Genomic DNA, 101,848 nt, shown 5'->3' with positions numbered 1-101,848 from the left:
CTTTTTTTTGAATTTTTTTTTTTTTTTTTGAATTTTTTTTTTTTTTTCAACGTTTATTTATTTTTGGGACAGAGAGAGACAGAGCATGAACGGGGGAGGGGCAGAGAGAGAGGGAGACACAGAATCGGAAACAGGCTCCAGGCTCTGAGCCATCCGCCCAGAGCCTGATGCGGGGCTCGAACTCACGGACCGCGAGATCGTGGCCTGGCTGAAGTCAGACACCTAACCGACTGCGCCACCCAGGCGCCCCTGAATTTTTAAAAAAAATTTTATGAGAGATTGAACACAAGCAGGGGAGGGGCAGAGAGAGGGAGACACAGAATCTGAAGCAGGCTCCAGGCTGCAAGCTGTCAGCACAGAGCCCAATGTGGGGCTCGAACTCATGAACCGTGAGATCGTGACCTGAGTCAAAGTTGGATGCTTAACCAACTGAGCCACGCAGGTGCCCTTGACCTTCTTTTCTAAATTTGGAAGTTCCCTTGCTGGAGCACAGCCTTGTCCAGCAAGCCCTCCTGACTCCCCGCCTGAGCTGGTCACCCTCCTCTGTGTCTCTAGTACGGACTTGGCCGTCCTGCTGTCCACCTTGGGATGCAAGACCCAGAGGTAGGGGCTTGACTAAGGGACTGTCTTGGTGCCAGAGGCTCCTGACTGTTTACAATGAAAAGTGAAAGGAAAGGATGTACCGACCGGGCTGGACTCTGCCCTCTGACACAGCGGGTTGGACGCACCTTGTGTGTCCCCTCCGTGACTCAGGGCGGAGACCATGGGGCTGCCCCAGCCTGGGGCTGGCTGCCAAGCTGTTGGGTATCTATCTAGTGACGTCAGGCCCACCCCCGCCTGCCCTTGCCCATTCCCTGGATGGGGGTTGTGGGACCCCTGGCTGGTGACCTGCTTCAGGTCCCTTCGCCGCCCAACTCAGCTCCAGATTAGAAAGTGCAGGGGCAGTGCCAACAGAGACCACTATGGAAGGGCTACTGTGAAGTTGCCTAGCCAGCTCCAAGGGCTGGGAAGGACACGATGAGCCACATGCTTGTCAAGTAGAGACTAGGCATCAGGGGTCAGCTTTCCGGGCCTTGTTCCCACTCAGCCCCGGTGCCTGAACTCCAAGCCCTGTTTGGTGGTCTGACTTCTGTGTTCTCAGCCCTGCCCACATCTTGTCACGTTAACATCTAATGTCTTCTTTTGCCAGATCCTGGAGATGGGCCAGGGGTGCCCATGGAGGCAGCAGTGAGGGATGGATTGTCCTAGCTGCCCGTCCAGGGAGTCCTCGGGAAGGACCTGAGGTCTGTCCATGTAAGGGTTCTCTAAAGCAGACAGCTGGCCTCGCTGCTGTCCCTTCCCCACGTCAGCAGTGGCCTTGGAGGAGTGGGCTCCCTCCTGAGATGCTGGTGGCTGCCCCATGGGCAAGTGGGAACAAAAGAGCAGACAGCCTGAGCTCTTGAGCTTCTGCAGCTGTCAGTCCTGACTGCTGCTGAGCTCCGGGGACAAAGGATCTAATCTGTCCACTGAAATGTCTTGATGGGATCCTTATGTGTGTTCAGGATCCCTGTACCCAGGAACCAGGGAGTCAGCCTCCAGGAGCAGGACACACACAGAGAAGGCAGCCAACCAAGTGCCATGCTGGGTGAAGCAGGGGAAGCCCGCTGGAGTCTGGGTGGTGGGTTGTTTTGTTTGTTTAATTTTTTTTTAACGTTTATTTATTATCGAGAGAGTGTGGGCAGGGGAGGGGCAGAGAGAGAGGGAGACACAGAATCTGAAGCAGGCTCCAGGCTCCGAGCTATCAGCACAGAGCCCGACGTGGGGCTCAAACTCACAGACTGAGATCATGACCTGAGCTGAAGTCGGATGCTCAACCGACTGAACCACCCCCCCACACACCAGGGGCCCCTTGTCTGTTTTTAAGTTGGGTGAGTTCCTTGGTTATTTTAGGAGTTCTTTATATATTCTGGATACTAATTCCTTATCAGATATGTTTCTGATACTTTGCAAATGTTTTCTCCCATTCTGTGGGTTACCATTGCACTCTCTTGATGGTGTCCTTCGATGCACAAAGGACTTCCAACTTTGATGAATTCTAATTTATTTACTGTTCCTTTGGCCTGTGCTTTTGCTATAGCATCAAAACCATCGCTGAATTCAACATCGTGAAGAATTTCCTCTAAATTTTCTTATAAGAGTTTTATAGGGGGAAGCTTGGGTGGCTCAGTTAGTTAAGCATCCAACTTTGGCTCAGCTCATGATCTCACGGTTCAGGGGTTCAAGCCCCACGTCCGGCTCTGTGCTGACAACTCAGAGCCTGGAGCCTGCTTTAAATTTTGTGTCTCCTTCTGTCTCTCTGCCCCTCCCCCTCTCACTCGTGCTCACTTGCTCTCTCAAAAATAAACACTATGGGGCGCCTGGGTGGCGCAGTCGGTTAAGCGTCCGACTTCAGCCAGGTCACAATCTCGCGGTCCGTGAGTTCGAGCCCTGCGTCAGGCTCTGGGCTGATGGCTCAGAGCCTGGAGCCTGTTTCTGATTCTGTGTCTCCCTCTCTCTCTGCCCCTCCCCCCGTTCATGCTCTGTCTCTCTCTGTCCCAAAAAAAATAAATAAACGTTGAAAAAAAAATTAAAAAAAAAAAAAATAAATAAATAAACACTAAAAGAAAATTTAAAAAAGTTTTATACTTTTACCTCTTGAGAGTTTGGTCCATTTTTTTTTTTTTTAAGTTTATTCATTTTGAGAGACTGTGTGAGTGGGAGAGGGGCAAAAAGAGAGAGAATCCCAATCAGGGTCTGCACTGTTAGCGTGGAGCCTGATGCAGGGCTCAATCTCATGAACCTTGAGATCATGACCTGAACCGAAAGCAAGAGTCAGATGCTTAACCAGCTAAGGCACCCAGGCGTCCCTGGTCTGCTTTTTAAAAATGTTGATTTACTTTGGAGAAAGAGGGAGTCAGCGGAAAAGGGGCAGACAAAGGGAGACAGAATTCTAAGTAGGCCCCACACTGTCAGCACAGAGCCTGACACAGGCTTCAAACCCACAAACTGCAACATTGTGATCTGAGCCGAAATTGGATGCTTAAGCTACCACTGAGCCACCAGGCACACCAATTTGGCGTATTTTGAGTTAGTTTTTGTGTACGGTGACAGGTAAGGGTCCAACCTTACTCTTTTGCGTGTGGACATCCAGCTTTCCCTGCACCATGTGATGGAAAGCCTGTCCCTGGTCTATACATCTGTCCTTCCTCCAGTACCACACTCGTCTTGAGGACTGTGACTTTGTAGGCATTGTTGAAACAGGAAGTGTTAGTTTTCCAACTTTGCTCTTTTTGTCAAGATTGTTTGGATATTTGGGGCCCCTCAAGTATCCGTATGCATTTCTGCAAAAGTGTCATTGGGATTCTGATAGGAATCGCACTGAATCTGTAGATTGCTTTGGGGTAGTATGGACATCTCGGCAACACGAGCTCTACTGGTTCACGAACCTGAGATGTCCTTCCCTCCTTTGTGTCTCCTTTCATCTCTCCGCAATGTTTGGTAGTTTTCAGCGTACAAGTCCACCACCGCCTTGGATTTATCCCTGAGCAGTGTATTCTTTTTGAGCCTATTGCAAATGGAATTCTTTTATTAATTCTCTTTTCAGATTGCTCATTGTTTGTGTGTGAAAATGCAGCTGATTTTTGTGTAACTGATTTTTTATCCTGCCCTTTGCTGAATTCATTTATCCTGCCCTAGTAACTTTCTTGTAGCTTCTTTGAGATTTTCTACATATAGGATGATGTGACCTGTGAATAGAGATAGTTTTACTTCATTTTCTCCAGTTTGGACGCCTTCTGTTTCTTTTTCTTGTCTACCTGATCAGACTGGAACATCCAGGACGATGTCAAATAGCAGTGCTGAGAGGCATCCTTGGCTTGTTCCTGGTCTTGGGGAAACGTTCAGCTGCTCATCATGGTGTGTGATGTTTGCTCTGGGATTTTCATGGATGTCCTTTATCATGTTAAAGAAGTTCACTTCTATTCCTAATGTTTTTGATGACAAAAAAGGTGTTTGATTTTGTCAGGTAGCTTGTGTGCGTCATCTGAGAGAACCATGTGGCTTTTCCCCTTTGTTCTAGTAAGGTGACAATGTCATACTGATTGATTTCCTTATGTTGAACTGTCTTCGCATTCATGGGATGAATTCCGCTTCGTCATGACATACAATCCTCTCAACATGCTATTGGATTTGGTTTGCTAGTTCTTTGTTGATGATTTTTGCATCTGTGTTTATAAGGGATCTTGATCTAATGTTCTTTTCTTGTAATGTTTTTGTCTGGCTTTGGTATCAGTGTGATGCTGGCCTCATAGAATGAATTAGAAAGTGTTCCCTCCTCCTCAGTTTGTTGGAACAGTTTAAGTAGGATTGGTGATAATTCTTTTTGAGGGAGGGGCAGAGAGAGAGAGGGAGACACAGAATCCGAACCAGGCTCCAAGCTCCAAGCTGTCAGCACAGAACCTGACACAGAGCTCGCACTGCAGGCCACAAGATCATGACCTGAGCTGAAGTCGGATGCTCAACCCACTGAGCCACCCAGGTGCCCCTGTTGTTGTTTTATCAACATTTCTGAGGGGAATCAAGAGCTTGGATGGGGTGCCTGGGTGGCTCAGTAGATTGAGCACTTCGGCTCAGGTTATGATCTCACGGTCCGTGGGTTCAAACCCCACGTCAGGCTCTGTGCTGACAGCTCAGAGCCTGGAGCCTGCTTTGGATTCTGTGTCTCCATCTCTCTCTGCTCCTCCCCTGCTTGTGCTCTCTCAAAAATAAATAAATGTTTAAGAATTTTTAAAAACAAAATGTTTTTAAAAAAAAGACTAAGGCATTTTAAAGAATGATAAGCTTATGTTTGGGGGCACACACTGTATAAAGGTGTAATTTTGCATTAACTGCAAGAGGTGGGGACAGAGTTATAAAGAAGCAGAGGTTTTGTATATTGCAATTAATCTGGGATAAATTCAAATCTGTTATAATTTTAGAATGTTAAATGTAATCCCCATGGCAACCACAAAGAAAACAGCTATGGAATGTACACAGAAGGAAATGAGAGAGGAATTTAAACATTTCACTATAAAATAAGAAAATGAAGGACAAAAAGCTACATGATATATGAAAAACAAATGACACAAGGGCAGAAGTAAGTCCCTCCTTTTTAAATTACTAAATTTAAAGTAACTACTTTCAATGTAAATGAGTTAAACTCTTCCATGAAACATCAAAAGTTGGCAGAATGGGTAAGAAAACCCGATCCAGCCCTGTGCTGTCTACAAGAGACTCCCGTGAGATTCAAATACACCCACAGGTTGAAAGTGACAGGATGGAGAATGATATTCCATGCAAATGAAAGAAAGGAGGGGTGCCTATAGGCATCGGTATACTGTTACAGTATACCATACTATGTATATCATTATACTGATAGCACACAAAATAGGCTCTACATCAAAAAGATTATAAGAGACAAAGAAGGACATTGTATATTAATAAAAAGGTCAGTACAGGAAAAGTGTGTGTAAACATTTATGCACCTAATGACAGACCATCAAAATCTATGAAGGGAAAATTAATAGAATTGAAAGGAGAATTAGGAATTCCTACAGCAAGAGTAAGAGAGTCCATGGCTCCATCTCTCGATAATGGATAGGACACCCAGACATAAGTAAGGAAATAGCACGAACAACACAATAAGCCAACTGGATCTAATGGACAAATACAAAGCACTCTGCCTGCCAGCAACAAAATACACATTTTTCTCAAATATACATGCAGTTAGTCCACAAATTAAATCTCCACATTTAAGAAATAATTATCATCGGACATATATTCTCTGATCACAACTGGATAAAGTTAGAAAGCAGAAACAGAAAACTGTAAAGCTCAAACTTGTAGAAATTATACATCACGCTCATAAAAACATCACGCAATGGCCCAAGGAATAAATCACAAAAGAAGTCAGAAAATACTTAAGGATGAATGAAAATGAAAACACAGCATACCAGAACTTAACAGCATGCAGTGAAAGCAGTTACTGAGGGGGAAAGTTACGATTCATAAATGTTTACATTTTTAAAAAGATCTCAAATCATCATCCTACCTCTACAACTTAAGGTGCTAGAAAAAGAGGAAGAAACAAAACTCAAAGCTAGCAGGATGAAGGAAATCATAAAGATCAATGAAACAGTGGGAAAACAGCAGAGAAAATTATTGAACCCTAAAGTTGGTTCTTCAAAAAGATCAACAACATTGACAAACCTCTAGCTAGGTTGACTAAAGAAAGAAGCCTCCAATGACTAAAATCAAATGAAATCCGGGACAAATACTGCCAATTCTACAGATATATAGTGTTAATAATAGAGCACAGTGAACAATTGTGTGGCAACAAATTGAGTAACCCAGATAAAATAGATTCCTAGAAACACAAAACCTATCGAGACGGAATCGTGAAAGATTAGACAATCTGAATAGACCTCCATTGCAAGGAGATTGAAGCATTAATAAAAAATCTTGGGCCGCCTTGGGGGCTCAGTCGCTTAAGCATCTGACTCTCAGTTTTGGATCAGGTCATGATCTCATGGTTTGGGAGTTCGAGCCCCACATCAGGCTTGGTGCTGATGGTGTGAAACCTGCTTGGGATTCTCTCTCATTCTCTCTCTCCTTCCCTCCTCCCCACCCCACTCGCTGATGGTGCGCTCGCTCTCTCTCTCTCTCTCTCTCTCTCTCTCTCAAAATAAACTTAAAAAAGAAATCTTCCAGGGCACCTGGGTGGCTCAGTTAAGTGTCTGACTTTGGCTCAGGTTGTGATCTGGTGTTCATGGGTTTGAGCCTCACATCAGGCTCTGTGCTGACAGCTCAGAGCCTGGACCCTGCTTCAGATTCTGTGTTTCCCCCTCTCTCTCTGCCCCTCCCCTGCTCGTGTTCTCTCAAAAATAAATAAACATTAAAAAAATTAAAAAAAAAAAAATCTTCCAACAAAGGAAAGCCCTGGTCCCAATGGCTTCACGGGCGAATTCTACCAAACATTTAAAGAAAAGTTAACACCAATATTCCTCAGATTTGTCTAAAAAATTGAAGAGGAGGGAACACTTTTGATTTATTTTAAGAAGCCAGCATTACCTTGATACCAAAGCCAGACAAAGACACTACAAGAAAAGGATATCCCTTGGGAATATTGATGCAAAAAATCCTTAACAAAATACTAGCAAATAGATGGCGGTACATGTTAACAGGATTAAACACCATGACTAGGATTTATTGAGAAATGCAAGGATGTTTCATCATACAAAGATCAAGCCATGTAATATGCCACATCAACTAAATGTAGAGGAAAAGCCCACAGGATCATCTCAGTTGATGGAGAAAGGCATTTGACAAAATCCAACATGCTTTCATGATAAAAATGTGCAACAAACCATGAGTGAAAGGAATCCCTCAACATAATGAAAGTCATCTATGAATAACCCACAGCAAATATACTCAGTGGTGAGAGACTAAGAGCTTTTCCTGTAAGACCAGGAAGAAGATGGACAGATGCCCATGTTCACCACTTCTATACAACCTCACGCTGGAATTCTCAGCCAGAGCAGGGAGTTGAGAAGAAGAAGAAAAGCATCCGAACTGGGAAGGAAGAAGTAAAATGATCTCTGCTTGTGGATGATGTGATCTTATATAAAAAACCCTAAAGACAAGGGGCGCCTGGGTGGCTTAGTTGGTTAAGCATCCACTTCAGCTCAGGTCATGATCTCACAGCTTGTGAGTTGAGCCCTGCATTGAGCTCTGTGCTGACAGCTCAGAGCCTGGAGCAGTTTTGGATTCTGTCTCCCTCTCTGCCCCTCTCCCACTCTCTCTCTCTCTCTCTCTCTCTCTCTCTCTCTCTTTCAAAAGTAAATAAACTTTAAAAAAAATAAAATTTTTTAAAAAAAAAATCTAAAGACTTCACAAAAATACCTGTTGGAACAAATAAATTTAGCAAAGTTGCAAAGTCACACAACAATCAGTTGTATTTCTATACAAGAACAATGAACAATCTGATAAAGAAATTGAGAAAAATAGTTTCGTTTGCAATAGCATGAAAAGGAATAAGATATTTAGGAATTAACTTCATTGAGGAAGTGAATGATCTATACACTGAAAATGAGAAAGCATTGGTAAAAGAAATTAAAGGAGATGTAAATATGGAACAGAATCCAGTGTTCATGGACAGGTTGGAATAATATTGTTATCCAAAGTGAGTTACTGATTTAATGCATCCCTATCAAAATCCCAAGGTCATATTTTGTAGAAACAGAAAAATCTATCCTAAAACTCATAGTGGAACCTCAAGAGACCTCAAGTAACCAATGAAACAAAACAAAAACAAACTTGGAAAAAGAACAGTTTGAGGACATCACATTTCCTGATTTCAAAACTTACCACAAAAATAGAGTAATCGAGACAGTGGTGCTGACTTAAGATGGACATATAGACTGTGGAATAGAATGAACAGCCCATAAGTAAGCCCTTGCAAATAAGGTGAAATGACTTTTGACAAGGTAGCCAAGGCAGTCTTTTCATGAAATGCTTGGAAAAGTATATATCCACTCTGAAATAATGAACAAAGTTGGACCCGTACTAACAAGAATTAGCTCAAAATGGATCAAAGACGAAACAGCTCAAACTATGAAACTCTTGGAAGAAACAAAAGCTTTGTGACATTGGATCTGTCGGTGATTCATTGGCTATGACACCAAAAGCACAGTTAGCAAATCAGCAAATTTGACTTCATGAAAAATTTTAAATCTTAGGTGTCAAAGGTCATTATCAAGAGAGTAAAAAGGCAAGCTACAGAATGGGAGAAAATATATGCAAACTAAGTATCTGATAAAGGATTAATATCCAAATTTTATGACAACTAAATTCAACAAATAATAATTTAAAAAACACCCAGTCTGATTACAAAATGAGCAAAGATTTTGAATAGACATTTCTCCAAGAAAGATGTAGGAATGACCAATAAGCACATGAAAAGATTCTCAGTATCACTGATCATCAGGGAAATACAAATCAAAACCCAGTGAGATACTACGTCACACTCATCAAGATGGCTGCCATTGAAACAACAGGAAACCACGTAGAAAATTTGAAGATCGAGGACCTGAATGTCCCCGTGCACTGTTGGTGGGAATATAAAATGGCGCGGCCACTGTGGAAAACAGTATGCTGGTTCCTCACAAAATTAAAAATAGAATCACTGTATGACCTGGCAATTCCACGTCTAGAACTGTACCCCAAAGATTTGAAACAGGATCTGGAAGAGATGTTGCACACCCATATCCATAACATTATTCACAGTGGTCCAAACACAGAAGCACCCCAAGTGTCCATCAATGGATGGTTGGATAAGCAGTGTGTGGTGTGTCCACAGAGAGGAATATCAGTCAGCCATTAAAAAGGAACTTCTGGCACCTGCTACTACATGGACAAATCTTGAGGATGTGATGTTGCGTGAAATAAGCCAATCACAAGAAAGACAAGTACTGTGTGATTCCCTTCATGTGAGGTGCATGCAGTGGCCAAAATCGGACAGATAGAAAGCAGAACAGCGGTCGCCAGGGGCTGGGGGAGTCGGGGTTTGGCAGGGACAGGAGTTCATATTCACAGGATGGACGATGTCAGTGGCTGCACAATGGAGCGCACATACGTAATACACTGAACTGTGTGCTTATAGATGGGTAAGACAGGAATGTTTGTGTTATGTGTCTTTTGTTTTTAAGTTTTTAAAAAATGTTTATTTTTGAGAGAGAAACACGGAGCATGAGCAGGGGAGGGGCAGAGAGAGAGGGAGACACAGAATCTGAAGCAGGCTCCAGGCTCTGAGCTGTCAGCACAGGGCCCGACTCGGGGCTCGAACTCAGGAACTGTGAGATCATGACCTGAGCCGAAGTCGGACGGTCGACCGACTGAGTCCCCCAGGCGCCCCCAGGCTATGTGTCTTTTGCCATGCAGAATAGCATCTGTGCAAAGAGCTGTGGCTGTCGGGGGTTTGAAGGGCGAGTAACAGGTGGAGCATGGGGTTTTTGGGCAGAGAGACTATTCTGTATGATAGGATAGTGGTCCCATTTCACTGCGTATCTGTAACATCCCCCAGAGTATTGAGACAAGAGCCAACTCTAGCGTAAACCACGGACTTGAGTTGATAACATGTCGCTATGGGGTAATCAATTGCGGCGGATGTGCCCCACAAATGTAAGAGTAACGGGCTGTGGGGAAGTGATGGGTCTACAGGAGCTCCTGTACTTTCTGCTCACTTTTTTTATTTGCAAACATGAGACTGCTCAAAGAAAATGACACCTATGTAAAAAGAAAAGACCACGCGGGCCAGAATCAGGTCCCAGGGTCACCGCCAGCTACAGAGGAGCCTGGGAGAGCAGAGGACACAGTCCTTAGCAAATAGTGGCAGGGTTTGGACAACAGGGAAGATGAAGGCTGCCCCAAGGTGACCGGACCCCTGGTCTTCCCCTGCAGGCTGGCCACCATGTGGGCTGGTCAGTGCACGGCACACACACCCAGCCAGGTGCCATGGCCCCAGCCAAAGGCTGGCTGAGCGTCACGGCCTCACCCCTGGACCTTGCAGCAAGCCAGCAGTGCAGGACCGGGACAGACTGCCAGGCATCCACTAGACCCGGCCCCGTGAGGCTTCCCTGCAGGCAGCTGGCACCTCCCACCCCTGTTGCCCCGTTCACTCCTGTCCAGCCTGAGCAGGCACACCCCTCTCCCTGGAAACAAAGGAGAGCGGGAAATGAGGTGTCATCTTACTGACTCTGTCCAGTCTGACAACATGCAATAGACGGTAAAGGTGAGGCCGCTGACTGGGTTGCTGGCATCTGTGGGAAGCATTTCAGTCCTGGGGGTTCAGTCATCTGAGCCCTAAACCGCATACTATGAAGTAAGAGTGTGGTAATCACTCGACGTGTTCTCGATTAGTGCACGGGAAGAGCTCCTGGGCCGTGCACTTAGCACGCACCTGCTACGCTGGCGCACTAGCCTCATCTCTAGGGTCTTGGTTTACATCAATGTGGAGTCAAGGAAAATAGAGTTGGGCATGAAGACGTTAACCCAAAACTAATGGGATGCCCGGCCTCCGGCTCCTGGAGACTGGATCTGTCACTCTGTAGGACAAGCCAGAGGGAATGCGCTGATCAGAGGGAAGGAGGCGTGGGGATGTGTGCTCAAAGAAGAAAGAGTGGCAGTCAAGAGCAAACATACACACAACTCAGATCTGGGTGGCAGTGTGACCTCAGAGATGCCGAGGTGGGATTGTGGAGAGCAAGTTCATCTGCTCAGAGCCCAGGTCTGCTTTCACCCTAGGTGTGTTTCAGGGAAGACCCCAGACCACGCATCTGGGCTCCGCCTCTTTGGGCCTACCCCCTCCCTGCCCCCTGCCCCTGTGGGCCTCCCCCCCACCCCACTGCCTCTGCGAGCCTCCTTCATTTCTGCATGGCTCTTCCGTCTCTGGGGGCCTCCATCTGCCAGCCTCTGCTGGGACACAACTAGGACTAAGGGGGCAGTGGCTCCACACACCAGAGAAGCCTGGGGCTAAAGCTGTCACAGGCCCCCAACCGGCCACTGGAGGAGATGCGGTATGTGCCCCAGTCTCCAGGAGTCCCTGGCAAGCCCCGGGGTGCCCATGTGGCTTCCTGCCCTTTCCCCGTCCCTGCTGGTGCCATGTGGGGTCACCTCTCAGTAAACTATTTGCAGGGAAATCCCTGTCTCGGGTGGGCTTCTTGGGGAGGGTACGCAGGAGCAGGGACAGAGACCCCAAGTGGGGCTGGGGTCTCAGCATCTGGCAGCAGGTGTACAGGGCGCTGGGCCCACAGGGAACTGGATGGCGGCCGGCAGCCAGCACAGCCCCGGGCTGGGCCGGATTCTTCCCCGACCTGTGGCTGACTCAGGGCCTGGGGAGGGGCCTGAGCCCCCTCAGCTTGTCTGGCTTGTCGGCTTGCGTGGCTCCTCTGAGTCAGGCCAGGGTCCATGAAATACGTTTCCTTCCTGCTGTGCGGAGGCGGGCGGGCGACAGGAGTCGCTCCCCACAGGCTCCCTTATCAGCTCAGCCTTGGCATGGGGGCCAAGGTCTGGCCCATCTGGTGATAGGGAGAGCCTGGGGGAGGGAGAGAAGGTGTCTGCTGCACATCTGGGGCTCCCGCTGACACTCTGCCCCTGTAGGGACAGTAGAGAGGGGGACGAGATGGGAGAGCCGGGCAGGCAGAGGAGGGCTGTGGCTGTCACATCTGGGACCTCTAGGACTGTCAGACCCCTCGGGAGATGGTCTGCCCCCTCCACCCAGAGGGGGCTTTGTCACTGGTCACTCCACCCATAACAGTCCCCTCTGTTATCAGGCTGTTAATATTAATTAACTGTTGCTAAGCTTGACAGTACAAAGGTGTGTCCCAGCCGGAGCTGGCTGGCTCCCAGGAGGGGGCTGAGAGAGAGGGGCTCTGGACTGGGCTGGGTGAGGGGGGGCAGGCTGTGGCGAGCAGGGGTTCTGGGGGCCAGTCCTTGCTTTGGGAAGCGGATGAAGGGGAGACCCCAGCGCCTCCCCGGGAGGCTCGTGGAGAGGGTGGGACTCAGGTGGGAGGGCGGGAGAAGGTGGATCATTAACCAGCTGGGAGCTGTGGGGCTCAGCCCCATTGGTCCCCGACCAGTCAGGTCAGGCCCTCCCCAACGAGGACGCTGCCTTGCTGAGCACCTCCGGGTTAAGTGTATGTGCTGCCTGGACCGGCACTGTGTGTCCCCAGGAGCCAGCCCTCAGCTGTCCCTGTGGCCTGGCCCCTCTCCCCTAGACGCCTTCCCAGAGCCAGGATGGCGGAGGCCGGACTGAGGGGCTGGCTGCTATGGGCCCTGCTCCTGCACTCGGTGAGTCCCGGTGCCAGTGGTCACCCCTCCACTGCTGCCTGCAGAACTGTCGGGCAGGGGGCTGCTTGGCCATAGTAAGGAGGGCCTGACTCTGAGGGGCTGGTCTGTGGATAGATGAGGGACCCCAGGCGCCCCAAAAGAGGAGTGTGGGTGGGGGTCCTGGGTGGCCCATAGCTCAGGGTCATAGGGTGAGGTGGACACGAGTGCTGGGGATGGGGGATGCCTGTGTGCCTCCCATCCCTGGTGCCCACGGATGTCCTGGCCTCAGGTGGCCAGTGGAGGGACGAAGGAGGGTCCCATCGTGGGATGCCTTTGGAGTGGGCTGGGGGTGCATGGGAATCACCCAATGAGGGTTGAACGCTAGGTGGGGAGGAGTTCCTGGGCTGTGGCACGTCTGGGGGGGGCGGCTGAAGGCTGTCAGCCCCAAACAGGTGAGGGAAGGTCTGCACAGAATCTCCCAGAGGGGCCCTGGGCCCCCAGATGCAGCCTGCAGCCCCCTAACCTGTCGTGGCTGCCGTTTCTCAGCAGGACTACGTGGCAGCCTCCAAGGGTGTCCCCGCCCCGCTCCGCCGTTCTCCCCACCTGTTTCCTCACCCTCCGGCATGACCTTGCTAAATGCAGGTCTGCCGGCCACCTCCCTCTCCTCAGTAACCCCATCACTTGGGACACAGGCCTGGCTTGTCCAGTCATCACGCCCCGAAAACTGCGGGAGCGCCCGTCCCTCCCCAGGTCCCCGGGCTGTGCACCCCATGCCCGCCCCTGCCCCGAGGCCATCCGCTGCGAGTGGCGCTGGGCCCCATGGTGATGGCGTCCCGCCGTAGGCCCAGGCTGAGCTGTACACACCCATCCACCGGTCTGGCTACTGCGCCTTCTACGACGAGTGTGGCAAGAACCCAGAGCTGTCCGGAGGCCTGGCTCCCCTGGCCAACGTGTCCTGCCTGTCCAACACACCTGCCCGCCTCCTGGCCGGCGAGCACCTGGCCCTCCTGCGGCGCATCTGCCCCCGCCTGTATGCTGGCCCCGACACCACCTACGCTTGCTGCTCCGCCAAGCAGCTGGTGTCCCTGGAGGCGAGCCTGGCGGTCACCAAGGCGCTCCTCGCACGCTGCCCCGCCTGCACCGACAACTTCGTGAGCCTGCACTGCCACAACACCTGCAGCCCCAACCAGAGCCTGTTCGTCAACGTGACGCGCGTGGCCCGGCGCGGGGACGGCCGGCCGCCGGCTGTAGTGGCCTATGAGGCCTTCTACCAGAGCAGCTTCGCCAGGCAGACCTACGACTCATGCAGCCGGGTGCGTGTCCCTGCGGCGGCCACGCTGGCTGTGGGCACCATGTGTGGCGTTTATGGCTCCGCCCTCTGCAACGCTCAGCGCTGGCTCAACTTCCAGGGGGACACAGGAAATGGCCTGGCCCCCCTGGACATCACCTTCTACCTCTTGGAGCCTGGTCAGACACCGGGGAGTGGGGTGCAGCTTCTGAACGGGGAGGTGGCGCCGTGCAACGAGTCCCAGGCGGACGGCGCAGCCGCCTGCTCCTGCCAAGACTGCGCCGCCTCGTGCCCCGCCATCGCCCGGCCCCAGGCCCTGGACGCCACCTTCTACATGGGCCGGATGGCAGGCGGGCTGGCCCTCGTCATCACCCTCTGCTTGGCCTTTGCTGTACTTACCGCCTTCCTGGTGGGGCCCCGCCTGGCCTCCTGCTGGGGCAAGGGCAAGATGCGGGACCCCACGGTGGGCACCAGCCTCTCCGACAAACTGAGCCTGTCCACGCATAGCCTCCTCAGCCGGTGCTTCCAGGGCTGGGGCACGTGGGTGGCCTCGTGGCCGCTGAGCATCCTGCTGGTGTCCATTGCCATGGTGGTGGCCTTTTCAGGAGGCCTGGCCTTCATGGAGCTGACCACGGACCCTGTGGAGCTGTGGTCGGCCCCCAGCAGCCAGGCCCGGAGAGAGAAGGAGTTTCATGACCAGCATTTCGGCCCCTTCTTGCGGACCAACCAGGTGATCCTGACGGCACCCACACGGCCTGGCTCCAGCTACAACTCCCTGCTGCTGGGGCCCAAGAACTTCAGTGGGGTTCTGGCCCCCGACATCCTACTGGAGGTGCTGGAGCTGCAGGAGACGCTGCGACACCTGCAGGTGTGGTCACCCGAGGAGCAGCGCAATGTGTCGCTGCAGGACGTGTGCTTCGCGCCCCTCAACCCACACAACACCAGCCTCTCTGACTGTTGCGTCAACAGCCTCTTGCAGTATTTCCAGAACAATCGCACGCGCCTGCTGCTCACGGCCAACCAGACGCTGACCGGGCAGACCTCTCAAGTGGACTGGAGGGACCACTTTCTCTACTGCGCTAAGTGAGTCCTCGCCGGCTGGCCCTGGGGAGGGAGGGGGACTGCCAGGTGCAGCGGGGCTTGGCCCGGCCCCTGGGGTCCTGTGTGGCCCCGCGTCTCTGTCTCAGGGGCTGCAACACACCCTTCCTCTCCACACTCCTCCCTGCCACCCCCGCCGTGGCTCCCACTGGCTGGCGTGGGTTTGCGCGTGGCCATCATGGCCTCCCTGGTTCTGACCCCGCTCAGACAGAGCAGTTGCCTCCTTGCTGTTCTTTCTTTGAGTGTGACGGAGCGATGTGATGTGTGTGCATTCATGCAGGCCCCCAGCACCGCAGGGTCACCCAGCAGGGGCTGGGTGCCCCTGTGCAGGGTGCAGCCACACACCGTGGTAATCTTGGGGTCTGGTCCCCAGCTGCCTCCACTCTGCTGTGCTGCAAATGAGACAGCAGTGAGGCTGCTGGGCCTTGGGGTTGAGAGTGAAGGCTCACCCGGGAGGGCAACGGGTGGGCGGGCAGTGGCCGAGGCTCCCTGAGGTTATAGTGTGCAGAGGTCCACAATGCCTGGTCTGGGCCTGCTGACACTGTCACAAGAGACCGAATACCCCGGTTTGCTCTGGCCCAGGTAGAGGCTATGTCTACTGACATCCACCACATGATGAGACGACAGTAACAAGCCCCATTACATGTCAACATGAATAGCATACTTTTATACTAAATAACTGTATTTTCCAAACAAGAAGAGTCAGTGATAAGAGTGACATTGTTTTACATCTTTACAGATCTCTTTGTTGTCTTGTTTAATGGGGGATAGCTGGCTTCTGGCTTCTGCGTGTGGCCTGCTGGCTGGGGCCGTAGTGAGAATCTCTGATGTCACGCCCATGTGGCCGGATGAGGGGGGAGCGTCGTGAGAGCCTCCCCACGTACTTGGCGGTTTTCTTTGATATACACCCAAACTCAGCATGTGGTTTTTCCTAAATGTTAGTTGCGATATGGACTCTGAAGGCACATCAGCAGACTCTCTATCCCTTATACCCGATGGCAAATGAAGGGGAAAAGGCGGAAAGCATCTTATATTATTATGAGATTGGTTTTGACCTTGCAGACCCTCGAAAGGGTGTCTAAGACTCCCGGGCCCTGACACCGCACTGAGAACCACTGGATTAGGTGAGGGACCCAGGGTTCCACCCCTCGGGCCGCTTCCCAGAACTGGTGTCTTGGTCCTGGCTGGCCCTCAGAACTGGCGAGTCAGGGAAGGAGCTCTGTCCCCAGGTCCAGTCCTTGTGTTGGCATTATTTTGATTTTGGATGTTCACAACATCTCTGGGGTGGTCTGATTATCTCCATTCCAGAGACAGGAAAACTGAGGGCCAGGGGTGTGGTGAGCTGCTCAAGGTCACATAGCAACCGGCATGCCCAGGATAGCTGGTGACCCACGTGCTCACTCACAAAGACCACTTTGTCAGGGTACCCGACACGCACTTGCAGGAAGGCTCAGTAGAGACATGTCCAAGGGGTCTGGGCTAGTAATTTGTGCACAGAAAGGAAGATCTGGTCTCAGGGCCTGGGGGTTCCAGGCTGGCGGGGGGACAGGCTGAACACTGCAAGGCTGTCTTGTAGGAGTGGAGCTTGTGCCAGATTCCCAGGGCTAAGTCCTGGTGACCCCCGGCAGTCCACGTGTGTGACGCTCATGGACCTGCCTTGTCTGGGATTTGGTCTCAAGCCTGCAGAGTCAGCAGGTGTGAAGGGAGAGCTCACACAGCCCTGGTCACAGAGCTCTGCTCCACTCTGGGTCGGGCTGAGGGAAATTTTTTGGGGAAAAGTGGTTCTGACCATGGGTCAGGGGACAGTGCTGGCAGTCTGGGGCTGGCAATGGGCACGGGGCCAGGAAAGGTCCTTCCTTCTCCCCCCAGTGCCCCTCTCACCTTCAAGGACGGCACAGCCCTAGCCCTGAGCTGCATGGCTGACTACGGGGGCCCTGTCTTCCCTTTTCTTGCTGTGGGGGGCTACAGAGGTAAGCCGGGTGGCTCTGGGGAAGGCCAGCAAGGAGGCAATATGGGGCAGGGACGGTGGGTGGGAGGGTGGGAATACTGATGGGCTCTCACTGCCTGGGGTGGCCAGGCTTGTGGGGGGCTGGCTGGGGCCAAAGAACTGCTACCTTTTTCATCTTCTCCCAGCCTGCTCAGGCCCTCTGGTTCTGTGCCTGAGTTCACAGGCTTGCCCTTGGCTAAAAGAGGGAAGTGGGGTGGAGGGGTAAGACAATGACTTGGATATGGACGGTTGGGGAGGGACGAAGGGGTGCTGCTAGAGGCGGGGGGGCAGGGGTGAGGCTGGAGGGGGAAGGGGAGCAGGGGTGAGGCTGGAGTGGGGGAATGGAGCTGGAGTGAGCAGAGGTGAGGCCAGAGGGAGGGAGGTGAGCAGGGGTGAGGCTGGAGTGGGGAGGGGAGCAGGGGTGAGGAAGGAGGGTGGCTGAACATTTCTTATCCCAGGGAAAGACTACTCTGAGGCAGAGGCCCTGATCATGACCTTCTCCCTTAACAACTACGCCCCTCGGGACTCCCGGCTGGCACAGGCAAAGCTCTGGGAGGGGGCCTTCTTGGAGACGATGAGAGCTTTCCAGCAGCGGACAGCCGGCAGGTTCCAGGTCACATTCATGGCGGAGGTAGGCTTCAGGCTCCCTGCTTCTGGAGGGGCGGGCGACCCAGGTGGCTTTGGTGGGTCACCGTGTCCCCCTCCTGGACCCCCCCACCCCGGGCGACCCTGGGCCTGCAGCTGCCCATGAAGAAGACAGGACCCAGCGGCCTGGCTGGGCTCACGGAGCCCTCAGGTCAGCGGGGCTGGGGGGTGTGCATCCACAGCGCTCCCTGGAGGACGAGATCAATCGCACCACGGCCCAGGACCTGCCGGTCTTCGGGGTCAGCTACATTGTCATCTTCCTATACATCTCCCTGGCCCTGGGCAGCTACTCCAGCTGGCGCCGGGTGGCGGTAAGGATCTGGAGGGGCCCAGTGGGGTGGGCTTGCCTGTCGGGGCATCCAGAACCTTCCACAGAACAACCTGTAGACATCCCCGCAGTGGCTCCCCAACGAGTGATACTTCTGCTCAAAAGGCCTCGTGATCGATTCCCATCCTCCTGGGGCAGGACCTGTGCTGGGGGATGCGGGAACACAGAGACCCCCAGCACGCCTGCCCCAGGCCTGCCACCCTTCTCCAGCTCGGGGTGGGGGACACCTGGGGCAGCTGAGGAGACTGAACCCCACTCCATTGCAGGTGGATGCCAAGGTCACGCTGGGCCTGGGCGGGGTGGCCGTGGTGCTGGGAGCAGTCACGGCAGCCATGGGCTTCTTCTCGTACCTGGGCGTCCCCTCCTCCCTGGTGATCCTGCAGGTGGTGCCTTTCCTGGTGCTGGCCGTGGGTGCTGACAACATCTTTATCCTAGTGCTCGAGTACCAGGTGAGAGGGCGGGGCTCTCTTCTTCTCGCAGACCCAGCCCTGTACGGGTTTGGGCCTCTGGCGCACTCCTCTTCTGCACCAGCATTCGTGTCCACGGTCTGTGCAAAACGGAGCATCCTGTATCTTGCACACACGTGCGTTCCTACCGCATGTGGCTCCTTGCCCTGTGCTGAACGTCATGCGGCACTACTCGGCCTCCTCTGTAGCAGTCCACAGACATGCAATCCCCGTGGATTTAGCCTCTCCCACTGGTGCACTTTTAGGGACCCAGGGATGTATTGGAAGGAATGTGCCGTGCATGGCCTGGAACACGCCAAGCACGTCTCCCGGCCAGACCCTGAGAAGCAGGGTGTTCGCAGGGTCTGCTCCTCACTGGGGCGGGGCCTTCCTGCCAGGGCTGTGCCCTCCCTGCTGGCCCTGGACACTGTCCCTGGTGTCCCCACACAGAGGCTGCCGCGGAGGCCTGGAGAGCGGCGAGAGGACCACATCGGCCGCGCACTGGGCAGGGTGGCCCCCAGCATGCTGCTCTGCAGCCTGTCTGAGGCCATCTGCTTCTTTCTCGGTGAGGCTGGGCAGCCCCTCCCCACCGGGGTGGTGTGTGTGGGCGGCCCCTTCCCTCCACTGTGGCAGCAGATGCCGCGCCCTGAGATTTACCCCTGCACCCCCAGGGGCCCTGACCCCCATGCCAGCGGTGAGGACCTTCGCCCTGACCTCCGGCTTGGCTGTCATCCTGGACTTTCTGCTGCAGGTGTCAGCCTTCGTGGCCCTGCTGTCCCTGGACAGTAGGCGGCAGGAGGTAGGGCTGGGACAGGACCCGGGACCCGCCCGGCAGAGTCGGCTCACAGAGCGGGGCTGGGTGCAGGGACGGCATGTGGGGCTGTGCGGGCCACGCAGTCCCTAGGACCCCACGGAGAAGCAAGTTTGGTTTGATAACTTAGGGGAATAGGATCAAATCTGCAAGGTACAAAGGGCCAAGAAAAGCTAGAAGTGAGATGTTGAGAGGGACAGTGCAAAGTGTGGCGGTGTTTCATCACCGTGGAAAGTAAAAGTTGAAAACACAGCACGCTGGCATGTCCCCCCACCCTGCGTCCCTGCAGGCCTCCAGGATGGATGTGTGCTGCTGTGCTGGCGCTCGGGAGCTGCCCCCCCCGGGCCAAAGCGAGGGGCTCCTGCTGCGATTCTTCCGCAAGGTCTACGTCCCACTCCTGCTGCACCGGGTCACACGTGTGGTTGTGGTGAGTGGAGCGGGAGGGTCTGCCTGCCCGCAGGGACCTCGAGCTCGCCCGTGTGCGGGGCGGTTGGGACGCCATCGGCCCAGCTCCAGAGTGCCCCCCCTGCCCCCCTGCCCCCCCTACAGCTGCTGCTGTTCACGGGCCTGTTTGGAGCCGGGCTGTACCTCATGTGCCAGGCCAGTGTGGGGCTGGATCAGGAGCTGGCCCTTCCCAAGGTGAGCTGTGCCCTGTGACCTCTGCTCGGTGGCCCAGGGTTCAGGGGGGACAGGGCACACCCCCGGGGGCCAGGTGTGGGCGGGGGGACCTGGTAGGCAGTGTGGGGCTGTTCACGACGGGGACCCGGGAGAGCAGCTGAGCCGGTGTGTGGATGCACAGGGGCGGCGCCAGCCCCAAGGCTCCTGGGGGGCAGAAGCAGGCCACGGGGGGCTGGCCATGTGGGGCGAGCATCCAGGCAGAGTGACTGACGGCTCACCTCATGCCTGCCCTGTGCTGGCACACCACCTCCTCGGGCCCGGGAGACACGGAAGGTCAGGGGCTCTGTGGAAGGTAAGACCTCCATGGCTAGAGGGGCCAGATGGCCTCATGAGTGGAAGAGAGGCATGCGAAGGATCTGAGGAGGATGGCAACAAGGGTGACCGCACCAACTCCCCCTGCCCTACCCACCCTGGTACCCACCGTGTCCTCTCTGTCTCTGTGGACTGGACCCCTCTCAGGACCCCCCCCTTCAGTGCGTGTCCTTCTGTGTCTGGCTCCTTCCACTCGGCGTCAGGTTCTCCAGTGTCAGAGCGTCCTTTCCTGTCAAGGCTGACGATGCTCACACATTCATGCGTGCGCGCGCGCACACACACACACACACACTCTGCATTGTCTTTACCCCTTGTCTCTGCACAAGGCTTCCTTCCTGTCTCAGCGTTTGTAATGAGGCTGCTGCAGACGCAGGTGCACAGAGATCTCTCTCCAAACCTGCATTCCATTCTTCTGGGTGTGTTCCCAGAGGGGGACCTGCTGGGCCACGTGATAACGCTAACTGTAATTTATTTTTAACTTTATTTATTTATTTTGAGAGAGAGAGAAAGAGCATGAGCAGGGGAGGGGCACAGAGAGAGGGAGACAGAATCCGAAGCAGGCTTCAGGCTCCGAGCTGTCAGCACAGCCTGACGAAGGGCTCGAACCCACCAACTGTGAGATCATGACCCGAGCTGAAGTCAGACACTTAACCGACTGAGCCACCCAGGCACCCCCACCCCCCTTTTTGATAGTACCATCCTGCCCGGTGTGAAGGGGCATCTCACTGAGGTTTTGATTTGCATTTCCCAGATAATCAGTGATGCTGAGCATCTTTCCATACGTTTATTGGCTATTTGTGTGTCTTCTTTGGAGAAATATGTGTTTAAGTCTTTTGTTCATTTTTTATCAGATTGGTTGTTTTTGTTTGTTTGTCTCTTTGCTCAGTTTTGGGAATTCTCTAGATATTCTGAGTATTTTTAATCAGATACATGATTGGCAAATGTCTTTTCCACTTCTGTTGGTTGCCTTTCTACTCTATCAGAAATGTCTTTTGATGAACAGAAGTTTTCAATTCTCACAGCACCTGGCTGGCCCAGTCGGAGTGTGCAACTCTTGATCTCGGGGTTGTTAGTTCAGGCCCTGCGCTGGGAGTAGCGATTACTTAAAAATAAAACCTTTTAAAAAACTTTTTAAAGTTTTCATCAATTCCAATTTGCCTATTTTTCCATTTGTTACCCAGGCTTCTGTGGTCATTCAAGAAATAATCACCAAACCCAGTATCTGGAAGGTTTCCCCTGTGCTTTCCTCTCCGGGAGTTACAAATTCAGCCCTTAAGTGTTGGGTCCGTTGGAGTTAATTTTTGTGCATAGTTATGTATATTTTTGAAGGTCCAACTTCATTCTTTTGTGTGTAGACTTCCTGTGTCCCCAGCAGCAAGCGTTGAAGAGACTCCCCTTCCCCACAGAATGGTCTTGGCACCCTTGTCAGAGTCTATGTTGCCATACACGCAAGGGTTTACATCTGGACTGTCTTCTGTCCCATTGGTCTGTGTGTCTGTCTTTATGCCAGCACCTCACTGCTTAGATTACTGTGCTTTTGTGGTCAGTTTTGAGATCAGGAAATGTGAGTCCTCCAACTTTTATTCTTTTTAAAGATTATTTTGGCTCTTTGGAGTCCCTTATGAATTTTAAGATGAATTTTTCTATTTCTGTAAGAAACGTCATTGGGATCTTGATAGCATCACACTGAAGCTGGAGGCTCCTTGGTGGCCTGGATAATATTCATCCTCCCAGCTCGTGGGCACAGGCATCTCCCCATTTATTTGTGTCTTAATTTCTTTCTGAGATATGGCATGGCTGTCAGCATGCGGGTCTTTCACACCCTCGGTAAAGTTAATCCCTAAGTATTTTATTCGCTTTATGCTCTTATAACTGCACTTCTCTTGGCTTCCTTTTTGGGTTATTCATTGTTCGTGTATAGAAATGAAACTGATTCTTGCGTGTTGATCTCGTAACTTGCCACTTTGCTGAATTTCTTTACCAGTTTTAAGGGGTTTTTTGGTGGAATGTTAGTTTTTTGTTTTTTTTTTTAATTTTTTTTTTTCAACGTTTATTTATTTTTGGGACAGAGAGAGACAGAGCATGAACGGGGGAGGGGCAGAGAGAGAGGGAGACACAGAATCGGAAACAGGCTCCAGGCTCCGAGCCATCAGCCCAGAGCCCGACGCGGGGCTCGAACTCACGGACCGCGAGATCGTGACCTGGCTGAAGTCGGACGCCCAACCGACTGCGCCACCCAGGCGCCCCTTGGAATGTTAGTTTTATATACATACCATCATGTCATCTATGAACAGAATTTTTCCTGTATTTCTCCTTCTCTCCAGCTCTGGAATTTGTTCCTGGTCTCCGTTTTATGTCTTCTATTTGGTGGTCTTTCCACTTTGTTCATACTTTCTTTTCTTGACTTTGTCCGTATCTTATTTTGGCTCTGTAAGCATTCCCAAGACAGATGTTTTAAAGTTTCTGTCTGATTCTGTCTGTTCTTTCTCAAGATCATCTGTTGATTAATTTTTGTTCCTAGGTATGGGCCACACTTTGATACTTTGTGTGTCTTGTGGTTTTTGTTGTTGTTGAAAAACACACAGTTGAGTTGTATCATATGGTAACTCTGAAGATCAGATTCTCCTCCCTTCTCTAAGGTTTGCTTTTTTTTCCCCCCAAATGTGACGTTGCTGTGTCTGTGTCTGGGAGATTAGCCTGTGGTATAAAATTAAAGTCTGATGAGCCTGTGCCTTTCCCTGGTAATGTGCGGTGACTTCGGTATTTGCGTTTGAATGTCCTATTCCTTAAATGGCTGGCTCCCCAAAGGAGAAAAAGGGGAAACATGAAGCGGAAAATAAGCCAGTCACTTGCCATTTAAATATCCTGGCAGTCGGGCCAGCTGGAGGCGGGGGAAACCACAGTACAGCCTGACTCTGCACCACTGAGATCAGAAGCTCAGTGACCGGCAATCAGAATGCAAATCCGCCATGTATAGAGTGTGGGGTCCTTATGTCCCACGCTGGACCCCGCAAGCGGTATACAAACTGCCCCTGGGACACCTGCATGTGCTGGGAGCTGAAGGTGTTGACACGAAGCACAGTTCACCATCCAGGCCTTTCCCTGGAAGCTGCGAGCCCTCAACTGCCCCCAGGGCTGCAGACCCCATCAGACGGGTTGTGCGGTTGTGTCTAGGTTGGGGGTGGGGGTGGACTCCTGGCTTCTCGTACTCCATCTTCTCTTCCAGCGCTCAGAGGTTTTGGGAGAAAGGAACAGGCCATGCAGGTGCCTGACACACCGCCTGTCTCCACGTGCACACGCCTGTGGGCTGTGCTGGAAGGGAGATAATAGGAAGGGATCGTGTTACACGTGCATGCATGTTTGTATGCCTGTCAGAGTGTATTCACGTGGGGCGGAGTATGTCGCTCTGTGTGTGTACTGGTGATTAGGATACGATGCGCACACGCACCTCTGTGAGCACGTCTCTATGAGCAGGTGTGCCCATGTGTGTACCTCCTGCACACACTTCTGTGAGTGGGTACGGACCTCTGTGAGCATGAGCTGGATCGCGCCCCTGGGTGTGCGGCAGACCTCCGTGAGCACCAGCTGGAGTGCGCCCCTGGGGTGAGTCTGGCCCCAGCCTCACTGGCCGTCCTCTGTTCCAGGACTCCTACCTGCTCGACTATTTCCTCTTTCTGAACCGCTACTTTGAGGTGGGGGCTCCAGTCTACTTTGTCACCACTGGAGGCTACAACTTCTCCAGCGAGGCGGGAATGAATGCCATTTGCTCGAGCGCAGGATGCGACAGCTTCTCCTTAACCCAGAAGATACAGTTCGCCACTGAGTTCCCCGACGAGTGAGTGGCCAGCTGCCCCCTCCTGACTCTCCGAGGAAGCCCAGTACCTTGGGGCCACCAGAAGAACGGCCCACCTGGTCCCCCTACCCCAGCCTCCTCTCCATGTGCCCTCAGGTCTTACCTGGCCATCCCTGCCTCTTCCTGGGTGGATGACTTCATTGACTGGCTGACCCCATCCTCTTGCTGCCGCCTGTATGCCTTTGGTGCCAACAAAGACAAATTCTGCCCCTCGACCGTTAGTGAGTGCAGGGCCTCTGGGGGCTCATGGCCTACCTAACAGCTTGGGGAAACTGAGGCAAGAGAGGAGCGGACTGGCGAGGCCCACTTGCAGGGTCGATCGGGGTGGGGGTGTGGGCTCAGAGCACACGTGTGGGTGACCACGCCCCACTGTGCAGGCGCCCCCTGAGTGGTGATCTCTGGGCACACCAACACTCGAGGGTGGTGGGTGGTGGAGGGCCAGGTTAGCATGTGGCTCTGGTCCCAGAGCAGCTGCGCTTGTAGGGGAAGTGGGGAGGCCCAAGGGGGTTGTTTCTTTGCCCTGCACATCTCTTCCTCACCTGCCTACAGCTGCCAGCAGTTTCCACAGCCCTGTCCTACAGAGACAAGGGCGGACCCCTCCAGACCACACGTGTCACGTGGCTGTTGGGTGGTATGTGGGGACCTTGGTGGGAATGGAATCAGAGGGGGGGTGATGCCTCTGCCCAGAGCCCCCGCTCTCTTTGCAGACTCCCTGGCCTGCTTGAAGAGCTGTGTGAACTTCACTCTGGGCCCCGTCCGGCCATCAGTGGACCAGTTCCACAAATACCTGCCCTGGTTCCTGGAGGATCCACCCAACATCAAGTGTCCCAAAGGGTAAGCCTGGGGTGGGTGCTGGCGGGGGACGGTCCCCGAGTGTGGCCATGGCCTTGATGAAGCCTTCGCTCTGACTTTCTGGCAGTGGACTGGCAGCGTATAGCACCTCCGTGGATTTGGGACCTGGTAACCAAGTTTTAGGTAAGTGTGACCTCACCTGGCAGGGAAGACCAGAGTCAGCTCCTCCCAGGGCAGTGGCGGGGCGGGGGGCGGGTCCCTGCAAGCCCCGGGGAAGAGCCTCTCAGCCTCCAGTCTTCTCTCCTCCCTTCTCCGTGAGGGCTTTGGCCTGCCCTGGCCCTGTCCTCAGAGGTCATGTTACCCGGCTCCACGTTCTCAGACTTCACCCCTGTGTGCCCTGCTTTTTTCTCCCCCACGCCCTGCCCCAAATCCTCAGTCGTGAGACATTCACGGACTCTCACCAGTTGGTGCCGCACCAAGCCACCCACACCCCTTCCTCACATGCACAAATCACGCCCAGAGGCGGTCACCTGGTTAAGCGAATGGCTATTGCACCTGCCCAGGGGTCACCCACAGCACAGCCCTGTCGGGTGAACCACTTGCAGGGTTTTGTCTCCCTTTCTGGATCTTCCCTCTAGGAAGACGCACATCGAAAAAGTAATTGAATTAATCTGAAACATCCGATGCATGTTTTGAAACCCCGGACAACAGCATCTGGGTTTATCCTGGTGTCTTTAGGCTGTGCCCGTGGCAGTCAGGCCTGGCGGGCCTCCCACAGGGGTGCAACCCCCAAAGGCAGGGCCCCTCGCTCACAAGAATTCCATCCTGGTGGCTGCCCAGCCCCATCCCCCAAGTGTCCCTGGGGTTTGAGGGCGCCTGCAGTGACCCTGACCTTCCTTGGCCCCGCGGGGGCGCAGCCTCGAGGTTCATGGCCTACCACAAGCCGCTGCGGAACTCACAGGATTACACGGAGGCCCTGCGGGCGGCACGCGCACTGGCGGCCAACATCACTGCCCACCTGCGGCAGGTGCCGGGCACTGACCCGGCCTTCGAGGTCTTCCCCTACACGTGAGGCCCGTGGCAGGGGTGGGAGGGTCTCCGGGGAGCCTGGAGCCTGAACCGGAGGTGGGAAGTGGCGCGCCCCCGGCGGTGACAGCGCTCCGCTGCCCCGCCCACAGGATCACCAACGTGTTCTACGAGCAGTACCTGACGGTGGTCCCCGAAGGCCTCTTCATGCTTGCCATGTGCCTGCTGCCCACGTTCGCCGTCTGCTGCCTGCTGCTGGGCATGGACCTGCGCTCTGGCCTCCTCAACCTGTTCTCCATCGTCATGATCCTTGTGGACACCGTGGGCTTCATGGCCCTGTGGGGCATCAGCTACAACGCCGTGTCCCTCATCAACCTGGTCACGGTAATGCGCCACGCCGGACACTCTGCTTCCTTCCAGAGACCCCACGCCCCAGCCCTCGCACGCCTAACGCCCCTCTCTGCCCCCAGGCGGTGGGCATCTCCGTGGAGTTTGTGTCCCACATCACCCGCGCCTTTGCCATCAGCACCCGGCTGACCCGGCTGGAGAGGGCCAAGGAGGCCACGATCTTCATGGGCAGCGCGGTGAGTGGGCCGGCCACCCTCCTGCAGTTTCTGTCCCCCCCCACCCTGTGCCCCCGTCTCACGGGGCCTGTGACCCCCAGGTGTTCGCGGGCGTGGCCATGACCAACCTGCCGGGCATCCTCGTCCTGGGCCTGGCCAAGGCACAGCTCATCCAGATCTTCTTCTTCCGCCTCAACCTCCTCATCACCCTGCTGGGCCTGTTGCACGGCCTGGTCTTCCTGCCAGTCATCCTCAGCTTCGTGGGTGAGTGCCCAGAGGCCTTCCCGCACCTGCTGGCCTGCAGCACAGCAGGGCCCCTCCCCCACCCGCTCCCAGCAGTCCCAACCCAGGGGCCCTCCCCCACCCACTCCCAGCAGTCCCAACCCAGGGGGCCCTCCCCCACTCCCACTCCCAGCAGTCCCAACCTAGGGGCCCCTCCCCCGCACCCCCCGCTCCCAGCAGTCCCAACCCAGGGGGCCCTCCCCCACCCCCGCACCATCTCCTGCCCAGCACATGGCCTCCCTGATCTTGGGCCTCTGGGGCTGTTCCTCTGCAGGGCCCGATGTCAATGTGGCTCTAGTGCTGGAGCAGAAGATGGAGGAGGCCGCCAGGGCCAGGGTGGCCTCCTGCCCGACCCACCAGGCCCTGACATCCACAGCCAGCAGCACCTACATCAACCATGGCTTTGAACATCCTGCCAAGAGCATGGGTGGTGCTGTCGGTTCTCTGTCCCGCGGTGGGCAGGAGTTCTGAGGAGGCCGGAGCTCCTGTCCTGGCTCACCAGCCCTGACCCCTGGGGCTGTGCAGCTTCCCTAATGGGGGTCCCTTCACCCGTCCTCCCACTCAGGGCCTAGGAGAGGCAGTGGCCATGGGAGTGCTCGAGGCGGGTGGTTGGTCTCTGGCCACCAGGTGGGACCCAGGAGGACAAGATTAGGATGAAGGAGGCATGTGGCAGAATGGGTGTGGTCTGTTCCTGTCTCTTGAAGTTGACGTATGTCTTCCCGGAGCAGGTTTTTACACTCTAATTCCCTGTCTATATGTGAACAGAGATAGAGTATCATTTCACGTTTAAACGTCTTCCGTAAATGACTTGACACATCCCTTCACTAGCTTCCCCCATGCCCCATGCATTTTGCATTTATTCACGTTGGTCCCTGTGGGCCAGTCACTGCGACTGCCCTGGATTATTCCATTGCATGAATGAGCACGATTGCTTTATTTTTAAAGGTTTCATTTTTAATCCCTCCACCCACTGTGGGGCTCGAACTCACAACCCTGAGATCAAGAGTCAGGTGCTCCACCGACTGAGCTGGCCTGGCCCCACGAACACCATGATTCTGTCCGTTCCCTGCTGGTGGGCAGATTGGTCCCAGTTGTTTTCCAGTACAGCGCCAATCACTTCTGTGGAATCTCCAAATCCCCAAATCTCTGAAAACTGCATTTGCTTTTTTTCTCTTGTACATTTGGGACAATCTCATTGGACCAGATGAGAGGTGTTTATTTACACCTTTACGACTGGGGTCCTTACGCCCTTTGTCTCCTTGATGTGAGCGGTCAGATATTTTGGCACGTTTGTGACTTTGTGTGCTGTGTGCGGCCCCGGGCCCTGATGGGGGGTAATATCTAAGGCAGCGTAAGCATCAAATTACTTTCCTAAAAACCTTCTAAATTCTGAAATTCATCACACCAAGGGGATCTCAGGTGCAGAAGATGAAACTCTGTGAGGCTGAGCAGGCATTGATGTGTCTGTAGGTGTGGGAGAGCTGCCTGGAGGCAGTGTCGCCGAGGGACTGCAGGGGACCCACAGCTGCCTCTGGAAAGCGCTGCCCTATTCACACCCCACCCGCCGGCCTCAGTGAGGGGCCTCCCTCCCCATACCAACAACACTGTATGTCCACTTGCTCTTTGGGGGAAAGGGTAGCATTGTGGGTGATAATCATTTTTAAATACATTTTTCAAAAGAAACCTTTTTACAATTTTAGAATAGTTTTAGATTTACAGGAAAATTACAAAGATAGTACAGAAAGTTCCTGCATACTTCACGTCCAGTTTACCCTATCAATATATTAGTATGGTACATTTGTCAATATGTAATTAATAAACCAGTATTGATAATTACTACTAAAGTCTATGCTTTTATTTAGATTTCCTTAGTTTTTATCTAGTGTCCCTTTTTCTGTTCCAGGATCCTGTCCAGGAGAGCATGTGACATTTAGTTGTTACGTCTCCTTAGGCTCTTGGCTGTGACAGTTTGTTAGACTTGTTTTTGATGACCTTGACGGTTTCGAGGAGGACTGGTTGGGCATTTTGTAGAATGTCTATCCCTCTAACGGGATTTGTCTGGTGTTTTTCTCCCGATTAGACCAAGGTTATGGGTTTTTGGCAGGGAGACCTCAGAGGTGCAGCACCCTTCTCGGCACACGTAAGGGGTGCACGCTGTCCCCATGACTTCCCACCATTGGCATTGAGTCTCCTCATCTGGCCAAGGTCATGTCTGCCTGGCATCTCTTCCACAGTTATCCTTTGCCCCTGTCCACACTGTCCGTGCTGTGCATCTTGGAGGGAAGTCACTCTGCACAGCCTACACTTAGGGAGTGGGGAGTTACGTCCCACCTTCTGGAGGGTGGAGTATTTACATAAATTTGGAACTCTTCTTAACAGAAAGATTGTCTATTCTCCTGCATCTTCTTATTTATTTAGTATGACATATACAGTATGGACTCGTGGATATTCATTTTTGTGCTTTGCGTTCTAATATGGCACTACTTTATTTTCTTGCTCAGATCGCTCCAGCTTGGGCTATCGGGAGCTTTTTTTTTTTTTTTTTAAGTTTTATTTATTTATTTGAGAGAGACAGAGACAGCGCAAGCAGGAAGGGGCACGCAGAGAGGGAGAGAGGATCCCAAGCAGGCTCTGTGCTGCCAGTGCAGATCCTGATGCGGTGCTCGAACCCACAAAACTGTGAGATCATGACCTGAGCCAAAACCAAGAATTGGACGCTTTACCAACCGAGCCCCCCAGGCGCCCCCCCAGGGGGCTCCTTCTGTTGGCTCCTGTCCCTTGTCACACCCCCAGCATGGAGGGTTTTCCCATTTTGAGCACTTACCTTGCTTTCTGGCACTATGAGTTGGTCCAGGCTCAGCTTGTATATTTTCTGCCCCGGTCCTAGAATCAGTCATTTCTCCAAGGAGCCCTGGCCCTTCTACTGGAGATGGGATTAGAACCCAGGATCTGGTGTTCCATGTGTGCTTTGCTGCTGGGGCATTGTTGCTGTTGGGCTCTCTCAGCTGAGACAACAAGGAAATATACGTGTGTGTGAACCCACACATATATGTACACATTTCTTAAAAAAAGGTTTTTTTAATGTTTATTTTTGAGAGAGAGAGTGAGTGTATGAGTGGGGCAGGGGCAGAGAGAGAGGGAGACACAGAATCCGAAGCAGGCTCCAGGCTCTGAGCTGTCAGCACAGAGCCCGACGCTCGGCTCTAACCCACGAATGGTAAGATCATGCATGACCTGAGCCAAAGTCGGACACTTAAGCGACTGAGCCCCCCAGGCGCCCCTATATGTACACATTTCTAGAAATATTCCTATACGTAGCCATCTATAGCTGTGTTAAGCTAAATTGGAGTTCCTGCCGGTGCCTCCAGGGGGAATTTATCACCTCAGGAATACTTCTAGACTTCTCCCTTGCTTCTCTGTAACCTCTCCTGCCAACAGCAAGAAGCCTGGCTTTACCCCCAACTCGATCTGCCTAATTGTTGCCTTCCACTGTATATGCTTAGTGTTTTCAGAGATGACAGCCCACACTGCCATGGCAAACAGCTGTAGAGCGAAGCGGCCCTTTTTCATTCCTTTTGCCCTTTGTCTTAGACTCCATTCATTTCCAAAGTCACTTAGGTCAGCGTGTTTTCCTACCATCCTCCTCACTGCTTCTTACATTTGTAACACAGTTCGATTGTTTTGTCACATTCTGCATTCCAGTCTGGTGTTACAAAATCATGCATATAAAAGATCCATTCAAAGTGCAGGACATACCATGGGTATGGATATTGTTTCAGATTCCGTATTACCACTGTTGAGAAACTACCACCTGTTCAATTTTGGTTTTAAAAAAAATACTTTTATTTGAAAAGACAATTAAAATATTCCTCTCATTTCCAATTACAATCTGTGTGAGACTGGGTTTCTTCGTATTTTTCAATCAAAACAACATATTGCAATTCAGTGCATGCAAAAGATGTGAGAATCTTGGTGTCTTCAATTAAGCCAGACATTAAAGAGATTTGCAGAAATGTAAAACTATGCTACGCTTCTCGCTACACTTCATTGCTTTGAAGAACATTATTTCCTCACAAAAATGTTAACATGTGGGGGTGCCCGGGTGGCTTAGCCCGTTAAAAGTCCAACTCATTTGATTTTAGCTCAGGTCATGATCTCCTGGTCATGTGATCAAGCCCCCAGTTGGGCTCTGCGCTGAGCATGGAGCCTGCTTAAGATTACCTCTCTCCCTCTCTCCCTTTCCCTCCCCTGCTTGAGCTCTCTCTCTCTCTCTCTCAAAAATAAACATTAGGAAAATGATAACACACTATGGTAACTATAAGCACAACCCACATCAAAGGTCTTTGGAGTCTTCAATAAATGTTTAATTTTTTAAGTTTATTTTGAGGGGGGGGGGATCCCAAAAGGTTAAAAGTTTATTTTGAGAGAGAGTCCTCGCTGTCAGTGTGGGCTCTCACAAACCGTGAGATCATGACCTGAGCTGAAATCCAGTGGTATGCTTAACCGACTGAGCCACCCAGGTTCCCCTGGAGTGTAAATGACTCAAGGAGGTTTCAGGACCATTGCCCTAGAGTGATTTATCTGGTTCTGGTTCTGACTTTATTTACAATTAATTGGAGCCCGTTGACTCTGAAGATAGGTGTTCATTTGTAGACCTTAGTCCAGTTGTCATGGAAATCATTTGTATCCAGTAGAAAAGGTAACCTACGGTTTTATTATTTTGCGGGACACCGGCCAGCTTTGTACCCATCCTAACAATCTTACTCGGTTTCCTCGAAGAGTTTATGAATACCCGCTTCCTGCCAATACTCTTGGGACCGGCTTTACCATGTTACTGGTTACTCGGTTAACTCGATAGTCCTCTGGCGTATGTTCATCGGGTACCTGAATGAGGATTATAGTGACAGCCACTGAGGACACGATGCACGCCGCGCGTGTTCACAGATTCTGCCACACTCGCGTCCACACGTCGCGCTCGCTCGGCCTGCACGTCATTGGGAGCCTGACACACCGCCAGCCCCATCCAGGCCGACCCGCCAGCCTCCCCGCTGGCAAGGGGCGGCGCCCCGCCCACCTCGTGACGACACAGGGGATCACGTGACGCTGCCCGAACAGAACCTCTTCCGCCCGCTTGCAACATGGCTGCCGGGCGCTCTCGGTCCCGCCGCCCTGGGCCTTCCCGCGCCTAGCAGCCACTTCGGGGCCCAAGACCGCCCCTTGGCGGGGCCGCACGGGAGAGCCGGCCGGGAGGCGGGGCGGGGCCCTCGGCGGGGACGCTCCGCTGCCGCCCGACCCGGCCCGGCCGCGGGGGGCTGGAGCGAGCGCGGACCGGAAGTCGCGCCGGGCGGCGGAGCCGTTAGCGCAGCGTGCCGGAAGTGGCCGTGGGCCGGCGTCCGGGCCGCGCCCGCAGTGAGCAGAGTCCCTCCGGCCGGCGACGCCATGGAGCCCGGAGCGGCCGAGCTGTACGACCAGGCCCTGCTGGGCATCCTGCAGCACGTGGGCAACGTCCAGGACTTCCTGCGAGTGCTCTTCGGCTTCCTCTATCGCAAGACCGACTTCTACCGCCTGCTGCGCCATCCGTCCGACCGAATGGGCTTCCCGCCCGGGGCGGCGCAGGCCCTGGTCCTGCAGGTAACGCGCGGCGGGCGGCTTGGGCCCGGGGCCGGGTGGGGGTGGGGGCGGCGGAGCCCGGCCTCAGTTTCCCCTCGGGCGCCCCCCCCCGGGACCAGCCTCCCGCGGCCGCGCCTGCGAGTAAGCCGAGGCGCCGTTCGGGTGTCGAGTTACCGTCCCGCGGGAGCGGGCCTGGCTCGGCGTTCGGGGCGCTTGGAGGTGCCAGGACGGCCCGGCAGGGAGGGGGGCCGAGCGGGACGCCCCGGGGACACCTGTGCGCCCCAGAGGCACGACGCGTGGAGGCGGGAGGGGGGCCGCGGAGTCGGCGGTTCGAGGCCGTGTTCGCCGTCCTCCTCTCACGTGGGGGCGAACTCGCTGAGCGCTGGACGGGCGTCGAAGTCGACCGGGTGCCCAGGAGCGTCCCCGTAGTAAGCAGGTGCTACACCGCAGTTGCCGCAGGCATTGGAGGCGCACAGTCCGAGTGCACGGCTCCGAGTCTCCTGCGACGTCTTCCTTCCTGTCGGGGAGACAGAGCACAGACAGGGACAACTGTGTGAGGCCGGTTGTGTGACAAAGCTCATTGCCGGGAAGGGGTCAGAGACGTGGTGTGGAAATCAGGAAAAAGGTCTTGTAGGGGAGGTGGAGTTTTTGACGGGATTGGAAGCAGGTCTTCAGCCAAGCGTTGAGCCTGGGTAGATGGAAATGCTGGTAATACCTCCCCGCGCTTTACAGATTGTGTACAGCCTGAGCGAGTGGTCAGGCCGTTACTTTCTCGGTGGAGTGTCCAGTGGTCAGGCCGTGACTTTCTTGGTGCTCCTGTGGAGAAGCGAAAGCTTAGGGTGTTTGAGTGACTACTGAAGATGAATCGGCGGTGTTGGTACTCTGGGTCGGAACTGAGGCTGTTTCTCGTGCCTTCGGTGGCTGAGTGTCATCTGGGTGATCAGAGGACCGTCAGAGATGGTTTCTGGCAGACTCCTAAGGGTAGCTTATCACTTTCATGCAAGCCCCAGGGAAACAGGGTTGAATTTTATGTGAGATGAGGGTGCCACTTCGGCAAGGTTAGGTGATTGGATGGAACTTATCATAGAGCTGGAACTCGGAACTTCATCTTTATGGGTCCAGATCTTAACATAGTAGAGCGGGAAGACTGTTGTTTGGGGTGACAGTAGCTTGCAGAAAAGATGTGGAGGAGAAAGGAACACTTACTGAGCAGCGGGTATGTACTGGTTAGCGTGCTGGGTGTTAACCTTGTTTAGTCCCAATATCCTGAAAGGTGGGTCTTTGCCCTTGTCTCACACACGAATGGGCAGAGGGAATTCATTTTTTTAGTAATAGGGATGAAGTATGTCCGTATCTGGTGAGCAGTGTAAGGAAGAGGAGGTGGGGAGGGAGGAGTCACAGATGACCCGTGGTTTCAAACTTGGAATAATCATGCACTAATTGAACTGTCCCCTGAGTTTAGGGGGAAAAGCTTAGTTTCAGACAAGTTAGGATTGAGATTGCAGACAGGAGTCCCTGCTGGCAGGCTCTGGAACCACGGAATGGAGGAACCAGAGTGGTTTGAGGGGAAGAGAAGAGCCGAAGGTTTTTGAGGGGTGTCCCCAGTGAAGGGATGGGAGAAGCAGGAGGCTGCCTGAGCAGCAGTAAGGGAGGGGAGGAAGTAGGCAGGGCAGTACCCAGGGGACACTTCCTAGTGATGGTTAAGAGGAGCGGTGTTTCTGCAGTTTGTTCCCAGCAGTCAGCAATGCCTGAGGGACTCTGAAGAAGCAGATGTTCCCAGGGCATTTTGTTGGGTGGGTGGGGGTGAATCCTGGGGGGACTGTTCTGGCCACAGAGGCATTTGGCAGGAGACTCGTGAGTTCAGTGTTGGACGGGAGTTCCGTTGTGGGTGGGACATTAAGAGGCCGAGTCCCACTGAGTAACTTGCTGTGGCACGGTGTTCCTTCCTGGTGTTGTGTCCTCCTGACCCCCCCATCCCTGCTCATTTGCCTCTTAGGGGTTTTCTTCCCTGCACCTGACTTGATGGCAAGAGACCCCTTCCTGAGGTGGGCAAGAGACCCACCTCAGGTGGGTGGTTGGAGTCTGTCCTGAATATAGGCAAGCAGGGCTCGGATGGGAGTGGTGGGGTGCTCCATTCTGGAACTTGAAAGTGTCCTGATATATTGAGGTTGGCCTGTTGGTGTGATGCACGATTCTTTCTCCTAATTCTAAGGGCTTGGCCAGCCTGGGTGCAGAGCTTGAGGGACGACCTTCAGCAGGAAAGATGCACGTGCAAGTTGTATTCCTTGCCGTGATATTTTAGTGTATTTTTTGTTTGTTTATTTACTTAGCATGCATGTGAGAGGGAGAGAGGGAGAGAATCCCAAGCCGACTCTGCACTGTCAGCACAGAGTCCTATGTGGGGCTCCATCCCACGAACCCTGAAGTCATGACCTGAGCCAAGATCGAGAGTCGGACACTCAACTGACTGAGCCACCCAGATGTCCCTTTTATGTGTTTTAAGAACAAAATAGTTTACAGTGACACTTCATTCATTTGATACTTTTTGCTTTTCTTGGGTCCAGTTTGAGAAGCCTGCTTAGTAGAAGGTCTCTTGCCCCAGAATCAGGAGAGCCTCCCCACTTGTCCTCACCGGACCTGCTGGGAGGGTCGTCTCCTCTCTGTCAGTAGAGAAGTGGATTGGAGGTCACAGACCTCTCCTCCAGCTCCATGGTGCTGTGGTCGTACAGCAGGCGCCTGGGTCTGTGACGACCGGAGCCAAGGACAGGGGAGGCGGGTGACAGGTTAGAGGAGGTAGGGGGCTGAGTCAGCAGAGGTGGTGGATGCAGCGAGGAGTACCAGGCCCAGGGGCCGGGGAGGTCCCAGGGGGTGAGGAGACAGAGTCCTTGCTGTTCCTTTTTTTTGTGAAGTTAGGATGAGGGTCTCGGGTGTCTGGGGCTGTATGGCTGTGAGGGTGAAGTCAGGTGTTGCAAGCACGGGTGTGAAATGTTGTCGGGCTCAGGTTCTCTGAAGGAGTAGAAGTGGGTCTGGAATTGTTGCCTTGTTTCAGCTTTAGGGTTTCGCTTCTTTCTGCCGACGTGGCCTTTTGACGTCAGTGTTCTTGTAATATTTTTATTTTCCTCTTTCACTGGCAGGACTCAGACAAGACACTTACCTCCTCTGAGCTTAATGTTTCCTCATGTTGGAAATGTCAGTGCTGTCTTCCTCACAGCATCTTCGGGAAGGTTTTGGGGAATCCAAAAGCATTTGGCATAGTTCAGTAGTTAGAGACCTTTTGTTTTGTCTTCCTGCTCAGCACATGGAACGTGGAACATGATTATTTAACGTATGTCTGCATTCCTGTCCTTTGGAAAGGGACTCCGACCTGCTTCTGACCGTTCTTCAAGAGCAGTTTTAGGTTCAAGGCAAATTGAAGGGGAAAGTACAGAGGTTTCCCATGTACCTCCTGTCCCCTCAGCCTCCCCCATTACCTGCATCCCCACAAGATGGTGCCTGTGGTACAGTCGATGCACCTGTGTTTCGTGTCAGACTACCCAAACCGTAGTTGGCTTTAGGGTTCAGTCTTAGTGATGTCATTTTATGAGGTAGGGACAAGTGTTTAACTGGTGTCCGTCACACAGAGTATTTTTCATGCCGGGAAAATCTGCCATGTTCCACTCATTCCTCCCTCCTGCCCCGTTCGTGGCAACCACTGAACTTTTTACTGTCCCGTGGTTTTGTCTTTTCCAGAATGTCATAGAGTTGGAATCCTACAGAACATGTATGGGCTTTTTTGATTGGTATTTTTCACTTGGTGATATGATTTAAGTTTCCTTCTCATCTCTTTACGGCTCCATAGCTCATTTCTTCCTAGTGCTGAGTAATACTCCACTGTCTGGACAGACTGCCATGTGGTATTCATTCACCTGCTGAGGGACATTCTGGTTGCTCCCAGGTCGTGGCAGCTACGACTGAGGCTTCTGTGTGGACCTGTGGGGAGCAGGGCTGCTAGCTGGGCCCCTCCAACCTCCCAGGGAGGCTCTCCCAGTCTTCCCGCCTCCAGTTGCCAGAGGAGTAACCCCCCCCCCCCCCCCCCCCGCCATGGCCCCACCCCTCGGAGCTCTGGTCTTGCCCCTTGTAGCCCCCAGGGTAACACGTGCCTTTTCTTCAAGGTCTACCCGAGCCCCTTCCTTCCAAGGAACTTCCTAGATTTCCGGGACCTGCAGCGAGCATCTGTGCGCCCACGGCAAGGTACCGCAGCGGTTCCTCATGGTCTCTCCCGGTGGCGCTGTCGTGGACGGGTCTGTGCTAGCCATGTTGGAAGTTGTATGCGCCCTTGAAAGGTGCATACGAAATGCCATGTTTCTTGTGTGCTCTTGGGGTGGAGAGTCCCGGTGCTTGTGTGGGTGTGACTGTCCCAGAAAAGAGTAGGGGCTGGTCCTCATACCAGAATGTTGAGTTCGTAGAGGGTAGGAGCTGTTACTTCGATTTTTTGTGTTCCTTGTTCGTTGTAGACACGGCGTGGTTATCTGGGGGATGAAATTCCCACTTTTTTTAAGAGCCACACCCCTTCCACCTGTGCATTGTGGGAAGACGGCAGCTGTCTGGTGACTCTGCTGTACTGAGTGGGTTCAACTTGATTTCCTGTCTTCTCTTCTCGAGTCTGAATTGTTGGCGTCTTTACAGCTCTTGCTACCAGGACGGTGTCTTCTTCCCGTGGCAAGCAGGTCTCACTGGGGGCTGTAAAAAGAACTAAGGACAGGTGAGACCATTTAGTTACGTGTCCTTTAGACCCAGAAGTTGGCCGGTGGGCGCATAGGTGCCATGAGCGTTGGCTTACCTGGTTTCCCTTCTGCGCATTTGGAACTCCTGTTAGAGATTCCTTCATGGCAGCTCCTGGTGAAGTTGAAGTGCGTTTGCGTTTTGCCAGGGGGAGCACGTCTGTGGTCTACTAGTTTTCCGTTCTCTACTTACCACGTTTGACCACCTTTGCATGGCATGTGTGGCCCAGTACCGGTCGGGAAACTCACGGCCAGTTTGCTGTTCGATTGTAGGTGTTCACAGCCTTTGAGCACATGGCGCGCCAGGATGACGAGAAGAGGAGGAAGGAGCTGGAGGAGAAGGCCAGGAGGAAGGAGGTGGAGGAGGCCGCGGTGGCCGCAGCCGAGCAGGAGCCAGTGCCGGCCGCGGGGCAGGAGGTGGAAGTCGGCCCCAGCACAGACCCCGGGCCTCCAGGACCACCGGGACCCCGGGACGCTGAGCCGGCAGTGGCCCCCAGCTCGGTTGAGGCAGAGCCTGCGGGAGCGTGTGCAGGTGCCACGGAGGCTGCGAAAGGGCCACCAGCCCTTCCCAGGTAAGAATTCCTCCTTTGCGGTTTCTTTCTTGCTCGACATCTGGTGGGTGGCGTGGTCGTCCCTGGTTCCTGCTTGGTACCACACCGACTCTCCACATTTAGGTCCCAAGCTGCGGTGCGTCCCAGTAGTGTGCCCATGTGGGGCAGGAGGCCAATCTGCTTCTGTCCTCATCCTCTTGTCCTCCCCATAAGGCGGGGCCATGATCCACCCCACTTGTGCAGCCGGTTGAGAGCTCCGGGCTCCCAGATTCAACCCGCCTGTGTGGAGGCTGTGTCTTGGTGCCGTGGGGACATGTGCCCACTGTGTACCTGGAGTCCCCTGGGAGATGGCCATGTCATGAGTGGGGTGGTTGGCAAGTAGCCAACCTGTGTGTCAGCTTTCTCCCCTGTGGAGCAGAGGTGATAATGCAGCACCTGCCTCGAAGTCCTCTGTGACTGTCACTTGAGCCTGGGGACTTGCAGCCTGTGTGTGGCCATGCTGGAATCCCCCTGCCCCCGGGGCCATACTCTCCTCCCTTTCCAGGGGCTCTATTTCCTGGTGCTGAGTAGGGCTATACCGTGTGAAGATCTGGCACCTCCTTGTGTGCAAGCGCGGTGGTGGCAACGGCTGCTTCTGGCCTCCTCTCTTCTAGCACAGTCCGCTCTCCACCTCTGTCCCTTCTCCCCCGTAACTGCTCCATGCTTTTCCCTCTCGTCGCACTCTGCTGCAAGTGAGAGGGTCTGTGAATGGAGCTCTTCGGTAACGGTGACAAGCAAAGCAGACAGCCTGCGGCGACACAAAATGTAGGGAGGGAGGGTTCGTTCCATGAGATTAGGTGGGCGAGACTACGGGGTCGTGACAGCCGTACTAAGTAGTGGGTCTCACGGTCAGCAGTTGTCAGGGCAAGCCTGTTGATAAAGACGAGCAGTTCTTGCAGGTGGATCTTGGGTCAGAAAGGGGCAAGATGGGGGGCGCCTGGGTGGCTCAGTCGGTTAAGCATCTGACTTCGGCTCAGGTCATGGTCTTGCGGTTTGTGAGTTTGAGTCCCACATTGGGCTCTGTGCTGACAGCTCGGAGCCTGGAGCCTGCTTCGGATTCTGTGTCTCCTCCTCTCTCTGCCCCTCCCATGCTCATGCTCTATTTCTGACGGTCTCTCAATGATAAACATTTAAAAAATTTAAAAAAAAAAAAAGAAAAGGGGGCAAAATGGGGCCTGGGGCCTGGAAGTGGAGGGATCTTGGCAGAGAGTCATGAGGTCTGGCCATTTCCTTCCTCCTCTAACGTTTCCTGTAGTGCAAATCTGCTGGAGATGAATTCCGTCAGCTTTTATTGGTTTGCATATGTCTTTCTTTGATGCTTATTTCTGAGAATACTTCTGTGGTCTGTAGAATTCCAGATAACTTTTTTTCTTCAGTGTTTTAAAGAATGTCGTTTCGTTATTTTGTTGTCTTGTGATGAGAAGTGAGTGAGTATTCTCTGTTCCCCTTGGTGGGTCCCCTCTCCCAGGTGCTTTTAAGATATTTATCACTAGTTTCAGGATCTGATTACAACCTCCTGCGGTGTGGTGTTCTCCGTGTTTGTACCCTGGGGGTTTCTCAGCTGCTTTCTGCCTCTGTTGCATTTACACCCTTCTAAGATCCTTAGTGCCTCCTTTGGAACAGTGTCTAACTCCCTGTGTTCACATTTACTCGTTTCCCCTTTTTAGTGTCTAACCTTCAGTTAAATTCATCAGCACGCTTTTTATTTTCCAGCTCTCCAAATTCCTATTCATTCTTTTTTATGGCCTCGATCTCTACCTTCATTGTTTTTCTCTAAACACATTCCACATTTCATAAACATGATAGCTGTGTAAAGCCTTTATCTGCCAATTCCATCATCTCTGATTTCTTGGTTTGTTATTGGCTGTTTGCTATTGCTTTCTCCTGATTTGGGATTACATTTTCCCGCTTCTTGACATATCTGGTAATTTTTTACTGGATGCCTGACATTGTTGATGTTATGTAGCTGCATCTCTGGATTTTGTTTTCTTCCTTTAAAGAGTGCCAAGTTTTGTTCTCATTTTTTTTTTTTTTTTTTTTTAGGTTTATTTACTTGAGAGAGAGATAAGGAAAGAATCCCAAGCAGGCTCTGATGCAAGGCTCTGACTCAGGGCTCCATCCCACGAACCATGAGATTGTGACCTGAGCTGAAACAGAGTCCAGGACTATTAACCGAGCTACCCAGCCGCCCCTGTCCTCCCAGTTATTTATCACAGATTAGTATGATTTTTCAGAAGCATGTTTTTCAGCTTTGTTGGGGGTGTGTCTAGAGCACCTCTTATTCCAGGGCTATTTCAGTCCCTGTCGGGATCGCACTCCAGGGGCGCCTGTTTCCCAGAAGCTGTGTTCCCTCCCTCTTGGGGTTTCGCTCATGTGGGGACAGTTGACTGTTTGGCAAAGACTCAGAGGGACCCTGGGCAGTTTTCTGAGTCTTTCTGTGTGTAGCTGCCTGCTTCCTGTGGTCTTTGCATAAAATGTTTGGGTATCAGACGGAAGACTGAGCGTATAGAGTTACTCATGTTTATAGACTGTCTTAAAAAAGGTGACCAATGTGGGTGTCGTGATGGCCCGTTTTACCTGGTGGCCTGGTGGGCCCCATCCCAGGGGTCGCTGTGGGGCATTCTGTGGAGGTCACCGGCGCCCGTAACCACTGGACTCCAGGTGAGGGACATCATCCTTGGTGACCTGAGTGGGTCTTAATCAGTGAGGTGAAGCGCACTGGAAGCAGGGCAGAGGCTTCCCCGAAGCAGGAGGCATTCACACCGTGGAACAGCTTTGCCCCATTCCCAGAGAGCCCGCTTGTGGCCTGCCAGCCACCACAGCTACGTGAGCCCGTTCCTCACGGGACTCTCCGAGTGTCTGCATGGCGTGCTACTGGTCGTGTCTTTGTGGATGAACCCTGCTGCACACAGATACTCCTGTCGTATGATGTTATGTGAGAAAAGCAGTTTTCAGTGTGATGCCGAATTTGAAAACTGTGAAGTTATACACACGCAGAGAACACAGCCTTCGAGGGGATAAATGGTGAGTCCTGGTTATCAGAGAGTGGTGGTTTGGGTTTTTATTATCATCTTTCCACCCTTACCGTATCTTCTAAGTTTCCTACAATGAGCATACGTTTTGTTTTACTAAATTTTTTATCTCATTTTTATTATTTTTTTTTTTATTTATTTTTTATTTTTTTATTAAAATTTTTTTTTTCAACGTTTATTTATTTTTTTTGAGAGAGAGACAGAGCATGAACGGGGGAGGGGCAGAGAGAGAGGGAGACACAGAATCGGAAACAGGCTCCAGGCTCTGAGCCATCAGCCCAGAGCCCGACGCGGGGCTCGAACTCACGGACCGCGAGATCGTGACCTGGCTGAAGTCGGACGCTTAACCGACTGCGCCACCCAGGCGCCCCTATCTCATTTTTAAAAATAATTCAAAAAGCTTTTTTAAAAGAGGGGATTTGTTGGGGCGCCTGGGTGGCGCAGTCGGTTAAGCGTCCGACTTCAGCCAGGTCACGATCTCGCGGTCCGTGAGTTCGAGCCCCGCGTCGGGCTCTGGGCTGATGGCTCAGAGCCTGGAGCCTGTTTCCGATTCTGTGTCTCCCTCTCTCTCTGCCCCTCCCCCGTTTATGCTCTGTCTCTCTCTGTCCCAAAATAAATAAACGTTGAAAAAAAATTAAAAAAAAAAAAAAAATAAAAGAGGGGATTTGTTTTTAATTTGTGGGTTAGGGTTCGAATGGCTGCTTCATTCACATGTTGAGACCCTATTTTTCTGTTCTCGAACCTACAAGTTGTATTCTGGGCTGGAATCAGCCTGAGTTGTGCGAGTTGCGCACCAGTGTGGGTACAGAGTGAAGACTGGGGTGTGTTCCGGGATCCTTGGCCTTGTGCCGCAGGACCAACCCTTCCAAGGATGGGCACCTTCTTTGCCTTCAGGTCCTAAATGGCTTTCCGTGAGCGGATCAGGAAGTTGTGGATCCCACGTCTCTCATTGGAGCGGAGCCGCAGCGCTGCGGCAGTCCTGGGGAAGGAATGGAAAGCCACCCTTTCCCGGTTCTGCCGTTAGTGGCACCCCACGTCCTTCCGGTCAGTGCTCAAGATCGCTTGTCCTATAAACTGTAGCTCTCTGGGGTTGTGCTGAGTAGTGTAATGACACAGGGGCCCTGCCCAGTATGGGCCGTCTGTTCACAAGCAAGTCACCTGCACTCTGGGTCTGAGCTGGCTGATTTCTGCTCCTCCTGTTTGCCACCCGTGTGCTGGCAGTCCTGCCCGGATTGGCAGTGATGACGGGAGACTCTCCCTTCTCTCGTTGGACAGGAAAGTCACATACACACTTACTGAATTAAACAGATTCAGCATAGGCACCAGGGAAAAACCAAGTAAGAGAGTGAAAACCTATATCTTTGTGTCTTACGTGTGTATGTTTGTCATCAGCTATTGGTTGTGGATGGTAGAGGGATGTTTTGTCTTGCTGTGATGTAGTTCACCCCGCAGCACAGTTTGCTCGTTGGCAGTAGTTCCTGGCTTCTTCAGGTGTGGTCTTGTGAGCGCCATCGTGCTTCAGACAGGGTCCCACCCAGTCCCCCATCTGGACCTATGCCAACCACGGGTCTGTTCTTTTTTTAAATTTTTTTTAATGTTTATTTTTGAGAAAGAGAGGCAGAGCATGAGAAGGGGAGGGGCAGAGAGAGAGAGGGAGACACAGAATCCGAAGCAGGCTCCAGGCTCTGAGCTGTCAGCACAGAGCCCGACACACAAGCTGTGAGATCATGACCTGAGCCGAAGTCAGATGCTTAACCAACTGAGCCAGCCAGGCGTCTCCATGGGTCTGTTTTCTTCCCCCCAATTTTTGCAGTCTATGTTTTTATTTGTCTGTAATTGCATACTGATTTTTATCTTAAAGCCACACATACGGGGTTTTTTTGGTGAATGAGGGGTTATTTGAGGGAAACTTGAATTGGATCTAATTTTCCCGTGTCTGTGAATTTCATTCTCGATGCTGCCCTGCTGTCATTGTCAGGACTTTTCCAGTGAAGTTCAGGAATGCCCCTCCCCGCTGCTTAAAGTGCTTAGTTTTGTTCTTTAGCGGAGAGAGGGCGTTTGGGCGCACAGATGTCCCTGTGCACACAGCAGCTTAGCATTGAGAACATGTCTGTGTCTGCAAGGAGCGTCCACAGTAAAGACACTGGAGGAGGTGCTGCCCGAGTCCTGGCGTTTGCCCTGTGCGTGGCCCTGTGCCCTGGGCTCAGAGGACTCCCGGGGTGCTGGGCAGCTTTCAGAAATGCCGCCCGCATCACTGGTGCTGTGAAAGGACAGGGGCTGAATTCCAGTAGCATCAAAGGCCTGTGAGGCCCCTCTCGGAGCCCTGGGGGGCTCCCCTCTTGCATTCCGGGTCTGGGGTCTCCTGCAGCCCCCCTCTTGGCCAGCAGGTGGCGCTGTAGGTAATGCAGTGATGGTTGCATTGGCTGGTGCTGGCGAGCCTACTGGAATCAGCAGAGGCTGTGCCTTGTCTGGCTTTTGCCTTTAGAAGTCACAAACAGAACTCTTTAAAAGAGAAGAAAATAAAGGAATAATTATCAGGGAGTAAATGATCACTTGGAAATAGTGTCTCTGCCCTTAGAGCTGTGCCTGGATGAGGGACAGGGTGCTCCCAGGCTGCCCATGTTGAGGGTGGTGTGTGCCCCGGGAGCATCCAGGCCATCCTTCCCTGCGCAGGAAGCACTCCACTGAGTGGTGGGGGGTGGGGGGGAGGGGGTCTCCTGGAAGAGTGTGGTGCGCTGGACAGCTGCTTGCTGCGGTCCCTGGTTTTGGTGGCATGGCCCTTGTGTCCTGCTGTGGGACAGATCCAGGTGCTTCCTGGGATGGGGACGGAGTCATTTGGAGGAGAGCTTTCAGGTTTCCTAGCGGCACTCTTGGCAGTTGCTTCGTTTCTGTCCCGGTTTGGCTGCCCCCAGACCCGGGCGCAGCCCCCTGTTCCTCCGTGCTCCCATCCACCCCACCCTCAGCAGAGCCTCCTGGCCGTCTGTCCTCATCTCATGGTCCACTCAACGCTGGTGGTTCCGCCGTGTTTCAGCATTGGGGCAGCAGCCTGCTGGACATGTGAGCTGAGCCCGACAGGTGTACTGACTCGGTTTCATAGCGTGTCTCCCATGGTCCCGTGCCCTAGGGGTGCTGCTTCCTGCCAGGGCATCCACTCCTGATGAGCTGGCTTCTTGGCTTTGTCTCTAAACGGGTCCTTTGTCTGTTGGCCCTGGCCTCTCCGGGTGCCCGTGGCAGGAGGCCCCTTGCCAGAGTCACATGGACATGTCAGACCACCACCCCACAACACCACCCCGTGTAGCCGCCCTGTTGGCTGCATCACACCTGCTGAACGCGGATCCCCGCACATAGTGAGCGGGCACGAGCTTCTGCGAACAGTATTCCTTCTCTCACACGAGCCACCCGTCTCTCTCTCCGGCCCATCTGGGGTGGATGCTGTTGTCGCCCTCCAACCATTCGCTCTGAAACTGCCCCTTCTCCGAGCCCCCCTCACGTGCCCTCCACAGGGTATGAGTTCTCCAAATCCAGAGAGTCTGATTCAGGTTGTTGGTTACAAGTACTTTTCTTCTTTCTAGAAGCTGCAGTTTTGTCTTTGTTTTGCAGTTAATTTATAGCTTACAGTCTTCATCTTTAGAAGAGGTTGGCCTGTACATCTTAGAATAGTGACTTGTACTGAGTGCATTGGGTACTGAAACTGTGTGGGAAAAGTGACCTTGCATCCTGGCCTGTGGGGTGGAGGCCAGGGGGAGCACATCTGTGTGTTGGGGGGAGGTGTGTGGAAACCCGGGGAGCTCGTCCCCCGGAAGTCTGTTGATTTTTACAGATAGAGGGATTGGGATGTAAGTGCCGAAGATTTGCTTAAAACCTTGTGGTTAGAAGGCAGGGCCAGCGTCAGTGGGACGCGAAGCCTTAAGTATTTGGTGCTCTCCAAGGCCTGAACTTGGATGTGTTTGCTTTGCTGCGTTAAGAAAAAAGTAGCTGGGGCACTTGGGTGGCTCAGTCAGTTGAGCGCCAGACTTTGGTTCAGGTCATGATCTCACAGCTTGTGAGTTCAAGCCCTGTGTTAGGCTCTGTGCTGACAGCTCAGAGCCTGGAGCCTGCTTCGGGTTCTGTGTCTCCCTCTCTCTCTGCTCCTCCCCTGCCTGTGCTCTCTCTCTCTCTCAAAAATAAAAAAAAAAAAAAAAAAAAAAAAATGAAAAAAGAAAAAAAGCAGCTATTACCAGATCTGAGAAATACTTTTCAGAAGTTAAACAACCAGCTTGTAGTTAAACATATTTCTAGAACATTAAAGAATGTAACATTTTATGCTAGCTGCTTTTTTTTTTTTCATTGAAAAGGAAATATATGCACCTTGCCAAAAATGCATCAGGTAGAATTTAAACACGGAGGAGAGCAGACAGCATGTCATAAGGAACCCACACACACTTGTTGCCGGCCACCAGCCTCGGCACCTGACACGGCCCCCTGTGGAGTCATTTTAAAACAAATTCTGGGGCACCTGGGTATCTCAGTCCCTTATGTGTCCAATTCTTTTGATCTCAGCTCAGGTTGTGATCTTGCAGTCGGGGGATTGAGCTCCGCATTGGGCTCTGTGCTGAGCTTGGAGCCTGCTCAGGATTCTCTCTCTCTCCTCCCTTGCCCCTCCCCTGCTGGCGTGCGTGCTCTTGCTCACAAAATAAATGAAAACAACAAAAAGTAAATTCCACTTCATCTGTCAATATTTTTTTTTTTTTTAGAATAGTTTTTTTTTTTTTAATTTTTTTTTTACCGTTTTATTTATTTTTGAGACAGGGAGAGACAGAGCATGAACAGGGGAGGGTAAGAGAGAGGGAGACACAGAATCTGAAACAGGCTCCAGGCTCTGAGCTGTCAGCACAGAGCCCGACGCGGGGCTCGAACTCACGGACCGCGAGATCATGACCTGAGCTGAAGTCGGCCGCTTAACCGACTGAGCCACCCAGGCGCCCCTGTCAATATTTTCTTTTTTTTTTTTTTTTTTAATTTTTTTTTCAACGTTTATTTTTGGGACAGAGAGAGACAGAGCATGAACGGGGGAGGGGCAGAGAGAGAGGGAGACACAGAATCGGAAACAGGCTCCAGGCTCTGAGCCATCAGCCCAGAGCCTGACGCAGGGCTCGAACTCACGGACCGCGAGATCGTGACCTGGCTGAAGTCGGACGCTTAACCGACTGCGCCACCCAGGCGCCCCATTATTTTCAACTAGCGTTTAAATTTCCAGCTTTCTTCTATGCCCTACTTTAATAATAAAGATTTGTTTAAATCTGTAAGTAAGGCTCCAGCCACATACCATTTGTAGCTGACCTACTTATTTTGTTTTCTCACAGTTGATTTGTTTAAAAAAAAAAAAAAAAAAAAAGAATCAGGGCACTCAGCTGGCTCAGTTGGTGGAGAACTTAGCTCTTGATCTCGGGGTCATGGGTTCAAGCCCCATGTTGGGCATAGAGTGCACCTAAAAATAGCAAACAGGTTGTTGGTATGTTGTTTCCCGCTAACTGATTGTTATAGGGTGAAGTAAATTGGCAGTTACGTTTTGGTGAACATTTTGGAAAGTTACAAGAGTGTGTAGTGGAAATGAGTTCTCCCTAATAGGAACCATTGTCCATACTTTCTTTTGTGAAATGCGCATATTCTCTACAACTTTTATTTTTTACGTTTACATGTATACGTATGTCTGTTGTGTCCCTCATCACATATGCTGTGCTGCGTGTGGACTTTCTGTTTCACCTGCAAGCGTGCTGGGGTCTCCCTGCTGCCAGGCACTCTTCTCGCTTGGGGGCTCTGTTGTGTCCTCACGGCCCCCACGTCACGCAGGTAAGGACCCGCCCGAGCTGGGGCTGCGTTGGAGATGAGCAGAACCTGGGTTTGCCTTTGGCGGGGAGGGCAGTGTTCCACTACACAGCCCACAGCCCTGCTGTCGCGTAGCCCTCCCCGCTTCCCAACTTGTCCTTGAAATCACTTGTATTTGGGGCTTTAAAAGCTGACTCCTGGACCCACCCCTACTGATCTGATTGAATTGCCCTTGGTGGGAAAGGTGGGGGGGGAAGGATGTGTCGCGATTTTCAGGAGCTTTCCAGGTGACTCTGTTGCCAGGTTTTCTCCTGACTGCCTTCAAGTATTCCACCTGGTGGGTGTAGCGTCACTAACCAGGGCCCCCGTGGGGAGTGTAATTAGGTGGTTTCTGGTCTGCTGCCGTCACCGATGATGCTGCAATGAATACGCTATGCGTGTTTCTTGGAAAATGTGTATGAATATCTGTTGGATGAATTCCCGGGACAGGAGTTACTGGGTCAGAGGGTGCAGTGTGTGTAACTGTGACGGGTATTGCCGTATTGGCCCCGGAGAGAGTACCAGTTTTCCCACTGCCAGGCTCTCGGTGGCACCTGACCCACCCCGGACGCCCACCGAGGCCCTGGCCCGCCACTTGGCCACTCTCGCTTTGTTGCGTTGTTTTATCTGACATATGTTGGGTTCTGATTGGCTTTGTGTATGTCGCTGTGTTTTTTTTTCCTTTTCTGTTCTGTTTACTCACAGGTATTAAACGCTTTGTTTTATTTGTTTGCCAGGACTAGGCTATTTTGTTTACCAGCACTTTATTATAACACGTTTTCGCACGTGGTAGACTAGTGGTTTATCTCCCTGTCCCCTGCCCACCGACCCCCCAGCTTTTCTGGAAAAATTTTCCATGTAAAATTCTGTTGAAATCTTCATTGAAATACATTAAATTTATGTTTTACATTAGAGGTAATTGACATTTTTACATTATTGAGTCTTTTTGTTTGAGAACAGGCTATGTCTTCATTACTCGTCCTGTTTTATGTTCCCCTGTAGAACGTCAGTGTAGTAAGACTTTGTCTTCTCTGGCTGACGTCATTGTAAAAATACAGCATATGACACAGGGAACATGCGAAGTATGTGTTAACTGTTATCACCGAGGCTTCCAGGCAGTGGTAGGCTGTTACTAGGTAAAGTTTTAGAGAGGCAGAAGTCAGAGGTGGATTTTCCACTGCAGGGAGCAGTTGGCGCCCTTAACCTCTGCATGGTTCAGGAATACAGAATAGTATCTATTTCTTAATAACAACTGTATTTAGTAATAAGTTTATATACATTTTTAACATTTAGAATTTTAAATGCTCCTGCATTTTTTCTCGCCCTTGAAATTTGCCCAGCGCACCTGGAAGGATGGGGCTGATGGTTGCTGAGGGAAGAGCAAAAGAGGGGCTGGTCCGGGGGGCCTCGGGTTGGGCCAGGGCTGCCTTGGGTCTGAGGGCCTGAAAGCCGTGTAGGGGCAGCCTGGCCTGGTATAGCGATTCAGCAGTTCCACATATCATCAGTGCTCATCATGACCATTGCCCTCCTTAGTCTCCATCAGCAGTTTCCCCTCTGCCCCATTGACTTCCCCTCTGGTGGCCAGCAGTATGTTCTCTGTAGTTAAGAGTCTGTTTCTCAGTTTGTCTCTGTCTCTGTTTCTTTTGCTTGTTTTATTTCTTAAATTCCACGTATGAGTTAAATCATGGTATTCGTTTTTCTCTGACTTATTTTGCTTCTCATTATATTCTCTAGATCCATCCCTGTTGTTGCAAATGGTTAAGATTTCATTCTTTTTTATGGCCGAATAATATTCCATCATGTATATATATCTCATCTTTATCCGTTCATCCATCGATAGATACTTGGTTTATTCACATAATTTGGCTATTGTAAATATGCTGCAGTAAACATAGGAGTGCATATATCTTTTCAAATTAGTGTTTTCATAGTCTTTGGGTAAATTCCCAGTAGTGGAATTACCGGTTCACATTTCTGTTTTTAATTTGTTGAGGAACCTCTATAGTCTCTTCCAGAGTGGCTGCACCAGTTTGCCTTCCCACCAACAGTGCTCGAGGGTTCCTTTTCCTGCACATCCTCACCATGTTTTTTTGTCTTTTTGATACTAGCCATTATGACAGGTGTGACATGGGATCTCATCATGGTTTTGATTTGTATTTCCTTGATGATGAGTGATGTTGAGCATCTTTTCATGTGTCTGTTGGCCATCTGGAGGTCATCTTTGGGGAAATATCTGTTCATGTCTTCTGCCTATTTTTAATTAGATTGTTTGATTTTGAGGTGTTGGGTTTGTATAAGTTCTTTATATATCTTGGACACTAATCCTTTATCTGAGATGTTATTTGCAAATATCTCTTCCCATTTTATATGTTTTCTTTTAGATTTAATTGATTCCTTTGCTGTGCAGAAACTTTTAATTTTTTTTTTTTTTTTTTAATTTTTTTTTTCAACGTTTATTTATTTTTGGGACAGAGAGAGACAGAGCATGAATGGGGGAGGGGCAGAGAGAGAGGGAGACACAGAATCGGAAACAGGCTCCAGGCTCTGAGCCATCAGCCCAGAGCCTGACGCGGGGCTTGAACTCACGGACCGCGAGATCGTGACCTGGCTGAAGCCGGACGCTCAACCGACTGCGCCACCCAGGCGCCCCAGAAACTTTTAATTTTGATGAAGTCCCAATAGTTCATTTTTGCTTTTATTTCCCATGGCTCAGGGGACATATCTAAAAAAATGTTGCTATGGCTGATGTTGGAGAAATTACTACCTGTGCTCTCCTCTGGGATTTTTTTTTTTTTTTAAGTTTATTTATTTTGAGACACAGAAAGAAAATGTGAGCAGGAAAGGGGCAGAGAGAGAATCCCAAGCAGGCTCCACGCTGATAGCAGAGAGCTCAATGCAGGCCTTGAACTCAGAAACTGTGGGATCATGACCTGAGCTGAAATGGAGTCAGATGCTTAAGCAACTGAGCCACCTACGCGCCCCCCTCCTTCAGACTTTTGATGGTTTCTATCTCAGGTTTAGATCTTCTATCGTTTTGAATTTATTTTTGTGTATGGTGTAAGAAAGTGGTCCTGGTTCATTCTTCAGCATGGTGCTGTGCAGTTCTCCCAGCACCATTTGTTGAAGAGACTTTTTCCAATTATATATAGTTTACCACTTTGTTGAAGATTAATTGACCGTATAATTGTGGATTTATTTCTGGTTTTCTGTTTTGTTCCACTGCTCTGTGTGTCTGTTTTTGTGCCACTACCACACTGTCCTGACTACGGCTTTGTAATATAATTTGGAAGTCTGGAATTGTGTTGCCTCCAGTTTTGTTTTTCTTTTTCAGGATTGCTTTGGCTCTTTGGAGTCTTTTGTGGTTCCACACAAGTTTTAGGATTGTTTTGTTCTAGCTCTGTGAAAAACACTGTTGGTATTTTGATGGGGATCGCATTAAACGTGTTGATTGCTTTGGGTAGTATGGACATTTTAACAGTGTTTGTTCTTCTAATCCAGGAGCATGGAATGTCTTTCTGTGTGTTAGTGTTGTCTTCAGTTTCTTCCATCAGTGTTTCATGGTTTTCAGAGTACAGGTCTTTCACCTCTTTGGTTAGGTTTATTCCTAGATATTTTATTATTTTCAGTGCAATTGTAAATGGGATTGTTTCCTTAATTTTTCTTTCTGCTGCTTCATTATTAGTCTATAGAAATGCAACCGATTTTTGTACGTTGATTCTGTATTCTGAGATTTTACTGGGTGTGTCAGTTCTAGTGGTTTTTTTGGTGGAGTCTTGCGGGTTTTCTATATAGAGTACCATATCACCTACAAAAAGAAGTTTGACTTCTCCTCGCTGCATTGGATGTCTTTTATTTCTTTGTGTTGTCAGATTGCTGAGGCTAGCACTTCCAGTACTATGTTGAATAGAAGTGGTGACCATGGACATCCCTGTCATGTTCCTGAACTTAGGGGAAAAGCTCTCAGTTTTTCCCTACTGAGTATGATACTCTCTGAGGGTTTTTCCTACGATGGCCTTTATCATGTTATGTTCCCTCTAAATCTACTTTGTTGAGGGTTTTTATCAACGAACGGATGTTGTACTTGGTCAAAGGCTTTTTCTGCATTCATTGAAATAACAATATGGTTTTTGTTCTTGCTCTTAGGATGTGATTTGTGAACAGTGAACCACCCTTGAATCCTGGGAATAAATCTCATGTGATGGTGGCGAATGATTTTTTTTAATGTACTGTTGGATTTCATCTGCTAGTGTTTTATTGGGAATTTTTGCATCTGTCTTTGTCAGTGATAACGGTCTGTAGCTCTCTTTTTTAGTGGGGTCTCCTCTGGTTTTGGAATCAGGGTACTGCTGTTGGCTCTGTGGGTCTTGTCCACTCTGTGTCCTGTCGCCTGGAGCATACCTGGCACATAGTTGGCACTCATACCAGTTGAGCGAATGAATGATTCCGGTTTAAAGTCACGTTAGAACATGATAAACCCTTGAGCTTGAGGACATCTGATGGATGCCATGACCTAGTAACGCTCGGCTTCCCTCGAGTTTTCAGAGTAATGGCGCTTGCCTTACGCCTGCTCTCTTTCTCCTGTCGTCTTTTATGGCAACTCTGTGTTCTTCAGCCCCCCTGCTGGGCCCGGAAGCCTCTGTGGCATTTCCCGGAGAGCCTCCCTGGTGGCATGAGCCGCAGCAGGCCAGCGCCCTGGACTGTGCGCCAGGGGTCCCGTCTGCACAGGCCTCAGGCTTGTGAGCCTTCCCTCGGGAGCAGGAGCGATCTGGCCTGCACGCGTCCTCCTGGAAGTGGCGTCCTCTCAGAAGCCCACAGTGGGTGGCAGGCAGAGTTGGAGCGTCCAGGGGGTGCTGACAGAGGGTGCGTGGCGGCCTGGTCGCGCCCCTTGCCACGAGGACCCACGGAGGAGGCCCTGTCGGATGGCCGTGCTGTGAGCCAGGCCTGGAGGCCTGGGTCTGGGGCGGCGGAGCAAGGCCAGCAGGTGCTCTCCTGCTGCTTGTTTCGAGGTCTCTGAAAACACTTTGTATTTTCAGATTATTCAGATTTGCTGAGAAACCTGTTACAAAGATCTTACAGAGAGTTCCCACATCCCCAGATGCCAGTGTCTTCTGTGAGTGGGGGCTGCCCAGGGCTCATCTGAAGGCCGCCTTCCCACATCGCCCCTGGTCCCCGCCCGGCTGCCACCCTGGTCCTCACTCCCCTGGCGCCCGCAGCAGCTACTGCTGAGGTCCCAGACTGGCTTGTGCAGGTGCCCATGGGGTTGTCCTGTGGAACAGCTTCTCCCCCCTCCCTGCTCTCTCAGCTGCCCATGCGCTTGTGTGGACGCGTCTTCACTGGTGTCTGCCTCTGGTTCTTTTGCTCAGGGTGCCCCATCCTGTCGACTTGTCCTGTTGACACGTTTTCACGGTTTCTTTTTTTTTTTTTTTTTTTTTATTTAAAAAATTTTTTTTTTAACGTTTATTTATTTTTGAGACAGGGAGAGACAGAGCATGAACGGGGGAGGGGCAGAGAGAGAGGGAGACACAGAATCGGAAACAGGCTCCAGGCTCCGAGCCATCAGCCCAGAGCCCGACGCGGGGCTCGAACTCACGGACCGCGAGATCGTGACCTGGCTGAAGTCGGACGCTCAACCGACTGCGCCACCCAGGCGCCCCACGTTTTCACGGTTTCTGAGTATGTGTCCGTGTTGTCACGCCATGCGGTGTGCAGATCCTCCTGCACGGTTCCAGAACCAGGAGCTGGAGCCAGGCCTGTTCATGCCCGTTGCCTGGTCTGGATTTTGTCACCCGCTGAAACCGTCCTCAGCTTTTCACTTCCCGATCACAGCCCATGTTCCCTTTTGTAAATTGTATGGTGTGGACTGGAGGAAAATTCATTCACATGCCAGTCCCATGTTGCTCAGCCGCTGGCCTCTGGGCCACTGTTTCCCTGCATGCACTGGGGGGAAGCCGTTGGCTTCCTGGCTCACCCGAGGGGTGTGTGAGGCAGTGCTCGGGCGTGGAAACCTGGCTGGGCCCGCCGCTCTCTCTCAGTGGTGCTTGTGCACTGAGCTTGTGGGTCCCTTTGTCTCTCTTCAGGAGCGCCAGCCCAGGGGGTCTGCTGACCGGAGGCGGTTGGGATGGGTGGTGTGTCATGGTCCCTGATTGTATGAGTGGTGCTGTTTTCCTTGGGCGGCACCGTCGTGTTGCAGGGTGGGAAGGAGCTGCTTCCCTGCAGGGGTGTGGTGTGGCTGACAGTGGGCGGAACCTGGGGGGGGGGTCAGCAAGGGGCTGCAGGGGTGTGGTGTGGCTGACAGCAGGTGCAGCCTGGGGGTTGGCGAGGGGACATTGGAAGGAAGGCAGCCAGTGCCCTCAGGTGTCCACGGCAGTGGCCCCAAGTCCCCATGTGCTTGCATAGCATCTTCAAGGGGGGGGGGTGTCATGTTCCCTTCCTGGCACCTGTAGGGTGGGGGACAGGGGACAGGTCTGGGTTGCTCCCCCAACTGGTCCCAGTGCCCTGCCCGGGCCATCCCTCTGTCCACCCCCCCCCCCCCCCAGCGTCCCTGTGCAGTCAGACTCCCTGAGAGCTTTGTCTGCTCCAGCGCTCTGCAGTAAGTGGGCGGTGGGACTAGCTGTGACCTAGAAACACTTGAGCGTTTTCCACTAGGCCCCCGGGAAGCAGAACACGGGAGGAGGATGTCATTTCTGATGCTTGTGCCCTCTCCCAGGAGAGCAGACTTCGGGTCCTCGTTTCCTCTTGTGGCCGTGACCCAGTGCCTGCACCCTGGCACGGTGGGTACTGCACAGGGTGGGCGTGTCAATGACGGACTTCCTGACCTGCTCCCGGGTGACTGCCCACCCTGCGCCCTAAACAGGAGGACCCCTGAGGAAAACAGGTCCCAGGCTCTCGGAACAACAAAAGCAGCAGAGCCTGCGTCAGAGTCAGGAAGAAAGGGAGCAGTCACCCCCCACGAGGGCCCACAAATGTGGTGCAGTCCCCTCTCTGGCGGGTCAGCACGGCCCTCTCTGGTGACAGGGTCCTCTGTGGGATGACAGGGTCATGGGGAAGGGCTCCGTCGAGCGTGGTCCTGGGACGAGACTCTGCGGGCCTGGCAGCCCGTCCCGGCTGCGGGCCTATCTGTGCCGGCATTGTGTCCCCGCTCTGGATCTCTGCTTGAGCGCCTGGGGTTTTGCTGCTGTAGCCCTTATTTAGATCTGTTTCCATGGTAGCTCTCCAGCCTTGGAGCTTCCTTTTTCCTGAAACGTAGGTTTTTGTTGGCAATTTGGAAATGCTGCCTGCAGATACTTGAAGGGGCCGTGGTGGTGGAAGAGGGGGTGCAGTGGGGCTCTGTCTGCTTCACTGGGACCCCTGCCTCCGTCTCTCCATGGAGAGGCCTTTTGGGAGATGCGTGAGGGCACAGGATGCCGATGCCTCCCCTGCTCGCCACGGGTTCTGCATTCTGGACCAGCTTTGGGCTCCACGCCTGAGTGAGCAGGTGTGGTTCTTACACCCCTGCCCACATGGGGCCTCCCCCCGTGCCATCTGCATCCCTGCTGCCCACGGTACGTCTTGCACGAGCATCCCCATCGACCTCGATGCTGTGTGTCCTCCAGGGTGGGTGCCCAGTGTCCTCTGCTGGGCTGTGCTCCACGACCTGGCCTTCTTCTGGAATTCTGGCAGGGTGGGGACTATACAGATGACCACAAGGTCTCCAGAAGTGACCCGTACTCATTGGGGGAAACTCGGAGATACGTATTTAAACAAGACAAAAGGATTAAAAGCGCCTCTGACACTGGTAATGACCATTATGTGTTCTCTGGTTGCTGGGGTCGTGCCCGGCTGGGCCCCCACTGAATGTCGGTCCCTCTGTCCTGCAGACACTCAAGAGTTAAAGCTTTCTGGTGTAGACGTGAGTTATCTGTCTGCACCCTTACCCTGGGGGTCCTGGGATAGAGTGATGCGTTCCCGCAACAGCTGGACCACGGGGCCTTTTCTTTCCCATTTAGCCTGCTGTCCCCTTGAGGGGCACTTGTCTGGAGAAGCCTAAAGTAGATTTCGTCTAGAAAGTAGATTTCTTTGCAATTTGTCATGATCTTTCCTTGACACAGGTGATGAAGCCGCTCCTGTGCAACTGTAGATGCACTTGTGGTCACGGTGCTCCCACCCGTGAAGGTGTGGACTTAAGAGAGCATGGTGGTTCTAAGACGGCCATGGATGCTTTTGAGTCTGTGTCCCTCCCCGGTGTCACTTGGCGCATGTGGTCTGCCTGCTGCGGTGTCCTGGGCGTCACTGCTCCCTGTGGGATCCCGTGCCCTATCCTTTCCGGGAAGCCGGCTCTTCTCAGGGTTCAGGGAACCATGGCCATGCGTTCCAGGTTCCCGGGAGTGCTGTGAATGCTGTCTCCTTTCTGTGGCGGTGCTGTCTCGTGTCTCTGGGGTGACCTGGGGTGGGGGGGGATCTGTGCCGGCTGTGGTTCTGTGTCAGCGGAGCCCCCGACACCAGGCGTCTGTCCTCCCAGCTGGGCCTCATGCCCCCTGCTCCGGAGCTGGGCTTGGAGCCTTTCTCCCACTGTCACCTGCTCGTTCCCTTGAGTGTATAAACTGGCTGCCCCATACACACGTGTGCACACGTGCAAACATGTCTGTGAACCCGCAGGCCCTCACCTCTTAGGTTTCCTGCCTGCTCTGCCCCTCACACTCTGCCTTCTTTGCACACCCTCTCCACTCTCTGAGCTCAGGCCTTCCTGGGCAGTGTCCCCTGCTGTCCCTCCTCTGTTGGGCAGTCTCTGTGGGGACTTCCCTGGACCTGCCTTGTGCAGTGGGGGCTCCTTCCTCTCCTCCAAGGCAGCCCCTCCCGTGCCCTTGCTCTCGTTCCATTGTCCTCTTGCACATGGGCTGTGCACATTCTTGTGCGTGAGTGTCACTTAAGCTTGAGGCGTGAGGCCTGCAGGCCAGGGTCCAGGCCATGTTCTCAGGTTGTCAGGCACTGAGAGTATCACCCTGCCTGGCCTGTGCTGGCTGTTTCCTCCCTAGAGGAGGGGGACCCTGACGCTGCCTCTGCCCATCCACTTGGCAGGGTCCCCGCGGCAGCCCTTCCCTAAGTGAGCCATGTGTCTGCTCTCCGCCACACTCTGCGTCGTGGGGACTGTCCTCAGTGTTTTGCAGCTGTGACAATGGGGTTGAGCCCCGTGTCTGTCAGGTTTCCTGACTAACTGTGAGCTACCTGGGAGGGGTCCAGGGAGACAGGCCCCCTGAGCCAGCCTGCTGCGCCACACGCATCTGCGGGTGTGGTTGTGAAGTCCCGGCCGATGGCATTTGTACAGGCCAAGCACTGCCACAGATGACCACCTGGAACAAGATGTTCCTCAATGAGAAATGACTGGAAGCTTCCCCAGGCCCCCCATTTTTCCCACTGCCCCCCAGGTGCTACATTTGTGCACCCCGTTCTGGTAGATGGGCCCCCCAGCCCCCTGTGTGGATGGCTGTGCACACGCGTGTGTGGCAGTCTGTCCCCACCAGGGGACCACGCTGCCAGGGGAGCGCACTACACTGTCCAAGTTGTACTGGCCCGAGAGGGGCACATGAGGTTCGAGTGTTTAGTTCTCTCGCACATGAGGTGTTGTGTTTCTGTGCATCGAAGGGCCCTGGTATCTCTTTCTGAGAGTGCTCCTTATGTCTTCCGTCCATTTTCTGTGGGACCTCCTTATCTTGTACTTCAGTTTTTAAGAGCTCTCCGTACATACTGGGGAAATTCGATCTTCATCTGTGATGTATTTTTCTCCGGTTTGTCTGTTTTTATTTAAAAATTTTTTTTAAATGTTTTTATTTATTTTTGAGACAGAGACAGAGCATGAGCAGGGGAGAGGCAGAGAAAGAGAGGGAGACACAGAATCTGAAGCAGGCTTCAGGCTCCGAGCTGTCAGCACAGAGCCCGACACGGGGCTCGAACTCACGGAGTGTGAGATCATGACCTGAGCTGAAGCCAGACGCTCAACCGACTGAGCCACCCAGGCGCCCCTATTTAAAATTTTTAAACTATTCATTTATTTATTTATTTTTGAGAGAGAGACAGAGCATGAGAGAGAGAGAGACATGAGCATGGGAGGAGCAGAGAGAGGAGGAGACACAGAATCTGAAGCAGGTTCCAGGCTCCGAGTTGTCAGCACAGAGTCCGACACAGGGCTCGAACTCACAAACTGTGAGATCGTGACCTGAGCCGAAGTCAGACACTTAACTGAGCCACCCAGGTGCCCCTAATTTGTTTTTATTTGTCTGATACTGCTTGTGATAGTTTTTTCTCCAAGCAAAGGTGTTTAACATTTAAAATGCTATAAAATTCATCCTACCTTTATTTTCTTTTGTGTCTGGGTTTTGAGTTAGAAAGGTTTCCCTACACTGAGGTTATGAAGGATTTCACCCATTTTTCCATTTTGTGCTTTATTTTATGATTCTGTGAAAGTGACCTGGTGTGGTGTCACTTTTCTGTTCATGCCTGCAATCCGTGTGCTCTGTGTGTGTGTGTGTGTGTGCCTGTGATCTGTGTGCTGTGTGTGCTGTTTGTGTGTGTACGTGCTGTGTGTGTGTGTCTGTGTGTGCACGTGCACTGTGTGTCTGTGTGCTGTGTGTGTGTGTGTGTGTGTGTGTGTGCTGTGTCTGCGCTGTGTGTGTGCTGTGTTTTGTGTGTCTCTGTGTCTGTGTGCTGTGTGTGTATCTGTGCGTGTCTGGGTGCTGTGTGGTTCTCTGTGTGTGTGCTGTGTGCATATCTGTGCGTGTCTGTGTGCTGTGTGTGTCTCTTTGTATGTGCATCTGTGTGTGTGTGCTGTGTGTGTGTGTGTGCTGTGTGCGTGTGTGTGTGAGCCCCATATTGCTGTTGGCCTGGCACACTTGTTAGGAATTGTGTGGACCTCCCTGAGGCTGGCTGGGCCACCGCGCTCCCCTGTCCATCTGGGTTGGGCTGTGTGCCCACGGACCAGCCCTTGTACCAGTGCACGTCTCTGCTGCATGAGTGGAGGGTCCTGCTGGCTGGTCCGAGGTCTTCAGCCCAGAGGCCGTGAAGCAGTGTGAATGGTACCCATCCTTCCCTGAGCCGCTGCATCTTCTGAGCCCTGCGGACACTGCTCCTGTGCGCTCGGAGTGCCGGCTGGCAGATGGCTCTGTCCGCAGGGAAGAGCTGGTGGTGTAGACCCCACGGCAGCGTCCTTCCTTAGGTCTTGTTTTGCCGTGGACACCTGTGTGTTTATCTCCAGGGGTGGTTCTCCTGCAGGCGGCTTAGTGTCTGTTTAGGATGTGAACACAAGGTTTCCTTGTAAACTACCCTCTTAGGCCTGCCCGCCCAGTGCTCCTTTTTTATAAGGAATAGTTTGGAGCACTGCCCTTCCCACCTTGAGGTCGGGCCCCTGCGCAGTCACCAGAGCAGTGCTACACCTGTGTGAGTTTCTGGAGGGCGGGAGACTTTTCGCAGAGCCCAGAATTGAACACATTTGCATGCAGATGTGTGCCTGCAAAAGTCACACTGTGGTGAGCTGCGTGAGAAATGTTAGGGTTTCTGTCTACGCTGAGATTATCTGTACACAGGCTTCTGCCTACTGGTGTCTGGGGTGTGCGTGGGGGGTGTGGGGCGGAGGACAGCGCCCGGGGCCCTAGAATCGCCTGCTCCCTCCAGGCCCCCGGCGCTTGGCAGCGCCCGTCGGCTGGGACGCGCGTGGGGAGCAACCTGCTTCAGGGTCCTGTGCTCCATGGGGAGTGAAGGCGGTAGGTCCACTGGTGAATTCCTACTTAGAAATGTCCCCCGAGACACAGCGTGCAGGCACTTCCATAGCGGGCATGCTGAGGGTGCTGAGGACGCAGTCCAGAGCCTGGATGGTAAGCTTTTCGTGCGAAATTTCACAGCAGTTCACGGAATGTGGTGTTTGTAAGCAGAATGGGTCTGGCTGTTTGATGAAGTCACTTTATACGTCCTCAAGGAGGCAGAGGTAAGACACGTGTCTCTGTGTCTTCCTCTCCCCTGTGTGTCCATGCAGACCCGTGGCTCAGGGCTGTGGGAGAACTCTGCCTTTGCCCCCATGCTGCTCGTATTCTTGGTCCACGGTGCTGAGTACCTCCCTGGGACACCACCTGCTTGGCGGTTGGGTCTGAGCACCAGGCTGTTGGTTGTGGAAGCCCCATCGTCACCTGCTCATTGCACCGCTGGGCAGCTTCCTCGTGGCCCCCAGCAACTGCCACATCCCTCTGTCTGGGCTTGGTTCCCGGGCTTCCCTGTGTCCTTCCGTTCCGGGCACCGGGGGCAGGGGGGTAGCGGGAGATGTAGGAAGGGCTCACCTCGAGGTGGCACAGACAGACAGCCTCAGTCTGGACCGCGGGCCATCCAACACTCTTCCTTCCCACTTCCTTCCACTGAAGGTGGGCTGGGGAGGCCCTGGGGAGCCACGTGGGGTGGGTGGGTGGGGGTCCAGAAGGAGCAGGTGCAGCCGAGGGAAAGAGTGACGGAGCACTTCACATGGGCTCGGAGGAGACCGCGCTCTTCCAACAGAGCAAACGGGAGGCCCTCCCCGTGGGCTTCATGGGAGGTGTGGTGGCCATGCCTGAGCAGCGGTGACCTTCCCCGGAGCGTGCTGTGCTCTGTGTGGTGTCGCGAGCTGTGGTTCTCTTGTACCCAGGCCTTTTCCTCCCAAAGTTGGAGCATCGACTCTGTCTCGCCTTTATTTTCTCAGTGCACTTCTAGTCTCTTCTCCCGTGTCCTTGGTGCGGGACAGGAGTCACCAGGCCACAGTGCTCAGAGGTGTTTTCTTCTGGTGGCAGGCTTTTGTCTTGGCCAGTGTGGCTTAGGTGGTAGTGGTATCACCCGCACTGCCAGTTCTTGAAAAAGGCCTGTGGTCGTGGTCTGCTCTTTGCAGACGGGCTCTGGGCGGGCCGGGGGGCGGGGGTGGACAGCACGTGGCTTGAGACGGCACCCATGCACGTGTGGTGGCTCCTTACACTTTGTCCTGCGTCCGTTGGGAGAGAGCTGACCTGTCCTGCACAGTGACTTGCCCTCAATGTTTGCTTCTGTTCAGTACTCCAGGGCCTGGAATCTGGCTACTGCCCTTCGGGCCAGTTTTACAAATAAAACTTAGCATGTCTTCTTACGCACCACTTTCCTTTTTCCGGTTGGTCCACAGGATGCACCTGGGGAGGATTTTCCCAAACAGTGTCTTGTCTTGGGTGATTTCCTTTGTGCTACAATGTAGCAATTTTTGCCTCCCTTCACATTGTGGGGTGGATGTACCCTTCTGTCATCTACAGAAGGACTCCAGACTGTTCTCTAATATTGTTTGATTCCTTTAAAATTAACACCACTGTGACCGACTTCTGTTTTATAACCTTGAGCTCTTCAGTTGGTATCCCAGTGAAACTGCGTGTTAACCTGAAGACTGTCACTGGCTTAGTCTTATTAACTCTGCTACTGAAAGCTGGTGTATCGTTGCATTGTTTGTGGCTCCCATTTCCCTCCTTTCCCCTTATATTCAGTTACTGACAGTTGCCCTGCAGAATTAGGTACAGATTTCGTGTGTCCTGAGTTCAGTTAATACCCAGATATTTATTGTTTGTGCTGAGTTTAGGAATGGTATCTTTCCCACTATGTGTTACAGCTTGTTAGGAAAGTGGTTAATTATAAAAGTAATAATAAAGACAGGTTTTAGAAAATTTGGAAAACAGAAAATTTCTCTGGTTTCATCATTATTAGTATCTTGTTAGATGTCCAATTAAAAAATTATATTTGCTATATATTAAAAATTATAAAATAATTTACATATAAAATAAATTTTTTAATGTTTGTTTATTTTTGAGAGAGAGAGAGAGAGACAGCGTGAGTGGGTAGGGGCAGAGAGAGAGGGAGACACATAATCTGAAACAAGCTTCAGGCTCCGAGCTGTCAGCACAGAGCCCAACGTGAGGCTTGAAGCCACAAACTGTGAGATCATGACCTGAGCTGAAGTCGGACGCTTAACCAATGAGCCACCCAGGTGCCCTAGATCATTTTAATATTAAAAACTACTTGGCTGTTGTAACAGGAGAGTTGTGAGTACGTATGCATAAAAATAAATTTTCCTAATTCTGTAGCTAATGTTACACACCACAGAGAATATCCTCACACAGGTTTTTAGAAATGGGGACATAATCATCCACATACTGTAAAAGTACTTACTGTTGGGTACAGTTCAGTGTTTAGTGTATCTGTAAGGCTGCCCAGCCATCACACGGCCTCATTCCAGCCATCGTTCTTACCCCAAAAAGAACTCCCCTCCCCATTTCCTCCCTAACCTCCCGTCCCCAGGCAACCACCAGCTTACTTTCTGTCTCCATAGTTTTGTCAGTTCTGGCATTTTGTGTACTTGGAATCAGGCAGTCTGTGGCCTTGGTGTCTGGCTTCTTTCACTCAACATAGTGTCTTCCAGGTTCATCTGTATTTGTAGCAAGTATCAGGGCCTCATTCCTTTTGTTGGTCAAAACCTCGTTGTACGGATGGACTACACTTTGTTTACTAGGTCATCAGTTAACGGACACTTGGGTTGTCTGTTATGAATAGTGGTGCTGTGAATATCTGTGTACATGTTTCTGTGTGGACGCACGCTTTTGTTTCTCTTCAGCATATACCTGGGGGTGGATTGCAGAATCGTACAGTAGCTCTGCGTTTGACCTTTTGAGGAACCATCAGAGTTTTCCACAGCCACTCCAGCCTTGCATACCAGTACCGTGAGGGGGTTCCCGTTTCTCTGCAGCCTTGCCGATGCTTATGCAGTGATTATCTGTCTTTTTTGTCTTGATGGTTTAGATTTGCATTTTCCAGTGACTAAAAATGTTGCACATGTTTTGCATGTGCTTATTGACTGTGTATCATCTTTGGAGAAATGCCTATTCAGGCCATTCACTCATTTTTAATTGGGTTATCATTTTACTGTTAGATGGAAGAGTTCTTTATATATACCAGACACTAGGCCCTTCTCAGATAAATGATTTGTCAGTATTTTCTCCCATTCTGTGGGTTCTCATTTCTCTTTCTTGACAACGATCTTTGATGCACAGAAGTTTTTAATTTTGATGAGGTCTGATTTATCTAGTTTTTCTTTAGTTGCATATGCTTGTGGTATCGTATTTAAGAAACCATTGCCTACCCCAAGATCACAGTGATTTACTTTTGTATTTTCTTCTAAGAGTTTTATAATTTTAGCTCTTGCAATCTCTGACCCTTCTGAGTTCGTTTCTGTGTGTCTGAGGTTGTGGTTCAACCTCAGTGTTTTGCATGTGGGTATCCACTTGTCCCAGCATCACAAACGGACTTGGTTTCCCTGTTGAGAAGCAGTTGGCTGTGAACTTGAGAGTGCGTGTTTGGGCCTTCAGTTCTATTCTGTTGCCTCTCCATCATGTCTGACCTCATGCGGGTACCACGCTGTCGTGGCTTGCTATAAGCTTTGAGGTTAGGAAGTGTGAGTCTTGCTGTTGGTTTTCCTTTTTTAGGATTGTTTTGGCTATTCTGCCCTTGCATTTCCATATAGATTTTAGGGTCAGCTTGTCAGTTTCTGCACAGAAGCCTGTTGGGGGGTATTGACAGGTACTCATTTACGCACTGGCTGTAGATGAGTTCGGGGAGTTACCGCTTACCAGTATTTAAATTTTCTAGTCCGTGAACTTATGAGGCCTTTCTGTTTTAGTTCAGTTTATCTTCATTTCTTTTCACCATGTTTTGCTGTTTTTGGAGATTAATTTTTTTGTGAGGTGTTTTTGCTGTTAAATTTATTCCTAAGCATTTTATTCTTTTTCTAAATTTTATTTATTTAAGTAATCTCTGTACCTGACTTGGGGCTTGAACTCATGACCTTGAGATTAGGAATTGGACGCTCAACCAACTGAACCATTCAGGTGCCCCTGGAATTGTTTTCTTCTTAGATTGTTCATTGCTACTGTATAAAAATGCAATTAATTTTTACATATTGGTTTTGTAAGCTGTAACTTTGCTTAACTCATCAACTGTAGTAGGCTCTTTTAAAAACAATTTTTTTTAATGTTTATTTTTGAGAGAGAGCAAGAGCATGAACAGGGGAGGGGCAGAGAGAGGGAGACAGAGTCTGAAGCAGGCTCCAGGCTCTGAGCTGTCAGCACAGAGCCTGATGTGGGGCTTGAACTCATGAACTGCGGGATCATGACCAGAGCCGAAGTCAATGCTTAACCGACTGAGCCACCCAGGTGCCTGAAAGTATTTAGTAGGCTTTTAAGGATTTAATGTATTTATGCAAGGCCATATTATCTGCAAATAGAGTTTTACTTTTTCCTTCCAATCTAAGTGTTTTACTTGTTTATTTTCTTGCCCAGTCACCCTGCCTGGTACCTCCAGCAAAGTACTGGATGGAAGTGGTCACAGCGGCCCCTTGTCTGTTCCCTAGTCGTGGGGACAGTGCCCAAACTCCAGTTAAGTGTGATGGGAGCTGGGGCCCTCGCTCTTCCCATGTCTCATTCAAGAACATCCTCCAGCACCTTCAGCGGAAGCGACCATGACAGGAGGCTGTTGACATCTCACCACCTTACTGATTTCCTGGGATTAAGGGCATCTGGGGATAAGGGACTTTTAGTTTGACAGGTGGGCGGTCTGCCCATCACCCAGTGGGGCTCCAGTGCACAATGAAAGAAGCCTCCTGGGAATCACGCAGGCCGTCGGAGCTTCGCGTGTGTGAGGTGACTGTGTCTTTGGGGTATCGGGGTGGTGGTGACCTCCCAGGGACTTGGCCGTCACTTGGACTCTTGCTCCCGGTGGGCCCCGGAGCATGTAGGTGCAGCTCTGGGTCAGACCCCGGGCGCCTGTCAGCCTGTGGGGCATGTCCCGCGTCTCCACTGACACTCCTTAAATCCTTTCTGCTTTTCCTTTCCTCTTTATTTTCTTTTTTTATTTATTTTTTATTTTTTATTTTATTTTTAAATATTTTTTTTAACGTTTATTTATTTTTGAGACAGAGAGAGAGACAAAGCATGAATGGGGGGGAGGGTCAGAGAGAGGGAGACACAGAATCTGAAACAGGCTCCAGGCTCTGAGCTGTCAGCACAGAGCCCGACGCGGGGCTCGAACTCACGGACCATGAGATCGTGACCTGAGCCAAAGTCGGAAGCTTAACCGACTGAGCCATCCAGGCGCCCCTCCCCTTTATTTTCTTTATCTTCATTTAGTTTTTCTGTTTTTCAGGAACTGTATTGCCAGCTCCAGTGCCCCAGCTGCTTTCTTTTGTATTCTGTCATTTTAGTTTGTTTTTTTTTTTCTTTTTTAACACTTACTATTGAGAGACTGAGAGAGACAGAGCGTGAGTGGTAGAGGGGCAGAGAGAGAGAGGGAGACACAGAACCCGAAGTGGCTCCAGGCTCTGAGCTGTCCGCACAGAGCCTGACGCGGGGCTCGAACCCACGTACTGTGAGATCATGACCTGAGCCGAAGTTGGAGCTTAACTGACTGAAGCACCCAGGTGCCCCTGGTTTTGTTTTGTTTTTTCCCCTGGGAAACTCGTGCATGATTCCCTCCACTGTAGCTGCTGGTCCTTGTGTTGGGTTGGCTTTTTCTTTGTGGTCATGCCTCCGTCCCACAGTGTGTGTTTTCTGAGTGGGAATGTAGCTGCTGCTCTCGTTTCACAGCTGCAGGGTCATCTTACGGGCGGGCGGATGCACACAGGAGGACGGAGACATGTGTGGGTGCGTCTGTACCTCCAGTGCCATGTGGAAGAAACCCTGGGTCGTGTGGCTGGGACGGCCGCCTCTTCCTGGACACACTCCTCGCCCCTGCCAGTACTGACCCCACCTTTCCGCTCCTTACGGAGCCTTGGAGCTTCTGTGGTGTAAATTGGTTGCTTTGTAAGTTTGTTTTTCAATTCAGAAAAGAGTTCCTAAAACTTTGTTTTTACTTTGGGATAACAGAGTTTGACCTGAGAATTCCTGACTTAATTTTTAAATTTTAAAGCCTGAGTTAAAACCTTTCCTATTCTTGGATGGGTCTTGTTTCTATATTTGGAGGTAGGAAGGTTTCTGCATGAAATTTCTCATACATCTGTCTTGAGAACACCTGTTGTGTTTGAGATGAGAGCAAATCCAGGCAAATTTAAAACCACGGCTTATTGCAAGAAAATGGACTCTTGGGGCTTTTGCATGAAGGAATCTCCCCTCCGCCGAGCACGCTGTTTGTGAACACGCATTAGTGCGGAGAAGATGTTCATGTAAGGGAATCCTGTCGTTTATCATTTGTGTTAGAGAACGGTGCTGGCGGCTGTCCTTCCTTCTGAACTGCTGTGAGCAGTGTGTCCTTGTCTGGATGCTTCCGCTTGTGTGTGCTCCTTTTTTCACAGACGGGGAAGGGGGTGCCCGGCGTCCGCGTTTCCTAATAGTCCGTTCCTGCAGCGGCTCACATCGCTCTTCCTGGGTCATGGTCCCCGTGCAGACAGGGACCGGGTGACATGGCTGCTGGGAGAGGGCGGAGGCAGTGGGATCGGGCCGGCACGTCCCCCCTCTTGATGCCAGGTGCTCAGCTCCCTGGGCCTGGTGTGCTGATGTCACCTGTCCGGAGCCCTCCTGTGGTGCTGCTGCTGGTAGCATCTTGGGAAGGGTGGGGGGCTGGCCGAGGGGCACATGGGCTGCGATGTGCAGGTGCAGTGCAGGGCTGGCAGGAAGCGGGTGTGAGGTCCAGGCAGAAGGATGGGGCCACATGCGTCGTGTGATGGGGACCTGAGCATTCCTGCAGCAGCGGGCACACTAGGTGGGACTGCTCCTTCTACGGGTAGGGAAGGGGTGTGCGGTGATGGGAGGTGATGACAAACAGGTCCGTAGACTTGCTGGCTGCAGGGCCACCTACTGGTGTGTCCCTGGCCTTCTGTGCTCCCGCGGACCCCATGAGCTGGCCTGGTCTCCCTTCCCACCCCGCCCTGTGTGCGCTGCCCCTGCTCGGGCCACCCATCCTGGGTGTCCCAGCGTTCACCAGTATGGGATGGGCTGCCCCTCCTGGGCGCCAGGATGAGCAGAGGGTGGGCTGTGTGTGTCTGAGCCTCGCCCATCCACCCTGACGTTTTTGCTTTCACTCCGCTTCTGGGCCTCCCAGTGTCCTTCTGCCGCGTTTTCTTGTTTACTTTTAATGAGACTGATACCTGCTGCCCCCCCCCCCCTCCCCCGACCTTGGCGTACCCGAAGCGGGCCATGGGGGGCAGAGGGGTGGCCCCGTAAGAAGTGGGTCTTGCAGAGTGAGGGTGGGGTGGGGTCCTGACCCTGTAAACCCTGCTCCCTGGGGAAGCCACTCCGGGGTTTCCATGGTACCCCTGGCCCCGCCTCCTGCCACCAAGGGCTCTCTGCATGCCTTGGTGGATGTTTGGGCCGTTGGCCCTCCTGTCCCTGCTGTAGGTGGGTGTTGGAGGTCTGGTGCAGTTTTCTTGGGTGGGATTACTGCTCAGCTGGGGAGTCTGTTGAGAGCAGAGGTAGTAAAAAAGCTGGTCATGACTTGATTTTGGATGAGGAGGAGAAGAAAATGGAGTTAAGACTAAGAATTCAGCCTTCTCCACTTGTCATGTGTGTGCAGGTTACCTCATTTTTGTTGGAAAATGTGTACTATGTATTCACGTACTTGGAAAATATTTGGAATGTTCTTTCTCTTGTCAAAATAATTAACGTGAGGGACATTTGGGTGGTTCAGTCGGTTAAGCATTCAACTTCGGCTCAGGTCATGATCTCACGGTTCATGAGTTCGAGCTCCGCGTCGGGCTCTGTGGTGACAGCTCAGAGCCTGGAGCCTGCTTCGGATTTTGTGTCTCCCTCTCTCTCTGCCCCTCCCCTGCTTGTGCTCTGTATCTCTCTCCAGCAAAATATAAATAAACATTAAAAAAAATTTTTTTTTTAAATGACGTGATTTAAGAGGAAGTCTTGCTGTAAGAAACCTGCACTGCCGGTTAATGAAAACAGCATGTAGTAAATGTGGATGGTGTTTCTGCGGGCTGACCTTCCAAGCAGTTTGCATTAAAACCTATCAAATTATTCATGGGCGTATTATGAGGGGCTTCAGGTATTTCAGGTGAATCATCTGGTATTTTTAATTGTGCTACATAATTAAAATGTTAAAGGCAGATTATCAAAATATATTTTGTGACAAGAATTTTGTATCAAACGCTGATGGCGGTGGTGGAGAGTCTCCTGGGGGCAGAGCGAGCGGGAGCTACAGGCCGGGGGCATCGGTGCCCTGGGTGTCCCCATGGCGGCACACTGTTGTCCCGCAGGCTTCTGCTACGACTGGTCAGGAGCAGAAGCAAGAACGCAGGGGAGCGAGGTAGGACGTGGACTGATGGCCTCAGGGCACAGGGATGGAAGCCGGGTGGGGGGTGGGGGGCGGCAAGTGTGTCCCGAGATGGGCCTTGGGTTAGTGGGACGCCGGGAGGAAAGTAAGAGGCGGCACGTGGGAGCTGCAGAACCGACAGTCTTTCCAGCACGTGAAGAGCACTTCTGCGGCCAGGGAGCACCGACAGAGGCTGTGGTGCAAGTGGCTCAGAAGGAGCTCGTGTGGCCAGTAAGCACGAGCACACGGGAAGCCACGAGACTCCTCTCTTGTGTATTCGGGGGGCAGGACCCCTGCCTGGGCACGCCGCAGGTGTGGGGTGGTCCCGGGCCAGCAGGTCCCCCGCTGGGTGTTCAGACCGACCCTTAGGTTATAAAGATTCCACGAAAGGAGAGAGTGGCACCATCCATGCCCTCGAAGCTTCCCTCCACTTCCTTATGTGGCATTCTCGACTCCTGTCTCGTCTCCCTGCCCCCAGACATGACAGGACACACCCAGAAATCACAAAACTTCACCGTGCATAAGTCAGTAAAACGAACACTTAAGCTTAATGTGATTGTCGTGAATTTCAGTGCCCAGTCTGTGTTCATGTTTTCCTGAGTGTCTCTGTCTTCTTATGGCTGGTTTTTCTGGACCAGCGTTCCAGCAGGTCTGCCGAGCCTTCTGATTTAGAACTCTTCCGCTTTCCTCTTTAACTGTTGCTGTTTACTTGTAAAGAGACATGGAACTTTGTTGTAGTTTCTAGCATTCTGGACTTGGTTCTGGTGAGAATGTTCTCTGCTCCTCTGCCTGCCGTACGCTGGAACGGGATGGATTTTAGGCCCCTTGTTGGGGCAGGATGGTGACAAGCCTCTGTCCTGAGCCAAACTTTCTTTCCAGGTGGGAGTGCGCTGAAGAGGGTGGCGACCAAGTGTGAGGGGGACAGTGGCCCCGGGCAGGACGGGGTGTCAGGCACCTGGAGTGTGGGACCCGAGGTCGTGGGCTTCTGCTACTCAAGGAGCCTGGAAGAGGTGGCAGGAGGCTGTGAGCACGCTGGGCCTGCCTGGTGCCCTTTGTGTGGGTCACTGTGCACAGACTGTGCGGTCCAACCCTTCCTGTCCAAGGTGTGTGGGGAACATGGCCGTCACGTCTTGGTGCTGAGATGGGGCCCATGAACCTGCTTGCAGGCTCCCGAAGCAGGGCATTGGCCTCCAGGGTGGGTTCCCCTCACCCAGCTCGGGAGTGCAGGAGCCCACAGGAGAGTCCCTGTGCCTCCACCTGCTGTGTCCCCTGCCCAGGTCCTGGAGGCAGTGGGGTCAGTGAGGGAGGTTGTGGGAGGGACGGAGGTGGTGGGAGCATTGAGGGGGTGGAGGTTGTGGCAGGGACGGAGGTGTCCCACGAGGGGAGAGGGTAAACTGCCTTAGACGTGCCACACTCCACACGCTCATGCCACACACATGCACAGGCCCTGGTCCCTCCCATGGGCACACTCTGGGGAGCCACCCCCACTCCTGGAACCTTGGAAGGGGCCCGAGGGTGGCCCCCGTGCCCCCAGTTAGAAACCATGCCCTACGGTGCTAGCTCCTGCTCAAGTGCCTGTAGAGGCCGCGACTCCTTCGCCTACCACTTGTCACGCTGGCCACTGCTGGAGGGGCATTGGTTTCTGCCCGCGCAGGGGTATGGAGGGGCGGGAGTGACCTGAGCAGAGCTCCCACCCTGGGGAGGGGGTGCTGGCTGTGGCACAGGAGCCCGGCCTGGCAGCTCCTTTCACGTGGCCGGCCGTGGGCTCCTGGGATGCCCACACTGCAGGGAGGCCTGCGTGCTGACTCACGCTCCTCCCCTCCCCTCCTTTCCCCTCCCCTCTGCAGCTACATCTGCAGCTGCAGGGGTGTGGCTACGGCCAGTCAGGGATGACGGGGCAAGGGGGCCCAGAGCACCTGCACATGACAGGAGGCTTATTTTTACACATCGTTGACTGCAAATAATCCACTTTATTTAAAGAGAATGTGGATTCCAAGTGTTAAAAAAAGCACGCAGCAGGGTGCCGGGCTCTGTGGTGCTGTGTGAGCAGAGCCCCTCTGTGAGCCCACAGCTCTGGGGTGCAGGGCACCCCCGAGCAGGAGCAACTCTGGCCGTGGCTGAAGGCTCAGCCCTGTGTCGTGGGATGTGGCTGTCCCTCCTCTGTGAGGGGTCCCGAGATTTGTCTCTGGATTTCTGCCAAGTGCCAGACCATGTTGGCCTCTGTTTTGTGTGTATTTTATTTCTGAGTTTCCATAACTTGGATGGTTTCGAATAGTTAACGCACACACTCCGTTAGGCCGTGTGGCAGGCTGTGCGGGGAGGACGACACCCCCCACCCCCATCCTGGCCAGGCCCTCGGGTGCTCACTGCACACTCCAGCATGGCCGTCACGCCAGGGCTCTGGAGCTGCATCGGGTGCTTGCAGGCCCGGTGCAGGTGTCTGGGTGTCAGGTTGCAGGCCGATGGCCGCCTGGTCCTGGGGCCACAGGCTGGATCGCCGCCTCCTGTCCAGGAGTCCTGAAGAAGAGCCTTTTTTCTCTGGATAGGATGTCTGTGTTGCAAGGAAGTTAATGGTTAAAGGAACAGAAGAAAGCCAAACTTCCTGTTCGTCTCCCACCCGAGACACCACGGAGACTTAACACTTTGGCGCTTGCTTTTACCCACACGCCCATGAGTGTCTCTTAGTAAATGGACCCACGCCATACTCAAAGCCGCACACTTTCCTCATGTAGCCCAGCGGCCTCTGCAGACTTGTGTGTCCTGGCATCCGTGTCAAGCCTGCCCGGTCTTGACCTTTCCCGCCTCTTCTGCCCTGCTCCCTGGGGCTCTCTCCCGAGCTCCCTTCCAGACTCTGGGTGGGGTCCTCTGTGCCTCTGTCAGTTTCTGGGGATGTGGACAGCCACTAGCCCCTGGCCTGCAGCTGCCCGGCCGTCCTCACACCACCTTCCCTTTGCATGTATTTCGTGTCCTGGTCTCCCCTTGTGAAGGACCCAGATGGGACCAGGGCCTCCCAGTGACCTCATTTAACTTTGTTTTTAATTTTTATTATTTTTAATGTTTTATTTATTTTTGAGAAAGACACAGAGCATGAGAGAGGGAGGGGCAGAGAGAGAGGGAGACACAGAATCTGAAGCAGGTGCCAGGCTCTGACCTATTAGCACAGAGCTGACGTGGGGCTTGAACCCACGAACCGTGAGATCATGACCTGAGCTGAAGTAAAGACGCTTAACCAGCTGAGCTGCCCAGGCGCCCCCTCATTTAAACTTTTAAATAAGGCACATTCTGAGGGCTGGAGGGTAGGACACCATAGAATTTTTGGGGTCACGCTTCAACCCCCGATAGCAGCCAGTTATCAGCTGCGAGAGCTGGGCGATGATGGATGCCAGCCTCACATATAAGGTGTACGAGGCAGACCCACAGGAGGTACACACGTTACTTGTGAACCACCACCTGACCAGAGATGGGGGGCTGCGGGGGTGCTCGTGTTCCGACCCTTTTCTGTGCGTCTTCATCTGCACAGATGAACGTGTGCTCGCTTCTGTGTCTCCCCATGAGTGCAGCCTCGTCCCCGGGCCTCTCCCTCCACGTGTGGGTGCCGGGCTCCCTGAGGGCTGGAGAAGGTGGGCGAACTGCACCTGTTGTTGGGACGGCCTCACTCAATGGTGTCGCCTTGTCCACAATTAGGCTTCTGTCCTTAATTTAGATCTAAAACTCACGTAGTAAGCTTGAGAGTCCAAACGTTTCTATGTGGTGTTTATGCTATTGTTAGCACTGTTAAGTTTAACAGCAAATCTCTTCTCCTGTTTTATTTGTAATGTCAGCCAAGGCGCTTGGCCAGGCCCGTGTGCACCCGTGCTGGGTTGGCCCTACAGGGACAGTGGGGTGTGGCCAGCGGGTTTTTCAGGCAGCTCCAGCACACCACTCAGGTCTCAGGAGAAAGCGGGGCCGCGTTTGGGTTTGCGTGGAAGCTGCGGGCGGAAGTTGTTGGACAGTTTCTGGGGGAGCAGGAGCCCGGGGCCGTATTACCGAGGCCCTTCGCTTGAGGGACTGAGCAGCATTCTGGGGTCCACAAAGGCCGCAGGCTACGCTGTGCCATTGACCGCGGCCACATACCCCGTCCCCGGCGTGCTGCATTCGTGGACTTCTCTGCAGCATGTCCCTTTGTCCCTGGGTTCCCCGGGAGGCCTGAGGAGGAGGACCAGGAAGGAAGTCACCCTGCCTCAGAGAGGGAGCCCCTTGGGAGCTGGAGGTGGGGCGTGGCTGGGGCGTGGTGCTATCTCACCTGTCCTTCTTCCCCAGGAGGCAGGAACAGTTCCAGAGAAACCCCGACAGCTACAATGGCGCCGTGCGTGAGAACTACACCTGGTCGCAGGACTACACTGACCTGGAGCTCAAGGTGCCGGTGCCCAAGCACGTGGTGAAGGGCAGGCAGGTAACCTTGGGGCCCCTCCAGCTCCTCCACGCAGCTTTCTCTGTGGCCGCGGCTGTCTGGTGTGGGCTGCGCTGGAGCCGACTGGCCTGTCCTGTGGTCTCCACTGTCCTTCAGCCGCAGACGTGACTGCCAGCCCTGCTGTGCTGCTGGGGTGCACCTGCTGCTGGGTGTTGAGCTCCAGTGTCCTCCCCCTCCCGTGGTTCATTGTGTGGCGTCCCCACAAAAAGCCTGACAAGGGAGGCAGGGTGATCCACGTCACGCCCATTTCACGGATGGAGCAGGCGCCTGGAGAGGCAGGGCGGAGATCCCCAGGTTGTGCAGTGGCCCATGGTTCCTGGGCCTGTGCTGTCTGGAGCACTGGGTGGTCACGGGGTGGGGGGCGGGGGAGGGGGGGCGTCGGCCTGAGCAGGGGCGCTCACAGCCTTAGCTGGTGTCTCTACTTGAGAGCAGGAGTAGAAATGTAACCTTTGATGGGGAGAGAGAGAGATGTTTACTCAGTAGTCGTGCACGTAGGGAGGCCTCACTTTAAAGGAAAAACCCCATGTAATTTGTGAGGTTGTCCCCTGAGTGCTGTTTGCCAGAGAAGCTGTATTCTTGCTTCTGTCTTCACAACTCTTCAGCCTGCGCGGTAAGCAGTGCCTTCCGTGTTTCGTAGGCGAGATGGCGGGGCCAAGCAGTTCCTCGCCACCCCCCCCCCCAAGTGACACAGGTGCCCCTCACTTGTGCCTGGGATCACCGAGTGCTCTGGGAACTTGTGTGAATGACTACGGTCAGCGCAGGTGCGCTGCCTCTGAAGCTCTGAAAAGCTCTGAAGCTTTTCAAAGAGCAGTGCCGCTGGCTTCTTTCAAAGAGAAGGTTCCGGAACATGCAAAGTAGAGCTTATACATGACTAGCTCCTACATTTTCTGGAAATGACTGCCGTGTGAAGCGGCACCAGCTTCGGCTGGCTTGGCTGTGTGTGAAGAAAACCAGGCTGGGCGGTGAGCTAGTCCCTCTGGGGCCCCTGTCCTGAGGTGCTGACCCTAGACTGCCCAGGCTGCACCTGGAACGGGCCCAACCGTGCACAGGACACTGGCAGGGGCCAGGCAGCCCCCAGAAGTTGCACTCCCACCAGTGTCGGAAGGGAAGGCAGGAGCCCCGAGGCTTCTTGGCTCCATGTGGTTGTGGGTCAGGGGTCTTGGGCCATGCTAGCTGGAGCACTGAGTCCACTCATTTCTCCCTCCACCCTCTTCCCACCTGTGTGCAGAGATGTCACCAGAGCACGGTGACCCCTGTCACGTGGACTTCAAGGTCTGCGTTAGACCTGATGACCAGGGGTCATCCACACAGCATCTCGCTCTGATGACCATGTCCCCTCCCGTGTTGGTAGGTGCAGGCCAGTCTTCCTGTGGAGGGGAGGGGGGACTTTGCCCAGTGTACCCTGGGGCTCCAGTGTTGGTGGGAACTTGGACCAGTGTCTTCTGAGGCTCCAGTATGGGGGGGAGTCTTGCCCAGTGTCCTCTGGGGCTCCAGTGGCGGGGGAGGGGGGACTTTTCCCAGTGTCCTCTGGGGCTCCAGTGCGGGGGGACTTGGCCCAGCATTCTCTGGGGCCCGGTGGGGCAGGCGTCATGTTGTGGTGGGATTACCTTGTATGCAGGTAAGTCAGTTAAGAAAAGCGCTGACTACAAACTTTGCTGAAGATAGCTCCAGCTTCCTGGTCCACTTCCTATCTTCCTACTTCTCCACAAACTTCTGGAACTTTCTTCAGGAGAATTTGTATCAGGCCTAACCTGAAACTGGTTATTTTCTCTTTGACTCTGGAGACCCAGATCACCTGGTCTCTGGCTGTACTTTCCATCTCAGGAAACATACATGCTGACTCTCCCCCAAGCCCTGTGTCTTGAGGGTTCTGTGCCCTTCATCGTGTCCCCCTAGGGGACAGGCTGTTGCACCTGGGGGTCAGATGCATGTGTCGTGACCTCGATTTGTCCTTACTTTCACCAAGGGTGGTTCTGGATTGTGCTCGTTCCCTCCTGAGACCTTGACTGAGCATGGGATGGTCCCCAAGGCTTGGACAAGATTGCTGCTCTGGGGCTGACCTTGTGGGGTGCAGGCAGTGACAGCCGGCACTGGTGTGGCAGTTCCCGGGAGTGGTGGCTGCCCGCGGTGCGTCGGCCGCTGGTGCATTTGTGAGACCAGCACGGTGCTGGAAGAAGGTGATTTCTGTGTTGGCATTTTTATGACACCTGATGACTGTATTTCTGCCGGCCTGGCTTCATCTCTGACGTGATTCAAGTTTTCTTTATCTTCTTCGGGAGTATTTTTGGTCCATGTTACGGCTTTTTTTTTTTTTTTTTTATAAAGAAATTGAGGTAATATAGGCATACTGGCTTCCGGTGTGCAGCATGGCTATTTGATATATGTCTGTGCTGTGAAATGATCGGTGTAGTAAGTCTGGTGAACACCTGTCACCTCACATGGTAACACTGTTTTTCTTGTGTTTTTCTTGTGGGAACTTTTAAGATAATCTCTTGGCAATCGTCAAATTCCCCGTTATTCCTATACCGAAGCAGGGGAGGGGTAGAGAGAGGGGGAGAGAGAATCCTAAGCAGTCTCTGGAGAGCCCAACGTAGGGCGCTTGAACTCACAAATCGTGAGATCATGACCTGAGCTGAGATCAGCCCGACTGAGTCCCCCAGGCGCCCCCTGAAACCTTCTTGTGAAACTCTGTGGCCTCTCACATTTTTTAGTGATCTAAGAGTTTTACCTACAGTTCACTTAAAACTTAGCAATAGGTTTATTTTGGATGTCTTGGCTTTTGCTGGTCCCAGGGGTTTTTCCCTTGGAGTAGTCAGTTTCTTTCTGGACTGGCTGCTTTCCAGCCCTTCCCCGAGGTGCCTGTCACAGCTACCTGTCAGCAGTGTTTATTTTAGGGTTTTGACTGTGGCACCTGTCAATCGTCGTGGAGGTGGTGGCTGTGGTCACAGCGGTCCAGTGGTGAAGTCACGGTGGTGGGTGTGCCGGTGGCACTGCGAGTGCATGAAGGGGCACAGGGGTCCCCGGGCCCCCTGCCCGGCAGTGACTGGCGCCAGCAGCAGCAGCAGAGCGACCGCTGTCCCTCTGCGCTGGTGCTCGGGTGCAGCAGGCGGAGGAGAGCGCATGCGTTGCCCTTGGCGGCCAGGGTCCTGCCTTTTCCCGTGGCCTTTTTGCTGGTGAATCTAGAGCCAAACTCTAGAGGCTTTCGCCTCGAGCAGGAGTGAGTGCACTCAGCCGCCCTTCGCCCGCTGTGCCAAGGAGCAGGGGACGTCTGCGCTGGGGTGGAGGTGCCTCTGCCCCTGCTGGCATCCCCCGGCACCAGTCACTCCTGGCATCTCACCGAATGCCAGGACTTGGCCGCCGGGAAGCGGAGCTCCGGAAGTTTTGAGGCCAACCCCCTGTGCAGACGAGAGAGCCTCCGGGCCGCTCCCGCCCCGTTAGGCCATTGCCCTTGGCCGAAAGCGTGCAGACAGAGTCCCGGCTGGAATGCATGACCCCCCTCCTCCCCGGGGACCACACGTGGTCTTTGCTGAGGATGAGTCCTGCGCCTTCGCCACGGGAACTTCCCACCGCGGCACTGGCACTGAGGCTCCTGCTGTGGTGCTTGGCCCTGAGCCGTTGGGGCCACCTGTGGGATTTGTCCCGCAAGCGCTAAGCGAGTGAGCAGCGGAGCTCCCTTCTCGGAGTGGGGAAGAGCTGTGGTCCCAGGATCATTTTTATCCACTTCATGCAGGGGCGTGCGCTGTAGGGTGCTCACATGTGACGTTTTCACAAGGCCTGCCCCTGTCCAGCTGTCCTCCTCCAGTCCCCGCCCTGGCCTTAGTCACCATGTCGTGAGCTTCTGGGTCACGTGTGAGTGTGCGCTGCCACGTCCTGGGCATGTTCAGGGGCGGGTGGTTCCTGACCCCACCTGGTAGCTGGCACTGCGGTCATTGCCAGTGTCTTGCTGTTGGAGACGGGGACGCAGTGAACGCCCTCTGGTGCGTTCCATACTGCACATGCGCGTGCCACGTAGCACGCATGCCGGGAGGCGCTGTTGCACGTGCAAAGGGTGCGGCATCCTTTCAGGACTGCTGATGGCCCCCGAAGGGGTGGGCACCGATCCACGTTCCCGTCGTCATTGTGCACAGGGGTACAGCATCAGGTTTGGGGGTGGTAGAAGCTGGATGGGTGGAAAGGGAGCTTCTGGGTGTATGTGGATTTGTATTCCTCTTGGGAGTATGGTTAAGCGTGTTTTTACGTGTGCTGGTTAGACCTTAGGCCCTTTGCCCTAATGATTTCTAGGAGCTCTTTATAATCTCAGGTCAGCCCCCGGTCTGTGGTGTGTGTTGCAGACCTATTGCCTCATTTTGTTACTAACATTTTGAGTTGGCTTCTGGTATTTTTTTCCTTGGGGAACTTAATTTATTTTTATGTAGTCAAATTAGTCTCTTTTCTTGTGGCATCTGGAATTAGAAAGGAGTAGGTTGTGTTTTGATGGAACTTCTTTGAACCTTTGCTGCCTTATAATCCACTTGGATTTTCTCGCCCCTTTTGAGCAGTTTCGTCTAAATTCTAATGGTTTCTCATTCAACTGTTACAGAAATGAAATGATTTTTCTTTTATGGAAGGCACTGCTGTGTGGTGATCTGGGCCTTATCTCATTGGTTACCAACCAGGAGCCTAACTAACACAGTATGAATTTTGTCACTTAGGAAGTTGATTATTGTATTTGATTAGGTGGAGACACACCGGAAATGCTCCTGTTCAAAAAGTACAGGGAGAACTTGAACAGAATTAGTTAAAACTGAGAATGGAAATGGACACTAGTGTTGATTTTTAAAAATGTTATTTTAAGGAAAGGCTCTGCTACAGATCGCTGTGTATGGATAAGGGTGGTGGGCGTGCTGGTGAGGAGGGAGTGCTCTGGGTTTGAAAGCAGGTCCTGGTTGGGATGGAAGGTTAATCATGCTTAGTAAATGTGGATGTGTTCTCTGGATGTGTCCACACAGTGCGTTCGCATGTTTTCTTTATTTATTGTTCAGTAAGGGACACATCTCTCAACCTTGTGGGTGTTCTTGATCTCATGGGGGCTTCCTTGGTAGGGTCCTTGTCAGCACCTTGGGGTGATGGCCTCTGACCTTTGACAGGACATGCCTGAACATGAGATTTTTTTCCAGGGTGGTCTCAACCTCTGTTTCTACATTGGGACCGCCTCCCTGGTCCTTCCCCGGCATCTCAGGCCTGGTCACTTGGGATTAGGCAAGGGAGGGGAGGAGGCATCTCTGCCCTTCCCACTGCATACCCACGTGTGTCAGCCCTGTCTTTCCCTCTCTCCCCGCCCGTGGACACACATTCTCAGTTCTCAGGGGTATGTACCTGGTGCACACGGTAGCAAAGGTAGCTCCCTTTCTGAAGGGCTGCAGACTGTATTCCAAAGTGCTCGCACCAGCTTTAACATTTTACATACCCACCAGAAGTGTGTGCGGGCTCCTGTTCCACATACCCGACACCTGTTGTCACCTGTTGTCTGCCTCCTGATGACTGCCCGGAGGTATCTCGTTGTGGTTTCCGTTTGTGTTTTCCGGATGACTCATAGTGTTGAGCATCTTTGCATGTGCTTATTAGCTATTTGTATGTCTTCTTTAGAGAAATTTCTATTCAATGTCTTTGCCTTTTTAAAAATTGCTTTCTTTTTATTGTTGAATTGTAAGAGTTCTTTTTAAATATAAATATTATACCCTTGTCAGATAATTTGTAGATATTTTCTTTTGCTCCATGAGTTGTCTTTTTACTTTCTCAAGAGATGATGGGTTTTTTGTTTTTTTAATTTTTAAAAAAATGTTTATTTTTTGAGAGAGAGAGAGCAAGCCAGGGAGGGGCGGAAAGAGAGGCGAGAGAAATCCCAAGCAGGTTCTGCGCTTCCAGCACGGAGCCCAGTGCGGGGCTTGAACTCAAGAACTGTGAGATTATGACCTGAGCCAAAACCAAGAGTCAGACGCTTAACCGAATGAGCCCCCAGGCGCCCCAAGAGATGATGTTTTTTGAAGCACAAAAATCTTTATAAAGTCTAGACCATATTGTCTGTTTATTTTTGGTTGCGCATGCACACCTAAGAAACTGTTGCCTGATCCATGGTGTGGATATTTACGTTTTTGTTTCGTTCTGAGAGTTTTATGGTTTTAGCTCCTACATAGAGGTTTTTGATTCATTTAGAGTTCATGTTTGTAGAAGGCAGGAGGGAGTGCTCTGACTTCATTCTTTTGCATGTAGACATCCCTGTCACCGTCCTGTTTATTGAAAAGACTTTTCTTTTCCCCATCGAATTGCCTTGGCATCCTTGTTTAAAATCAACTGACTATAAAGCTTATGGGTTTATTACTGAATTTTAAATTTTATTCCTATGATCTGTATGTCTATTTTTATGCCACTACCACAGTTTTGGCTATTGGATCTTTGTAGTACGTTTTGAAATTTTTTGTTCCTTTTTTCCTCCACGACTGCTTTCTTTTGTGTTAGAGATTTTCTAGTGTAGTATTTTAATTACCTTATCTTTTATTAAACTGTATTTTGGGGATTATTGTCTTATTGTTTTCTCTGGATTACAGTCAATATAGACTTCAATGTGTATGCAGAATTGGGTTAAAAAATTTTTTTTTAATGTTTATTTATTTTTGAGAGATAGAGACAGAGCATGACCAGGGAAGGGGCAGAGAGTGGAGGAGACAGAATTGGAAGCAGGCTCCAGGCTCCGAGCTGTCAGCACAGAGCCCTATGCGAGGCTTGAACTCATGAACCGTGAGATCATGACCTGAGCCGAAGTCAGATGCTCAACCGACTGAGCCACCCAGGCGCCCCCAGAATTGGGTTTTATATGGTAATTTCTGTTCTCTGCTACTTTGTGTTGCAGCTCTTTTTTTTTTTAAGTTTATTTTTTTATTTTGAGAGAGAAAGCGTGTGTATGAGCAGGGGAGGGGTGGGGGGGGGGAAGAGAATCCCAGGCAGCCTTCACACTGTCAGTGCAGAGCCTGACACAGGGCTTGATCTCACAAAATGTGAGATCATGACCTGAGCTGAAATTAAGAGTTGGATGCTTAACTGGCTGAGCACCTGCCCCCCCCCCCCCCGCCCCAGTACAGCAAGCGCCCTGTGGTACAGTACTTTTAAGTCAAATAGGAGAGAAGAAGAGTTAACAAACGAAAGGCACACTTACGCTGTCTTCTGTATTTCCCTTTACCAGCACTATTTGTTCATGTGGATTCAAATTACTGTTTAGTGTCCTTTCATTTCAGCTTGAAGATGGCTAGTGTTTCTTGCAGGGCCTGTGCAAGGAAAGATGAGCCTGTTAAGTGAATTCCCTCAGGATTTTTGTTTGTTTACTCTGAGAATGTCTTAATTTCTCCTTCATTTTTGCAGGATAGTGTTGCTGGGTGTAGAATTCCTGGTTGACACTACTTCTCTTCACCCTTTGAGTACTCCCTCCCACCACCTTCTAACCTGGTTTCTGGCGGCGGACCAGCTGGTGCACCTGCTGAGGAGCATGCCTGGTGTTGAGTGGCTTCACATCCTGCTTTCAAGATTCTCTCTCTGGCTTTCTTGACAGTTTGATCTGGATGCGTCTAGGTCTTGGTCTCTCTGGATTTATACTACTTGGAGTTCATTGAGCTTCTTGAATGTGGGTTTTCAGCCATGTTTCATATATTCTTTCTACTCTTTTTCTCTTTCCTTCTGGGGCTCCATTATGCACGTTGTGGCATGCTTCTTGCCATCTCCCCGGTCTCTGAAGCTCTGTTCAGTTTTTCATTGTTTCCTTTCTGTTCCTCAGACTGACTACTTTCATTTGACGTATCTTCAAATTTTCCAGTTCTTTCTTCTGGCTGCTGTAATTGGCTTCTGAGACCCTTTAGTAGATTTTTTTGCTTCAGTTCTTTTTCCCCCAGTTACTTTTGAATTCTAGAATTTGTATTTGGTTCTTTTAAAAAAGTAATATCTATCTCTTTATTGATTTTCTTATGAGATACTGTTTCCATACTTTAGTTATTTATACATGGTTTTCTTTAGCTCTTTGAGTGTATTTACCATAGTTGATTTATAGACTTTCTACTGAGTTCATGTCTAGACTTCCTCAGGAATAGATTTTGCTTGTTTTTGTACATTGTGTATGGGCTGTCTTTGTTTTTTGTGAGTCTTATAATTTTTTTTGTTGAAAATTGGGCGTTTTAACTAACAATGTGGTAATTCTGGAACTCAGACTCTCCTTTTCTCCATGGTTTGTTGCTGTTGGTACTTGATGGAGTTCTTGTTTGATGACTTCTTTTCTTTTCTTTTCTTTTCTTTTCTTTTCTTTTCTTTTCTTTTCTCTTTTTTTTTTTTTTTTTCTTTCTCTCTTTCTCTGTCTTTCACTCTCTATTTCTCTCTCTCTCTCTTCTCTGTCTTTCTGTCTTTTTAAGAGAAAGAGAGAGAGAGAGCCCAGGAGCAGGGGAGGGACACAGAGGGAGAGAGAATCTTAAGCAGGCTCCATGCCCAGTGCCCACAACCGTGAGATGATGACGTGAACTGAAATTGAGAGTCAGATGCTTAACTGACTGAGCCACCCAAGTTGCCCCTGATGACTTTTCTGAACTAATTTTCTACAGTGTGTATTCTTTATCATGTGTGGCCAGTGAAGTCTTTATTTGGTGAGCTTAGTGATCAGCAAATGATTGGACAGACTTACTTTTTTTTTTTACATTTATTTATTTTTGAGAAACAGAGTGAGACAAAGCGTGAGCGGGGGAGGGGCAGAGAGAGAAGGAGACACAGAATCTGAAGCAGGCTCCAGGCTCTGAGCAAGTGGTCAGCACAGAGTCTGATGCAGGGCTTGAACCCGCAAACTGTGAGATCATGACCTGCGCCAAAGTCAGACGCTCAACTGACTGAGCCACCCAGGTGTCCCGATTGGACAGACTTTCTTAAACACCTAGAACCAGTGAATCTTTCTTCCATGGAGCTCCATGTACATATTGGGGCATGCCTTTAACACTTAGCCTCGCAGTTGAAAAGTCTGCCATAGCCTCCATTTCCTGCTCATGCAGAGTCTCAAAGTCAGCTGGTGGTGAGGGGTTAGGGCCTCACCTAAGGATTTTTCCTAAGCTTGCACACGGCCTGCACATTCACGTGGCCCAAATGTTCAAAACCTCCATGAACATTGTATTCCCCAGCGTTTTTTTGTTTGCCTCAGCTGTTATCCACTATTGTAGTCCACAGTGAAATTAAAATACTTGCCTCTAATTATTTGCAGCAAACACTCTCTGGGGAAAAGGCTTTTCTGAGTCCATTCAAAACCAGCCTAACAGGTGGGATCTTCCAGGGAACTGTCACACAGGACAGGTACTCACAGTTCTTTAGGAATGGAGTTTTGAAGGAGCCCCAGCCCCTTTCTGCTCTCTCAGGTGTGCCAGGCCTTGCTGGGAGCGAGGGTTACCAAGGGACTGGAGAGTGAGAATGGGTCTAGGGTAAGTTAGAAGGTCGCAAAGCTTGTGTTGCTTGCATAAATGCTCTCTGGATTCCTGCAAACCTTTGGTTAGTTTCCAAAGTTCGGAAGCTACATATTGACAGTTTTCACCAGTGTTCTTGTTGCTTTTTTGGAAGAAAGCTTTTTCAGGGTTTTACTCCATTATTTTCTGTTTCGGATCAGGAAATTTCTTGTGTAGCTTCTTGTTTTCCTGGTGTGTTTCTTGCTTTCTTTTTCTTGTAAAAAATAGTATGCTTTCATCATAACCTCAGAGCCACCCAGACTCTCTGGTACAGTGTATTGTCTAGAAACCACTTTCCTGAGGTCTTTCACCTCTCATTCCAACCTGGGCCGATTGTGTTTGAGTTCTGTACAGCTCCCATCCAGGAGCTTCCTTTCACGACACTTCTAGATGAAATTCAGTATGTTGGGGATCTCTGTTGCACCTTCCTCTTCCCCCTCCCCCAGTTTTAGTAAGATATAATTGACATATAATGCTGTTACTAGCTCGGGTGTATAGAGTACTCATTTGAAGTCCGTACGTATCATGGGATGATCACCATGGCAGGTTTGGTGGCCTCCTTTGCCATACGTAGTTACGGTTTTGCGTGTGTGTGAGGAGTGTTTCAGTTCTGCTGCCTTAGCAACCTGCGCACATGAGACAGGGATGTGAGCTGCGGTCACCAAGCTGTGCGGGAGATGTTCCTCTGGTTTAATTTTCTTCTCATTTTGCTGTGGTTTAGCCTCAAGGAACTTTCTCAAGATATGTTATAAATCCAGAGATCTCGGATGTTTTAAAATGTAGTTATTTTAAACCTCTGCTTATTCTCTGGTTTGGGTATGAATAGAAATCTAACTTCACGAAAATTCTCCACTTGGAAGATGGAAGGCATGGCCTGCCTGTGCTTCTGCATCCAGTGTAACTGATTCTAGAGATCTTCCATTCAGGTTCTTTGTGAGTAAACTTTTTTTCCCTGGGGAACTTTCGGGGCCTTAAACACCTGAGGTTATGAAACCACAAGTTTGTGTGAGTCATCTTTCATTCATTCCGTGTAGCCCTCAGTGGGTTTTTTGTCAGAAGGCATGTTTTCCTTCAACTCTGGAGCGTTGTCCCGTGGCTGCTGTGGTTTATGGCATGCCACACTGACCGCCTGATGCATCTTGTCTCTCCCTTGATGCTTTCCAGCCTTGCTGTTGGGAGTTTTATTTTATCCTCTGTGTGTTTAGTATGTGTGAGCGTTCTGTTCTCCTGTTTCTTTTTGCTTCCACACTCCTCTCATCTCTCTGAGGGTGTGTATTGGAAATATTTTGGAATTTCCTTTCTTCCTAATTAGTTCTGTAGTCTTTGTGTTCCATGCTGCAGATTTTCCTTCAGGATGCAATTCTGAGTTCCCTGGTTGTTTTTTATTTAAAAACCTATTTTCCACATTCTTTAGGGTAGGGGATGGTGTTGATGATTTTCCCCATATCGGTCTGGGGTCTGCTCCTCTCCCACCTAGGAGGGCTGAGGGGTTGGCCGCCCATATGGCCCCCACACACTGCCCGTCACACTGCTGACCAGGATGTTTGGGATGGCGCCCCGCGCTGGTCTGGGCCACGGTGTGTTCTGTCCTTTCTGATGGGTCCTCCCCAGCACAGCCATCCCCGGGCTGACCCTGACTCTGAGCTGCTTGGCGTCTGCCCTCCCTGCCTGCCGACTGCCAGCCGGAAGCCCCAGGTGGCCACGGCCCCCAGGTGCAGACCAGTCTTTTGTCCCTGCTCCACACTGTCTGTCCCCATCCATGCTCGTGCTGGTCTCCCTGGAGCTGCTGGAAGCTTGTCTGTGCTGGTCTCCCACCTCCTCCCTTGTGCCGTCTGGGCTTTTCCTCTTTGTGCTTTGTTTCTGTGGGTTGCAGAGGCTGGGACATGCTCACCCCTCCCAGAGTGACATCTCGAACTGGAAGCGTGTCCTGTCTGGGTCCCCTCGGTGCTTTGGCCCATCCCCTGTTGTGCAAGACCAGCAGCGTGAGCAGCTTGCCCGAATTTGGCGATTACGGTTATGTAAGGCCGGCTGGGAGGATTTTATTAAAGCGAGCTTGCTCCTGGGGTGCCTCCACTGCACCCCAGGTTCATGGTCAAGGACATCTGACGGGCCAGTGATCGGATCCCCCAGGAGTGTGCTGGGTGCCGGGTAACGCCGGGTTGTATCCATGTCTTCACGGAGCTGGCCGAGTCGACAGTAAACCCTCCCAGAGGTTAGGTGCGGGGCAGCCGAGCCCACAGGATGCTACCCAGCCTGTGTGCGGACACGTGTGGGCAGTGCCTCACCCGTCCCCAGGCGCGGCCTGGAATTCTCCTTGTCTCCGAAAGCCAAAGTTGACGGAATGGCATCTTGCCATGGGCCATCTTCCACCTGAGGGTACTTCACGTTAGGTTACGGCAGTTAGGTTACAGCAGCCAAGCCTGAATATCTATCTGTGACTCTCAGAGTTTGTTTTCAACACTTTATGTTTAATGAGCACTTGTGGAGTCACATGGCAGGGGGGGGACGAGGGGGGGGCGAGGGGGGGCGGGTGTCGCCTCCACACAGAACCGGATGGAGCCCACCCTTAGGAAGGCCTGGATTCCCATCTCCAGTGTCCCTTCACCTGATGCATTCTTCAGGTGCGGTCACGAAAAGACTTTGCATTATAGACACAGATTTCAGAGTTTGAAAAGGGACAGGACTGGTTTGCTCTCCTCGTCCAGTTCGTGATCTGATGAACCTCCAGGGGTTTGGGAGCATTGGGTGCTGGCCAGCGAGGTGGGTGCCTCTCTGCTCGGTGCAGCCTCAGCAGCTCCTGGAAGAGGGCATGTGGGGGGGCTCTGCGCCCCCTGCCAGACGGCAGGATGGGAGAGGGAGGCACACCCCAGCTGCGCCACCCACGCCTGCCTGCCGCGTGGGGCTTGGTCCCCTGATGGAGCAGGGGCTTTGGTGGGAAGCCAGTGGTTTTCCCCATGTCATCGTTGCGCATGTGGAAACAGAACTTGGAGTACATTTACTTGAAGGAGATTGATGCGCAGGCCTCCTCAGGTGTCCCTTGGTTGGGACGATGGACTTCGTCCAGCTGCCTGCTGCCCCCGGGTAGTCCTGTGTCGTGTTCTGGTCTGCACCCAGCTCCTGCTTTGGAGTGTGCTGGGCACCCATCAGGGTGCCAGGTGACTCCCTTCTCCTCGGTTCCAGGTCTCGGTGGCCCTGAGCAGCAGCTCCATCCGGGTGGCCGTGCTGGAGGAAGCTGGGGAGCACGTCCTCATGGAAGGGAAGTTCACCCACAAAGTCAATACTGAGAGCTCCCTCTGGAGCCTGGAGCCTGGGAAGTGCGTTCTGGTGAGTATGGGCATCCATGCTGGTCTGAGGGAAGGAGTGGGGGCGGGGGGGGGTTCCTGCGGTCTAGGGTGCCGCTCAGGGCGCCTTTGCTGGCCTCGGCCCTACAGGCCCCCACCACTTGGCACTCTGGAGTGGAGCCACGTTAACATGAGACCCATGGTGGTCCATCCTCGGGCACATGTGGTGGCTGCACTCGGTGAGCATGGAGGGGCTCCTGGCAGGGTCATCCCTGCATGGCAGAGCTCGCTTGGATGTGACCCCTGGTCCCAGAGGCTCCCGCTTGCCAGCCCTGGGTCATGTCGGAGGCAGAGTCAAGTAAGGCAAGGATTGAGAGGCAGGTTGAATTTCCGGGATGCTGCACCAGAGGATGCAGAGCACAGTCGGACCGCTCGTTGGACAGCGGGGGTCTCATTGAGCCACTCAGGGCTGCAGAGCCCCAGCAGGAGCTTCAGTGCCCTGTTTACTGGAACCTTCCATGGCTCCGCCCCCTCTTCAGGGTCTTGGCCTGGTCGGTGGGTGCTGCCCAGCTGGACCTCATATGGCACGGGGTGCCTCACCAGACAGGAAGATACCAGGTCTTTGGACAAAACCTGAGGATTTTAAAGGCACGTTCTTCACGTGTGCCAGAAAGGAAGGAAAGAAGAAAGCAAAAAAATGTGTGTTTCGGTTTTATGAAGATCTGCATCTCCGCAGGATGGGTGCCAGCGGGCCAGCCTGTCTGTGGGGACCGTCAGGGCCGTGAGGTGGAAAGGGGTCTGTCAGTGCTGGGGTGCTGGAGTCCCTTGGCACACGGGGCCCCTCCACGTGACGAGGACAACGGGTCGCAGAGCATAGGCCCCTCCGCATGACAAGGACACCGGGTCGCAGAGCACAGGCCCCTCCGCATGATGACGACACCGGGTCGCAGAGCACAGGCAGGTCTGCTTGGCCCTTGTTCTGAACCTAGCTTTGCACGTCCTTGTCCTTGCGAGGCTTCTCTCCGTGAGACCGCCTCCCTCTCGTCAACCTGGGGCTCAGCCCTTCTGGCCGTCAGGCTGTGCCTCCCATCCCCCCCCCCCCCCCCAAAGCCATCCCTGCACCCGGCCATGTGGGCGGCGGTGTCTCCAGCTCCTCTCATTTGCAAAATACCTTCACGATGACGGCCTTACTTCCCACGGTCGTGGGAGGCACAGTCAGGGTCTCTTTGCCCCCCGCCCCATGACAGCTGCTGGCAGCTCCTGTGGCACAGGTGGAGCTGTGAGGCTGGAGCCCGTGGACAAGGGGTGCAGCGGCTCCAGAGCAGTGCCCAGGGTGAGTCCTGGTGGTACCGTTGCTGTGCTCCCCAGAGGAGCACGGCTGGGAAGCCCTCACCATGCAGTCTGTCTGCCCTGACACTTCCTCTGGGATGCACGAAACCATGTCCGTACAAGGACAGGCTGGCCTCGCAGCCACTGTGACTGGTGTACCTGACATCACTGCTGTGGAAACATGCTGCTCATGACTCGGTAGCGCGTCTCATAATGGCTTTGCTTGGCAGAGGTGACTTTGACGTCCTCGTGGCCATGTTGTCTCTGTTTTGTGCGCGTGTGCCTAAGCGGGGCTGTGGCCGGGCCAGAGTGCGATTCATCGTCCCGGCTGCCACTTGCAAGCACACAGGGGGCCGGGCTCTCGGAGTGGCCTGGTAACACGGTAGACTCTCTGGAAGCTTGCTTTCTGGACCCGGACCCTGCACCTGGAAGTGGCTCACCCGAGCTGAAGTCTGCCTGTTCCCTCCCTGTTGGCCTTCCCGCTGCAGGACGCCCAGGACGGGGCCGGGAGGAGTGCCTGTGGCCGGTTGGAGGCCTTCCTGTGGTCGCCCTCGCCATCCCGGAGCTGGTGCACTTGTTGCTGCCAGGAACACGGCTTTGAGGAGTTTTCCCTGTGGACCTCCTGCCAGCAGGGTCCATGTGGAAACCCTGGATCCCCGGGTGCCAGACAGGTCCCTCCCCACTGTCTGCAGAGTGCTTGGCTGTCTGTGCTGGAGCCACGTGTGTGCGGGCCTCACCGCCTGCCTGTCTGTCCCCAAGTTCACTCTTCAGCCCGGCCATGGCATGGCCGACGTGTCCTGCCCATGGGATGCAGTCTTTCCCCCGTGTCTCCTCGCTCCCAACCACAGGCCGTAGTCTGGGTTTGATAGTTCATCTGTTGGTGATGTTTGGGGTCATGCATCTGAGATGATACCGTGGCTCAGCTGTTCTGACACATGAAGGCCCTGCTTGTGTTTGCTGCTGGGAACAAGCCCATGTCGCTCGGGCATCGGGGGCAGACGGCAGGGCTGGCGGGGCCCCTCCTCTGGTCAGCATTGCCTGGCGTTGGGAACCTCATCAGCCATGGGAGCTCGGTTCCTCACCCTCGAGATGAGGCCGAGAGCCGTGGTCGGTCACTCTCGACATGTGGGCCGCTAAGGAACATGGTCAAGGGCCCCTCTCCTGAGGGCTGCAGAGGACCCCACATGCCCTGGTGTCCTCACCAGAGCCTGGAACCTGCACGTGCTACCTCGCGGGAGACGAGAGGGAAGTGTGAGACAGAGGAGGATGCGCAAACCAGTAGTAACGTGAAGACAGGCAGAGACTGGGGCCACAGCCCATCCCTGGACCCCTCGGGAGGGGCCGGCTGGTCTCACCCGGAGAGGGCAAGTGTCCCCCGCTGCCCTGGGGCAGTGGCACAGGCCTCGGGTGTCAGTGTGTCCATGAGGGCCTCACAGAGCAGGTGGGCACCCCAGGACTGCCTTCACCTCAACAGAGTCCTTGGTCCGTGCCCCTGACCTCCTGACAGTCGAGGCCGCCTGCTTCCCAGCCGCCCCCCTCGCCCAAGTGGTTGCTTTCGGAGCAGGCAGGGGCGGCAGCTAAAACGGATGACAGCTCTTGCCTCCCTCCCTCCCACACTCGAGAATGCCTCTCAGGCAAGAGACTGAAGTCAGCGCCTCCCCCGACCGTTCTGTCCCAGAACCGCCCGGCACACTGTCCTCGGTTCCCCTCCAGGTGGTGCTGGTGGCTCGGTGCCGGGGGCCGGGGCCATGGGGAGGGTCTGGGGGTGGAGGGTTGAGATGCACCCTAGGCGGGGGTGGTCCATCAGCTGACCCTCTAGCCATTCAGGTTGGCTTAGCAGGTGCAGGGTGTTCTGGGGCCCGTGTCTGCTCGGGGGACACGGGGGTGAGCATGTGTACATGCTGTGCCTCCGCGTACTTGGATGACTGACTTAGGTCCTTAAGTTCAGTTCTCAGAAGCAGAGTTGCAGGCTGACTGTGGTCCTTGGCCGTTTGCCAGGGGCTCCCCCCCTGCGCTGTTTCTGTGGTGACCTGGGTCCCTGTGTGTCCTGACTGCTGGTCCCCCTGCACTCCTTTCTCTCTCTCTCTCCCTCTGCTGGTGGGGATGTGGGTTTCTCAGGAAGGGCCTTCCCGTTGCTGTTTCCTCGCTGGTGGCCACCAGTGTCACAGAGAGCGTATCCTTCTTCCTCCCAAATGCAGGTTAAATAACGTTAGCATTTTGGCGTATGCCGGAAGCCTGAAAACCAGTCGCCAGAATGAAATGCAGGCCCTTGGCTTTCAGCACTCTCATCTCCCGGGGTCCTGGGAGTTTCTTGGGACAGTCAGCACCTTGGCACCACCACAGATGTCCCTGAGCCCCAGCAGGGAGTGGGGGCAGGGGGCCAGGGCAGTAGGGATGTGCTGACAGGACAGGTGGGCCGTGCTCCCAGGGGACCCAGATACCGTCCCTCTATCCCGCAGAGACCCCGCTCAGCACCACCTGGCTGCCCTGTGCTTTCAGCACGTGGGTCCTCCCACCTCCCCCACACCTGCACCACACACTGTGGCCCTGTCCTGTTTGGCCCACGTGGTGCTTTGATTTGTAAGCTTAAAAAACTTGTGGACAACATGGAACACCAGGAGATTGCCCATCATGGCACCGCCTCCAGCAGGTTCTAGATGTGGATCCCGTCCCTCATGGTGTGCCTCCGGCAGGTTCTGGAAGGTTCTGGATGCGGATCCCCATTCCCTCACAGAAGCGCCTGCAGAGGGCAACTTCCTGTCATCTGTCCTGGGCTTGATGCGCCTCCGCGGAGCCCCTGTCCACAGCTTTCATGGATGCCTCCCCAGCCTGCACTGTCCAGAGGGCACCTCAGCAGGCACTTGGCCGTCTGCTTGGACACGGCTCTGCCAGGGAGGGGGGTGGAGGAGGCAGAGGTGGTGACTCACCCGCACAGGTTGTGGGCGTTATGAGCTCGTTCATGTGGAGCTTGAAGTTTCTGTGAGGACATTTCAGGAAGCTGGTTCTGGGTCTGGGACCCAGTCTGTACAGGATCCTGGAGGGAGGCCAGGTAAGGGGGGGCATGTTACCAGGTGGCAGTGAGCTCGCCGGCCTGTCAAGCCAGGAGACTGAACACCAGCGTAGTTGGGGATGGGAGTGAGTGGGGCCTTTGAAACACTGGGCGTCCAGGAGGAAGCTGTCGTGGAGGAGGAGGAGGCCCCTGCCACCAGTGTGGGGAATATGGGGGCAAGGAGGAATGCACAGAGCATGTGGCTGCATGACGTCTGTGCCTAAACGGGGGACATGCTAGGAGGGCACAGCGTCACCTTTGCTGTGTCCTGTTGGGGACGCTTCTCTGAGTTTAATCAGGAGGAACACCAGACAAACCCCGAATGAAGAATGGTCTTTAGGAGAGACCGTGGAATGTTCCAGTTGAGTGGGGACAGGACCCCAGCGCACATCCCGTGCTGGAGGGAAGGTGAGCTGCGGTTCTAGTAGAGGAAGGAGGCCCTCATGGAAATATCAAGGGTCAAGGGTCAAGGTGGTTCAGAAAAAAATCCTGGAGTTTGCTGTGTGTTACGCATGTCCTTAAACAGAGAGGGTTCGTGTGCAGACTCGTGATGATAAAGCATGTTGCTGGGAGGTCCGGGGAAAAGCACACGGATGTGTTTGGAATTATTGCAAGTAAAATGTTCAAAAAACCACGATGGCAGAGAAACTTGAGAACAGGTGCTCGCACCCTCGGTCGTCAAGGACTCGTGACCCGGAGCTGCTGGCTGTGTGGCTGTGTGTTTGTTGGGGCTCAGGACGTACCCCCAGACCACGTCTCCACAAACCTGATTTTTAGGAAAATAACAATGTTACAGTGAAAAATCAAAACCCCACGTTGAGCCATCAGGCTCCTTTAGACCCAGGGCCTCGAGCTCTGTCCCAAGGGCGTCTCCTCAGCGCCGTCTTGTTTTGGCCACTGCAACGTGGATGTACCTCGAGGACACCATGCTGAGTGCAAGAGGCGGGGGCACTGAAGGATGCGTGACGTGTTTCAGGTCCAGGTGGAGGGGCTGCTTGCGGGCACAGGGCTCCTTTTGAGGTGGTGACCCTGTTGCGGAACCGGATACAGGTGGAGGCTGTATAACACTGTGTATGCACTGACACAGACTCGTTGACTTTAGTTTTTTGAAGTTTATTTATTTTGAGAGAGAGAGAGAGAGAGAGAGAGAAAATGGGGGAGGGAGAGAGAGAATCCCAAGCAGGCGGCACACTACCAGTGCAGAGCCCAGCGTGGGGCTCCACCCGGTGACCCTGGGATCATGGCCTGAGCTGAAATCAAGAGTTGGACGCTCAACCAACGGCCACCCAGGCGCCTCCTGTGAGCTTCACCTCAAAAAGAAGTTTTTTAAAGGTGGTGTTGGGATTGTCTTGGTTTTTGTTGGGTTTGCAGAGGGCCCGGGAGTGCTTGCTGCGTGGACCCAAGATGCGTGGGCAGTGCAGCCCACTGGGTTCCTTGTGTGCAGCATCAGCCCGTCCTATCCCCAGGCTGCATGGGGCCTGGTCATGCGTGCACACCTGCCCAGACACCCTGCGTGTGGTTCGTGGTTCGGGTGAGAAGGGCCAGCGGCGGAGCCTGGGGCAGGACAGGGCTGGCTCCTGGAGCGGCGGCCTCCAGGGTGTCTGCAGAGACCCCAGCCAGGGTGGCATCGGAGGGAACACAGAATGAGCCTAGAGGGCCTCTGTTTCCTGAGATGGATCAGCACCTTGGGCATCTCTCCAGGAACGATGGAGATGGGGTACGCTTCCACTCGGGAGGTTTTCGTTGCTTTGGAAGGAACACAGATTTGCACCTCAGTGAAGATTCTCAGTGTTGGGGCCTTGGCTGGGTCGGGTCCCCAGGCCCAAACTGAGGAGCAGAGTCCGTAAGAAGCCAGCTGAACGGAGCATCTGGAAACAAAATCCACCCCACACGCAGACCACGGCATTGGCGGGGAGAAGTCCTTCCTCTGCTGGGCTGGCAGGCGGGGGCTCTCAGAGCCCCACACCCCCTGGGACAGTCGGTGCGGAAGGGGGGAGGCTTATTTCTGTTGTGCTGACATTGGTGCCATGCTGTCACCGTGCTGTGATCCTCTCACTTGTGGCCCGCCCTGTATCAGTGCCCACAGCCCGAATCCTTCTCAGGGACCTCGCAAATGTCACTGGTGGGGACCAGGTCTGGGTTTGTGGTGTCATGATCGCTCTCCAGCCAGTAACCCTCTTCCCAGGGTGCTGCCCCAACGTGGACCTGCTCTGGCTGCTGGCTGGTCACATCTGCTCTCCCTCCTGGCCTTTGGGTCATGACGGGTTTCAGGCCATTGGATGGCAAATGGACAGTATGAGGGAGAGTGGGCCGCCCACTTGTCAGTTCTTGGCCACCAGTCCCCAGGAGGCGTGCAGTCTGTGCCCTCCCCGTATGCAGTCCCGACACTGGCGTGTGCCGGGTGAGCCGGCAGGGCCGGGCCGAAGGATGTGGATAGAAGCTCCTGTTTGGGGTCCAGTGTATCCCTGGTGGTGCAGGGAGGCTGTGAGGGGAGTTGGGTGGGGTCCTGGGCTTCAGAGAGGATGTGGGGGGTGGGGCAAGGCCTGATCCCCCGGGCCCCTGACTGGTGCCCCGTCCCCCACACTGAGCCCCCTGCTCCCCGCCATGTGCCCCCTGACTGGTGCCCCCACACACACTGAGCCCCGTCCCCCCCACAGTGTGTCCCCTGACCGGTGCCCCCCACACACACTGAGCCCCACCCCCCCCATGTGCCCCCCGACCGATGCCCCCACACACACACACACACACTGAGCCCGGCCCCCCCACATGTCCCCTGACCAGTGCCCCCACACACACTGGGTTCTGTCCCCCCCATGTGCCCCCTGACCGGTGCCCCCCCCACACTGAGCCCGGCCCCCCCACGTGTCCCCTGACAGGTGCCCCATACACACTGAGCCCCGTTCCCCACCCCCCCCATGTGCCCCCTGACCGGTGCCCCACACACACATGCACTGAGCTCTACACCCCCTGCCCCCCCTGGCCCATGTGCCCCAGGTGAGCCTGAACAAGGTGGGTGAGTACTGGTGGAGCGCAGTCCTGGAGGGTGAGGAGCACATCGACATCGACAAGATCAATAAGGAGCGTTCCATGGCCACGGTGGACGAGGAGGAGCACGCGGTGCTGGATAGGCTCACCTTTGACTACCACCAGAAGCTGCAGGGCAAGCCGCAGAGCCATGAGCTGGTAAGGGGGCATGTGGGGGAGGGGCTGTGCTGGGCAGGGAAGATCCGGTGGGGGCTGGTGGCGTGGCGGGGCTGTCCCTGCCGTGGCATAGCCAGCTGTCTGCTGGGTCCTCGCAGGCCGCTCTAGCCCGGTCGCCTGGTCTCTGTCTGGCATGGGGCGCGTGTTCCACACCTGGACAGAGCCCAGGTGGTGGGGCCGCGACGGGCAGGTCCACACAGATGCGGTAACTCCACGTGTGACCCTAGCTCTCTCCCTCCCACAGGGCTCATGGGAGTCTGACCAGGGGCCCCGCGAGGCCTCCTTCCAAGTCCCTTTGGAACAAATGTCAGAGGCCTGAGATGTCCGGGGGGCCGGTGGGAGGGGCCCCTTGTCCACAGAGGCCCACGCTGGGGGCAGAGAAGAGGGTGGGGTGGGTGCATTCATTCATTCCCAAGAGCGGAAGAAAGGGTCACCTTTCTCAGGTTACTGTTTGCTCCCCTTGTTGGGAACCAGGACCCCAGTGTGACGAGGACTGGATGGGTGAGGGGGTGTTGCTGGGCACCACAGCCACCCACATCCTAGGGTTTGTTTTCTTTTTCCACGTGCGTCACACAGGAGCCCCCCAGTGGCGTTGAGATTCGGAGGTGTCCTCTGCGTCCTGGGGCGTTCACTGTGGTCCTGCCGCTGTTGGGGGTCCACTGCTGGTGTGTCCCTTCTGCCTGCCCTGTCTTTATCCCCTCCTCCCCGTGTAGCCGGCTTTCCTGCGAGGGTCACTCGGAGCGCTGACTGCTGCATCCCGAGTGGGCTCCTGCCCCAGTCTCCGAATCTTCTCTCAGCCGGGCTCCCTGATCACCAGGGCTCACAGGGCAGGAGGGGAGGCTCTCGGTACCTCTTGGGTCGAGTCTTTGGCTGTGACCATGGAGTTTGCGGGCAGGGGACTTGTCTTTGTGCGAGTTTAGCAGCCGGGCTAGTTTAGTCACGTGACGGTCGCCTGTGGCTGGCGGACGAAAGCTGTGTGGACGTGGGCCCCGAGGGAGGGTCTAGGGTCGCTGCCCGGGAGGGGGCCGGGTGCTCAGGCCCGAGGGGGAGCAGGAGACCCTTGCTGACAGGTCCAAGGCCAGGCAGCCGACGGGGAAGTGTCTGAAGAGCTTTGAAGATGCCGCCGGCTCGTGGGATGAGCTCTGTGCCTGGAGTCGGAGGGGAGTCCAGACGGACTTGTGTGCTGGACAGCATGCTGGCCCCGGGGCACGAGCGATGCTTTCTGGGCACCTTCAGCAGGCACGAGGGAGCCAGGGGCCACACGTGCCCCTCTCCCGGGTGAGACGCTAGTGAATGAGTGGCACAGGCTCTGCTGTCTGGGACGCGCCCGGGCTTGGTGGGGATTCGGGGAGGAGTATGTGCAAAAGAGGGCCATCCCTGAACGCAGCCATGGGGGAAGCACGGTGTGGGGGGTGGGTTTGGGCCACAAGGAGAGTGTGAGGGCCGCAGGCGGGCTGTGCCGGGAGCAGGGGAGGCTCAGAGGTGCTGAAGCCGCACACAGCTGTGGACAGCTCAACTGGTGGCCTCTGGAGGAAAGCTGGTCCCTGGGAGAAGGGCGATGTGTGGGGCCAGAGATGCAGCAGGGCTGACTGGTGGCTCCCCGTGAGGGCCCGGGGCAGGGCTGGTGTGGGGAGTGGGCTCAGGGCCCACCCCGGAGATGCAGGGCCCATGCAAGTCATGTCCAGCATGGAGAGAGTGTGACTGAGGAGAGGGCTTGAAAGGGGGTGGCAGGAGGGAGTTGGAGCTAAAGCAGTGGGTGGGGGGCCCGTCGTACCCACTCTGTGTCGGCTGGGGCTGGTGTCCAGGTCCCTGGTGCGAGTCTGATGTGCTCGCCCCTGCTCCGCTGGGTTTAGCGACGGAGAAGAGTGGTCCCAGTCAGGACAGTCCCTCAGCCTCATTGGACACCAGGGTTTCTCCCCCTGCCCTGTGTGTGGGGCGTGCGCGTGGGGGCCTGCGGTCGCCCAGGCAGGTCGTCCCGTGGAGGAGGCCGAGTGAGCACTGCTCTGGGCTGTGCGGCTAACCTCTGTGTCTGTTTTCTGTTTGTAGAAAGTCCATGAGATGCTGAAGAAGGGGTGGGACGCAGAAGGCTCTCCCTTCCGAGGCCAGCGGTTTGACCCAGCCATGTTCAACATCTCCCCGGGGGCCGTGCAGTTTTAGCGCCCTGGTGCCCTCCCGCAGGGGCTCGCCGTCTGGTTGGCCCCTGCCAGCCTTTCTCTCAAGGGTGAACCTGTGGCTCCCAGCCCCGCATCTCCAGACTGTTCCGGAGCAGCGTGGGGTGAGCGGGCCGTTGGCCCCCCCCCACCCCCCGCTCTCCTCTCGCTGCTGTGCGCGCTCTGCTTGCTTTCCCCGTGGGGGGGCGGGGGGGAGGTGCTGGGCCAGCACCCCCAGGTGCAGGGGGCACGGGGTCCGAGCCTTGACCTGACTCTGGGCACGAACGTGTGGTCTTGCTTGGCCTTTGTGTGTGTCCGCTGCCTGCTCAGACCCGTCGAGGAGCAGAGTGGGGTCTTGGTCGCCGCTTGGGGACGTGGGCCACAGGCGCAGCAGGAGCTGTCCTCTGATGTCCTCCTGTGGACCCGGTCCTTGTAAGAGAGCCGACTGGGCGCCCTCGGGAGATCACAGAGACCACGATGCGGCGGCCCCTCCTCTTCCACTGAGCCCAGGGCCACTGCCACCTCTGCTCTGCCAGCCCCATGGCCGTCGCCGTGGGCCACCCTCGTGGGCTCTGCCCTCAGGGCTGGAGAGAAGGACTCCTTCTGGGGGTGGTCCTTCAGGAGACCCCTCCTTTCACCTGAGTAGCTGGGAGCTGGCATGTCACAGTCGTGTGGGGACAGGTTTCTGGCTCAGGGTGGCCAGAAGTGGGTGGGGAACCCCTGAGTCTCCTGATCGACCAGACATCAGGTGGCTCTGGTGCCATTGAGGGCATCGCCAAGCTGCTGAGACCTCTCTTCAGGCCCCCCGGATTTGCACGCCTGTGTGCTGACGTGCGTGTGTGAAAACTGTTGGTGAGGGTGTGCTACTTGGGAGATGGGGGGCCGTGGACTCTGTGGTCACGTGTCTTCCTTTGCCCGACTTTGTTTTCAGTGTTGCGTTTCTGCCCACCCTGCCTGCCGTGACCATGTCCCACCCGCGTCTGGGAGCGGCCGGTGGGGCCAAGGCACCCGTCCACGTGGCTGCTGCTGGGCCACCCTTGCCCTTCCATTGGGCGTCCTCTGCCCCTCGCTGCTGGCCTGGGCCCTGGAGCCCGTGCAGCCTGTGTGTTTTCTCTCTTTAGACACGGCAGCCGCAAACCGGCTACTGAGCTCCGTCAGCGGAGGTCCGAGGAACCGCGGGGTGCCTGCCTGCGAAGTCCCCCTTCTCCAGTGTCTGTTTGCAATAAATCTGTATTTAAGCACTTCAGGGTCCCTGTGTGTCATTTGAGACGTTGTGTGTGTGTGTGTGTGTGGAGGTTTCTGGGACTCCAGCCACAAGTCCTTGGCTCATGTCTGCTGCAAACACCAAAGTGGAGAACGCCTCAGTGTCTTGTGAGCCAGGCCGGTCTCTGACCTGTGGTTTTCGGAAATCTGATGAGTTTTGGATTAAGAGAAAAGGATTGTAGCTGCGGGGCCCCCATCTATCTGCGGCAGGTTCTGGAAACCCAGGGTGAGCAGAGATCCCAAACTGTGGCCAGTGGACCCTCACGCCCATGTTCCTGTGCACTCTGTCGCGGGGGGGACCGCACTCAGTGGGCAGGGCTGGCGCTGTTTCCTGGTTTGCGATTTTTGAACCAATGGAGGGGGCACATGACCCCATTACACACAGATGCCCAGGGCCAGAGATAACCCGCCAGGGAGGAGTGGCCCCATCTTTCACGTTTGCCCCAAGGTGTGTGGGAGGGGGAACAGGGTCCGCAATCTGTGTGGAAATGCGTCCATGGGGCCGTAGCTCTTGTACAAGGACATGTGTGCCCAGAAACGTCTGCCCACGGGCAGGCCCAGCTGCTGCCTGTGAGTCCCCTGGACAGCAGGTTGGCGCTCATGTGGACATGGTGGGGACGCCACGGTCCTGTGTTGACACTGTCACGGCTTCGGGGGGTGGAGGTGTGGGGAGTTAACCTCTGTCACTTCAGGCTCTGCTCCCCAAGCGCCCAGCCGCACCAGCCTGGCAGTGTTCTTACCTGGCGGGGTTCTTTATGGTCGGCCTGCCCACGCAGGTCTTCCAGAGTGCCGCACCTCCTGGACGGGATCAGGGGACAGGACCAGGTTCGCGGACACTGCAGCCCATGCCGGGAGAGTCTGGGCTCCTGGGACTCAGTCTTGTTCGTGTCGAGGGGAGGGGGTCACACAGTGGGATGGGGGCACACCCCTGCTGTGGACAGCAAGCCTGGCAGCCTGACGTGGCCGTCCTGGGTAACTGGTGTCCTGCCAGGCAGACCTGAGACCTCCATCCTGGAGAAGGAGCCCAGGCCTGGCCTCCTGCTTCCCAGGCTTGTTTACCAAAGCCGGATGGGCTCTTTTCGGTCCACACAGTGTGGGAGGCCTGCAGAGGTGACACCCCTGAGGCTGGAGCTAGTCCCCGCTCCTGCCCCACGCCCTGCGGGGCCCACCAGCCTCTGCTGTACACGTGGCACTGGCCTGGCAGTGGCCAGGGACTCTGCAGGTGGGGGTTAGGCCCCCGGCGTCATTTGCCGACGGAACCCCCACAGCCCAGACGTTCCAAGAGGGGCCCCTGAGATGTGGCTGACCACTTCCTAATCTGGGTCCGGGCCAGCTCTCCTGGGGCTCCTCCCTAAGGAGGGGTTCCAGTGTAGGTGTAGAGATGGCGGGGCCAGAGGCCAGGGGGAGCCCACCCGTTGGGCAGAGTAGTAAGGAAGCTGGCCAGGTCAGGACCATCCTGTGGCCTGGGGTGTGGCCCCCGGTGGGCCGTAGTGGGGAAGTGCAGAGCCATCCAGGGTGTGCTGTCCTCAGAGGGGTTGATAGCAGCCACAGGGGGGCCTGGGGACAGGAGACCTTAGACCGGGGCTCAAGATGTTAGCAGAGGCACTGAGGGAGGAGGAGGCAGGGACTTGGAAGGAGAGAACGGTCCTTGGCCACGAGGTTTTCCCTCACCCAGACAGGTGACCTCTCCCCATTTAAACTGACACTCTGGGCCCACGTGGTGAGGGAGGGAGTGGGCAGGGGGGCATGTTGCCCACCCTGTCTCTACTTCCGGTGGGGAAGGGGGCAGGGCCTGCCCCTGCCTTCTGGAGCGCCAGCATCCTCAGGGACACCTGGCAGGGTCAGGACTGCCCCGCAGGCCAGGTGCGTCCCTGTCCTGGTCTCTGGATGGGTCAGGTGTGTCAACCCCCTCAGTTAAGGGGAGGCAGGCCGTGTTTCTGGAGCACCGGGCACACTAGAGGTCACAAAGTGCATCCTGGGACTCGGCAGGGATTGTCATTGCCCCTGATAGTCACAGGACAGTGTGCACTCTGTGTTTACAGTTGAGTACGCAGCCCTGTCACCAGAACCCTGGGTTACCTGGGCTCGTTATCCAAATAAAGCACAAAGATCTGGGGTGAACGCAACTGAGGATGGATTCTGCAGGCCAGAAGAGCCCCCAGTGCACCCCAGGGCCGGGACAAGGGGTGGTGAGGTCCACTCACCTGCCGGAAAGGTGCAGGTCAGGGCCCAGGTGCAGGATGGCAGTCCTCCAAAGCTCCCTACTGACCCCTGTGGGGGCGTTGTGGCCCCTGCAGAGGTGGGTGCACCTGAGGGTCTCCCCAACCTCACCCCAGGCCAGAGGGTACCACGGAGGTGTAGAGAGGGCCCCTTGTTCCTCAGTTTCCGCAAGAGAACCCTGTCAGTGCCTGTGGCCCCTCTGGGGGTCCCACAAAGAGGGCTCAGCACTGGGGGACGCACCGTCTGCTGCCCCCTTGCCTCCAAGAGCCGGACCTCCCACCCACCCTGGACCCTCCAGACTTGCCCCCTTGGGAGCTGGACCACGCCCCGGACCATCTTCCCTGGACCCTTGACCCCACCTTCCTCAACTGTACCTTTGTGACACCAGAGAGTCTGACAGCCGCCACCAGCACCCTGTCCTTCAGGGACCCCCACTGCTGGGCCTGGTTCCCTCGGCCCCCTCCCCACCTCCTCCCCCACCTCCAGGTGGGAGATGACCTGGCAGCCATGGCCACAGCTGTCAAGAGGCCACAGCTTTTAAAATGTGGTCAAAGCCCCAAACCTAAAGCTCACCGGTTAACCGTGTTCGAGTACGCACCTCTGTCACCACTGTCTGTCCTCAGATCTTTCTCATCGTCCCAAAGTGAAACTCACACCCATCAAACTATCTGCATTTGTTGCTGGCGTTGAAAGGGAGATTTTACCCAAGTTCTGGTTTCTGGGCACTCTTGTAACCTTGGGAGCCAGGGAGTGCTGGGGCGGAGGATCTGGCAGGCAGAACTGACCAGCATGGCCCCACCACTGCACCAGGCAGTGGGGAGGGGGCACCGTTGTGACCCCAGCTGACCTGGATGGAGCAGAGCCAGCCACCCTGGCAGAGGGAAAGCCCAGATAGTGTGTGTCGGGGCTGGGGGGCCAGGGCAGGAATGTGCTTGGGGCACAGGGGCCAGAGCCAGGGGCCTGGGGTGCAGACCGGCTCTGGGATTTAGGTCCCGGGCAGAGGTGGGGGCTGGGCTGCAGTTCCCGCCCACCCCGGACAGGTGAGGGGCCGCTCAGAGCGGGGGCTGCCAGGGTGGGGGGAGGTGGCCAGCAGCACAAAGCCCCCCACCCAGAACCGGGGCTATGTCCCCTGACTGTGCTAACAGGGACTACAGCCAGGTGGTAGCCCTGGGATGAGGTAGTCCTGGACTATCCAGGGGCCCCGTGTCCTCACAGGCAGCCCCTTGGGCAGGAGGAGCCAGGTAGTAGAAGGAGACATGACCACAGAAGTGGGTGTGGGGGTGATGTGCTTCAGGGGTAGGGCAGGTGGCCTCTGGATGGTGGGGGGTGGGGATGCTGCCCCTCCTGATTTCAGACTTCTGACCTCCAAACTAAGGACAACTTGTGTTCTTAAGCCCCTGAGCCTGCCAGCTACAGCAGCCCCAGAAACTCCTGTGGGAGCGGCAGGGAGTGGTGGGATCTGTGACCTTGGGGGCCGGGGGTTTCTGCACGCGTATTTGCCCAGTGGTGCTGGAGGGATTGCCCCCTATGGCTGTTGCTTCCCTCCTGGATCCTGTCTTACCCAGTCCCAAGCCAGCACAGCCTGGCCTGTAGGGTGGTTGCCAGCTGACCTCCTGGTCCACCTCCCTCCCTCCCTGTCATCGCAGAGCCCGACGCGGGGCTTCAACCCATGAGAGCTTTGAGATCATGACCTGAGCTGAAGTCGGATGCTTAACCGACTGGGCCACCCAGGCGCCCATAAAAAAAATTGTTTTTAATGTTTATTTGGAGAGGGAGGGAGAATCCCAAGCAGATTCCGAGCTGTCCGCACAGAGCCGGACTCGGGGCTCGATCCCACAAACTGTGAAATCATGGCCAAGAGTCAGACACTTAGCCAACTGAGCCACCCACGCACCCCTGGGGTCAACTCTTGACTTCTGATGTTGAGATAATTATATGGTTAGCCCTCCAACAGCACAGGTGGTGACGCTGTATAGCCTGGGACCCTCTGAACTGACTACTGATGGTCTACTGTTGACTGGACCCTTACCAGTAGCGTAACGGTCAGTGAACCTGTGTTTTGTGTGGTCCGTTATTACATGCTGTATTCTCACAATAAAGGAAGCCAGAGAAGAGGAAGCGTTATTAGGAAAACCAGAAGGAAGAAAAAATAACATTTACAATTCTGTGCTGTATTTATTGAAAAAATTTACGTATAAATGGATCTGCACAATTCAAACTGTGTTGTTTGAGGGTCAAAGGAGGCTGTGGCGTGTCCTGGGCCCTGTTCACTCAGCCCCTCCCCCAGTGGCTGCAGGACAAGGGCAAGCCAGGGGACTGACTGGGACAGCCCACGGAACTCGGATTCCCAGCGCAATGCGTCCCCAAGCGTGTGCAACGCTGTGGTTTCATCACATGACGCTCTGTGCATCTGCTCTGTTCATCATGGGGTGGCCACAGGCTCCCGGACCCCTGGGAACCCCCGTCGGTTCTCGGCCACCGCCATCACGGGCATGCCGAAGGCTGTGCTCCTGGATCACGTGGTACTTCCCTGAGACCGCCGTTCTCAGCTCGAGTTCATGCCAGCCGTGTGAGTCAGGAGCTGACTCCTCGCCGCTGCTGGTGCGAGGCCCTGGACGGGAATGGGCCGCGCACGGGGCCCAAGACGTTCTGGTTCCCAGTTTGGTCTATTAAATTTTTTTTTTAAATCTTTATTTATTTTTGAGAGACAGAGACAGAGCACGAGCAGGGGAGGGGCAGAGAGAGGGAGACAGCATCCGAAGCAGGCTCCAGGCTCTGAGCTGTTAGCACAGAGCCGGACGTGGGGCTCGAACTCACGAACCCTGAGATCATGACCTGAGCCGAAGTCGGACGCTCAACCAACTGAGCCCCCCAGGTGCCCCTCCAGTTTGGTCTATTAAATAGAGCTGCTCTGAGTGTTCACGTGGAGGCATTTTGTGTGAACACAAGTTTTCATTTTGAAACCAGCCACTGCTGGCCGTGAGCCACGCAAAGTGGGCACCTCTAGAAGGTGGGAAAGGCGAGGAGAGGGGTTCTCGCCCAGGCCCTCCGAAGCAATCAGCCCTGTGGACACAGACTCTAGTCCCGTCTCAGGCTCCTGCCCTCCAGGACCATCAGATAATAGCTGTGTTTTCTCAAGCCGCTGAGTTGCTAGTACTTTGTCACGGCAGCAGCGGGACGCTAATTCGGGCAACCTCTCCGACAGGTGTGTGCTGGCGTGTCGCCAGGCTGGCAGCTGCATTTCCCCGGTGGCCGGACAGCTGGCCTTGTCCGGAGCTCTCCAGCCGCGCGTCTTCCTCAGTGAAATGTCTGCCCTGTCTTTTGCTTGGTTTCTAATTGGATGGATTGTTTTAATGTTAAGTTTTAACTCTTTAAAATATATTCTAGATAAAAGTCCCTTGTCAGATGTGTGATTTGCAAGCAGTTCCTCGTAGTCTGGAATTAGTCGTCATAGCCTTTTAACTTATTCTTTCTCAGAGCAAAGTTTTTAATGTCATGAGGTCCAATTTATTGAACTTTCCTTTTATGAATGATGTTTTCAGTGTCTAAAAGAGTCTAAAAAATCTTTGTGTGGATCTCAAAGATTTCTCCTGTTTCTTTTTTCTCTGAGTCTTATAGTTTGTGTTTTCATTGAAGTCCATGGTCCATTTTGAGTTCATTTTTGTCAAGCGTGAAGCTTAGAGTCAGGTTGGCCTATGATAGTCCAGTTTCTCCGGCATTTATTGAAAAGTCTCTTTCCTTCCCTGAATTGTTTTTGCTCCTTTGCTGTAAATTAACTGGACACAATTATGTGGATTGGCTTCTGAGTCTTCAGCTCTGTTCCACAGCTCTGTGTGCCCGCCCCCCACCAGCACAGCCCTGCCTTCCTCCCTGGAGCGGTGTGCTCAGCCCTGACCCTGTGGGTGCTATCCTTCTTATTCATCATTGTTTCGGTTATTCCAAGGTCACTCCCTTTTCCTATAAAGTTTAGAATCAGCCTCTTCATGTCTACAAAGAAATCTCACTGGGCTTTTGGTAAGAACTGCATTGAAACTGGACCAGTTTAGGAGGAATCACCATCTTTGCCATGTTAAGTCTTCCGATCCTTGAACATGGTATGTCTCTCCCAAGCTGTTAGATCTTCCGTTTCTTTCATGGGTGTTTGTAACTCTCCTCATGTAGATTCTGTACACATTTTGCTAGATTTTTTTTTTAAATCCTATTTCTGTAAGTATAGTTTATGTTTTTAATGTTTATTTATTTGGGGAGAGAGAGAGGGAGGGGCAGAGAGAGAGGAAGAGTTACAATCCCAAGCA

The 101,848-nt window shown here is 53.6% G+C and overlaps 2 protein-coding genes and 2 long non-coding RNA genes across 8 annotated transcripts; 2 read left to right on the top strand and 2 right to left on the bottom strand.

The window, feature by feature from the left end:
• The first annotated feature begins 12,734 nt into the window (after nucleotides 1-12,734).
• Nucleotides 12,735-28,827, top strand: NPC1L1 (NPC1 like intracellular cholesterol transporter 1). Of its 2 annotated transcripts, XM_045494156.1 has the most exons (19): nucleotides 12,735-12,900; nucleotides 13,722-15,250; nucleotides 17,135-17,235; nucleotides 17,711-17,883; nucleotides 18,080-18,208; nucleotides 18,492-18,674; nucleotides 19,122-19,236; nucleotides 19,343-19,470; nucleotides 19,772-19,909; nucleotides 20,032-20,121; nucleotides 24,117-24,307; nucleotides 24,422-24,546; nucleotides 25,033-25,159; nucleotides 25,245-25,300; nucleotides 26,035-26,185; nucleotides 26,296-26,527; nucleotides 26,614-26,727; nucleotides 26,808-26,970; nucleotides 27,263-28,827. In XM_045494156.1, the coding sequence occupies exons 1-19, from the start codon at nucleotides 12,847-12,849 to the stop codon at nucleotides 27,457-27,459; spliced, it is 3,996 nt and encodes a 1,331-aa protein (XP_045350112.1). In that variant the 5' UTR covers nucleotides 12,735-12,846; the 3' UTR covers nucleotides 27,460-28,827. The 2 variants fall into 2 exon arrangements, with proteins under 2 accessions (XP_045350112.1, XP_045350113.1); XM_045494157.1 differs by lacking the exon at nucleotides 20,032-20,121.
• On the bottom strand, nucleotides 23,071-26,028 carry LOC123606150. The gene is made up of 5 exons (XR_006716127.1): nucleotides 25,648-26,028; nucleotides 25,317-25,376; nucleotides 24,429-24,597; nucleotides 24,126-24,265; nucleotides 23,071-23,784 (listed from the first exon to the last, which is right to left on the bottom strand). It is a non-coding gene; the product is annotated as an uncharacterized LOC123606150 (long non-coding RNA).
• LOC123606149 lies at nucleotides 27,635-32,037 on the bottom strand. Its single transcript, XR_006716126.1, has 3 exons — nucleotides 31,873-32,037; nucleotides 29,813-29,993; nucleotides 27,635-27,739 (listed from the first exon to the last, which is right to left on the bottom strand). It is a non-coding gene; the product is annotated as an uncharacterized LOC123606149 (long non-coding RNA).
• A 155-nt stretch (nucleotides 32,038-32,192) lies between these two features.
• Nucleotides 32,193-95,311, top strand: NUDCD3 (NudC domain containing 3). 4 transcript variants are annotated; one of them, XR_006716125.1, is made up of 7 exons: nucleotides 32,314-32,619; nucleotides 37,632-37,930; nucleotides 71,419-71,551; nucleotides 84,241-84,384; nucleotides 91,714-91,902; nucleotides 93,967-94,195; nucleotides 95,192-95,311. XR_006716125.1 is itself a non-coding variant. In XM_045494158.1 (6 exons), exons 1-6 carry the CDS (start codon nucleotides 32,428-32,430, stop codon nucleotides 94,075-94,077), a joined length of 1,068 nt encoding a protein of 355 aa, XP_045350114.1. In that variant the 5' UTR covers nucleotides 32,193-32,427; the 3' UTR covers nucleotides 94,078-95,311. The 4 variants fall into 4 exon arrangements, 3 of the variants coding, with proteins under 3 accessions (XP_045350114.1, XP_045350115.1, XP_045350116.1); XM_045494158.1 differs by having other exon boundaries at nucleotides 32,193-32,619; nucleotides 93,967-95,311; XM_045494159.1 differs by lacking the exon at nucleotides 93,967-94,195.
• Nucleotides 95,312-101,848: the final 6,537 nt, after the last annotated feature.

The sequence above is a fragment of the Leopardus geoffroyi genome, chromosome A2 (genome assembly GCF_018350155.1).
Source record: "Leopardus geoffroyi isolate Oge1 chromosome A2, O.geoffroyi_Oge1_pat1.0, whole genome shotgun sequence".
NCBI classification, from domain to species: Eukaryota; Metazoa; Chordata; class Mammalia; order Carnivora; family Felidae; genus Leopardus; species Leopardus geoffroyi.
Note: the sequence above shows the minus strand (reverse complement) of the source record. Positions and strands in the feature narration are given on the sequence as shown.

Coding starts and splice junctions, on each gene's coding strand:
- NPC1L1 (XM_045494156.1), top strand. CDS start 12,847: ATGGCGGAGGCCGGACTGAGGGGCTGGCTGCTATGGGCCCTGCTCCTG. Junction 18,209..18,491: donor CCAGCTGGCGCCGGGTGGCG/GTAAGGATCTGG, acceptor ACTCCATTGCAG/GTGGATGCCAAGGTCACGCT. Junction 25,301..26,034: donor ACCTGGTAACCAAGTTTTAG/GTAAGTGTGACC, acceptor GCGGGGGCGCAG/CCTCGAGGTTCATGGCCTAC.
- NUDCD3 (XM_045494158.1), top strand. CDS start 32,428: ATGGAGCCCGGAGCGGCCGAGCTGTACGACCAGGCCCTGCTGGGCATC. Junction 32,620..37,631: donor CGCAGGCCCTGGTCCTGCAG/GTAACGCGCGGC, acceptor GTTCGATTGTAG/GTGTTCACAGCCTTTGAGCA. Junction 84,385..91,713: donor AGCCTGGGAAGTGCGTTCTG/GTGAGTATGGGC, acceptor CATGTGCCCCAG/GTGAGCCTGAACAAGGTGGG.